The 144179-nt window shown below is 38.6% G+C and overlaps 4 protein-coding genes, 1 long non-coding RNA gene and 1 pseudogene across 5 annotated transcripts; 4 read left to right on the top strand and 2 right to left on the bottom strand.

Annotated features, from left to right (window-relative positions):
• Positions 1-7835: 7835 nt before the first annotated feature.
• LOC142175895 (uncharacterized) lies at positions 7836-8180 on the top strand. Its single transcript, XM_075242901.1, has one exon. The coding sequence runs from the start codon at positions 7836-7838 to the stop codon at positions 8178-8180; it is 345 nt and encodes a 114-aa protein (XP_075099002.1).
• A 6866-nt stretch (positions 8181-15046) lies between these two features.
• Positions 15047-17212, top strand: LOC107831681 (high affinity nitrate transporter 2.4-like). Its single transcript, XM_016659465.2, has 3 exons — positions 15047-15979; positions 16089-16204; positions 16328-17212. Exons 1-3 carry the CDS (start codon positions 15170-15172, stop codon positions 16992-16994), a joined length of 1593 nt encoding a protein of 530 aa, XP_016514951.1. The 5' UTR covers positions 15047-15169; the 3' UTR covers positions 16995-17212.
• Positions 17213-50008: 32796 nt separating this feature from the next.
• On the bottom strand, positions 50009-53373 carry LOC107831684 (uncharacterized). The gene is made up of 2 exons (XR_001658427.2): positions 50885-53373; positions 50009-50810 (listed from the first exon to the last, which is right to left on the bottom strand). It is a non-coding gene; the product is annotated as an uncharacterized LOC107831684 (long non-coding RNA).
• Positions 53374-54758: 1385 nt separating this feature from the next.
• LOC107831682 (high affinity nitrate transporter 2.4-like) lies at positions 54759-56845 on the bottom strand. The gene is made up of 3 exons (XM_016659466.2): positions 55970-56845; positions 55745-55860; positions 54759-55621 (listed from the first exon to the last, which is right to left on the bottom strand). The coding sequence occupies exons 1-3, from the start codon at positions 56777-56779 to the stop codon at positions 54955-54957; spliced, it is 1593 nt and encodes a 530-aa protein (XP_016514952.1). The 5' UTR covers positions 56780-56845; the 3' UTR covers positions 54759-54954.
• Positions 56846-77231: 20386 nt separating this feature from the next.
• Positions 77232-103463, top strand: LOC142175894 (uncharacterized; annotated as a pseudogene).
• Positions 103464-103824: 361 nt separating this feature from the next.
• LOC107824879 (uncharacterized) lies at positions 103825-106151 on the top strand. The gene is made up of 5 exons (XM_075242899.1): positions 103825-104271; positions 104465-104666; positions 104783-105045; positions 105186-105498; positions 105910-106151. The coding sequence occupies exons 1-5, from the start codon at positions 103825-103827 to the stop codon at positions 106149-106151; spliced, it is 1467 nt and encodes a 488-aa protein (XP_075099000.1).
• The last annotated feature ends 38028 nt before the right edge of the window (positions 106152-144179 follow it).

Here is a 144179-nt window from a genome sequence, read left to right as displayed (position 1 = left end):
GTATGACATCGAGTTATACAGTTTATACTGGACACAGATAAGGCAAATAAGGACTTAACTGAACATGACGCACAAAATGTCAATTGTGCGTCATGTTCAGTTAAAACACGTAAGCATGCTTTTCTAGGCTAAACTACACAATTAAACATATTAGTACAATTAATAAGAGAAGCAATTTATGGTTTAAAAAGGTTAAACATGATTTTTGCAATAATAGCCCGTGTACGTACTCGTCACCTCACGTACACGGCGCCCACACACCAAACAATATCAAGATATCCTAAGGGGGAAGTCCCCAACACAAGGTTAGGCAAGCCACTTACCTCGAACCGCTCAAATAAACTTGATATCATGTTCTTGCCACGGGTATCCGACTCCAAATGGCCCGAATCTATTCAAAACAGCACAATACCATCAATACGCGCTAATGGAATGAATCCCATAAGAAAAACTACAAAATTAGGCCAAAACCCGAAATTGGCTCAAACCCGCCCCCGGGCCCACATCTCAAAACCCAACAAAATTGACGAAACTAGAAAGCTCATTCACTCACGAGTCTAACCATATCAAATTTACTAAAATCTGACACCAAATGGTCCTCCAATCCACAATTCAAACTTTCAAATTCCTAGCCTCCAACTTCCAATTTCCACCTTAAATACATATTAACTAGGTGAGAAAATACATGGCAAGGCAAGGTTATTGACCAAAAATAAGCACAAGGAACTTACCTCAAGAAATGCTTCGAAAATGCTCTCAAAAATCGTCCTAACCCGAGTTTGCAAAGCCAAAAATGACAAAAATCGCGAAGCCCTTCGGTTTTAATCACTGCCCAGGTATTTCCGCACCGGCGGAACCTGGGCTCGCACCTGCGGGTGCGCTTGTGCGAAAAACGTGCGCATCTGCGAAACTCATTTACCCCCTCTGCCTTTGCACCTGCGACGAAAGGGCCACACCTACGGACATCCCTTCCGCTTCTGCGCATCTTGCGCATTTGCGGGCATCGCAGATGCGGAACTTCCTCGCACCTGCGACCCTAGGGAAACTCTCGACTTCTCGCATCTGAGCCTGCAAGTCTCGCTTCTACGAGGCCGCACCTATGGACTCCCCACCGCAGGTGCGAAAATACGAGAACCAGCAAAAATCAGAAATTCCTCTAAGTCCAAGCTTTCACCCGTTAAGCATCCGAAACACACCCAAGGCCCCCGGGACCTCAACTAAACATACCAACCAATCCTAAAACACCATGCGAACTTAGTCGAGCTCTCAAATCCCATCAAACAACGCTAAAATCACGAATCACCTTCCAATTCAAAGTTAAAGAACTTGAAACTTCAAAATTCTACAACCGATATTGAAACCTATCAAATCACGTCCGATTGACCTCAAATTTTGAGCAAAAGTCATAATCAACATTACGGACCTACTCCAACTTCCGAAATCAGAAAATGACCCCGATATAAAAAATTCCACTACCGGCCCAAAACTCCAAAAATTCGACTTTCGCCATTTCAAGCCTAAATGAGCTACGAACCTCCAAAACACAATCCAGACATGCTCCTAAACCCAAAATCACCTAACGGAGTTAACGGAAATGATGAAATTCCATTTCGGAGTCGTATTCACATAGTTCCGACTACGGTCCAAATCCTAAGGCTTAAGCTCTCATTTAGGGACTAAGTGTCCCAAAACACTCCGAAACTCAAAACCAATCATCCCGACAAGTCACAATAGCAGAAAAAGATTTGGGGAAAGCAGTTAATAGGGGATCGGGGCTATTACTCTCAAAATGACCGGCCGGGTCGTTACAATCATAAATTGCACATCAAGCGCTCAAATATTATAACTTGCCACAGAAATCAACAACACATTATTTTTTCACAATAAGGAGCCATGACTCGATCATAATGTGCACAACATCTTAACAAAATATTCGGGAGTGAACAACTTAACCGAATAATATTTCATAATTTGGCTCTTTGCCTCAATATGATTTACGGCCTTTATAATTCAATACCAAATTTTTCACAACGTGAACTGAAAAGTAATTCATCTTATTAACTAAATTTTCTATTTTAATTATTTGTAGGTAAAATCAATAATGAAAGTGTTTTCTATAAAAAAATGGCAACTCAAACAAACACAAAATTCACATAAAAGTCAAGTGACAATCACACCAATTTATCCTATAAAAATAACCTCGGCAAACAAAGAATGAGGTATGACAAATAAGGGATTGAATAAGTTACAACAATTTTCCAACTTAATCCTTAAGGGCGCCTACGAATTTCAACCGATATAATTTGCACATATAAATCAAGTACGTACTCGTCACCTCGCGTACATGGTTTTTAATTACACAATTTTCACATAAGACTCAATGCCTAAGGGATAATTCCCCACTCGAGGTTAGACAAAATACTTGCCTTTTTGAAGTTTTGTCAATATTCCATAATCGCCTTGTTTCTTGAATTTGACCTCCAAACACCTCGAATCTAGTCACAAATAATTCGATTCAGTCAATAAAATTTATTGGAATTAATTCCATAAGAAAATACTAATTTTCCAACCAAAAATCCGAAATTAGCTCAAAAGTCGTCTGTGGGGCCCATATCTCGGAACCCGACAAAAGTTATAAAATCCGAAATCCCATTCAACCACGAGTCTAACCATATTAATTTTACCAAAATCCGACCTCAACTCGACCTTGAAATCTTCAAATCTTATTTTCAAATCCCTAAGTTCAAACCCCCTATTTACACTTCAAAAACATGTAATCTAGTCGGATTAGTCGATGATAATTCAATATTATGGAGTAGAAATGATCACAAGTGACTTACCTCAAGTTTTCCTTGAATTCTCTCTCAAAATCGCCCCAGAAACCGTGCTTGAAGGCCCAAAAATGGCAAAACTCGGAACCCGTCACTTTTTAACATTCTGTCCAGGATTTTCGCACCCGCGGTGATTTCTTCGCACCTGCGGTCTTCGCACCCGCAATGATATATTCGCGTCTGTGGTCTTCGCACCCGTGATGATTTTTTTCGCACCCGCGGTGTTCGCATCCGCGATGATTATTTTTGCACCCGCGGTGCCTGGACAGCCCCTGCCTTTTCGCTTCTGCGAATCATTCCTCGCATTCGCGAGCTCGCACCTGCGGCCCTTTTTCGCGCAGGTGTGATCACACTAGCAGCCTAGCTGCTTCAGCTCCTCCTCCAAATCCAAATTCGATCCGTTAACCATCCGAAACTCACCCGAGGCCCTCGGGACCCCATCCGAACATATCAATAAGTTTCATAACATAACACAGACCTACTCGAGGCCTCAAATCATATCAAACAACATCAAAATGACGAATCACACCTCAAATCAAAATCTATGAACTTTGAACTTTCAAATTCTATATCTTGTGCCGAAACATATCAAATCAATCCGGAATGACTTTAAATTTTGCACACAAGTCATAAATGACATAACGAAACTATTTAAATTTCCAGAATAAGATTTCGACCCCGATATCAAAAAGTCAGCCCCCCAGTTAAACTTTCCAAAATTCAATTTTTTGCCATTTCAAGCTTGCTTCCACTACGGACCTCCAAATAATTTTTCGGACACGCTCTTAAGTCCAAAATCACCATATGGAGCTATTGACATCATCAAAATTCTATTCCGGAGTCGTTTACTCAAAAGTCAGCTCTCTAGTCAACTCTTTCCATTTAAATTTCTAAATAAGGATTGTTCTTTTAATTTAATTCTGAATCTTGAGTAAATCAAACTCGACCACACCCACATGTCATAATACATATTGCGAAGCTGCTCGAGACCTTAAGTCACTGAACGGTGCGTAAAGTTTTAAAACGACAAGTCGGGTCGTTACACTTGGCATTAATTTATTGATCCACCTGGCTATTAGACCCGATCCATAAATAATCCGACTCATAAATTACCCGACCCATTAGGATTTATTTGTTTACACCTGAGTTTGGCTATTGTTGGAACTGGATTTCGAAGAATCCACCATTTTCGAAGAAGCTTAGCTGAGCTTAGATATAGAATAGGTTGGAGCTTTTTTGCGCTAGTTTTAACCAAAAATCGTCGCAGTTTCTGAATACACACTCATAAAACGCAAAACATTGAAGAAACGGGGCTCAAACAAATTTTAAATTTGTGGATTTTTTTTGAAGTTTAACCATTATTGAGGCTGCGAAATCATTTGAATTTGTTTTCTGCCAATACTTGTTGTTGGAATTGAATTTGCGCCAGAAAATTTTGTATCGCCATTGTTGAATGATCCGGAAACTTGAGTTTAATTTTAACACCGAAAATTTGTTAAGGGATCAATTGAGTGTTTTAAATCTGGGATTTTGAGTTGTTTCTGGTTTCAAAACACCATTTTTTATAATCTTTGAGAAGTTTATACTGAATTTGAAGTATGTTGGTTGAAATTTTCGAATTCCTTCCTAGGTTCTCAAGAATGAATCTGGGGTTGCTAAAAATTTGTAGTACTGATTTAAGGGTTGTTGGAAATCATTCGAAAAAACCTATTGAATTGAAGCTGAGAATCAAGTATAGCTGCTGGTTCGAGGAGCTCGTACTAGGCATTGTTGAATCCTCTACTGCTGGATTTCTTTATTGAGATCAGTTGTGTTAAATTGCTTGGCTAAAGTTGTTTGGAACTTAAAATATTGTGTCAGTACCTTGTTGTGAAGATTGAACTTCAAGCTTTCCATTGTTGTAATAGAAACTTGCAGTGCTGAAAATCTTTGGACAATTTCTGCTAGAAAAATCAAATGGTTTGTAATTGTTTTGGGTTTTAATGTGGATGGGTTGAATTATTTTTGGGTTGGTCTAATTGTCGGTGGACCAATAAATAAGTGCCACATATTTAATTAAAGGATCCACATATGCTATCAAAAATATCTGTTAAAATGGGGGATATTTTTAATCCAAAAGTTAACTTAAAGGGCAACTATGGCCTAAGAGGTGGAAGGAGGGCAAAGTTAAACCATTTTCAATATGTTAAGAGTATTTCTCACCCTTTTCTATTTATTTAATTAAAAGGTTACTGAGACATATCTTTTAGTCTTGATTTCTCATAATATCATGCTGTATAGCTTTTTGTAGTTAAATTCGGGAAGTGAAGTAAATTTTCTGAGCTAAATTGTTTGTGAGCATTTTTATTTCCAAAGTGCTGTCAGTTTAAAATTTGTTTTTTATGTAAGATATTATGTTAATTTATATCAAAACTTCTTTTAAAACTAGTGTAAACTCAAAAGGATTTTTTTATATCAAATCTTCTTTTAATATTTGGCCGGCATAGTCAACTCCGCATTTCTAGGAGGAAATTTGATTTTACATACACGTATGTATCTACTGATAGTTCTCATTATTAGTTTGGGTATTAAGTTTTTCATGAAATGCTTTGTTTATCCATTGAATGCTAATCTACGTGGCGCAAATATTAAGAGATTTTTACATATTTATACGATTTTTGAAATTTATTTACTGAGTATTAAAATTTTAATTTAGTTATAAGTTGATACATAATTTACTTATATACAAAATAATATCTTAGAATCTAATCTTTCCTATTTTCTCTCTTCTTCTTCATCCAACCTAGAAGCTTAAACTATGTGACTAGTAGTACCAACCTAGAAGCTTGCTGCTTATAAAATCTAGGCTCATATTCCGTGCCCCTCAACATTAAGGTTTTCTTCTATGAGCATGGACATCCAATTAGGGCAATTAATGATAGTTCAAATGAAAACCATTTGAACGACACTGATGATCTGTTTGCTTGTTAACGAATGTTTCTTTTTTTGGGATAATTTTATCATTAGAACATAATTGATATTGCGAAACTCTATTGACAACCATTAAAAAGTTTTGAAGCTTTAAATTCAAAAGTTAAATTTTGTAAAATTATTATTTGTTTGGATTGGGTGTTGTTACAAATGATTGGGAATATCCTTTAGAGTTTATATTCAATTTTGAGAGAATTTGGTGAAGATTCAAGGTGGTTTTGGTTGAAATTTCAAATTGAAATTCGAAGAAGAAGACATAAATAAATTGTATATATTTTGTATGTTGGGTGTAGAAACGACATACATAATATATACAACTAACATAATTGTATATAAATTGTATATGTAGATTTTAGTTTTTAACCGAATTCTATGCAAAAAAGATTGTATTTAAGTTGTAAATATATTGTAGATTTGACCGAATTTGTATATATTTTGTAAAAAAAATTAGTTACTTTTTATAAATAGGAAACTTAAATAAACTAGGTAAATAAGTTTAAAAATTTGTATATATACTAAAACAATTCTCAAGTTACATGTAGGTTAACAATTACGGTCCAAGTCCAAGATTTTGCGTTGGCCCGACAAATTTTACAAATTTATCCCTTGGGCTACACCATTCTCGAATTCAATAGCGTATATATCATATGAATCTGTGCTTTGTCTTATATTCAGTGCTTTATTTTTTGGGATAATACGTAATTATCCCATTGGGATTAAACCACTTTATTAGATGCACCTTTATTTTTGTTTGGTTCTATAACCCTCCTATACATGTTTGAGGTGAAATTATTACCCCCTTTTATGCTTATGTGGCATAAAAAATATTCTATACTTTAATGTAGCGCGTGATAGGATAAATTTAAGCGTATTTTTCCTTTTTTAAAATAAAAATATAATTTTTACTTTGTTTTACTTTTTTCTTTTCTTTTTCTTTTATTTTTTCTCTTCTTCCTTTTGCTTCTCCCACATACAGCCGACCACCTTCATATCCTCCATAACCACCATCATGTCATTAGCTTTTACATTAATTATCAGTCACTTTCTTTTCTTTTGATAGGCTACATGTATATCCCTGATATGTTTTGATGGTCTAACAAACTTACCATCAAGAACCAGATAAGGAACCTGTTACACATTTCTCAAGACCTTAAAATCAAAAGGTTCCAGCTTGGGATATGGTTCAACTCTTCAGAGTCAAAGGAACAACAGAGGGAACAGATAGCTACCGCTTCCCAAAGAAACTGCACAACTCAACTGCCCCAGCTGTAAAGTTGCTGCTTGCACACGCTATAGTATAGGAACAATGCAACAGTCAACTTTATGGAGAATGTCTTTTATCTACCTTGCTTACATCATCCTAGTGATGTCACAAATGCATTATTAACATCAAGAAAGGTAAAACAAATATTGTGAACACTTAGAGAATTTACTCAAGCACACTCTCTGTGATTGATCATCAAGAGAATGATTTTCAAGTGCATCAAGAACAAAGAACAACACTACTACTGACCATTTCCCCATATCAACTTATTGTATGCCCTTAGTTGAGTTGTAACTTTGTAATATTTCTTCAATTGTAATTCCTACTTAGCTTGTTTAGAAGCATTGCGTAGGAAACCCTTTGTAAATCATAAGCCCTTGTGTTTGTGTCTTGGCTAGAGTTAGTCGAGTTATAAAGTCTTTGTAATAGAGTTATTATAAAGTGACTTGTAATAGAGTGTTACAAGTTAGTGAGGGATTAAGAGGTTAATCCCTAGGTTACATAGGTTATAATCTGAAAGTTTCTCAGTAGTTAAGTTGAAATCCTACAAGGGTAGGTCGTGATTTTTAATCCCGTTGAGTTGAGAATTTTTCACGTAAAAATCCTCCTGTCATTTACTCACTGTAATGTGCGTGATTTCTGTGGAAACTTATATCTGTGAGAACTTATAGAGAACCTGGTTCTCTATATAGTTTGGTGGACCCTTAAGTTCTATCAATTGGTATCAGAGCAGGTTCTTTCTATCAGGCTAACACCTAGAAAGGATCCTCATGGCTGCTCCACCAAACTTTAAAGAAGGTCAGTCCACCTACAGGCCACCAAGATTCAATGGCGAGTATTATGGATGGTGGAAGATAAGGATGCACGATTTTATCATGGCTGAAGATTCTGAGCTCTGGGACATCATCTGTGATGGACCCTTCGTTCCCACAAAATCCAGTGGTGACCCTGCTGTAACTATTCCTAAAACAAGAAAAGAATTTAATGATGCCGATCGGAAAGCCATAGAGAAGAATTTTCGTGCAAAGAAAATCCTTGTCTGTAGTATTGGTCCTAATGAATACAATAGAATATCGGTATGTCAGTCAGCCAAGGAAATATGGGAAGCTCTCTAGACAGCTCACGAAGGAACAACACAGGTCAAGCAATCCAAGATCGACATGCTTACAACTGAATACGAGCTCTTCAGGATGAAAGATGATGAATCCATCCAAGATATGCATATTCGCTTCACCTCTATCATTAATGAACTCCACTCTCTTAGTGAAATTATTTCAAGAAACAAGCTTGTTAGGAAAATCCTTAGCGTGCTGCCCAGTTCTTGGGAAAGCAAAGTGAACGCCATTACAGAGGCGAAGGACTTACAGAAACTGACCATCGATGAACTCGTTGGCAATCTGAGAACATATAAAATGAAGAAAAAGAAGGACAATGAAAGAAGAGAGCCCAAAAGAGAGAAGAACCTGTTCCTCAATACGGACAACGATGATTCAAGTGGTGAGGATGGTGATATGGCTTACTTGACAAGAAGATTTCAGAAGATGGTTTGCAGAAATTGAGGCATTCCAAAAAGGGAGAGTTCTAGCAAGCCAAAAAACTATGACCTATGTCATAAGTGTGGCAAGTCAGGACACTTCATCAAGGACTGTCCCCTCCTAAAGTAGGACCAATTCAATCACAACACAGATAAAACAGCTAAGAGGAACCCGGTTCCTGATAAACGCTTCAAGAGAAAGAATGTCACTGACAATGTTGTGAAAAAAGCTCTTGCTGCATGGGGAGATTCCTCCAGCGAATCTGAAGAAGAAAATGATCATGGTGATAGTTCAAGCAGTAGAAGGTGAAGCAAATGAGTATGATTCAATCTTTGCCTTGATGGATTAGTCTGATGATGATGAAGACGACGACGACAATGAGGTAAATTTTCTAGATGTTCAGAGAAATCTGAAATCTTATTATCACAGTCTTATAAATAATAAAGATACTTTAACTGTGGAATTAGGAGAAGCAGAACAGATCATAGATGACCTAGTAGTCATTGTAGTTGATTTAAAGAAAACAATTGAGAACTTGAAGAAAGAAAATGAGGCCTTAGATGAAAAAATTGCAAATAAAGAACATGAAAGAGATGATCTAATGGTCGTTGTGGTAGACCTAAAAGAGACCACTGAGTGTGTAAGAAAAGAAAAAGAAGTCTTAACTGAGAGGGTTGCTAACATTGAGCATGAGAGAGATGACCTATTAGTGGTGCTAGTGGACTTGAAGGAAACAATTGGGAAACTTAAAATGGAGAGTAAGCTTGAAAATTCTCAAAAGGGAAAGGAAGTTGCAAGTGAGGCACACATTAAGCTTGAAAGTGAGTTAAATTCAGTGAAGTCCAGTCTGTGTGCTGAGTTTGAGAAAAACAAACAACTTCATGAATAACTAGGGGGAGTGAAGAGTGACCTTGAAAAATCACTCAAGTGGACCTGGTCCTCTGATGCTATCACTGCCATGTACACCAACAATAGGGGAAACAGACATGGGATTGGGTTCCAAAGGAAAAAGATTCCTTACAATCCTCATAGCAAGTACGCTACTGTACCTGATAATTGGCTTTGCACTCACTATGGCAACACTGGACACTTTAAAGAAAACTACAAGGCCAGATTTCAGTCACAGCAGAAAAATAAAGTTTTCGCTGAAAAAGTAACTACTGGTAGAGAACCTGGTCCATCATATAAAAAACACATGATGCCTGCTTGGACCAGAAGATCCCTCATTCACCCTTTCCTCATTACAAGGGACCCAAACTCGTTTGGGTTCCTAAGTCTAACTCTTGATTTTCTTGTGCAGGGAACAGTGAAAGGAAGCAGCCTACAATGGTACATGGATAGCGGTTGCTCAAAGCATATGACTGGAAGTACAAATGATTTCCTTTCACTTAAGGCCCTCCAAGGAGGGAGTGTATCCTTTGGAAATGTCAAGAAAGGATACATTCTAGGAGTTAGAAGGATTGGGAAGTCTCTCTCACACTCAATCGAAAATGTGTACTACGTGAACGTGTTGAAGTACAGCTTGCTAAGTGATTCCCAGATCTGTGACAAGGGAAATAAGGTGGATTTTGTGTTAAAAATATGTACAGTCACAAATCTAGTGACTGGTGAGGTGGTGCTAGTAGCTAAAAGATACAAAAATATCTATGTTGCTGATTTTGAGTTTCTGCAGAATGGTGATCTCAGCTGTCTAAGTGTTGTTGATGATGATGCTGAATTATGGAATATGAGGCTGGGTCATGCAAGCTTTACGTTAATGAACAAATTAGTCAGGAAGGACCTGGTTCATGGTCTGCCCAAGTCAAGTTTCAAAGATCACAAAGTGTGTGATGCATGTGTAAAAGGCAAGCAAGTCAGATCCTCATTCAAGTCCAAAAGGGAAGTCAGTACCTTAAGGCCACTTGATCTTCTTCACATGGATTTATGTGGACCCATGAGGGTGGCAAGCAGGGGAGGAAAGAAATATATCTTCATTATAGTTAACGAAATTCACCTAGACTATGTTTCTTAGAACCAAGGATGAAAACTTTGAAGTGTTTGTTGCCTTCATCAAAACGATTCAAGTGAAGATGGGTAATAATGTAGCTTGCATCAGGTTTGATCACGGGACAGAGCTCGACAATGCCAAATTTGATGAGTTCTGTACTGAAAATGATATCACTCATAATTTTTCAGCTCCAAGAACACCTCAACAAAATGGTGTTATGGAGAGGAAGAATAGAACTCTTGAAGATATGGCAAGGACAATGTTAATTGACAGTGAGATTGCAAAGAATTTCTTGGCAGAAGCTGTCAATACTGCTTGCTATTTGGTGAATATGTACATGATCAGGTCCCTTCTGAACAAGACTCCATATGAACTGCTGAATGGAAGGAAGCCCAAGCTGACATATCTAAGGACTTTTGGGTGTAAATGTTTTGTCTTCAATAATGGAAAGGAAACTCTTGGAAAATTCGATACCAAAAGTGATGAAGGAATCTTTTTGGGATACTCATCTCAAAGAAAAGCTTACAAAGTATACAACAAAAGGACTCAATGTGTTGAAGAGAGTATACATGTTATCTTTGATGAATCTCACCTCTCCTGTGAGAAGGAAAGACGTGTTAGCCAAGATGGAGAACCTTTATCTGTTCCAGGTGAAGTTATTGACATGGTAAATAGAAAGGCAGACATGATGAGTCATGTTAAGGAATCCAGCGAACATGAATTATAAGTTTGTCATCACCAAAAAGGAGGAAATTGATAGGCTATATGTATATCCCTGTTATATTTTGATGATCTAACAAACTTACTGTCAAGAACCAGATAAGGAACTTGTTACACATCCTCAAGATCTTAAGATCAAAAGGTTCCAGCATGGGATATGCTTCAACTCTTCAGAGTCAAAGGAACAACAGAGGGAACAGATAGCTACCGCTTCCCGAAGAAACTGCACAACTCAACTGCCCCAGCTGTAAAGTTGCTGGCTGCACACGCTACAGTGCATCAGTCAACTTTATGGGGAGTGTCTTTTATCTACCTTGCTTACATCATCCTAGTGATGTCACAAATGCATTATTAACATCAAGGAAGGTAAAACAAATATTGTAAATACTTAGAGAATTTACTCAAGCACACTCTCTGTGATTGATCGTCAAGAGAACGATTCTCAAGTGCATCAAGAACAACACTACTACGGACTAGTTTCCCATATCATGTTATTGTATGTCCTTAGTTGAGTTGTAACTTTGTAATAGTTCTTCAATTGTAATTCCTACTTAGCTTGTTTAGAAGCATTGCGTAGGAAACCTTTTGTAAATCATAAACCCTTGTGTTTGTGTCTTGGCTAGAGTTAGTCGAGTTGTAAAGTCTTTGTAATAGAGTTATTACAAAGTGGCTTGTAATAGAATGTTACAAGTTAGTGAGGGATTAAGAGGTTAATCCCTAGGCTACATAGGCTGTAATCTGAAAGTTGCTTAGTAGTGAAATTAAAATCTTACAAGGGTAGGTCATGGTTTTTAATCCCGTTGAGTTGAGAATTTTTCACGTAAAATTTCTCCTGTCATTTACTCACTGCAGTGTGCGTGGTTTCTATGGAAACTTATATCTGTGAGAACTTATAGAGAACCTGATTCTCTATATAGTTTGGTGGACTCTTAAATTCTATCATCTTTTTTGTTTTATTTTCGTTTTGGTTAATTAATATTTAACTTATCCCAACCTTTCCTACTTTGATTTCTTAAAGCCCAAGAAGAAATGAAAATTGGGGGCTGATTTGAGTATCAAAATCAAAGATTGAGCCTTCGAGTTGGAGTCAAATGATAATTTACTGAAACTGACGAATTTGAGGGGGAGGGGGTGATTCGATGATGGGTTTAGTTGGAGAAAAAGGAGAAAGGGGTAGGAGGTTGGGGAAGAACAAGGGGTGGTGGCTACGGCAATAATGGTGGTGGTATGGCAAAAACAGCTTGATAGAGGTTGTAGGAGAAGAAGAGAAAAAAAAATGACAGAAAAAGAGAGAAAAGACATAAAAGGTAAAATGAAAAAATAGTGATTAAAAAGAAAATAAAAACTATATTTAAAAATGACGTAGCATTACCTGGTAGACGCGTGTGTTTTATATATTTGTGTGAAACCGATGCTCGTAAAAAAAATGGGGTAATAATTTCACTTCAAACATGGTATAGAGGGGTCATAGGACCCTAACAAAGATAAAGGGTGCACATGGCAAAATGGTTATATCCCGTTGGGTAATTACGTATTATTCCTTATTTTTTCCTCCTTTAATTTCTCGATGTAAGATCTGTCTAAGGTCAATCTCATATCCTCCCCATTTTTACCCCTTTTTCGAAAGCTTATGGGTTCCTACCATAATTTCAAATTAATATGTAATAATATTTGGGTTCACAGTTAGATATTTACAAATATTTAGTGAATTTTTTAATATAAATACAGAGTCTACGCAAAAATTACTGGGTTCCCGAAAAGCCGTAGCCAATGCTCTTGTTTTAGCACAAATATGGAAAACCAAATTTTAGAGCTTCAGAAGTCCTCAGCTCTCATGAATATAGCGAACTCTGCAACGGCTATTACATGAGATGAAAAGACATTTGACCTTGCAGTTATTCACTGGAAGTTCAATGAGAAAGCATTTATTTGGAAACTGAAAGCTTAGTTCGTCAATCTACTAGCTGTTGAACTGCTCAGGGAAAGGGACATGGAAGAAAACACGAGCAGAGGTATGACAACTGAGTTTCCTTGATTACAAGATTGGTGGTTGATTTTCCGACTAGAATCCGTGACCTAGATCACATTTAAATGACTTTACCTTTGCTCAATCTAAAGGAAAATAAGCATAATTGAACTTTTCTTAAATGACTTTTTTTTGTTGTATTTATTATGACACATATAAATTTGTCCCTTCGAATAACTGAAAAAAGTGGCAGATAATAATTCAATATATGTTTTTGAATGAGAAATCTCTGAGCTTGTATTTCATTATGGATTCGCAATATAATCAGGATGCTAACCAAATTAAAGACGTTCTATATAATGTTGTCAAACTTTCCCTTATCTGTCTCCTGCCAATAACCAATCGACCTGATCATCATGGCTAGGACTTATAATGGTGCCCTATTTCTGCCGATTAGAGAGAGGACTATTCAATAATATATATATATAAAATTGAATTTTTGAGAAATGTATATAAGAATGATACACATAATTAAATTAATTAAGTGTGTCATCCACTTGATTTCCAACAATTTACCAGGTCATCGTCTTAAAGAGTCTTCTAAATAATTCACAATAATTGAAACTCTATGAACTTCTCAAAGGCTAAGGTAAATTATCATGATACTAATAGTTTCTGTCTCCATCTCCTTAGCATACCCAAAAATATAATACTTATTAAAGATTACTCAACAGCTTGTTATTAGCAAAAATATCTAACAGTCTGCCATTTGACCTTGGAACTAGTTGTTGTAGATCTCTGCATCTGCATTTAAATAAGGAAATACGTGGGAAAGAAGACTAATTTGTCTAATAATTGCTCTATGAAATTAAGTTTTATATTACTCCATTTGAAAAGTATAAGGAAAGAGTGACCTTTCCTCCAATTATACACATAGCTTATTTGACTGCAATTAACACCAGCCATTATTTTAACAGCTATTAGTGCGTTTTTGACCTCTTTTTCTCTACTACTTACCTTTTGTACGTACTAGTTTAAGTGTGATTAATATGAGCCGTTCTTTTTTGTACTCCCTCTCTTTTCCAACCTTGTTGGAGTCACTTGCCGAGTGGTTGGATGTGCTTTTAGAAAGAAAAGATGAAAAATCCGCATGGGTAAATGAATGGAGACAGAATCTCCCAAATGCAATGTATGAGAGTTAGTGATCTTTCAACCCACAACCAAATATATAATGATCTTTTAATCACATTATTAGACTCAGCTTGCACACACTTCAACTATTGTATGGAGTACTTGTAATGACGGGGAATGTAAATTTATGTTGACAGTGTACGCATATTGTTATTTATAAGGTAATTTTAGATAAATCCCTACAATAAGTGTATTAACAACGATAAAAATGATAATAAACGTTATAATAGGTTAAACTGATCGTGTGTAAAATATCTTAATACCATCGTGTATAACTTAAATTCGTTGTAAAGTTGTCAAGTATGGTTGAGTGGCCTAAATAAGAAGTTCTGGTAATTGCGAAAGACTGGTTCCATACTTCAAAGTCAAAACTCAAAAGGGTAACGTAACTTAAGTTTAAATATGGTATAGTAGTACTCCAACTAATTAATGAAGATACCGAGAATGGTCATCACTGAACCTTTGGGATATACGATAAGGTTAGCACTATTCATATTCAGATGCGGCGAAATGGATTCCTTAATCAAATATTTAAATCCTCCAAAAACGGAATATAGCCATTGGCAGTCGCTAATCACTTGCCTTAATTACACCAATGTCAACTCTTTGATACCTATATAAACACTCCCTCTCTGCACCTTCTTGGAAACAAACACATCAATTTTATTTTTAACATTTCAATCAGTTTTTTTCCTTAAGAAAAAAATGGCTGATATTGAGGGCGAACCAGGGAGTTCCATGCATGGAGTCACTGGTAGAGAGCCAGTTCTTGCTTTCTCAGTGGCTTCTCCGATGGTGCCAACTGATACCACTGCAAAATTTTCAGTACCAGTTGATACTGAACACAAAGCCAAGGTTTTTAAGTTCTATTCATTTTCAAAGCCTCATGGTCTTACTTTCCAGCTCTCCTGGATTTCTTTCTTCACTTGTTTTGTTTCAACTTTTGCCGCTGCCCCTTTAGTTCCTATCATTAGGGACAACCTAAATTTAACCAAAATGGATGTTGGTAATGCCGGAGTTGCTTCCGTTTCCGGAAGTATTTTATCTAGGCTTGTTATGGGTGCAGTTTGTGATATGTTAGGGCCAAGATATGGCTGTGCATTTCTGATTATGTTGTCAGCCCCAACTGTATTTTGCATGTCATTTGTGTCGTCGGCTGGAGGATATGTTGCTGTCCGGTTCATGATCGGATTCTCGCTAGCAACATTTGTGTCGTGCCAATATTGGATGAGTACTATGTTTAATAGTCAGATTATAGGACTTGTCAATGGGACAGCTGCAGGATGGGGAAATATGGGTGGTGGTGCGACTCAACTTATTATGCCAATTGTGTATGATATAATAAGAAGAGCAGGAGCAACTCCATTCACTGCTTGGAGAATTGCATTTTTCATTCCTGGCTGGCTTCATATTGTGATGGGTATTTTGGTGTTGACTCTTGGCCAAGATTTGCCTGATGGGAACCGTGGTGATTTACAGAAGAAGGGTGGTGTTTCTAAAGATAAATTCTCCAACGTTAGTACTCCGATTACACTAAGACTCTTTCATCTCTTAAAAAAAGAAAATTCTTTTTTTTAAAGGAGAAGAATTTTAGCTAACATACTTTACGTTTTTGCTATTTCAGATATTGTGGTACGCTGCAACAAACTACAGGACATGGATCTTTGTCCTACTCTACGGATACTCTATGGGAGTTGAACTGTCTACGGACAACGTAATTGCAGAGTACTTCTTCGACAGGTTTGTTTCTTATATGTATTAAACACAATTACAATATAATTGTCCATATGAAGAGGAATTAGAAACATTTTAGTTTGTATATGGTAAAAATGCATTACTAACTAATAGTGTAAAAACGTACAGATTTGATCTAAAGCTTCACACAGCGGGAATTATTGCAGCGACATTTGGTATGGCTAATTTATTAGCTCGTCCATTCGGAGGATTTTCTTCAGATTACGCAGCCAAAAGATTCGGCATGAGAGGCAGACTTTGGGTCCTTTGGATACTACAAACACTGGGAGGAGTATTCTGCGTGCTGTTGGGGCGTTCGAATTCTCTGCCCATAGCCGTCACATTCATGATCCTTTTCTCTATTGGTGCTCAAGCTGCATGTGGTGCAACATTCGGTATTATTCCCTTCATTTCTCGCCGATCATTAGGTATAATCTCGGGTATGACTGGAGCTGGAGGAAATTTCGGTTCTGGATTGACACAACTGTTGTTTTTCACGAGCTCAAAATACTCGACAGCAACAGGGCTAACTTACATGGGATTAATGATCATAGGGTGCACTCTTCCTGTGACTTTCTGTCATTTCCCACAATGGGGAAGCATGTTTTTTCCACCAACGAAAGACCCAGTTAAGGGAAGTGAGGAACATTATTATGCCGCAGAGTACACCGAAGCTGAGAGGCAGAAAGGTATGCACCAAAATAGCTTGAAGTTCGCCGAGAACTGCCGATCAGAGCGTGGCAAGCGCGTGGGATCAGCACCTACTCCTCCAAATTTAACGCCTAATCGTGTCTGACTTTCTTCTATTTGCTTATTTTCTCTAAGGGGATGGTTCATTCTCAATCTCTTATTCCATGAGTCTCAATAAGCAAATATTTTTAATGAATGTATCTTGATTTTTGTTCTTCTTCTTCTTCTTTTTTTTTTTTTTTTTTGGAATCCACTTATAAGTTGTATGTTTTTTTTAATGAAGTATATATATGACGCATTGTGTATGTTTCCTCTTGCTTTTTACATCTGAATATTCTATGAACCAATGGGTTGTTGTAGATTCAAAAGTAATATTAATAAAACTTTTGACTTCTAAGAAGGGCCTTGATCATTTATTCCAGTTGGTTTAATATACAGAAGTTTGTGAATTGTTTTTCCTCTCCTAGTGGCTGATTAAAAATGATACTAATCAATTATAGTTTATAGTTACTAGTTGGCAACAATTTGTACAGGGAGAAGTATTAAGTTAGCTTAGAGCGCAATGGAAATTTAAGTGTTTTATCCAATTAATTAGGCAAATCAGGTTAAGTTGTACTCAACAACTTGCACGCAATATTGTATATGCCAAAGGTATGTTGAAGTCTAAGGCATGGTGAAACTTGGGCTGTTGCCGTATATTCTCGTCTGCAACATATTTTGTATTGGTAAAATTCAACTTTGACACATGGATAAATTGCACGATAACACAACATCATTTGATAACCTCGGGAACAAGATGGCAGCGAAGTTTGATCCTCGCAGGAAATATACACGGTTCGGTAACTCCTCCCAAGGGAAACAAGCACCGTGTCTCGGTGAAGCATCCCAAAGATGGTTCCGAGGATTTATTGATGAAGTCATAGCCCGAAACTTGACTTGGTCCTCAACTGTCCTCGGAACATTAGGGATTCACCCACACCTACTATGCCAGATTTTCCACCCACAACCGACATGTATCTCGGCATTTATTAACCACTCAGAGCGACATGCGGAAGTGAGGATGATCATGTGAAAGTTGGATTTAGGCTATAAATAACCCCATTTTATTTATTTATGCATTCATTCAAAATCTATTGAACTTACTCTTTGTTAAAGACTATTCTACTATTGTTGGGCAATCTCTCTTTATTTTGTATGCATTGTGGCTCACTACGGAGATCAATATAGATCATTCTTATCATTTATTTATTTACTTGTATTACTTTATTCACAACTTTGTTAGCTTAATTATATGATTCATTCAATTAAATTTGATTCGAACCAATTGCTAGTGACCTCATTAAAAATAAATTTAATTGTTTATTCCTGAAATTATTTTTGGGTTAAACAGTTTGGCGCCTACCGTGAGGCCCTAGCAATTGAGTGTTTGAATCAGAGTTCTTATTCTCATTATGATGTTTATCTTTTACTTCTTGTTTTCATTATATTGTTTATCTTTTACTTATCTGTCAATTTCCTTTCCATTTTGTGACTCAGAATGACTGGATATAACGTTCAGCCAATAGATCAGAGCAAAGCCCCATAATTGAGTAGATCTCCGCGGTTCCGCATGTTATCAAAGGCATCCATGTCAGCAAGTACTCACAACAACTGTGGAAGTCAAGTGCGGCACCACCACTTATCCCTAAGAAGTTCAAAATATCGGATATCCCAAAATATGACGGGACCTGGGACCCACATGACCACGTCATGACTTATATGACCGGAATCAAGGGGAACGACCTCATGAAGGATGAGATTGGATCAGTGCTCATCAAAAACTTTGGAGAGACCCTGACAATGGGAGCACTAACCTGAAACACCCACTTACTTGAAAATTTTATTAGTTCTTTTGCTGAACTTGTAGATGCTTTCATCAAGGCCCACTCTAGAGCCCAAACGGTGAAAAACAAGTGGAGGACATCTTCTAATCCATGCAAGAAAAAATGGAGTCGCTCCGAAATTTCATCAACTGATTTCAAAGGGAGAGGATGCTACTTCCCTAAGTACCAGATAATTGCGCCATTGTGGCTTTTACAAGAAACTTGAACCCAAGCAGTTTCGAAGCTTCAAAAAAATTAAAAGAAGGCCTATGTAAATTCCCTGCCAAAACATAGAATGACGTGTATTATAGATACAATACTAAGCTTTGAATAGAGGATGATGTCTCGGCACTTCGGTGATTTGAATTCAAAGAGGTGATGGAATATAAATGTCGGACCGAAGCAGTTCGAAGATGGCATAAGCCCAAGCATCGAGACTCTAGAGCCCGATATGAACCCTATTCCAATCCCATGTGTTGGGAGAATAACAAGAGGTCTAAGTCAAGCCGTGAAGGCAAAAATCCCAGACGAAGGAATGACACAGTACCTCATCGAGCAGGAAAAGAACTGAATACATAAAAAATTCAGTGATTATCATCTTCGACCAAAGTTGGCCGATTACAACTTCAACGCCAGCACCACCGATCTAGTGGAAGTACTCAGAGCTATGGGAGACAAATTTAGGTGGCCAAAAGAGATAAGAATGGACCCAAATAAACGTAGACAGGAATTCTGGTGCGAGTTCCATAATAGCCACAGCCAGAAAACTACTGATTGTAATGTCCTAGAAAGCAAAGTGGAACGTCTCCTCAAGAAAGAGTACCTTACTGATCTTTTCAGTGAAAAGGAAAACAATTATATATGATGAACTGGAGAAAGAATGAACCACCTCGTGTAACGACTCGACCGGTCGTTTTACTTTTTAGATCTCCGTTCCCCTAAATAAAACTAACCGTATGTGCTTTTACTATTTTATGACCTGCGGGGATGGTTGGTTTAGGTTTAAAAGGGTCCGGTTGAAATCGAAACCTTTAATTTCTTAACAGTAGCCTATAATGGTTACGTTTGACTAGATTTCAGTGGCAGAGCCAGAATTTTCGTTAAGGGGTGTCAAAATATATAAAAGTAAACATACCAGAAAATTAAGGGGAGTCAATACATAGTATATATACATATAATCTATTTTTTTTACCTAGAAACACAGTGTATTGTTTCCGCGAAGGGGTGTCATTAAGGGAAGTCAATACATAGTATATATACATATAATTTATTTTTTTACCTAGCAACATAATATATTTTGTTCCGCGAAGGGGTGTCATTTGACACTCCTTCCTAAAAGGTGGCTCCGCCACTACTTGAGTTAACGTTTTGAATAAACGACCTCGAAACCGAGATTTGACAGTCCCAATAGGTTCGTATGATGATTTTGGACTTGGTCGTGTGTTCGGATCGGGTTTCGGATGACCTCGGGAGCGTTTCGGTGCTTAATATTGAAAGTTGGTGCATTGAAGGTTTTTCAAGTTCTTTAAGTTTGGTTTGGAGTAGACTTTAGTGTTAACGAGGTTAGTTTGGGATTCTGAGCCTAGGATTAGTTCCGTATGGTGATTTATGACTTGCACGCAAAATTTGGCGTCATTCCGAGTTGATTTGATAGGAATCGGACGCGCGGAAGTTTTTTTTAGAAGTTTATGAGTTTCATGATTTAATTCATGCGTTTTGGCGTCCGATTCATGATTCTAGATGTTATTTCGGCGTTTCGATCATGCGAGCGAGTTCGTATGATATTTTTAGACTTGTGTGGACGTTTGATATGGAGCTCCGAGGGCTCGGGTGAGTTTCGGACGCGTTCGGAGGGGTGGAAGGACTTCAGTTTTATGGTTTTTTTGCTGGTGCCTCAGGTTATCGCAAATGCGAGGTTTTGTTCGCATTTGCGAGGATCCTTTCGCATTTGCGAAGTTGGGAGGGCATTGAGGATTTTTCATTTGCGAAGATCTTGCCGCTTTTGCGAACCTGCCCCTCTTCGCATTTGCGAAGTTTTCGGTCGCATTTGCGAACAAGATATCTCAAATGCGACACCTGCGACTGATGCAAGAGCTTTTTATTGCTGGACTTAGCTTTATTTTCCTCATTTTCCACTTGGTCTTAGTCGATTTTGAGAGCATTTTGTGATGGATTTCATCAACATCAAGAGGTAAGTGATCCCTATCAATTCTTTAGCTAAATACGCGAATCATAGGTAGATTTAACATGGAAAAATGGTGAAATTAATGGGATTTTGAGAAAAACCTAGGGTTTTGGTAAAAATGAGATTTGACCACAAACTTGGTTATGGAATTAAATAAATATTTGACTAGTTTCAGATTGTTCGACATCGACTTAGGGCTCTTAGAGCGGATTAGTGGACCGGAAGTGAGCTTGAAAATGAGGTAAGTCTCTTGCCTATCCTTGTAAGAGGGAACTCATCCCCTTAGGTGTATCTTTGTTGTGTATTACTTATGTGGGGAGTTACATACACATGAGGTGACGAGAGTCCGTGCGTAGCTATATTCCATGATATGTCCGGATAGTCTTAGATCCACATCATGCTTTTAATTGTACTGTTGTGTTTATCATGCATATCAACTGTCTTGAATAGAGCTGAGACTACGGATTTAAAGTTGCAATTTTTGACTTAGCTTTCTTATTTTGGAAAATTGAGGAATACTTAATAACTATGAAAAATCCATGTCCTCTCGCGTCGCAAGTACTTCTGCGAGCGCTGTAAATTTCTCCACTCTAATAGGATCGGGTCGTTCACCTCGGCAGTATAGTAACATCACTCTTATGGGATCGGGTCGTTCGCCTCGGCATTATGATGGTAACACTATTCTTATGGGATTGGGATGTTCACATCGGCAGTATTGAGTACCACTATTCTTATGTGATCTGGTCGTTCGCCTAGGCAACTTCGTTAGGGTCTTCACGACCAGTTATGAGATATTGGTGATGAGTTACGGACTCCTGTTGTATTTATTGTTGTTGCTTTTATTTGTCTCATTGATACCTGTTGTATGTTCACTATGTCTACTTTATGCACTTTCATTATTATTGCTGACCTCTAGTAAGTGTCAAGTTGACCCATCGTCACTACTTCTTCGAGGTTAGACTAGATACTTACTGGGTACGCGTTGTTCTTCGTACTCATGCTACACTTCTGCACTGATGTGCAGGTACTGAGACAGGTTCCACCAGTGGTCACGCAGGCATGTAGCCGATCATCGAAGACTTAGGGCTGAGCTGCTTGCCTTGCTATGATCTGCAGCACCGGAATCTCCTTCCATCTTATTTACTATTCCTATCTATTACTTTCGGACAGTAGTATTAATAGTTTTGTATATTATCTAGTTTGCAGTTTTGTATATTCGCTAAATTGCTCAAGTACTTATGACGGAGAGTTTTGGGGATTTGTAACACCTATGTACTTATGATGTTGATATTTTGTTTAAAAAAAGACTTATCACATTTTCATGAAATTTAGTGTAATTAAAAATATATTGAAAGGGGATAAATAAATAGTAGTTTCGCTTGTGGGCTTGCCTAACGGCGGCGTTAGGTGCAGTCTCGACCTAGTGCAAAATTAGGTCGTGACACCTCGAGCCCTATCTCCAAAGCGTGTGGCTAATGCATCTTCGGATGTGAAGTAGTAAACAATGTCGCTAACACAACCTCGAAGAATCTCTCAAAGGTATCCATTACTCATGAGAATCATAGCCGGAAGACCCTGGCCGAGGGAGAAATCAAATTCAGCGATGAGGACGCAAGTGGATTGCTCATGCCGCACAATGCCAGACTAGTAATTACTTTACAAATCATTGATACTGATTTTAGACGTGTTTTACTTGACCCAAGTATCTTGGCTAATATCTTCAAATGCGAGTGATCAAGGAGATGCAACTTGAGGAATGGATCATTCCGAAAGCACTACTTCTCTCTGAATTTAATAACTCCAGTGAAATGACTAAAGGAGAGATCACCATGAGGACCTTCGCAAAAGAGGTAACACGAGATACTTCGTTCCAAGTAGTGGATGGAGAATGGCCTATAACGCTATTCTAGGAAGACCGTGGATACATGATATGGATGTGGTACCATCAATCTTGCACAAAATAATAAATTTATTCACCATGGGGGATCGGAGAAATTTGAGGAGAACAAAGAACAACTTGAGAAGTCAATTCAATCACGGCCGCTAGTATTTTTCCCAAAGGGGGGACATATAAATAGCAACTACAGCAACCTGTGCCAGTGCAAGACAAATCAGCTCCTGGGGATCGAATCGTGAAACGAGAAAAAATTAGTGTTGTTAATTCAACAACCTAATAATTGGAGGAAGTGATCATATTCGTCCATTAATCGAAAAAGAAGGTCTATATTAGTTGGGGCTGACCCCCGAGCAAAAATTTAAGCTAACTGAATTTTTACGTGATAACTCTGATTTTATTTTGGCCTCATGCAAACATAAAAGGAATCCCGCCAGAGGTAGTGACTCAGAATCTGAATGTCAATCTTAATTGCCGCTCCATTAAGCAAAAGAAGAGAAATATTAGATATATGAGAAATAAAAGTCCAAAAGAGCTATGATGACTCTCGAAATGGAAAATCGTGGAGGAAGAGGTAGCCAAACTGCTTAACAACGGATTCGTCCGAGAGGTAAAGTACCTAGATTGGTTAGCCAATATCGTAGTACATCCCAAGAAAAATGGTAAAAGGAAGGTGTGCGTCAACTACAAAGACCTCAACAAAGTTTACCTGAAAGATTCTTTCCCTGTGCCAAACATTGATCAACTCATAGATTCGACAGCTGGACACGATCTGCTGAGTTTTTTGGTTCCATTCCCTAGCAATAACCAAATATATATGGACACTAAAGACCAGGAGAAAATATCATTCATTACTTATCGGGGAACATATTGCTATAACGCCATGCCATTTGAGTTAAAAAATACTGGGGCAGCATGCCAAAGGCTCGTTACCCAAATATTTGTACATCACATCGGGGAACCCATGAAAGTCTACATTGATAATATGCTGGTAAAATTAGTCCAAGAAGATGATCGTTTGGACCACCTACAGGAAGTATTCGCCATTCTCCGAAAATATAGCACGAAGATGAATCAGAGAAATGCACCTTCAAAGTGGGCTCAACTAAGTTTCTTGGTTGTTTAGTCTCAAATAGAGCAATAGAACCTAACCCTGCTCAGATAAAAGCATTGAGGAGATTGCGGAAGTAGTGAAAAGCCAAAAAAAGGTGATGAGGCTGACCAAACGGATAACAGCCCTCAGTCGATTCATATCTCATTCTTCGAAAAGATGTCACAAGATCTTTGTAGCATTAAATAAGAATAAAGACTTTGAGCGGACTCTCGAATATCAACAAGCACCGCACGATCTGAAAAGGTACCTCTCGAATTTGTCACTCATGTCAAAGCCACAACTAGAAGAACAACTATTGGTATATTTGGCCGTGTCAGAAATTGTCGTGCATGTCGTGTTGGTAAGAGAAGACAAAGGTAAAAAATTCCTTATCTAATATGTCAGTAAGGCACTTATAGATGCCGAGACTAGGTATCCTCACATTTGTTTTGTCAAATCCACTGGGTAGCATGCCCAAGGCTAGTTTTATTAATAATAAAAGAAAAACCATAATTGAAAAAGTACAAGTAAGACGGGCAAAAGCAATAATAGTGTGGAATCTATTGCCTAGGAAAGATGATCATTCCTGACCACCTACAACTTCTCACGGGGGTGAATGATCTCATAGCCAATTGGGATATCTCCAAAAGGTAAAGCTGGATAAGCAACAACTACTATGCTAGACATTACCTTACAATTCCTATTGAGGCATGAACAACCTCAAATAGTAGCAAGAAATAAATATTCTATGATCATTATATAGTTTATAACACACTATATGACGATATTACAAATGATAATACTAATAAAATGGTAGAAAAGGACAAGTAAAAAGCTAGTATCAAGCCCTTCATTCCTTAATTTTGTGAATTCTTCAACTTGTAGCACCTTGACTTCTTCTTCAACTATCTTCAAGATGTCTTCAAACTTCATCATTTCTTTTTTGATCTATTGGATCTGTGGAGGTATTAGAGGCATCCGCTTTTTGCTTTGCAACTCGCATTCGCAACCTCCTGTGTCACCTTATCATTCAAACTATGTTGCCTTTCATGTGTCTTCTTTTTATTTTTGTTGGAGCCACTTCTGAGGTGTCTAGGTGAAAGGTCTCCATCCCCAGCTACATTGTTAAAGCATACATATAGTTGGTCATCCTCTTTCCCTTCATCATAGAGACCTTTTTCCGTATCAGTACCAAAAGTTTCAGTAGGATTGTATCCTAACACTAAGACCCCTGGTTCATGTCATTTGTCCACTACTCCAATAGGCTTGGAAGAAATGGCTAAGCTCTTCTTAAGATTATCAAGAACATTCAAAGTATTCATGTCATGAGAAACAAGAGCATGTAAAATATTTATAGGAATCAATTTACTTGTGCTTGGTAATAATCCAGATTTTTGGAGCTCACTTGAATGTGCAAAATCCTTCAAAATTACTGCCGCATAAGATTGCATTTATTGTTGTCTAGTGTTGACGACCAATTTTGACTATCCCTTTTAAAATTAAATTAGTTATACTTATTAACTAGCAACAAATGTGATAAAATATTTTCTAATCAATAATACTTATTTTTCTAAAATAATAATTAGTATTGTTGAATTAATAAATTTGATATTAAATCTTATTAATAAGTTACTCTTACTATTTTAACTATTAAAATAACCTTGGAATTTTAATAAACAAGTTTTAAAGTTAAATTAATGAATTAGTCTTTAAATTGTCGTGTTTACTTTAAATTAATACAATTAGTTCACAATTCAATAAATGAAGTGTTTAACAGATAATTAATTTATTATAGGATTCTATGATGTATTTGATGACTATATTTTATTGCATTCAATTACGATTAATTAAGCCTAATTAAGTTAATTTTAAAGGGGTTAAAAGCTCAAAAGGCTACAATTGCAACTAACTAATTAAAACTCAATGTGGCCAAATGTTAAAGTCCATTTCAGTTGTGCTTTGTCCAAATGCTCCAACCCGGTCCAGACCCACCTCTCTACTCCATGTTGACAATACATGCCACTTCCTCTCAGCTAATGGCATCATGCCACGCCGCATATCTCCCACACTCATAAAACAAACACAAAGAATCTGGACCATTGGCGCAGATCATCAACGGTCCATATTAATTTATGTGTTATCCTTTATATTAAAACCTTTCCGGCCTCATCTCAACCGTTGAATTTCAAAGATCCAACGACCGCCAATTTGTTTATCAAAAACCAAAGTAATAACTTTTATTAGCCAAAATATCAGGGTCGTTGATCAAATGATCTAACGGCCCAGATCTCATCTCTCACATTAAACTAACCTAACACCCCAAACCCTCATTCATTTACAACCCTACCTGGCCGTCTCTCTTTCCCTTTCCTCTTTTCTTTCTCTCACCTGTCAAACCATCAATCACCAGAAACCTAGCACAAATTTGTGGAAAGTCACAAAATTCGAGCCTAAATCACTCAATCTGTCTCCCTACATCCGCGAATCTTGCCGATATTTTCGATTTCGTTAACAAAATTCAAAATCTCTAATCTGAACCCTAGACCTAAACCGTGTTACTAAGAACCATCTGTTCTCCCATCGTTCTTTCAAATCCATGGCATGCATGACCGTGTCATCGAATTCATTATCATTATTCTTTATCCAAAGGTCAAACGCAGTGACCACTGGACATTGGGACTTTGTCCAATGGGAGTTGCCTTTAACGATCATCTCCTCGTGCCGAGGTAAATCTATGTTACTTTTCCCTATGTTCTTTACCAATTTACCTCTATTTGCTAACATGACTCGACTATCGTCACCTACCACTATCAATTTGAAATCTGACTGGAACCCTAAGGCTTGAATGCCACTATAAAAGGGGCATTCAATGTCCTCACCTAACATCCATCGAATACTGTCTGAAATACAAAAGAAAGAAATAAAGAAAAGGGTTAAAGCTTAAGGTTTCCTTACTAAGAACTCTCAGATTTCTGTTTTCTTTTCTTATCTCCAATTCTGAGTTTGATTGTTGTATTGGTATTGAGTTTGGGTCCCTAAACGGTTATTAAACACTTCTTACTTGGTTTGTTTTCTGTAGAAGGTCAGTGCCTCTTGACCCCTCTCTTTAGTGTGGACTTGTCGTATGGTTCTGTATGATTTCTTAACTGATTTTCCATCATTTATGTTAGTTGTTGATGACATGAACTTGTCTTTGTTATAACCAGTCTTTGCATGCTATTTTCACTATTAACTTAGGAACTTTCTGATTGAAATATGCCACATTGATACTGTTATTGAATACGTGTAATTAAATTTTAGCCTTCATGACTCAATTCGAAAAAATGACTCTAAGTTAAGTAATATTTTGTGATCGACTTTGTTAAGCTTCTATGATTAAGATAAGATTATCTTTTGTACATAATTTACCACTATTGTTTGAACAATGATACTAGATCAACTTAAATCATGTTCTTAAGCTTATCTTTGTGTTTCTGTACCTTTAGGTTATTCAACCCTCCTACTTGTGATAATATGTTAATCTTATAGATAGAATCCATGTGCTTCATGTCATGTATTCAATCTATCCACTTTACTAAGTCTTGGATGATAAGTGTGAGAATGATAACCCGCTGGTTCTGCATGTTTAATGACCCCGTGTATAGTTGTTGCCTTGAGACTCTTTTAGAGCTTCATGCCTAGTTAAATACTATAATGGTAAATATAGCACATGATCTATTAGTCAAGTAATTAGTTATATGTATATTATTATGGAATAAAATTAGGTTTCTAAGCTTCTTTGAAACACTATCAACACTTACCACATTGAACTATTTTGATATCTATGAAGTTTTTGCTATTTTGGTTCAATTCTTACTCTTCATGTAAACTTGTTAGACTCTAAATAGCAGCTTGCTCATGCCATTATAGAGGAATGATCTTTGTGTGCCCTCTGTGATAACTTAACCATACAATGAACCTTGATAATGTGTTAGGAACTTGCATTCATGAATGAACATAACTTATTAGGATAAAACTCTATAGTGAGTACTAATACTTGCCATCTGATGACTAGTTAAGTTCTGTGAAACTTCTGTTTTTATGGTATAAACCTTTGCACCTGAATCCAAACCTATTATTATTAATTTGGATAAGTTCACATGCCATCACCTGAATTTAGTCTGAATAATTTTATATTTGTACCTATGTGTTACAATTTTGACCTCACTGTGGTAACACACTTGTTTGAGTTTGTATTGTTTGTCAAAAGGCTTGCTTAGAATGATCTGTTCTCATGACTCCAACTGTTAGGCTTAGCTATGACTTCACACTATTTTGATAGGATTGTCATGTTAACTTGTATCCAACCATGTGTTGAGATTTGTTGAGATGCTATGTTAAAACTGTTTACTTTCCCAACTGTTAACTCAGTATGACCTGTTTACCTCAATAACTTAAAGAATATGTTATTCACCCAACTAGGTTTGTTCTCAACTATGTTGAAGCTCTTCTTCAAAGTGTTTGTGTATTGTTCTTATACTTTGAACTTATACAAAAGAACTCTGAGCATCAAATCTATAGTGAAGACAACAGAACATGTACTTAAACTCCCCTCTGCACAGTACTGACCTGTTAATATTTTCAGCCTAAAAACATGAGTAATTAAGCATGCCTACTATCTATATTTTGTGATATTGTGTCCCAACAGTGATCTTATGCCTACCTTTTATCCTATACATTGATTTAAATCTCTGTTCAGTCAAAACTACGCCCTTAGCCGGTGTTTTGCCTTGATGTTGAACTGCAGTACCTTATTTGTTCACAGTTGTTGAGTTTTGTATGTGCTTAAAATTTTAAAAAGAATGTTCACTATGGCCTCTGCACCTACTCTTTGTGTCTTAGCAGTATTAAGTCATTCCGATGATTCTTTTATTTATGTTTAAGCCTTTGAGGAAGACTAGAAGCAGGTGGTTAATGATATTTGGATGTGAAACTTGTTATGGTTGTGATCTCTCTCCTTGACACAAGCACTTCTCGGGGTCCTTCAGACCCTCGTGAACTATGAAGTGCCAAGGGTTCAAAGGGAAATCATATCCATAAATAATAATTTTTATCGAGCCTTTAATCACTAACCTCTATTAATCCTCATAGGATTAGCATAAATAAAATTAATCTCACTACAGACTACAACTCTTTATTACTAATTATAATATGTATCTTACTAAATTTTTTTACAATTGATATACATTAATAATTCTCTTTTTCTTTGTATGCATGAATTCAACCCGGGCATATTGAGCCCATTTGGAGCTCAAGTCCACTTTCAGTTCTGGGTCATCGCATTCATGTCGAGTCTGTTGTTCGTGCACATAATATTTGGCTTGAACATTTGCTGGCCCATAGCGAGAGTTTGGTTCTCCTTTCCTCTTCCTTTAATTATACTTGTTGTTCTCGGCCACCTCTGTGTGTGTGTATATATATATATGCATATATATATATATATATATGCATATTGAATGTGTTGGATATATTGTTCTTGTAGGAACATATGCAAACCAAGCTCATAGGTAAAGAATCAAATCAGAAATTATACATTTAATTCCTCTAATATTATCTGGTCGCTTATTAATTTCAAACTCATTTTCCTAACAAATGAAAGACTTTGTCTTGTTAATCACTAATAATTTTTAATAAGTTTTGGACTTTTGACAGATTCTAGAAAGCAAAACGAACTCTCTCTGGAAATCAGTTTTGCGAAAAATAATTGCTACAGTGTTCTCAAGAAAGAAAACCAAACACATCCAATGTTTATAAACTAACGGGCTTCAACAAATTTCAAAATCAAGGTTTCGATAAGGTATACCTATCTATACTTGAGGCATATTTTCAAATGGTTCACTTATCTACTAAGTTACATATGGATAACCATATTTAATAAACACATAACTTTCTTTCAAATAAAGGATTTGCTACAAGATTTTTTTCTCGAAAATGAAGTGTATCTAGTTTTCTATATGATATATTAAAGGACGATTTCTCATTAAACCAAAACTTATGAACTTCTTTTCAAAGTACATACACGGCCCTTTTCTTAAATAATGAAATTTAGACTTAATATTTTGTAGATTTTTGAGCACTTGACTAAGCAGAATATAGACGTTTCTTTCCCCGAACCTAGCCTAAACCTAAGGAGCTGCCTCAGGTAGATTCTGAGGGGTACCTAACACCTTCCCTTTAGAATAACTAGAACTCTTGCCGAAATCTCACCGGTTAACAGACTGTTAGGATAATAATCTTATAAACCCATAGGTACCCTAATATACCTTAAAATATTAGGTGACAGCTCTCTTTATCAACTTCAAATGAATCATTAGCTGTATTTTGTTTGACTAGCGCAAAATAGGATGCAACATCTAGTAGGTATCCTCACCTTGAAATTAGCTTTAGCACTTATAATGGCCGCCCGGAAACTAAGGCCTTACTTTCAATGTCACATATCCCAGTAGTGACCACTTTTCCAATACGAAACATTCTTCATAATCTGGAGCGTTCAGGAAGTCTTGCCAAATGGGAAGTCGAGTTAAGTGCATTTGATCTAACATATCAACCTTGCATTGCTATCAAGTAGCAAGTCCTAGCCGACTTTGTTATTGACTTTAGTGTGAGTGTACTCTTGGAAGCTGAGAATGAAGTGATGTTTGCTTTTACAGCAGATCCAGGGCTCAGGACCCTATATCTGACAGCTCCTCGAGTGTCGATGGATCTGGGCAGGGAATTGTACTTATTACCCGTACAAGTGAAATAGTACGACAAGCCATTGTCACGACCCCAATTTCCCTCTGTAAAATGTCGTGATGGAACTAAGTCTTAGGGACTAGGTAAGCCTAATACTTACTGAATTAATAGCAAACTCAACCCACAACTATTAAATATGAAACAGAAATTTATCTATACAAAGCCAATAATCCCAAAATGGTAGTACAAATCATAACTCTACTGAGTTTATTAGAAAATCACTAAATAAAATTGTTCGAGAATAGAAATAACAGTACAAACTAAGATTTCAAAAGGTAACTCTGAGGCCTGCGAATACGACGACAGGTATACCTTGAGTCTCCACAACAAAGTCTGAACCGCTAGCTAATGAACAACCAACTCCGTAGTACCTAGATCTGCACAAAAATGTGCAGAAAGCGTAGCATGAGTACACCACATCGGTACCTAGTAAGTATCAAGACTAACCTCGATGAAATAGTGACGAGGGATATTCAAGACACCTACTGGACTAGATAATCTGAACAAGTATAAATGTGAACTAGCAGGGGACAATATCAATAAAGAGTTAAGCGTGATAACAATAACAAAACAATGCTTGTAATAAGAAACTAAGAGCAACAATTAGCAACAGGGAATAAACAGATGATAACGTTGTAGAGTAAGATGAACACAGTTTAAGTCCGGTGAAACCAAATAAAGGAACTCAAGTAATAACTCAATAAGAACAATCGCTTTCACACCATATTTATTCAAGAACTTCCACGAGGTACCAAACCTCATAATCACAAATCACGAGTCCCAATTCATGAACCCTATTCACTTGGTATGCCCTTATTACAATTCATAACCGCACGGACGACTCACTTTCTAAGAGCGTGACAATATCTAATATCTGCACGGACCACTTACGTGCCAACAATAATAATGACTCATGACTACACGAACAACTCACGTGCCAATAGAACACCTCACCCACGGAAGGCAAGTAGACGAGAGTACATGTAAATGGTCAATAACATCAGGGTTCATCTTCTTAAACTGATACGGGTGATCAATTACATGTATGCTTTTGCAAGTGTTCTATCATAATTCAAGTCAACAAGTAAGAGTAGAGATAATGAAAGTAATATAAGAAACGATCACCATAAAATGTACAAGGTATAACTCACACAATTAGGCACACCACTACACAAACATCAACAATAACAATGCCCCCAGGCCATCACAAGTCATCATAAATCATTCCCCGATATAGCTCACCTTATCTCGCCACGTGCACAACAATAAAGTAAATGCCCGCCTTGTCTCGCCGCACGTGCATAATAATATTCCCACCTTGTCTCGCCACATGCGAAAACCTACATATATCCCGCCTTGTCGTGCCACATATGCAAATATCAATAACAACAATAGCACGGACAACTCACGTGCGAACACTCCGACAATCCTCTCAACAATATAACGTGTGCCAAAAACATAACAATACAATATAGGGTCTTTCACCACATGTGCCCATATGCCACAACTTTTCCTCAAAATAATTTTAATACCACAACCACGCATAGCCTCGGCTCAACAACACTGAGTACAACAACAACAATAACAACAATAATAATATGAGAGTACGGCAAGTAAATCAACACAAGAACTTCAGAACACAAAGAAACGGAAGAAGAAGCTCACAAAGAAAGGCACAACATGGAATAATTGTCTCAAAATGAATAGCTCAATAAGGGGAGAGATACTGTACAACAATGATTCCACATAGGTACAACTTGACGATAAGAGATATAGCATGACTCAAATGATTTCAAATAAGGATAAGTCAAAAATAAAAGGGATATCGAAACTTCAATTAAGGTTAAGCAATTATAGAAAAGATAACATACTTCAATTAGGTTAAACAATTACGAAAAGACAACATGGAAATAAAAGAGGCAACAACTTCAGTTAAGACACATAAGAGTCTAGTTGTCAATAAAGGTAGAACATGAATCAATTAATTCCAAATAAGACACGTAAGGGTGAATCTAGTAAATGGAGGATTTAACATGATAAGACAACTTCATTTTTTTAATGGACATAAGAACCTAAGAGCCTAAGATGGTCAAATTCTCACAAATAAGCTCGAGTGCGTACTCATCACCTCATGTACACGGCCTTCACATGACACAATTAGCACAAATAACTAAAATCCTAAGGGGTAGTTCCCCAACACAAAGTTAGGTAAGATACTTACCTCAAAGAAGATAGACCGATACTCTAAAATGACCTTCTTGTGTGAAACACCCTCCGGACGGCTCAAATCTAGCCAAAATAACTTCAAATCATAAATAAAACTCGTAGGAAATAATTCCGGATAATAAAGTTCCGATCTTTAATTAAAACTAAAAAGTCAACCCAAAAGTCAATCCCAAACCCGCGTCTCAGAATACAAAAAAATTCATAAAATCCGAACACTCATTCGATAACGAGTCCAACCGTACAAGAATTACAGAATTCTGATATAAAATTGCCCTTCAAATCCTCATTTTACATTTTTGAAAGTTTTCCCAAAATTTCTCATTTGTCCTATTCAAATCACTAATTTAATGTTAAAAATAAAGATGGAATTGTGAAATATAACTAAATCCGAGTAAAGAATACTTACCCCAAGGAATTTCTTGAAAAAACCACGAAACATTGCTCAAATCCGAGGTTCATAGCTCAAAATATGCTAAAATACCTGAAACCTTCGAAATAGAGTACTTAAAGGTCTTTTCCAGGGGTACCCTTAGCGATCGCGGTCAAAACCTCGTGATCGTGATCATAAAAAGTTTCCAGGACAGTTTTACTCTATGCGATCGCGGCCATTTCCCCGCGATCGCGATGAACAAACTTCTATTAACTCTACCAAACAGACTGTAGTGTATCCACTATAACCTTTTGTACACAACTCTAAATGCCAAACGATTTAAATTTCTGAAATCTAGACACAAAGAGCTATAACTTTTATTTTTGGATCATCTCCAAATTTCTTATAGATTGCAAGATATGAACTTTCAAAGTCGGGTGAGTAACATCCGAATTTTCCTCTACGCGATCGCGAAAAACCTTTCGCGATCGCGATTCACAAGCTCATTTTCCCCATTTTACTCTTCGCGATCGCGACTAATTCTACGCAATCGCAATGCACACTGCTGTAGCAAAAAACCAGCAACTAAAAATGGCCAAAACATTGTCTGAAACCACCCCGAAACTCACCCGAGCCCCTCGACACCCCGTCCTAACATACCAACAAGTCCCATAACATAATGCGGACCTGCTCGAGGCCTCAAATCACATCAAACAACATCAAAACTACGAATCGCACCTCAAATCGAACTAAATGAACTTATGAACTTTCAACTTCTACGACTTGCGCTGAATCATATCAAATCAACTCGGAATGACGTCAAATTTTGCATGCAAGTCCCAGATGACATAACAGAGCTATTTCAACTTCCGGAATCACAATCCGAACCCTATATCAACAAAGTGAACTCCCAGTCAAACCTCTCAACCTTTCAAACCTTTAATTTTTTAACTTTCGCCAAAATGCATCAAATTAACCTACAAACCTCCAAATCTAAATTCGGACATACGTCTATGTCCAAAAAAACCATATGAAGCTATTGAAATCATCAAAATACCATTCCGGAGTCGTCTACATAAAAGTCAAACTCCGGTCAAGCCTATTCACTTAAGCTTCTAAAACAAGAATTGTTTCTCCAAATCAATACCGAATCATCCGAAAACCGAACTCGACCAAACGCGCAAGTCATAATACATGATACGAATCTACTTGAGACCTTAAACCACCGAACGGAATGCTAATTCTCAAAACGACCGATCGGGTCATTATATTCTCCCCCTCTTAAACAAACGTTCATCCTTGAACGTGCCAAGAACCGTTTTGAGGTAATCAAATCACTGAATGTACTTACCACACATTACTCGCGGGTGATCCCACGTCACCCTAATCGACATAAGCTCGACAACACCATCTCAATTGAAGATTATTTCTCCCATCCACACTGATAAACCTTAGAATCAAATTTCTCACCATCCGATCATTTCCAAAAGAACCGTTTCCCACATCAACACACGGTACCAGCCCCAACCAGATGTAAAACCTCGTGCCTACACCCACACGGTATAACCATACAATGTAATACATCACACATATGCCCATAATAATAACTCTAGCCACAATAATTGCCCACAATCAACTACAACACCAGCAATTAACCTCATCTCAGTTTAAGCCTCGTTTCAAACTTTCATAATAATTACAACGATGTAAGAAATATGAAGACCTCATAACTATTCACCTGATTCATCCAGTCACATTTAATGCCACCTAGCCACACACCTCGTAAGCTAAAACTCAATAAGCACAACGTGAATATGACTAATTATACAAAGAGAAACACATGAGAAAACTATCAAACAAGTCCAACAGGCACAACTCCCTATCAGTACCATACTACAAATCAATTTCACAAGGGAGAATTAAAACACATGAATTAATCACAAGGATCTCATCTTGATATAACTTTCATCGTGGTACGTAGCCCAGTTCAAACATATTAAACCTCATGAAAACGCGAGGACCCCATCCTCAGCTCTGAATCACAAGTAGTATACCCATTATACCAACCGAAACCTTTCACTAATTCAACTCCGCTAACAAAATCACAACACATACTGAACTCCCACACCGGTAGAACATCTAAATCAAACATTGTAGCCCAACCATACAGAAATCACATCAAAACTTACCTTAATGAGTAACAGAAAGTCACTTCTAATCTCGTAGCTCTCAATAATGAATAAAACAAAACGATAGACACGAGCTAGCACTATAGAATCTCCCAACAGGGGTAAACACATAAGTAGAGTACAAAAATCATGAAACTCACCCATATGCGAAGCCAGATAAGAGGACTCACCCCGATAAGAAGAACCGAATCAAAATAAGAATGATTCTCCTCTATAATAAATCGAAACCATACATGTAACGACATCATCAGGTTCAACGATCTCATCCCCACCATAGAAAGAATATCAACAGGCCAGGCCTCCCCCTTTTGAGCGCCATCTACCCGCCTGAATACCCCATTGCAACACATCTGTCCGGAGTCTGGGATAATCTCTCACCGTGGCTGGTATCTCCACACTCAAAGTAACCCCTCCGCTGGAGTGGCTGTGGAAGCTGTCCAATATGGGCACTTTGAGATCCATGGATATCTGAAGCACCGCGCGAAGCCTAAAGTGCAAATTGAACTAGCTGACCCACAAAACCTCTACCATGGCGTACCCTGCCTCCAAAATAGGGACTAGTAGATACTCTCGGTCCATGAGGCTTATTAGCCTCCCTGACCTCTTCCTCCTGATCCCACATGCCCTCTAATCTATAAGCAATCTCTACCACCTACTGGAACGAAACATCTATCTCCAACTCCCGAGCCATGCTGAATCGGATACCATGACTGAGCCCCTCAATAAACCTGCGGACTCGCTCTCTGACTGTAGAAACCAAAGCACGTGCATGTCTGGACAAATCACTGAATCTAACAGCATACTCTGACACGCGCCATGCATCCTGAAGGGTCTAAGGAACAAACTCTCTCAAGGACATCTTTGAAAATTAAGTCCATGAAAGTGAAGCTACATCGACCGGGCTACCAAACTTGTATGCTAGCCACCACTGATATGCCGCTCCCTTAAGCTGGAATGTAGTAAAAGCAACCCCACTCGTCTCCACAATACCCATAGTGCGTAGAATGCGGTGGAACTCCTCTAGAAAACCATGTGCATCCTCTGAAGCCAAACCACTAAAGGTAGGAGGGCAGTACTTCTTGAATCTCGCAATTCTAAGCTATTCCTCCTCAGAGGTTGCTGCCCTAACCACGGGATAAACTGGAACAACAGGTTGTGTCGGCATGACACCTAGAACCTGACCAACGTGGACTCGCTTCTCTGGAGTACGGGTAGTGGGAGTCTAAGCTACTCCCCGGTCTGCGAAGTACCTGGTGCAACTGGAACCAGCCCCGCCTGAGCCAATGTGCCAAACATGCTCAGGAACTGTGCTAAAGTCTCCTTAAGTCTGAGGGTAACAACAGGCGCCTCCGGTACTTTTCCCCCAACAGGAGCTACTGGCGGCTCCTCAGTTGTTGCTCTAACAAGTGCTCTAGTTGTAGCACGTGCTCCTCCTCTACCTCTACATATGCCTTTGCCTCTGCCTCGGCCCCTAGCAACATCATTTCTGGGGACAACATCATCAGTAACTACAACTTGTATTCTCACCATCTGTGATAGAATAGAATGACAAAGGCTCAAACAATGAGATCAATAAATTCGCACTATAGGAATGAAAGAAGTGAAACTATCCTAATAGTTTCGTAGCCTCTCGAAGATAAGTACAAATGTCTCCATACCGATCTGCTAGACTCTACTAAACTCGCTTATAACTCGTAGCACCTGTGAACCTAGAGTTCTGATACCAACTTGTCACAACCTCAATTTCCCTCTGTAAAATGTCGTGATGGCACCTAGTCTTAGAGACTAAGTAAGCCTAATAGTTACTGAATTAATGGCCAACTCAACCCACGTCTTAACAATCCCAAAATCGGTAGTACAAGTCATAAGCTCTACTGAGTTTATTAGAAAATCTCTAAATACAACTATTCCGGAATAGAAATAAAATTACAAAGTAAGCTTTCATAAGGCGACTCCGAGGCATGCGAACACGGCGGCAGGTATACCTTGAGTCTCCACAGCAAAGTCTGAATAGCTAGCTAATGAACAACCAACTCCGTAGTACCTAGATGTGCACGAAAATGTGCAGAAAGCGTAGCATGAGTACACCACAACTGTACCTAGTAAGTATCAAGACTAACCTCGGTGAAGTAGTGACGAGGGACGGTCAAGACACCTACTGGACTAGATAATATAAACAAGTATAAATGTGAACTAGCAGGGGACAATATCAATAAAGAGTTAAGCGTGATAACAATAACAAAACAATGCTTGCAATAGGAAACTAAGAGCAACAATTAGCAATAGGGAACAAACAAATGATAACGCAGTTTAAGTCCAGTGAAACCAAATAAAGGAACTCAAGTAACAACTCAATAAGAACAACCGCTTTCACACCAGATTTATTCTAGAATTTTCACGAGGTACCAAACCTCATAATCACGGGTCCCAATTCATGAACCCTAATCACTTGGCATCTTGTTCCCTCATTACAATGTATAACCGCATGGACGACTCACGTGCCAAGAGCGTGACAATATCTAACATCCGCACGGATCACTCACATAACCGCACGAACAACTCACGTGCCAATAGAACAACTCTCCCACAAAAGGCAAGTAGACGAGAGTACATGTAAATGGGCAATAACATCAGGGTTCATCTTCTTAAATCGATACAGGTGATTAATTACGTGTATGCTTGTGCAAATGTTCTATCGCAATTCAAGTCAACAAGTAAGAGTAGAGACAATAAATGGCACATAAGAAACAATCACCACAAAATGTACAAGGTATAACTCACACAAGTAGGCACACCACTACACAGACATCAACAATAACAATGCCCCTAGGCCATCACAAGTCATCATAAATCATTCCCCGACATAGCCCACCTTGTCTCGCCACATGCCCAACAATAAAGTAAATGCCCACCTTGTCTCGCCGCACGCGCATAATAATATTCTCATATTGTCTCGCCACATGCGCGAACCCACATATATATCTCGCCTTGTCACGATGCATGTGCAAATATCAATAACAACAATATCACGGACAACTCACGTGCGAATACCCCGATAATTCTCTCAACAATATCATGTATGCCAAAAACATAACAACACAACATAGGGTCTTTCACCACATGTGCCCATATGCCACAACTTTTCCTCAAAACAATTTCAATACCACAATCATGCATAGCCTCGGCTCAACAACACTGAGTACAACAACAACAACAATAATAACATGAGAGTACGGCAAGTAAATCAACACAGGAACTTTAGAATACAAAGAAACGGAAGAACAAGCTCACAAAGAAAGGCACAACATGGAATAATGGTCTCAACAAGAATAGCTCAACAAGGGGAGAGATACTATAGAACAATGATTCCACATAGGTACAGCTCGACGAAATGGTGAATCTAGTAAATAGAGGATTTGACATGGTAAGACAACTTCATTTTTTTAATGGACATAGGAACCTAAGAGCCTAAGATGGTCAAATGACATAATTAGCACATGTGACTTCACGTACACGGCCTTCACATGAAACAATTAGCACAAATGACTAAAATCCTAAGGGGTAGTTACCCCACACAAGGTTAGACAAGATACTTACCTCAAAAAATCTAGACCGATACTCTAAAATGACCTCCTTGTGTGAAACACCCTCCGGACGGCTCAAATCTAATCAAAATAACTTCAAATCATAAATAAAACTCGTAGGAAATAATTCTGGATAATAAATCTTCGATCTTTAATTAAAACTAAAAATTCAACCCCGGACCCGCATCTCGGAATTCAAAAAAATTTACAAAATTCGAACACCCATTTGATAACGAGTCCAACCATACAAGAATTACCAAATTTCGATATCAAATTGTCCTTCAAATTCGCATTTTATATTTTTGAAAATTTTCCCAAAATATCTCATTTTCCCCATTCAAATCACTAATTTAATGTTAAAAATAAATATTGAATTGTGAAATATAACCAAATCCATGTAAAGAATATATACCCCAAGGAAATTCTTTAAAAACCCACGAATAATCGCTCAAATCCGAAGTCCCTGGCTCAAAATATGCTAAAATACCTAAAACCTTTGAAATAGAGTACTTAAAAGTCTGTTCAGGGGTAACCTTAACGATCGATGTCAAAACCTCGCGATCGCTATCACAAAAGTTTTCAAGGATAGTTTTACTCTATGCAATCGCGGTCATTTCCCCACGATCGCGATGAACAAACTTCTATTAACTCTCCCCAAACTCTTCCAGACAGCCTATAGTGTATCCGCCATAACCATTAGTATAAAACTCTAAATGGCAAATGGTTTAAATTTCTGAAATCTAGACACAAAGATCTATAACTTTCATTTTTGGATCATCTCCAAATTCCTTATAGATTGCAAGATATGAACTTTCAAAGTTGGGTGAGTAACATCAGAATTTTCCTCTATGCGATCGCGAAAAACCTTCCGCGATCGCGATTCACAGGCTCATTTTCCCCATTTTACTCTTCGCGATCGCGACCAATTCTACTTGATCGCAATACACACTTATTAGCAATAAACCAGCAACAAAAATGGCCAAGACATATTCCAAAACCACCCAAAACTCACCCGAACCCCTCGAGACCCCATCCTAACATAACAAGTCGCATAACATAATGTGGACCTGCTCGAGGCCTCAAATCACATCAAACAACATCAAAACTATGAATCGCACCTCAAATCGAACTAAATGGACTTGTGTACTTTCAAATTCTATGACTCGCGCCGAATCATATCAAATCAACCCAGAATGACGTCAAATTTTGCATGCAAGTCCCAAATGACATAAGGGAGTTATTACAACCCTCAGAATCACAATCCGAACCCGATATCAACAAAGTCAACTCCCGGTCAAACCTCTCAACCTTCCAAACCTTCAACTTTTCAACTTTCACCAAAATGCATCAAATCAATCTACGAACCTCCAAATCCAAATCCGGACATACGCCTAAGTCCAAAATCACCATACGAAGCTATTGGAATCATCGTAATACCATTTCAGAGTTGTCTACACAAGAGTCAAATTCCGGTCAAGCCTTTTCACTTAAGCTTCTAAAACAAGAATTGTTCTTCCAAATTAATCTCGAATCATCTAAAAACCGAACTCGACCACACACGCAAGTCATAATACATGATACAAAGCTTCTCGAGACTTTAAAACATCTAACGGAATGCTAATTCTCAAAATGACAGGTCGGATCGTTATAACCATTAAATGTCATTCTATAACTAACAATGCATCATAGTATGAGGTTTTGATCGCAGGCCTCGAATTTGTAAGGGGATAGGAGCAAAACATATAGAATTGAAAAGCAACTCAAAACTAGTGGTCAACCAAGTATAGGGGCTTACGAGGCATGAGACTCGCAGATAATGCAATTCCTAAATAGAGTCACTTCTCTCCTTGGTCATTTTCAGGAATAGAAGGCCACTCAAATACCCCGGGAAGAATATGACGAAGTTAATGCCCTGGCCACGCTAGGGTCATCTTTGAGCATCATTGAATTGGGGAAAAATTTGATGGTTCATCTATTCTACTCTACTATAGATCAGCAACTGGATAAGCAACCATGGCTCATTTGGTTTAGGAATAGCATGGAGAAATCGTCGATTATTTGCAAAATGAAACATTGGTAGAAGATAAGAAAATATCTCAAAAGCTTCAAAACAATGCTACCAAATATTTCCTTGTATCAGATAATTTGTACCGAAGAACCTACAACAGTCCACTAGTCAAGTGTTTAAGCCTAAAGGATACCGATTATGTGATGCGAGACGTTCATGAAGGAAACTGCAGAAACCATACGGGGCACCGATCCTTGGTTCAAATTTGTTAAGGGTCGGTTACTTCTGTCCCAGATGAAACGAGATGCAACAGATTTTGTAATAAAATATGAGAAATACCAGCGGTTCCCCCGATAATGCACCAACATGTGGAGTTATTTATTCAGTTCTAGCTCTGTGGCCCTTCATGAAATGGGGAATGGTTATTAAGTGACCGCTATCACAAGCCTCTGGAAAAGTAATATTTCTCCTGGTCATCACTAACTATTTCTCTAAATGGATAGAAGCATGCGCATTTGCTAAATCAGAGAAAAGGAAGACATAAGCTTCATATGGAAGAATATTATATGCAGATTCGGAGTACCGAAGGAAATAACCTGTGATAACGGGCCTCAGTTTGTCATATGCAAAACAAAAGAATTCTACAAAGAATGGAATATCAAGAGGGCTACCTCCCTCATGTACCATCCCGAAACAAATGGACAAGCAGAATCATCTAACAAGGTTTTGCTAAATTCGTTAAAAAGAGATTGGAAGTAGCTAAGGGGAATTGGTCAGATGAACTGCACGGAGTACTTAGGGCCAATAGATAAACAACAAAATCTAGCACCGAGGAAATCCCCTTTTCCCTGGTATACAGTACAAAAACACTCATCCCGGTAGAAATAGGGGAACCTAGCCTAAGGTTTACTCATGCTACGAAAGAAGGCAACAACAAAATGTTGGTTGTAGAATTAGATTTACTTGAGGGACGCCGAGAATTGGCCATAGTCTGAATTGTTTCCTAGAAGTAGAAGATCAAGAAATATTACAATAAAAAATAACCTTTAACACTTCAAGACTAGGGGCTATGAACTTTGGAGTGTATTCTCAGCAACACAGGAACTGAGCGTAGGAAAACTCCGCTCCGACCGGAAAGGACCATAACAGATCATAGAAGTGACAAGGAAAGAATCCTACAAGCTCGAAGTGATGGATGAAAAGCCCATGAAATTAAATTGGAATGCATTCCACCTCAAACGGTTCTATTTCTAGAATCGCGAAGGTTTTTATCTCCTTTCTTATGCACGCATTACAAACTATCTTTCTATGAAGTCCCGATAGGTCAAACAGAGTACTAGCCTTTATTTCAATATTTAGAGACCTCTATTAGCTCCATTTAATGTTTCTCAATTTGCGTGTGTAGTCCCTATCTTTTTCTAGAAAGATTTTATGTGAAAATTCGAAGAAAATATGATTTTAGCTCAAAAAATAACTTCAGCTGACTACGGTCAACATTTTGTCTAAATGATCCCGGATCGGTATTATAACAATCCTGGTGGGTCTGTATCATAATTTTAGACTTGGGTGTTTGCCCGAAATTGAATTCAGAAGTCCCTAACTTGATTTGACTTATTTTGCCGAAAGCTAGTAACTTGAAGGTTTAAAAACTTCCTAGGTTTGACTGTAGGTTGACTTTATGGCTACCAGGTTCGGATTTTGACTTTAGGACTAAGTATAAGTCTGTTTTGCTATTTAAAACTTGTCCACAAAATTTAATGCAAATATGAGTTGGTTTGATAGGATTCAGAAGCTCGGTTGTGATTTTTGAAGTTCTTGAGTTTCTTTGAAATATTTCATACATTTTGATATCTGATTCGTAGTTCTAGGTGTTATTTTGATATTTTGATCATGCGAGCAAGTTCATATGATGTTATTATAATTGTGTGCATAGTTGTTTTGGAGCCCGAGAGGCTTGGGTGAGTTTCGGACGCGTTTAAGATGAGTTTGTTTAGTGTATGGACTGCTGATGCAATGTTCATTTCTGGTGTCTTATGTAGATCTCGTATTTGCGAGGTCTGGATATCATTTGCGAGCATCGCTTTTGCAATCAAGACATCGTATTTGCGATCAGGGGCCTGGTCTGGGTGATATTGCAATTGCGAGGAATAAGTTCTCATTTGCGAACAATCAGAGGTCGCATTTGCGATCTCAAAGTCGCATTTGCGACTTAGTGTTCTGAGGGGTGACCTTAGCATTTGCGAAGTTGGAAGATTTCGCAATTGCGAACCTTTTGTGGCATTTGCGACTTTCAGACTTCTGAGACAGGGTTCGCATTTGCGACCTTTGTCTTGCATTTGCGGTTCTCTCAATTGCGGTGCTCGCAATTGCGAACAATACTTTGCAATTGCGACATTCGCAGCTGGGTAAAAGATGGAAAAATCGGCACTTAGCTCATTTTACACCATTTTTCAACTTAAACACTATAAAGGCGATTTGTCAAGAGACTTTTCTTCCCAAAATCATTGGTCTCCATTTCTTTTTAATTACCTATTACTTTTCATGTATTTTCAACATCAAATCAAGGATTTCCATGGTAGAAATTAGGAATTTCGGTAGAAATTGGAAATTTTGTAAAAATTGAGATTTAGACCTTAAATTAAGGTTGGATTTCAAAATAAATCATATAATCGGGCTCGGGTGAATGGGTAATAAGGTTTTGGTCCGAACCTCGAGTTTTGACCAAGCAAGCTCGGGGTTGACTTTTGTTGACTTTTTTCAAGATCATTAAAGATTGTATCTTTTTCACCTATGGGTAGTTTCTAAAGCCTATTTTAAATTATTTGAACTTTATTTGGATAGATTTTATTAGTTTGGAGGCTAATTCTAAAGGAAAAGCCGTGGTTGTGCCTTGATTTGGTTGCGGAGCGAGGTAAGTACCGCAGTTGTGCCTTGATTTGATTGAGTTCTCAGGTAAATTTAATCACTTGATTTATCTAATTTATCGATTAATCGGGTTTATTATGCTCACGAAGTTCTTTCGATTCTTCGCTCTCCTACTCAAGACAACTCAATACTATATGTCTATAGAATTAGAATTAATAAAAATGCATGTAGATTTCCTGTGAAAATAATCAAGTAAGGCAAATAGAATATGTCTATCATAATCGCGAATCTATTCTCCGATGCCCGGATTAAGGAACTTACTCTATTCAATCTTATATGCAATTTATTGTTCCCACTTTCGAGTTCAACTATGAATTCGCAGATAGTACTCTATTGTTATCTACGCAACAAGATAATTAAGTGTAAGATTGAATAAATAAATTAATATGGTAAACCAAACAAAGCAATCAACTGTCAACTACAATAGTCAATAACGACCCATAAACTCAGACTAATGAGGTTCTTAGTCACTCATGATATAGTTAAACAATTTCATAAGAGTTGAATGGTTGAAAATACTAAGAAAGATGAAGAAATACTGAGAATCCTTGCTCCCAAGTGTTTCATGCTTGTGTTTTGCTCTCAAAGTGGCGTCTCCCCCTCCAAAATAGGTTTAGATTTCTTTTTATACGAGTTGGGGTATGTAGGGCCGTCGAAACCTTGTCCCGGGCAAAATAGGTTAGTGTCCCGTCAACCAAAGTCCAGGGCTAGCGCGTCGTGATAGCCCTGGAGCTGGCCTGTTGGCCAAAATATTTAGATCTGTAAACTGCGCCACGGGTAGCGTGATACACTACCCAGGGCACTACACTGGCCCATTTGTTTTTGTTCCCTTTTTGCTTCAAATTGTGCACTTTCATCCCACATTGCCTCTCGATGATTCCTGCACATAAAATACCATGAATTAGAATAAATTTATACATTATTCCATAAAATAGGAGCAAAATGTGAGGCAATATGCATATAAATATATATACTTTAAGCCGAATATCAATGGACCTACCTGAATCTTTTGAGTAGGGACTCTACAAATATGGCATGCTAGGCAAACTCAGCATGAGTTTCAAAATTCCTCAAGGAAGAAACAGTCTTATCTCTTTCACAACCAAGTGTAATGACCCGGCCGGTCGTTTTGAGTATTATAACCTCGTTTTCCCATTTACTGCTCAATTTATGCTTTATATTTGTTATGTGACTTGCCAGGGGTAATTGGTTCGGGTCCGATGAGGTTTTTGAATGATTTGCAACACCTAGTTCCAAGGTTTCAAAATTCAGTTGAAAATATTGACCAGATGTTGACGTATGTGTAGTGACCCGAAGAATATTTGCTAAGGAAATTAAGGTTTTATGGGGTCGAGGTAGATCAATTAGTACAAAGGAAGCTCGCTGCGGCTCAGACTTTTTGGGTTGAACAATGCACCGGAAAGTAAAGAAAAATTTTTGGCAGAAAAATGCGTTTCTGCGGTCCATTATGTGACCGCATAATCACTCTGCGGGCCGCATAGTGGCCGCAGAAGAGGGCCAGTTTGGATGAAATCTGCAGTCGACTATGAGACCGCATAACTGTTCCGCGGTCACTATGCGACACCGATTATGCGACTGATATGCGGTCCGCATAACCATTATGCGGTCGCATATGCGACCGCAGAATCCGTTCCGGAGCTTCATTTTTCTGATTTTATAAACCCGATCCCATTCTTATAAAACACTATTGGGGGTCATTTTGAAGGGTTTCATCTGATATTTTAGAGAGAGGTGAGAGCATTTTAGAGAGAGAAAGTGAAGACTTAGTCATTTATCCATCAATTTCTTGTTCAAGGTTTGAAGATTTCACAAGGATCTTGCTAGGGCTTCAAAGAGATAAGAATTTCTTTCCTCAATTCTTCAATTTCTGGTTGGAGTAAAGAAGGGTGATTTATAATATAGTTCTTGGGTATAAGAGTATTATGTATACATACCAATAAGGTTATGGAAAGATTGTTAGGTTCAAATGAGTAAAGATTGAGTTGAAAATGGTAGAAATCTTCATAGACTTTAATTGAAGATTTGAGGCTTGAGTTGATGTCGGATTTTGGTAAAATTTGTATAGTTGGACTCGTAGTTGGATGGGCGTTCATATTCTGTAATTTTTGTTGGGTTCCGAGACGTGGGGCCCATGGGCGATTTTGATTTAATTTCGGAATTTTTGTTAAAATATTAATTTCGTTAATTAGATGAGTCTATTATTGTTATATTTATGATATGTAATTTCTTTTGGCTAGATTTGGGCCATTCGGAGCCGGATATTCGTGGAAAAGGCATTGTGACCGATTGATTGAGCTTGGTTCGAGGTAAGTGGCTTGTCTAACTTCGTGTGGGGGAAATCCCCTTAAGATTTAGAACTATTGTGCTATGTGAGCGCCGTGTACGTGAGGTGATGAGTACGTACACGGGCTAGTTGTGGAGAAACCCGATTTTCTTACTGAGCAGCAACATGTTTTTCTGTTATTTTGAGTTATACCATTTTAATGAGTACTAATCTACTTTCATTATTAAATGAGTTATTCCAATATGTGTAACTATCATGTTTAGTCTAATACAACATGTCTACGTGTCTTAATTGTTTATGTGAATTATGTGCAGCATGCTTAATGAACTTCCTGCTTCTTCCCTGACTGGTACTTAGTCTAAATTGTGAGAATTTTGTGATGTAGTTGTATTTCTATCATTCGCGCTGCATATTTACTTTGGGACTACGGAACGGTATTTCGGGATATTCCCCTGTCTTACATATTTACTTTGGGTCTACGGAACGGTATTCCGAGAGATCCCCCTGCACATTTATTTTGGGACTATGGAACGGTATTTCGGGAGATCCCCCTGCACATTTATTTTGGGACTACGAAACGGTATTCCGGGAGATCCCCTTGCACATTTATTTTGGGACTACGGAACGGTATTCCGGGAGATCCCCTGCACATTTATGTTTGGGACTACGAGACGGTATCTCGGGAGATCCCCAGTTGTGTTTCTGTATACTGAGTTGTTACCTTCTATGATTTCATTATTGTTAAATTTCATCCTTTATTTTATTGCGGTATTACACTCTATATTATTTTATTATATATTTACCAGTAGGGCCCTGACCTGACCGCGTCACTACTCGACCGAGGTTAGGCTTGGCACTTACTGGGTACCGATTGTGGTATACTCATGCTACTCTCTGCACATATTTTTCATGTGCAGATCCAGGTGCACCTTATCGGCCCCACTATCAGTGAGCCGGGACAGCTTTGGAGACTTCAAGGTATATCTGCCTCATCCGCAGACCTCGGAGTCCCCTTCTACTCTTTCTCATGTCCATTATCTTCTGTATTTTTCCTTGTTAGACTCTGATGTATAGAGATACTAGATTTTTTTTTCTGTAGTTTGTGATTCACGATGTTCCGGGTTTTGGGATTTGCTGTGTATTTTTGAATGGTTAAGTGTTAAAATTATGTTTTCATTTTATTATTCCGAAAATGTTAGGCTTACCTAGTCTTAGAGACTAGGTGCCGTCATGACATTATACGAAGAAAAAATTTGGGTCGTGACACCAAGCCTCTCTTAAGAGGATTTGATGATGCTGGAGCCCAGTAGTTCGGGGTGAGGATTTTTCCTCCTTAATGTCAATAATAATTGGTCCAGTAGCCGGGGGATGAGAAGGCCTCTTTTCGAAACTGGACCAAATCGGCTTCTAGGGACAAATGGCAGGAGTGCTCATTGAAGCAGTAACATGAGAGCCTCTTTGGCTTCCCCGAGCTGCCGAAAATTCCTTAATTCTTTCTTGAACGGTACTGGAAAGAAGATCCACCAAAACACATGTCAGTGGTCTCCTCATTGGAATAACTACATATAAGATGATAAATTTTATCGACGAATAGCTTGAACGAGGATTTATAAGAAAGTAAAAAATATACCATAACTCTTGGCCCTCCACTCGAAATCCTAAGAAATATGCCTCCAGAACCTCTCTGGCATAGAGGAGCAAGACAAAATCTTTTTGACCCACTTCTTAATTTCAGACGCCTCTTTGAGTAAGGTAATAACAGCTGCAGTACAGAATATAAGTAAGGCAAAATGCAAAAAAGAAGTTTCGAAAGAAATGTAACGTGCTTGTCTTATCATTCCACATTCCCGGGAATAGCCTCCCAGCGAACTGAGTTAAATAATGGGTGGACACATCCATAAAATGATCATGTTACCCTATATCATGGTCATCCTCGGTGTCCACTACCTTTGGAGTACTCCAGCTAGAAAGCATAATGATGCTGCCCCGGAACAATTTCGGGGAATATAAATGAAGGAGTTGTTGAAGAGTAAAGCCCACCCTAGCCATGTTTGATAAATAGCATAAGCAAGCCACTAACCGCCAAATTACCTATCCAACCTGGGCCGGGTTGATGTTGAAATGCCAGAAGAGATCCCAAATTATTGATTCAATCAAGGGATTAAAGTTCAAAGTGAAGGAGTAGGTATACAAGAATGTAAAACCTTCTCAAGAACTTGATATACACTTAAAGCCCAAGGGTAGTTAAATGTCCAAATCGTCCCAGCCAGATTCGTCCTTCAGTAGAGGAGGATGTTTGGGGCGCACTAAGGATGAAAGTGTATCTACAGGACATGCGGTGTTGTTCCATACACCACCATTTATCCAAGTCTTAACTCCCCCAGGTAAAATATCGAACACTGAGTGCTCAACTTTTGTCATTGCCTTTTTGCCGGAAGAAGCTTTAACAGCGTTCTTCCTCTTGCCTTCGGCGGATTTCGTTGCTTTAACAGAGGGCCCTGGTGCCAAAGAGGACAAAGCCTCTAACACAACATCAACGAGTTTGATCTCTTTCTTGTCCATGACATTTTGTAAAACAAAAAAGATAATACAGATAAAGGAAAAACATAGAGAAGAAAAAGCAAAGAAGAAATTGAAGAAACATAAAAGCAATAACATCAATTGCGTATATTTATAGGCAAATATCAAAGTCAAAAATCTCTAGAGAATCGGGCTCACACGGGGTACCGCTTAGGATGGGAATGGCTCAGCCCACATGCACCATTTGATGAATGCACTCCAGTCACCTCTGATGATTGGTTTGTCAACCACACTTTCTCTCACTCAAAATGATGCTCCTCGGGAATGATGCAACACAACAATGAGTAGTTCGCTCCAGGACCCCAACCCTAGAGAGCAAGATGCTTACCGAGATAGAGGTGGGAGCAAAACTTGCCTAAGAAACTAATACCTATAGCAGAGCCTATAATATTTGGCCACATGTCAAGAACATCAATAAGAAATTATGCATGTATCTCGTCAATCATTGGTCAAATCACCATCTTAGGTATATAAAAGAGTAATCTTTCCCGCTAATAAATATGTCAATATTTGTCCTATTAGAAGTTTTTCGTTTCTTGGGCACTTCCTATGAAGCACCCGAAAAATATGGAGGACTACGATATCCGTAAAACAAACTAATTTAATGGCTAAACTCACGTTATATGAATAATTGGCTCGATGATGGACAAATCTTAATGGGTATAGTTTGGCGGAAGACTCTTTTGATAAATTTCCATACCTAGCACCTAAGACCGGGGATTGTTTAAAAATTTACAGTCGGCAATAGACTCTTTCGATAAGTTTTCATACCCGACATCTAAAATCAGACACTGTTCAAAAAATCACAGCTAGCAACTAACTCTTGCAATAAGTTGCTATATTCAGCACCAAAGACCGGACACTATTCAAAAAATAGAGTCAATATGTATATCTGCAACCTCTACAAGCATTCTGAACCTGGTAAACAATCCATAACGACAAAGACTTATTGATATCTCCGAACAACTTACGCCCTAAAACATCTTCACAGGCACCGAAAAATGTAAGTCGTATAAGGCATTCTTAATCGATTTTTCACAAGTATTCGACAAATTCACTTAGGTTTAACCAATAAGACTACAACAATAATAACACACAAGTGCGCAAAAGTTAAAAAAAAAAATGTAAACAAATTCGCTATTATAAAAGGCACAAAAGGCCTATCATTCAAAAACTATTACAAAGAAGATCTTGGAGAATCTCATATTTCATGCAATGATGATTGTTAGGAATAAGGGAGAGATGAATAAGCATTAATTGCAGGAGCTTGCGGCAAAGAATACATCTCGTCACCCTTATCTTTGGGGACTTCAGTATGGACCTCGTCCACATCCTCTCTTTCCCCTTCATCCTTAGATCCATTGGAGTCGTCGGAGGTAGAGGAGCTGGAAGGATTTGCCTCGTCAACAAGGGCATTTATCTAGCAATTTCTTCATCCAAGGAGAAAGCCCAAGACAGACTTCATGAAGGGTCTTTTGGCAAGCTAGCAGGTAGGCGTATTGTTTGCCTTCGGTCGCCTTCTTTTAATCTTCTTTAATTTTGAGGTTGCGTCATCTCACTAGGCCCGGAAGCTCGACCACCTCCGTGGATCGGTCCTCAAGGTCTTGGCTCTCGGAGATAACATAAGTCCGTTTCTCTACCAAACTCATATGCTAATCATTTTTCCTCTTAATGGCAATCTCGAGACTTTGCACCTTCTGTGTAGCTTGCCGAATTGATGGAACAACTCTATTCCTGAGGCCTCTTTCTCTTGCTCTAACCGACTTACCCTCTTAGAAGACTCTAGGACCTCTGCGAAAAATGTTTCTTTCTCTGCATCCTTCTTTGATAAGGCTTGCATCAACCTCTTGATCTCCCGCACATGTGCACATCGAACAATGTCGCCCTTCGTGATTCTACTATGGAGCTCTGTGGCCACCAAGTTAACCTAAAAACTCCAAACTCTTAAAACAAAAAGGAAAATAGGAACCAGTAGGAAAAATAGAATGTCTAGGCCCGTACCTTAAAACTCGAGGTTGCCACATGATTAGCAAGGGCCGATGTTGAAGCATTCTCCATGTACTAACTACCATTTCAAGGGCTTGATAAAGCCTTTGAACCACGAAGCAACCTTTTTGGGCCTCCGAAAAATGTTCCCCTCGGTAGGAATTTATACCATCACCTGTTTCTCTAGGGGTCATGGATTATTCAGGCTCCGGACGCGGAGGCACCTTAAATAGAGTTCTGAAGCAATAGATCACATCGTCCTGTTAGAATCGAGTTTCGGGAGCTATAACTCTTACGAATAAACTGTGACCACCTCGTCAAAATGATCACTTAGAGGCATCACCATCCTCCTCCTCTGGTACCATCGGCTCATTGCTGGACCTCCGCCTCAGGGGTAATTCCTACTAGTCATCATCTTCAACTAGAACATTGGGAAAATTGGAGAAAAGTGGAAGGTTTTCTTCCTCGGACTCATCTTGTCGCTGGGAAAGGTACCTTAGGGTCAAAACTCGAGGACTTTTCTCCTCCTTATTATCTTGAGCCCTCTTTTTAGAACTCTTTTTTTTTTTTTTTTTGGGATTCGGGGCAGAAGGTACGTCCTCGCCGAATTTCCTCTTGGCTAAGAATGGTTGATGTACAAGTTCTTGGGTCATCTCGAGATCTAGAACCTTAGCCTAAGCTAATTATTTCCTAGATCCAGTGCCTATTACAGCAAAAGAGGTATTTCAGGAATATCATCAAACGGGAACGCTTAAAACTTCACTTGGTTAAAGCACTCATACCGTGATTCTTCAACTCCCATCCCCTGACTAGAGAAATCATTTTTCACGTCATCACCTCTATGGTTGTCAACTTTACCAAAGCACTCCTCCGTATTAGAGGGCAGGCCGGTAATGGAATTTAGAGTCGTTGATTATCGTACAAATCAGAAAATCTCCCTAAAAGGGATAATGATAAACAAATAATAAATGGAGAAATTACGCTTGAAATTCTTTTCTTCCAAGAAAGAAAGATCGCCTTCGCTTAATATATCCCGGGTATGTATTTTAACAAAATTCTCGTACCATCTCAGATGAGTAGTAGATAAAAAGTCATCCCGAGGTATACTCATAAATTCTTTCATGAGCTCGACTCGAATTAGCATCTCTAGAAGTTGCAATTGTCCTTGGTATTGGCCAGAAGAGCAGAGTGTTATGGTTCGCTAATGTTAACATTGACCATTTTTAAGTTTGGGGCATTAAATTTGAATAAGATGCTTGAAGGAGAAACATTTCCCCACCTTCTCGGCAAGGAACCTCAGGCAAGCCACTAACTGCCAACACTTGGTCCGAGCTGACCTAAGCAGACATTGAATGCCTTGATAAGGTCCTTGATTACCGGATCAATGGCCTGCTTGAACCCGAGGGTGAACGGGTAGATGAACACGAATGACAAATCTTCCCAGAGTGTGGTAATGTTCTCTCCTACTCTAGAAAGGGGTGTTCGACCTTGTCCTCACAGGCACAATCTCTCAACCCCTCCAAAAGATGCTCTACTTGTAAGGTCAAAAGAAAACTTTCAATCAGCCTTTCTAGTATTGTTCCTGCAACCGACAAGACATATGAGATGGAGTATGTTCAGAAGAAACTCCGAAGTTGTCGGTTCTTCCTGTTCTTTCTTGCCTTTGCATGAGGCTTTGGCGGCCTTGACTTTCCTAGTAGGGGTTGGCGCCAAAATCGTAGAGGACGAAGTGGTCGGAACTGCTCTGCTTGCATCGACAGGGGCTGATGGTCCCTCTTCCGCCATCGTGGAAGGTTTCTGCCTCTATTCCTTCTTTTGAGGATAGGTGGTTCCTCCACCATTATGTCCTCCATTGTCGCGGTGGTTGCATGAAGAGGAACGACGATAGCTACCTCTATAGTGGCAATCATCTCTTGAGCGTTGATTGGAGTATTTGGAGAAGCCATTCGAAGATAGTGATCAAAATATGGGAAAGAAACAAGAAGCAAAAGGATTGAAGATTTTTAGAGAAAAGCAACAATGGAGTTTTAATACAACAGCAATTGCCGAAAGACAGAAAAATAAAGAAAAATATGCATATTTTGATGTTAGTTATCGTATAGTTTGAATAAGCCAATACGAAATTGGGATTAATCCCTCTAACAAATCTTAACTAAAACTTACAATTGGATATTGATCCAGATATTGATGGCTATGCTTTTAAGTCAATTGAGAGTGAAATAAGGTTTTCTTTTTCAGAAAAAAGGAAAACAAGGCAATGAAATTAAGCTTTTAGATTAACGGTATTTTTCGGAGTTTAGCTTATATATATATCGATTTACACTATCAGGTCAGCCTTATTGTTGTAACAGCTAACCTAGTTTATGTTCAAGATTATTAATTTCGCTTTTATAGAGCGTAACCTGTAAATATCTTTTGAGCAACCTATTAAAAAATTTTAAAAAAATAGTTTACAATATCGTTGTACATAAGTTAAACTAATCTTTTCCATCATCATGAACATGATCCCTCTCAAACACTGAGTAGCGAGTTCTGTCACAGCCTTCTCTATTAGCATTCAAAGCTTTCATTCGCAGCTGAAATTATATTCTTACGTTTGTGGGGCTAATTAATGAATCATTGTAATCTTAGAAAACTCTCCCCGATAAAAGTAGGATACTTTCCACTACCTGATGAATCCTCTTTTGTAGTATGTTAAGATAAGCTAATTTGAATCATTGTGGGTACACGATTTTAATTCCCAAGTGGTAGGAAAGTTGACTTGGCTTCATTACATTTGTCTCAGAATTAATTTATTAATTCACTTAAAAAAAAAAAACATTGGCTACATGGTACGTCAGTTTCACTACCTAAAAGTATTTTTTTAATACTTAGATACGTGTCAACTATTTTTGACTAATTAAGCCAAAATAGGCTCGCAAACCCTAGACAAGGACTAACATCATCTTCTTGATATACAACAATAATCCAGTATAATCTCACTAGTGGGGTTTGGGGAGGGTAGGTGTACGCAGACCTTACCCCTACCCTGGGGTAGAGAGGCTGTTTCCGATAGACCCTCGGCTCCCTCCCTCCAAAAACTCCCTACCTTGCTCTTGGGGTGACTCGAACTCACAACCTCTTAGTTGGAAGTGGAGGGTGCTTACCACTAGAGCAACCCACTCTTGTCACTAACTTCATCTTCTTGATCTGGGGCATTAATTTCTTCCGCATACATTGCAACTGTAGTTTCACTATCTATAAGACTCCAACTCATTGTAGATTAAATTTCAAATTGAAATTGAATCTAATACGTTCAGAATCCAGTAAATCACCTGGTCTATCTTATAATATATCCACTATGCCATCGCAGTTGCTCCCACAACCACTACATTTGACCTTTCAACCATTTACTACTAATATTATACTTTAGATGGTAGATTTAACTAGAGTACAATATTAAAAATGTCGTCTCTGAGAAACGAGACTGTAATTCAATAATTTAGATTTTCATGGTATAATTTTCTTATTAAACGCGTGTAAAGTATTTTTTATAATATCGTCCACGTAGATGTTTGTTGGTTGGTATGAGATATGAGGAAGTGAATAGTAAAACCTTGATATAATGTAAGAAGAAAAATGATACCAGGAGTTGAAGCTTAACCAATTTAGAAGGAAACTTAAGGATTACGTGAAGAAATATGTGTTGAAAGAACAATAAGAAAAAATTCATACCTATGAAAACAAATTTATAGTATAACTTACTTGAAGAATTTTTAAAACGGAAAATGACGAAATTTACTCCCATACTTTGTGAGGGGACTTTGCTCCGTTAAAGCCTAAAGGAACGGGCAGTTTGTGGAGACAAATTTATTCGAGAACTTCAACGGAGGATAAATTTAAACGTATATATGTGAACAGTCTTTAATTTTCATATATAATTTCAAATCCAGATATGTAACCATACAAAAAACAAAAAAAAGAAGAAGAAGAAGAAGAAGAAAAATCAAGATACATTCTTTAAAAATATTTGCTTATTGAGACTCATGGAATAAGAGATTGACAATGATCCATCCCCTTAGAGAAAATTAGCAAATAGGAAAAAGTCAGACACGATTAGGCGTTAAATTTGGAGGAGTAGGTGCTGATCCCACGCGCTTGCCACGCTCTGATCGGCAGTTCTCGGCGAACTTCAAGCTATTTTGGTGCATACCTTTCTGCCTCTCAGCTTCGGTGTACTCTGCGGCATAATAATGTTCCTCACTTCCCTTAACTGGGTCTTTCGTTGGTGGAAAAAACATGCTTCCCCATTGTGGGAAATGACAGAAAGTCACAGGAAGAGTGCACCCTATGATCATTAATCCCATGTAAGTTAGCCCTGTTGCTGTCGAGTATTTTGAGCTCGTGAAAAACAACAGTTGTGTCAATCCAGAACCGAAATTTCCTCCAGCTCCAGTCATACCCGAGATTATACCTAATGATCGGCGAGAAATGAAGGGAATAATACCGAATGTTGCACCACATGCAGCTTGAGCACCAATAGAGAAAAGGATCATGAATGTGACGGCTATGGGCAGAGAATTCGAACGCCCCAACAGCACGCAGAATACTCCTCCCAGTGTTTGTAGTATCCAAAGGACCCAAAGTCTGCCTCTCATGCCGAATCTTTTGGCTGCGTAATCTGAAGAAAATCCTCCGAATGGACGAGCTAATAAATTAGCCATACCAAATGTCGCTGCAATAATTCCCGCTGTGTGAAGCTTTAGATCAAATCTGTACGTTTTTACACTATTAGTTAGTAATGCATTTTTACCATATACAAACTAAAATGTTTCTAATTCCTCTTCATATGGACAATTATATTGTAATTGTGTTTAATACATATAAGAAACAAACCTGTCGAAGAAGTACTCTGCAATTACGTTGTCCGTAGACAGTTCAACTCCCATAGAGTATCCGTAGAGTAGGACAAAGATCCATGTCCTGTAGTTTGTTGCAGCGTACCACAATATCTGAAATAGCAAAAACGTAAAGTATGTTAGCTAAAATTCTTCTCCTTTAAAAAAAAGAATTTTCTTTTTTTAAGAGATGAAAGAGTCTTAGTGTAATCGGAGTACTAACGTTGGAGAATTTATCTTTAGAAACACCACCCTTCTTCTGTAAATCACCACGGTTCCCATCAGGCAAATCTTGGCCAAGAGTCAACACCAAAATACCCATCACAATATGAAGCCAGCCAGGAATGAAAAATGCAATTCTCCAAGCAGTGAATGGAGTTGCTCCTGCTCTTCTTATTATATCATACACAATTGGCATAATAAGTTGAGTCGCACCACCACCCATATTTCCCCATCCTGCAGCTGTCCCATTGACAAGTCCTATAATCTGACTATTAAACATAGTACTCATCCAATATTGGCACGACACAAATGTTGCTAGCGAGAATCCGATCATGAACCGGACAGCAACATATCCTCCAGCCGACGACACAAATGACATGCAAAATACAGTTGGGGCTGACAACATAATCAGAAATGCACAGCCATATCTTGGCCCTAACATATCACAAACTGCACCCATAACAAGCCTAGATAAAATACTTCCGGAAACGGAAGCAACTCCGGCATTACCAACATCCATTTTGGTTAAATTTAGGTTGTCCCTAATGATAGGAACTAAAGGGGCAGCGGCAAAAGTTGAAACAAAACAAGTGAAGAAAGAAATCCAGGAGAGCTGGAAAGTAAGACCATGAGGCTTTGAAAATGAATAGAACTTAAAAACCTTGGCTTTGTGTTCAGTATCAACTGGTACTGAAAATTTTGCAGTGGTATCAGTTGGCACCATCGGAGAAGCCACTGAGAAAGCAAGAACTGGCTCTCTACCAGTGACTCCATGCATGGAACTCCCTGGTTCGCCCTCAATATCACCCATTTTTTTCTTAAGGAAAAAAACTGATTGAAATGTTAAAAATAAAATTGATGTGTTTGTTTCCAAGAAGGTGCAGAGAGGGAGTGTTTATATAGGTATCAAAGAGTTGACATTGGTGTAATTAAGGCAAGTGATTAGCGACTGCCAATGGCTATATTCCGTTTTTGGAGGATTTAAATATTTGATTAAGGAATCCATTTCGCCGCATCTGAATATGAATAGCGCTAACCTTATCGTATATCCCAAAGGTTCAGTGATGACCATTCTCGGTATCTTCATTAATTAGTTGGAGTACTACTATACCACATGACCACATCTATTATCCTTCTGGCGTACAATTATCAAACCAATCTTTCGCAATTTGCAGGGTTTCTTATGCAAATCAATCATACTTGACATCTTTGTATAACCTTTAATTCATTTAATTATTCCCTCAAAAGGCATTTGCTGAGATTTTATGGACTAAAAACACAAATTGTAAAATCTTTACCGCTGTGCTTTGTTAAGCTTCCATGATTTATTGTAATATATATTTACAATCGGAGGCAGATCCAAGATTAAACCCTATGGGTTCAACTTTTAAAATTTTTAGCATTGAACTCATTATAATTTTAAAGTTATGCGTTTATATCTACTATTTATTTCATTAATAGATTTTACATATAAATTTATACTATGCATCGAAAGTAATAGATTCAATTGAACCTGTATTTATAGTGATAATTGTTTACAATATTTCCTGCTTTACCAACAAAACAATATCTTCCAGGCGTGTTTTCTTTCTTAATTATCTCTGGCTAGTCCGAAATATTAATAGTTCTGACAAACTGAATTAGTTAATTCGTAATATCTGACATTTTAGAAAAGCGAAGTCATTTATTACTTTCTTTCAATGTCCTAACAAACGTGTGAATCTCTATTATATGACATTAATTGGTAACGTGGTAAAGTGATATTTTATTTACTATAATAAGTTACACTACATTAATCATAAAAAAAAAAAAAAAAGAGTTTTATGCTATTACTGTATACTAGTCTTAGGGTACGCGTTTCACACGTGTACCCCATGCTAATAAATATATAATTTAAAAGAATTATATAAATAATAATTAAATAACATATTTGAGTTTATAAAAGAAAAAATAAAAAAGTGTAAATTTTTGAAAGTAGTGAATGTTAATCTCACTTAGCTGACTTAATAAAGAAAGAAATCCTTCTCCACGTAAATTCTATGATGCTTATTGCAATTTCTAAAGATTTATGTGTGAACATCTTATGAAATTTTATTGTTAGTTTTTGTGACCTAATACTAAAAATAAATATTTATGCATAAATAGTTTTATCAAAATTCTATTGTTATATCTTTAGAAATTTGGGAATGAATAGATTTGCCCTATAGTTTAAGAACTTTTTGACGATAGTGTATAGTATAAGGATGGCTAATGTTGAGTTGATGTTTTACAACAAATAACTTAGTAATATATAAAAAGATATAGATTTGTTGGAATGAATGAAAAATAAAGAAAAAAAAATAATAAACTCTCATTTAGAATATCGCAAAAAATTATAAGTATGTTATAATGCAGTGATTAAATATTATCAAAATAATTTATTGGATATAAATTATTTTGGTAGACTTATTTATTTAGTGAATGTTAATCTTACTTAGCTGACTTAATAAAGAAAGAAATCCTTCTCCGCGTAAATTCTAAGATACCTTTGTGATGACCCAAAATGTCATCTTTAAATTTAATAATTAATTTTATATTTTAAGACCTCAAAAAGTACTATTTATCATTCCTCGACTTACGTGTGCAGTCCATAAAATTTTTCGAAAAGTTTTTAGGTGAAAAATGGATTAAAATGTGAATTAGAGTTTTAAAACTCAATTGAGTTGACTTTGGTCAACATTTTGAACAAACGGACTCGGATCAGTATTTTGATAGTTCCGGTAGATCCGTATCGTGATTTGGGACTTGGGCGTATGCCCGAAATCAAATTCCGAGGTCCCTAGTCTGAGATACGGAATTTTGATGAAATAAATTAAAAGTTTAAGTTCAAAAAGTGACTGAATGTCGAATTATATGCAAACGACCCCGGAATAGAGTTTTGATGATTCCAACAGCTCCGTATGATGATTTTCGACTTAGGAGCGTGATCGAAATTTTATTTGTAAGTCCGTAGTGAAATTAGGCTTGAAATGGCTAAAATAGGAATTTAAAGTTTGGAAGTTTGACCAGGGAGTTGACTTTTTGATATCGGGGTCGGAATCCAGTTTTGAAAATTTTTACAGCTCCGTTATGTTATTTATGACTTGGGTGCAAAATTTGAGGTCAATCGGACTTGATTTGATAAGTTTCGACATCGAATGTAGAAGTTGAAAATTCTAAGCTTCATTAAGCTTGAATTGGAGCATGATTCGTGATTTTAGCGTTGTTTGATGTGATTTGAGGTTTCAAATAAGTCTGTATGATATTTTAGGACTTGTTGGTGTATTGGGTTGAGGTCCCGAGGGCCTCAGGTGAGTTTCGGATGGTTAACAGATCAAAAGTGGGACTTAGCTGTTGCAAAAGTTGCTGCAATTTTTCTGCTGGAAATGCTGGCAAAATCGAGCTCCCTGACAAATCGAGCTCCTTGACAAATCGAGCAATCGCGCTTCCTGGCAAATCGAGCTCCCTCATAAAATCGAGCTCCCTGACAAATCGAGCTCCCTGACAAAATCGAGCTCCCTCACAAATCGAGCTCCCTGACAAAATCGAGCTCTCTGACAAAATCGAGCTCCCTCACAAATCGAGCTCCCTCACAAATCGAGCCCCATGACAAATCGAGCTCCCTGACAAATCGGACTCCCTGACAAATCGAGCTCCCTGACAAATCCGTAAGTTATAAAAACAGGGGACTTCGTCCCATTTGCCTTTTTGACGAATTGGAGCTTGAGGAGAGGCGATTTTGATATATTTTTAAAGAAAAATATTGGGGTAAGTGATTCTAACTCGGATTTGGTCAATATACATGAATATATCATTGTTTTCACCATTTAATTAGTGTTTTGAAATAAAAATTTGAGAAACTTTTAGAAATCTCATAGAAACGAATTTTTGAGATTTCGGTGTCGATCCGAAGTCGGATTTGAATGAAATTGGTATGGTTGGACTCGTAATTGAATGGGTTATCGGATTTTGTTAGTTTCACCGGATTTCGAGGCGTGGGACCCACGGACAATGTTTGAGCTAATTTCGAATTTTATTGAAAAATATAATATTGTCTTATGAAATTGATTCCTATAATTTTTATTGACTGTATCGAATTAATTATGACTAGATACGAGTCGATCGGAGTGGGAAAATCGAGAAAAAAGCATAATACTTGGTTAAATTGGAGCAAGTCGAGGTAAGTGACTTGTCCAACCTTGTGTGGGAGAAATTTCTCCTAGGATTAGTATTGATGTGATTATTAGAATGTGTTGAAAATCGTGTACACGAGGTGATGAGTGTGTACACGGGCTAAATATAAAATATTATATTTTTAAATTGTGTAGATCACTGTTGCGCATTTATTAAATTATTTTATCTTGTTATATTCTTCATCATTGATCTGAAATATATACCTTAAATTTGTTTGACCTTTTTCTACTAATTATTTTTCCTGTTTAGTTGAAACTTGGTTTCTTTTATTCTGTGCATTATTTGAAGGTTGATTTTCTTTAAATTAAATATTATTAATATGAAGTATTAGACAATTTTAAATTTGACATTGAAGCAACGTATTAAAGATTTTAAAATATTATTTTCCTGAATTATTTATTCCTGAATATTTTTGTAAGATTTTCGTACTCATTGTGATGAAGCCGTGAGCTCTTTATTGTGGAAGAATATTATTGACGATTTATTTTGGCATGAGCCGTGAGCTCTTTATTGTGAAATAATATTATTATTGAATTATTTTTGCAAGTTAAATTATTTGAGCACTTGAGGTGCAAATTGTGATATATTGTGATATTGATACGCATGCAGTGGTATAAGGTCTGGGTATTGAAACACATGCGGTGAGATAAGGGTGGCTTGATACGCCTGGCTAGTAGGGGGAACTACTAGAAGTCATGTGGTGTGATAAGGATGGCTAAAACGCGGGATGCTATTTCGGAAAAAATATTTTCTTTAAAATAAATTGTGAAGGCTCCCACGGTGAGATAAGGAAATGAGATATTGTGAATTTGTTTATGATTTGGGACTACGAGGCGGTACCTCGGTAGTTCCCTTGTTGATATTGATTTATGGCCGCAGTTGCCTTTGATTATTGTTGTGATTTTCTTAAAGTTGAAGAGAATTCTGTTTTGTTTCCACGAGGTATTTATTTGCCATTATTTGGTGTAATTAAATGTAACATACTACTTGATTCATTATCATTGTCATTTTATCTTATAATATTGTTTAAACATTTTACCATGCCACTATTTATTCTCCAATAGGGCCTGACCTGACCTCGTCACTACTCTACCGAGGTTAGACTTGGCACTTACTGGGTACCGCTGTGGTGTACTCATACTACGCTTCTGCACATCTTTTTGTGCAGATCCAGGTACATCTTATCAGACCAGGCATCAGTAAACTAGTTGTACGAGGAGACTTCGAGGTATATTTGCCAGCGTCCGCAAACTCCGGTGTCCCCTTCTATCTTACTATGTTGTCTTCCTTATTTGCTTTAGACTCTGATGTATAGAGACATAGAGAATAAATTCTTAGAAGCTTGTGACATATTTCTACCAGATTTTAGGAGTTGAAATTGTTTGAATTGTAGTTTATTTATTTCAGATATTTAATATTATTCTGCATTGATAGACTTACCTAGTCTTAGAGATTAGGTGTCATCATGACATCATACAGAGGGAATTTGAGGACGTGACAACCTTATTGCAATTTCTAAAGACCTCTGTGTGAACATCTTCTGAAATTTTATTGTTAGTTTTTGTGACCTAATACTAAAAATAAATATTTATGCATAAATACTTTTATCAAAATTCTATCGTTATATCTTTAGAGATTTGGAAATGAATAGATTGCCCTATAGTTTAAGAACTTTTTGATGATAGTGTATAGTATAAGGATGGCTAATGTTGAGTTGATATTTTACAACAAATAACTTAGTAATATATAAAAAGATATAGATTTGTTGGAATGAATGGAAAATAAAGAAAAAATTAATAAACTCTCATTTAGAATACCGCAAAAAATTATACATATGTTATAATGTAGTGATTAAATATTATCAAAATTATTTATTGGATATAAATTATTTTGGTAGATGTTTGAGTCATTGGATTAAAATAGAATATACGAAGTATAATAGAAATATTTGTTTGATTTTATCATATATAAACTTGAATAAAATTTTATTTTTAATTTTAACCTTAGACTTTTTGAATAAATTAGGCGAAAAGCTTTGAAGGAGGATATTTTGGGCATTTGTTTATATTTTTTCTTGCGATACATAGCTAATCTCTATAATTATTATCCCACATTGAATATAAAATCAAAATAGTACCAAATTGTGGTATAACTAATTTCATAATTTCTTATGTCGAAAATGTAAAATCAATCACACATGAAATTGAATAATCTCACATTCTATCTCAAAATTATTATCCTTCAATATTGTTCACGAGAAATTATTTTTACTTTCTTTAATTTTTTTATTTTTTTTTAAAATTGTTGAGAGTAGTTTCAAGGATTACACATATAATCTATGAAGAGAAAGTACTAAGTGATTTGTTCATTTAGTATAGTTCCAAATATTATGAAAGAAACGATAAAGAGAAAATATATCATGAAAGGAGGTCAAATATTAAATATATATGTCGATAATGTCTTCAAATTTATTTATTGTCGAAAATTAAAAGTTATTTTCCAATACAATTTTGAAGATGTTATGTAATAGGATTGGTTTACTTTGTTGGAGAAATTTTTATACGTTTATTATTTTTTTGAATAACATATTTTTTAAATAATACGGCTTCCTACCTATATAGTTCAAATATGGAACAATTTAATAAGTAAAATTTTAATAGATTTCAAAGTCTTAAATATTAGGAATGTAAATTAAATTACATCTTTATCCAATGTAATATCAGTTTTGAAAGGGTACAAAAGGCGAACGACATTTCACTAAGGGCCTTCGTGCTTTTAATATAAAACGATGAAATGTGAAAGGTATAGTATTATATAGTAGTATCTATCTTCGTACTATATAGATAGATATAATATAGATATAGATATAGATATAAAACGATGAACAAAAAAAAAAAAATTTAAGTGAAAGGTAGTTCACATATAATATAGAAATGTGAAATTGACTATTGAACGAATTATTCATCATTAATTGATACCGTGACATTTAACTATTTATATTTCTGTATTGTACTTATTTTGACCTCAATTAGCAATTGATTTATGCTATCCGAAAATTAGCACCTCCACTATTTCATTCACGTTATTTAATACTAAAAATTTGTTTGACAAATAAAACGTTTAGTATCGAAGATACTGTAATTACATAAGCTATATTTTGTTGGACTTTGAAGTCCTAAATATTAGGAATCTTTACATAATTCAAATAAGGAAAGATTTTAATAACTAAAATTTTAGTTGATTTCAAAGATTTAAATATATTAAGAAAAATAATTAAATGACTATTTTATCTAGTGTGAAATCAATTTCTAAGGGGTAAAAATGACGAATGACATTTCACTAAGGGCCTTCGTACTTTTAATATAGTACTAATCTTAGGGTATGCGCGTTGCGCGTGTATCCTATACTAATAAGTATAAAATTTTAAAGAAACACATAAATAATAATGTGCTTGAGTTCTAAAATAAGAAAATAAAAAATATCAATTCATAAAAATGATGAGTGTTGATTTTCAGCTGTAATCTTCATTTTATATTTATGGCGTTCAATATAATTTTTCTCTAATCGTAATGTCATGTTTATCATACATATGTAACCAAAACTTTTCATGTTGGAATTCAGAGACAAATTTTGAAATTTCTTTTTTGCATCAAGAAGACATTTAAGAATAGCTTCATGCAATTTTTCTTGTTATCATAATTATTGCTTGTTTTTTTGTTTTTACAAATAAAAAAAATATTTTTAATTGCAAATATATGTTTTGAATAGATAGTTATTCAAATTCAACTTTTTTGAGCTCGACAGTTTAGAGGGACAATTTTAAGTCTTTAAAAATAAATATTTTTATAATTTTTATGGCATTAAATATTAAAGCATCTTTTCATCGATTTCTATTTCTTTCGGTGTGGCTAGCTGGTATTTCAGTTTAAATTATTATTATTGATCTTTACCTTATTTTAGTTCGATGACATTAAATTATTTGTTTAAGGTAGAATTAGTGTGGCAACAATTAGTTAAAAAGTATAGAGAAAAATTCTTGAAAATATTATATAACATATCCAGTTATGGTTAAATATATATATATATATATATATATATATATATATATATATATATATATATATATATATATGTGTGTGTGTGTGTGTGTGTGTGTGTGTGTGTGTGTGTGTGTGTGTGTGTGTGTGTGTGTGTGTGTGTGTGTGCGTCGTGATGGCACATAATCTCTAAGACTAGGTAAACCGATTTCTATCACATTTTGAAGCTATTTGTTTTTTGAATTAAATAAGTAACCAAAACTAACACCAGAATAAATATGAATATACAACCTCCCAAGACTGGTAGTACTGAGTCACGAACTCTAACTGAATACATGGAATGATCACGAGGACCGAATATACAATACTGTTTGATTAAAAATTAACAGTACAATGAAATGAAAAGACTCCAAGGGACTGTGACGACCAAACATCTCTACCTTGAATCCTTACGATCCCGCTTTAACTCTGCTCAAGTCCGATATCTCCAATACCTGGTTCTGCACAAAAATATGCAGAAGTGTAGTATGAGTACACCACGGTCGGTACCCAGTAAGTATCAAGACTAACCTCAATGGAGTAGAGACGAGGTACAGTCAAGACACTCACTAGTCTAATAACCTGTGCAATATAACATGCAAAAATAATAGAAAATAAATAGCAGTAATAGCAACATCAATCAACTAGTGATTTAAACAGCAAGGTAACAGAATCACCATAAATATTGTTCAAACGAGTAATAAATACAGGTACAACCAATTAATCAGGTCCTTTAGAATATACATCTTTTATCTAAGTTATTCAATTAAAACCTCTGGAATATAATCCCTTTCAAAAAATATATTTTCGAATATAATCCTTTTCAATAAATATATTTCCGAATATAATTCTTTCAAGTAAATATCTTTCGAATATAATTCTTTCAAGTAAATATCTTTCAAATATAATTCTTTCAGGTAAATATCTTTCAAATATACTTCTTTCAAGTAAATATCTTTATAATATAATTATTTCAAATAAATATCTTTCTAATATAATTCTTTCGAATAAATATCTTTCAAATATACTTCTCTCAAGTAAATATCTTTCAAATATACTTCTTTCAAGTAAATATCTTTATAATATAATTATTTCAAATAAATATCTTTCTAATATAATTCTTTTGAATAAATATCTTTCAAATATATTTCTTTCAAGTAAATATCTTTATAATATAATTCTTTCTAATAAATATCTTTCTAATATAATTCTTTCGAATAAAAGTCATCATGTGACGCCTCATTTAACTTTTCTGGTGTGAGGAATACATTCAACATATCACATCAAATGGCATGGCAATACCTTCGTGCACTTAGCTCATTCTCACCTAATATATATATATTTGATTCAAATCAATTGGCACGGCAACACCCTTCGTGCATTTATATCTTCCTCACTGTGAATACATATAATAGTACCAACTAGGTGGGAGAAATGCTAATAACAATAAAAGAAATAAAGTGGAGGCACACATGAAGCAACAACGACTACAAGTCACACAGAAAACATAGGTGCACAATAATATCTCAAGATAAAGGCATGAATGTATAAACAACAAAATGATATCACAATATAATGTATGTCTCTCGCCCTCGCCTGCACGGAAGCACCCTTCGTGCCATGAATATATGATAACATAAAAATAATTGCACGACATCACCCTTCGTGCTTTTACTCTCATCCTCACCTGATAATATAAATGAAATAGCACGGCATCACCCTTCGTGCTTTACACTCTCAATGGCACGGCATCACCCTTCGTGCTTTACACTCTCAAATGGCACGGCATCACCCTTCGTGCTTTACACTCTTCCTTACCAAGCACATGTATATCATTAACAAGCAAGGTAGGAAGCATAAATAACATCAAGGAGAGTGTTTAAACCACAATACAATACAACAATACATATCACAATTTTCACTGACCACAACCAAATTTCAAATATGTAGCAGAATCAATAAATTTACCAACAAATAGCCCAAGGCTCCACACAACGTATAATAAACCTCAAAACAATCAACAGAAGTGAAAAATACTCAGTATAGGGCAACGCCTTTATTATTCCAAATTCTTGATAATTATATTAACTCCTCAATTTAAACTTATAAATAAATATTTGCAGATAAGAGTTCCATCATGGATTTAATTCCAAGACAATATTAAATCAATAAACACACGGAATTCACATAAAATCCAAGTGACAATAACACTAAATTTATTATATAAAATACAAATTTGACAAATAAGGAACGAGGCGTGATAATTCAAGGATTTACTAATACCAACAATTATCTAATTTAATACATAAAAATGCCTAAAACTTTAAACCAAGAAAATTTGCACATATAAGCCCGAGTACGTACTCGTCACCTCGCGTACCCGGCTTCATATTTCACAAATGGCACATAAGACTCGATGCCTAAGGGGTAATTCTCTCCCTCGAGGTTAAGCAAGACACTTACCCTTTTGAAGTTATGCCGATATTCCAAAATCGCATCCTTTCTTGAATTGACCTCCCGACCGCCCAAATCTATCCAACTTAATTTTATAACTCTATTAAAATTCATCGAAAATATTTCCGGATAATAATACGTCGACTTAAAAATTTATTCCAAAAAGTCAACAAAAGTCAACGCGGGACCCGCCCCTCGGAACCCGACATAATTTTCATGAAATCCGAACACCCATTCCGATACGAGTTCAACTATACCAATTTTATCAAATTCTGATAACAACTCGACCTCCAAATCTTAAATTTTCGTTTTTTGGATGATTTCTTTTATTTAAATCCGAAATAAATGATGAATATAACCATATAATAATGAAGTATAATCACTTTAGGATAAAGAACACTTACCCCCAATCCATATGGTGAAAATCGCCTAAAACATCGCTTCAATCCAAGCTCCATAGCTCCAAATATGTTAAAAATAGCTGAAATCTCGAAATATAGCTACTGCCTAAGTATTTACTATTCGCGATCGCGGAAAATGCTCCGCGATCGCGAAGCACAAAATATTTCAGCCTTAAAATTGCTCTTCGCGATCGCGGAAAACCAATCGCGATCGCGAAGAACAAACTCCCCAATTCTTCCGGACAGCCTCTAGTATAATAGTCGTAACGTTTTGTATAAAACTCCAAATGATGAATAGTTTAACTTTCATAAAACTAGATTCCAAGGACTATAACTTTCATTTGTTTTTCATCTCCCAATTCCTTGTATATATTTATATATAAGCTTCCAAAGTCAGCCTTATGTAACAGAGATTTCCAAACTCTTCGCGGACAGCCTGTAGTATATCTATCATAACTTTTTGTACACAACTTCAAATGACAAATGGTTTACCTTTCTGAAAACTAGACACAAAGAGCTACAACTTTTAGTTTTGGATCATCTCCAAATTCCTTATACATTGCGAGATATAAGCTTCCAAATTCCTTATGAGTTTTGAACTTTCAAATTCTATATCTTGTGCCGAAATACATCAAATCAATTCGGAATGACTTCAAATTTTGCACACAAGTCATAATTGACATAACGAAGCTATTCAAATTTCCAGAATCGGATTCCGACCCCGATATCAAAAAGTCAACCCCCGGTCAAACTTTCCAAAAAATCTACTTTCGCCATTTCAAGCTTAATTCCACTACGGACCTCAAAATAATTTTCCGGACACACTCCTAAGTCCAAAATCACCCAACAAAGCTAACAGAACTGACGGAACTCCATTCCGAAGTCATCTTCACATATTTTCGACTATGGTCAAAATCCTAAGACTTAAGCTTCTGTTTTAGGGACCAAGTGTCCCAAATCACCTTGAATCATCCGGTAACTGAATTCAACCGCGCACGCAAGTCAATACACATAATACAAAGCTGATCAAGACCTTAAGTCATTGAACGGGGAGTTAATTCTTAAAATAACAAGTCGGGTCGTTACAATATATATGTGTGTGAGAGAGAGAAAGAGACAGAGAGAGCGCACGCGCGCGTGTGAAGAAAGGAATCATAAAGGTAGTAAATAAATAAAAAATCACAATTTAAATGAGATAATAACTTGAACGTATGCTTACGAAAAAAAAGTATGTTGAAATAAAAGAGGAGAAAGAATGAATACGGGGGACACCAAACTAGGTCTTCTTCAAGTGCTCTTTAGCACTTGAAAAATAATTCAGGACTTTCAGTGCTCGCTTAAGCTTTATTCCTATTTTTCTCTTTTTATTTCTGTCACGACCCAAAATCTCACCTACCGTGATGGTGCCTATCTCAATACTAGGCAAGCCAAAAATCCCAATAAATCACCATTTCTTTTAAATTTGAAAACAAAATAATTAAATTTAGCGGAAGAAATCTCAAAAATTCAAATATATCACTCCCAAAACCCGGTGTCACTGATTACATGAGCATTTAATGTGAATACAATGTTTGACTGATAAAAACCACTGCCTGAAAGTATAGAACAGTACAATAACTGAAGGAAAGAGAGACGAGGACAGCAGATACCAAGCAGCTACCTTGATAGTCTCCAACATATAGTACTCTGAAATCTAACAATCTCCGTATCCGAAAGCACCTGGATCTGCACACGAGGTGCAGAGTGTAGTATGAATACAACTAACTCAATAAGTAACAAGACTAACCTCTGGGGTGAAAGAAATGATGATCTCCGCAGGTACAGTCCAGTAAAAATAATGGTACAGAAATGTAGGCATGCTTTCAAGTTCAACAGATAAATTAAGTACAAGTGAAATAGATCAATACTGCATGATATAAGGAATATGACATCTCAGTAGCAAGACCTCATGTAGATACTGGTCACCAATTATTCAGTCACTCGGTGCAGTTTATGACCAGTCCGGCCCCGAGGTGTTCCAACCCGTATATATATACACATCGACTAACAGTCAGTCATTCAGTACCGTATAAGGCCAATCTAGCCCTGGGGTAATTTATCCCCAAATGCAAATGATACGGACAAGATCCATGTCCAGGTAAATTCACTACAATATAATAAGGCAAGTCCATGCCCTGGAAAAAATCCATCCCAAACATATATATAAGCACTAAGAGAGGCAAGTCCATGCCCTGGGAAATCCATCCCGAATATATATAATCATCTACGCTCACTAGGGGTGTACAGACTCCGGAAGGGCTCCTTCAGCCCAAGCGCTATAAGTCGACCGCGCTCACTGGGGGTGTGTGCAGACTCCCGGAGGGGCTCCTTCAGCCCAAGTGTGATATAAAGCCAATATGGCCTACTTCAGGAGGGGCAGTCCCGATCCGTATAATAATAAAGCCAATGAGGCCTGCTGCAGGCGAGCAGCCCCGATCCATTTAATAATAAAGTCAATAAGGCATGTTGCAGGCGGGCAGCCCCGATCCATAAAATAGTAAAGCCAATAAGACCTAATGCAGGCGGGCAGCCCCGATCCAGAACAATAATAATGTATAAAGCCATTCTGGCCTGCTGCAGGCTGGCAGCCCCGATCCATTTAATAATAACATATATAAAGCCAAATGGCCTGCTGCGTTGCGCAGCTCAATCCCATAAATATCCTCACAATGGACAATTATTACTGAGTGTGAACTGTATATTTTAGAACAATTAATTCAACAGCATCACGACCCCATGGGTCCTAAAATATCGGCACGTAGCCTAAACATGATCTTTAATACTAGCCTCAGCTTAATTTCTCTAACACGTGCCACATGTTCAGATAATAACAAGATTCTTTAATTTTACTACTTCACAAGATTTATTCAAGATACACTTTCTGTGGTGCACGTCTACATGTTCGTTACCTATCGTGTGTGTCACCTCCAAACAATTCATAACATACCAAATTCGGAGATTCATACCCTCAGAACCAAGTTTAGAAGTGTTACTTACCTCAAATCGGGTAATTATTTACTCCGCTAATCCTTTACCTTGTGAATTGGCCTCCAAATGCCTCGAATATAGCCACAATTAATTTGATTCAGTCAATAAAATTTATTGAAATTAATTCCATAAGAAAATATTAATTTTCCATAAAAATCCAGAATTTAGCTTAAAAATTGTCCGTGGGCCCCACGTCTCGGAACCCAACAGAAGTTATAAAATCCAAACACCCATTCCGATACGAGTTCAACCATACCAATTTTATCAAATTCCGATAACAACTCGACCTCCAAATCTTAAATTTTCGTTTTTGGAAGATTTTACAAAAATGTTGATTTTCTTCCATTTAAATACGAAATAAATGATGAATATAACCATAGAATCATGAAGTATAATCACTTTCGGATATAAAACACTTACCCCAATCCATATGGTAAAATTCGCATCAATAATCGCTTCAATCCGAGCTTCATAGCTCCAAATGTATTAAAATGGCCGAAACCTCAAAATTTATCTTCATTCTAGGCATTTACTCTTCGCGATTGCGAAGCACAAAATTTTTCAGCCCCAAAATTGCTTTTCGCGATCGCGAAGAACAAACTTACCCAACTCTTCCAGATAACCTCTAGTATAATGGTCATAACTTTTTGTACAAGACTCCAAATTGTAAATGGTTTAACTTTCTGAAAACTAGACACCAAGGAATATAACTTTCATTTGTTTCTCATCTCCCAATTCCTTATAGATTTCTAGATATAACAGTAACCAGCTCTTCTAGAGCTCACATTAACATCACTCGCACGGACAACTCACATGCTACATTATCAATATCTGGACCCACACGGACAACTCACGTGCCAATAATATAAATATCTGGACCTGCACGGATAACTCACGTGCCAATAATATCAGTACATGGATCCGCACGGACAACTCACGCGCCAGTAACATAATCCGCCTGGCATGGTCATAGGCCTTTAATTCAAGCATATCATACAGGAGCAATCAAATAAGTACACATGAACCATCGTAACTGATCACAACTCAAGCACTCGCATAGCTATCATATCCTTCATGCACGATCATCCCACTAGGAATATTCCCATAATTCCTCCGTGCCACATATCAATAACTCGTATATCAGTAGTCTATTAACTAGGAGAGTACTGTAATACTAATGCACCTCCATAAATCAAAACACAATGCCTCTTTCAGCCGCACGCCCTTATCAGGATTACCGAGCAACTATAGCATTCATCAAAATAAATAACATTGACCATTCCGTCCAGAATTCGTGATCTTCCTTTCAAGAATGAGCTGCCACCTCGTACATATAAATCTAAATCCTGCACAATACATCACATCTATCATGCCATCATGTGACAAGCACAAGAATCTCATTATCATCTTTGAGTCACCAATAATTTACATACCCTATTAGTTAGAAACCTTTCTCTTGCTTCTTTCTAAGAGGAAGCCACAATACACAACACGTTCCCCACACCAGTAGGAAATATCCGGCTCAAACCATGGTAGAAACCATCAAGAACACTTTGATATCTATTCGCAAATAACTAAACTATCAGAACTGAATTCCTCTAACTCGACCAAACCATGTAGGACACCAAAACCCAAAAATATTGCCACCAAACATCTGTAGAGTCTCACCACATCATAATTAACCCTATAAATACCACAACCGAAACACCCACTCTAAAAATACCTTATTTTAGTCTAAGACCATTTCATTCACCTTCCTGATACCGAAATATAAAATCCATAATGATATACATAAATGCCACAAGTCTCGACACCATCCAACTTAAATTTCAGATTTTAGCCATAAACAAATCCGCCAAAAATTCTCAATTCTTACATATTAATCTCGAATGCATTAGAACTTTCTCGAGAGTCACCCCCTTTACTCAAATCCACATTACACCGCCCAAATGAGCCAAAAGACACGTGCCCCATCAGCACAACAACACTCAAAGAAGTAACTCTACTTTAATACCACCTATCAAATTCATACTCCGTGCGCACTACATCATTCACAAATAACAACTCACTCATCCCACGATTTTCATATACTCATAAAGCGCAGTATAACTCGTATCCAGAAATTTCCTCACTCGAGTCATTCTCGAACTCCACCTCTGCAAGTCATCTCTGATTCCCAAGTATACTTCAGACCAAACAAAAAATTTGACACATAATCATGAATTGAATTATCAATAGCATGCTCCCCCACTTGGCTCAAAGCTATAGATTAAAATATTTGATAACTCACAATACCTATGCTTTATTACTGCCTTAATACCGTAGTCAGTTCAACGAAAATTCTTCTCAAGCTCAAGACACACCAACCATAAAATACCCCAATCATCCGCTAATCTCGCATTCATTCACTTAACACTCAAGTCAACTTTTTCAACCAGATTCAAATTCAAGTCTCAACACATACGCCCTGCTGGCAGAAAAGAAACTCTCTATTCATATCATAAGATACACACCTACATAAATTACTCCGCATGAGATAATCCACCTGCTTAGTCTCAAATTGGCATCTTGTTATACCCTTTCGCAACCACAATTACTATGAAATCACTTAATCTTTCTGAGTCCAAACTCATTAACCAGACACGAGAATTTAATTTTCTCCAAAATTTAACAACGTGAAATATCTTTAAAAATATTCACACTCGAGATTGTACGTCACATCAAAACAAAAATAAATCATCAAATGGCATTCCTTTACATTTCAAGGAAACACTTCTCGTCACATTCAAATCGTCTTAATACATCTCGCAGTTACATCATACTCATCACAAAGTCATTCTACCGCTCATCGAGCCACAAATTCCACTCGTAGAGACATTACCGAACATATGAGCCCAAATGTACACGTTACAACTAAAGCTACCGAGCCTAAGCTGCGGTCTAAACCTAGCCTCAAGTCCTCCAGACTGGCCCATCACCAAAACACAGAATACACATCTTGAACATCGTTCATGGAATCACAAACCGGCGATGCACAGCTGATACCGAGCGCTCATATGCGCATACAAAATGCGTGGAAGGAATTTAAAGAGTTATGTTTCAAGCTGAATCAATTCCGCACGATAGAATATAAGAAAGTGAAAGTTTCCTAAGGGTTCGGGAGTGTGATGACCCAAAGGGTCATGTTGTGAATTAAGACTCTATTCCTGGCCTGTTAGCCTGAAAAACCTTATTTTTACTCACCTTGATTTGTGTGCGCAGTCCAGGCGTAAATCTAGAAAGCCTTTATGTGGAAATTTATGAAGTAATAATTTTTGGGATTTAATATTGATTTTTTAGTTGACTTTGGTCAACGTTTTAAGTAAACAGACTCGGATCCATTTTTCGACGATCCCAAAAGGTCCGTAGTAAAATATGGGACTTGGTCGTATGCCCAGAATCGAATTGCGAGGTCCCTAGCTCGAGAAATGAATTTTTGATGAAAATTACAAGAATGAAATTCTATGGATTTAAAGAAATTGATTAATGTTTGATCTCATTAGTATCGGGTCCGTATTTTGATTTCGGAGCCCGGTAAAGTTTTAATATAATATATAAGTCATGTCTGTGAAATTTGGTAGAAATCGGAGTTGATTTGACGTGATTCAGACGTCCGGTTGAGAAGATAGTAGTTTTGAAATGTTCTTAAGGAACTCATGAGTTTTGGTGCTAAATCCATAGTTTTAGGTGTTATTTTTGTGATTTGATCACACGAGCAAGTTCATATGATATTTTTAGAATTATGTGCATGTTTGGTTTGGAGCCCCGAGGGCTCGGGCTCGGGTGAGTTTCGGATAGGCCACGGGATGTTTTGAACTTAGAAACTTTTGCTGGTATAACTGAACCTGTTGCAGGCCTCTGATCTCGCAATTGCGAGATCAGGCATCGCAAATGCGAACCAAGCAAGTATGGCAATTGCGAAATTTTTATCGAAATTGCGAAGATAGCCTAGGCCAGCAGTTCTAGCAATTGCGAGTTTATCTTCGCAATTGCGAAGGGCCAATTGTCGCAAATGCGACGTACTCTTCACATTTGCGAAGGCAGCGGAAAGTGAAGGTTCTCGCATTTGCGATGACCCCTTCGCATTTGCGAGCTTCGCAATTGCGAAGCTCAGGTCACAAATGCGACATCCGAAGCTGATAACTTTGGACTTAGACGGGATTTTTCATTCATTCTTTAATTTTTCGAATCCTAAACCTCAAGAGGCGATATTTGGGCGCTTTTCACGGGAAAACATTAGGGTAAGTGTTTCTTATCCTATATTGATTATATTTTATGATTTCATACTCATTTATATCATGAATTCGTGAATTTATATAAATTCTTCTAAAAACAAAAATTTAATATTTGAAGGTCCATTTGATATCAGAATTGGATAATTTTTGTATGGTTGGACTCGTCTCGGAATGGGTGTTCGAATTTCGTAAGTTTTTTCGAGATTTGAGACGTGGGTCCCACTACCGAATATTTTAATGAATTTCGGATTTTATCCGAAAAATTAGTAAATTCATATGGAATTAATTCCTATGATTCGTATTGAGTATATTGAATTATTTGTGAATAGATTTGAAGCTTTCGAAGACAAATTTAAAAGGAAAAGTTGTGGTTGAGTAATTGATTGGAATTTGCAAAGCGAGGTAAGTGTCGTGGTTAACCTTGACTTGAGGGAATAGAACCCTTAAATTATTTGTTATGTGAATTACATGTGAACGACGTATAGGCGAAGTGACGAGTGTCTATACGTCGTCAAATTAATTGTTTGCCTGCTTACTTGAAAAATCATAAATTATTTTAATTCATGAATTAATTATTATAATAATTGTTTCTCTCCTATTCTTTGGCAAATATTAATTCTTGAATTCCTGCATTAGTTATTACATTCTATTTGAATTATGTGCCTTAATTGTTATTTGACATTTAGCATATTAAATATTAAACTGCATATTTTCTCTCTGATTTTCATAATAATTTGCTATTTGCCTTTGTTTGTTTCATAATTAAATCATAATTATTGTATGATTATTGTCTTATAATTGTATATTAAGCATTGCATTTATTGGGGAAATATCTTCTATAAGAATTGGAAAATAAATATGTTGGAGGATCGGGTTGCACGCCGCAACAGAATTGATTATAATGAATATATTGGAGGATCGAGTTGCACGCCGCAACAGACTTATTAAAAAGTCCATATTGGAGGATCGCGTTGCACGCCGCAACAGACTTATTAAAAGTCCATATTGGAGGATCGGGTTGCACGCCGCAATAGACTTATTAAAAGTCCATATTGGAGGATCGGGTTGCACGCCGCAACAGACTTATTTAAAAGTCGATATAAATATATATTGGGGGATCGGGTTGCACGCCGCAACAGACTTGATTAAAATAAATATATTGGAGGAGCGGGTTGCACGGCACAACAGAATTGAATGTGAATATATTATGAGAGCGGGTTGCACGATGCAACAAAATTGAATGTGAATATATTGTGAGAGCGGGTTGTACGCTGCAACAGAATTGAAGGAAATGATAATTGGTTATAAATGCTGAGTTGGCTTCAATTATTATAAATGAGTTACCTGATTTATTTCTATTATTGTTGTTGTTACTAATATTGCGTACAGGTAATGTAAGTGACCCGCCTTAGCCTCGTCACTACTTCGTCGAGGTTAGGCTCAGCACTTACCAATACATGGGGTCGGTTGTACTAATACTATACTCTGCACTTTCTTGTGCAGATTTTGGAGTTGGTCCCAGTGGCGTGCCATAGACTTGCTCGAATTTTAGCTACTCGGAGGAGACTTGAGGTATAACTGCATGGCGTTCGCAGTTCTGAAGTCCCCGTCTATTTTACTTTAGCTGTGTGTTTATTTCCAGACAGCTTTATTTTATTCAGACCTTTAATTGTATTTATTTTAGAAGCTCGTGCACTTGTGACACCAATTCTGGGATGGTATTTAGACATCGTTATTTTTATGGATTATTCACTATATTTTAGACTTTACTTCCGCAATTGTTCTTTGTTATTAATAAATTTAAAAATTGTTTTAAAAATAGATAATATTATTCTAACGTTGGTTTGCCTAGCAAGTGAAATGTTAGGCGCCATCACGGTCCGAAGGTGGGAATTTCGGGTCGTGACAGTTGGTATCAGAGTACTAGGTTACATAGGTCTCACGAGTCACGAGCAAGCTTAGTAGAATCTGAAGGATCGATACGGAGACGTCTATACTTATCTCTCAGAGGCTATGAAGTTTAGGAACAATATCACTTCTTTCTTATTCTGTCGTGCGATTTTATTCTATCATCGATGATTGAACCATTCTAATCTTATTCTCTCGCAGATGGTGAGAACACGTAATACCTCTACCGATGGACAGGGACCAGAACCCCCGGTGGAAACTATGGCCAGGGGTAGAGGTCGAGGTCGAGGTCATGCTAGAGGCCGAGGTAGAGGCCGAGGTAGAGCTCAGTCCGGAGCTCGAGCAGTTGCACCTGTTGTAGAATCTCAGGTGGACTTTCAGGAGGAGGTTCCAGTTCAGAATGTACCAGCTAGACCAGTTCAGGTTCCGGAAGGATTCATAGCTACTCCAGTGCTTCAGGATGCTCTAGTCCGTTTGGTGAGTCTTATGGAGGGCGTGGCCAAGAATGGTACATTTCCAATGGCACCAGCCATTTCACATGCTGGGGTAGGAGAACAAACTCCCACTACTTCCGCTCCGGAGCAGATGGCTCCCCAGAATCAGGCTCTAGCAGCCCCGCCAGTTGGGGTAGTTCAGCCAGTTGTTGCGGCACAGATAGGTGATAGGCCCGCCATGTCTTTTGAGGACTTATTGAGATTGGATAAGTTTATCAAGCTCTTTCCAGTTCACTTCAGTGGTACACCTTCTGAGGACCCACAAGATTATATTGAACATTGCCATGAGGTGCTGCGGAACATGCGTATAGTTAAGACCAATGGGTTTGATTTTGCTGTATTTCAGATGACGGGTTTTGCCAAGAGGTGGTGAAGAGATTATACACAGACCCGACTAGTCGGATCGCTTGCACTTACATGGGAGCAGTTCTCTCAGCTATTTCTGGAAAGGTTCTTCCCTATCACACAGAGAGAGGAATTCCGCAAGCAATTTAAGCATGTACAGCAAGGCAGTATGACTGTCACTCAGTATGAGTCCCGTTTTGTGGATATGGCCTGTCATGCTCTCCTTTTACTACCTACAGAGGGAGAGAGAGTGAGGAGGTTTATTGAGGGACTCACTCACCCTATCAGACTTCAGATGGCCAAGGAGATCAGAAGTGAGATTTCATTTCAGGCGGCCGCTACTGTCGCAAGGAGGATCGAGATGGTTCTTGCACAGGAGAGAGGGCAGAGGTCCGATAAGAGGCCTCGTCAGTTCGGTGGTTTCAGTGGTGCCTCGTCTGGAGGTAGAGGTAATTTTGGTAGGGGTCATCCTCCCAGACCATTTCATTCAGAACTTCATGTATCTCCCGGTGCTTCAGGGAGTCACGGTCCTATTATGCCTTACTCTGGGCAGCCAACATTTAGTGCACATTCAGCTCCTATCAGTGCACCACCACTCCAGAGTTACTACAGTGGTTATCCGGCCCATCTGGGTCAGCTTCAGCTTCAGCAGCCACGACATCAGGATGGGTGTTATGAGTATGGAAACATTGGTCACATCATGAGGTATTGCCCTAGATTGGTGAGTAATAGATCTCGACAAGATTCTCGTGCCATCATACAGGCACTGGTTGCTTCACCGTCTGCTCAGCCAGCTAGAGGTAGGGGTCAGGCAGCTAGAGGGGGAGGTCAGGCTATTAGAGGTGGAGGTGAGGCCATTAGAGGTGGAGTTCATACCGTTAGAGGTAGAGTCCAGCAACTTAGAGGCCGTCCCAGAGACGCAGTTCAGAGTGGTGGGGCCTAGCCCCGATTTTATGCTTTTCCAGCTAGGCCTGAGGCCGAGTCATCTGATGCTGTGATCACGGGTATTATTCCAGTTTTCCATAGAGATGCTTCAGCTCTATTTGATCCAGGATCTACTTATTCCTATGTGTCCTCCTATTTTGCATCATATTTGGTTGTGCCTTGTGATTCTCTGAGTGCTTCTGTTTTTGTATCTACACCGGTGGGAGACTCTGTTGTAGTAGATCATTCTATCGTTTGTGTGTGGTTACTATTGGTAATCTTAAGACTAGTGTGGATCTTCTACTTCTTGATATGGTAGATTTTGATGTCATCTTGGGTATGGATTGGTTGTCCCCTTATCATGCTTATTGGATTGTCATGCCAAGACAGTGACCCTAGCTATGCCAAGGTTACCTCGGTTAGATTGGAAAGGAACTCCTGGTCATTCTGCCAGCAGGGTTATTTCTTATATGAAAGCTCGGCGTATGGTAGAGAAAGGGTGTCTAGCCTATTTGGATTATATTCGCGATCCTAGTGTGGATGCTCCTTCTATGGACTCAGTACCAGTTGTTCGTGAATTTTCAGAAGTATTTCCTACAGATTTGCCGGGGATGCCACCCGATAGAGATATTGACTTCTGTATAGATTTGGCTCCGGGCACTCAGCCCATTTCTATTCTACCATACCGTATGGCCCCGCCGGAGTTGAAAGAATTGAAAGAGCAGTTACAAGACTTGCTTGATCAGGGATTCATTAGACCCAGTGTCTCGCCCTGGGGTGCACCAGTATTATTTGTAAGGAAGAAAGATGGCTCTACACTGATGTGTATAGATTATCGGTAGTTGAACAAGGCCACTATCTAAAACAAATATCCGCTGCCAAGAATTGATGACTTATTTGATCGGCTTCAGGGTGCCAAGGTATTTTCGAAGATTGATTTGAGGTCTAGTTACCATCAGTTGAAAATTAGGGCATCCGATGTCCTTAAAACAGCTTTTCGAACTGGGTATGGGCATTACGAATTCCTAGTGATGTTATTTGGGTTGACAAATACCCCAGCAACATTTATGGATTTGACGAGTCGGGTGTTCAAGTCTTATTTGGATTCTTTTGTGGTTGTATTCATTGATGATATCTTGATTTACTCCAGCAGTCTAGAGGAACATGAGCAGCATCTTCGAAGTGCGCTTCACACCTTGAAGAATAATCAATTATATGCCAAGTTTTCAAAATGTGAGTTTTGGTTAGACTCGGTTGCCTTTTGGGGGCATGTTGTATTGGTAGAAGGCATAAAGGTGGATCCTAAGAAGATTGAGGTTGTTCAGAATTGGCCTAGACCTACTTCAGTTACAGAGATCCGGAGTTTCCTGGGTTTAGCAGGTTATTATTGTCGGTTCGTGGAAGGGTTTTCATCTATAGCAAGCACACTGACCAGACTAACTCAGAAGGGCGTCCAATTCAGATGATCAGACGAGTATGAGTTGAGCTTTCAAAAGCTCAAGACCGCTTTGACTACGGCGCCAGTGTTGGTATTACCCACAGGTTAAGGATCGTATACGGTATATTGTGACGCATCTCAGATTGGGCTTGGTGCAGTATTAAAGCAAGATGAAAAGGTAATTGCATATGCGTCGCGGCAGTTGAAAGTTCACGAGAAGCATTATCCTGTTCATGACTTAGAATTGACAGCCATTGTTCATGCGCTGAAGATTTGGAGGCATTACCTCTACGGTGTCTTGTGTGAGGTATTTACTAATCATCATAGCCTTCAGTATCTATTCAAACAAAAAGATCTTAATTTGAGGCAGAGAAGATGGTTGGAGTTGTTGAAAGACTATGATATCACCATTTTGTATCACCCCGGAAAGGCCAATGTGGTGGCCGATGCTTTGAGTAGAAAGGTTGTGAGTATGGGCAGTCTTGCGTATATTCTGGTTGGTGAGAGGCCATTAGTTATAGATGTTCAGACTTTGGCTTATCAGTTTGTGAGGTTAGATGTTTCAGAACCCAGTCGGGTTCTAGCTTGCACAGTCGTTCGGTCTTCTTTAAATGAGCGCATCAGAGAAAGGCAGTATGATGATCCTCATTTATTTGTCCTTAAGGACACGGTGCGGCACGGTGATGCCAAACAAGTTGCTGTGGGGGAAGATGGGGTTCTGCGAATGCAGGGTCATATTTGTGTGCCTAATGTGGATGGGCTTCGTGAATTAATTCTTGAATAAGCACACAGTTCCAAGTATTCTATTCATCCAGCTACCGCCAAAGTGTATCAAGATTTGCGGCAATATTATTGGTGGAGGAGAATGAAAATGGATATAGTTGCATATGTAGCTCGGTGTCTGAATTGTCAGCAAGTTAAGTACGAGCATCAGAGACCTGGTGGTTTGCTTCAGAAGTTAGAAATTCCTGAATGGAAATGGAAGCGTATCACAATGGATTTTGTTGTTGGACTCCCACGGACTTAGAGAACATTTGACGCAGTTTGGGTCATTATGGACAGGTTGACCAAGTCAGCACATTTCATTCCAGTGGCAGTTACCTATTCTTCAGAGAGGTTAGCTGAAATTTACATTTGTGAGATTGTCCGCCTTCACGGGGTGCCCGTGTCTATTATTTCAGATCGAGGTATGCAGTTTACCTCATATTTCTGGAGGGCTGTACAACGTAAGTTAGGTACGCGGGTGGAGTTGAGTACAGCATTTCATCCACAGACAGATGGACAGTCAGAGCGCACTATTCAAATATTAGAAGATATGCTTCACGCTTGTGTTATAGACTTTGGAGGTTCTTGGGATCATTTCTTGCCACTTGCAGAGTTTGCTTATAATAATAGCTACCAGTCGAGGATTCAGATGGTTCCATATGAGGCATTATACGGAAGGCGATGCCGATCACCAGTTGGTTGGTTTGAACCGGGAGAGGCTCGGTTGTTGGTACCGATTTGGTACAGGATGCCTTGGATAAGGTCAAGATTATTCAGGACCGACTTCGCACAGCTCAGTCTAGGCAAAAGAGTTATACCGACCGTAAAGTTCGTGATATTGTATTCATGGTTGGAGAAAGAATATTGCTCCGGGCTTTACCTATGAAAGGTGTAATGAGGTTCGGAAAGAAGGACAAGTTGAGCCCTAGGTATATCGGACCCTTTGAAATTCTTGAAAGGGTGGGTGAAGTAGCCTACAGGCTTGCATTACCACCTAGTTTATCAGCGGTTCATCCAGTGTTCCATGTGTTTATGCTCCGGAAATATCATGGTGACCCGTCCCACGTGTTAGATTTCAGCTCTGTCCAATTGGACAAAGATTTGACTTATGAGGAGGAGCCGGTAGCCATTCTAGACCGGCAAGTTCATCAGTTGAGGTCAAAGAATTACCCTTCAGTTCGAGTGCAGTGGAGAGGTCAGCCTGTTGAGGCAGCTACTTGGGAGTCCGAGTCGGACATGCGGATTAGATATTCCCACTTGTTCGCCAGTTCATGTACTTTTCTATATCCGTTCGAGGACGAACGGTTGTTTTAGAGATGGAGATTGTGTTGACCCAAAGGGTCATCTTATGAATTAAGACTCTATTCTCGGCCCGTTAGCCTTAAAAACCTTATTTTTATTCACCTCGATTTGTGTGCGCAGTTCGGGCATAAATCTGGAAAGCCTTTATGTGGAAATTTATGAAGTAATAATTTTTGGAATTTAAAATTAATTTTTAGTTGACTTTGGTCAACGTTTTCAGTAAACAGACTCGGGTCCATTTTTCGACGTTCCCGGAAGGTCCGTAGTAAAATATGGGACTTGGGCATATGCCCGGAATCGAATTCGAGGTCCCTAGCTCCAAAAATGAATTTTTGATGAAAATTGTAAGACTGAAAATCTATGAATTTAAAGAAATTGATTAATGTTTGATCTCGTTGGTATCGGGCCCATATTTTGGTTTTGGAGCCCGGTACAAGTTTAATATAATATATAAGTCATGTCTGTGAAATTTGGTAGAAATCGGAGTTGATTTGACGTGATTTGGACGTCCGGTTGAGAAGATAGTAGTTTTGAAATGTTCTTGAGGAATTCATGAGTTTTGGTGCTAAATCCATAATTTTAGATGTTATTTTTGTGATTTGATCTCACGAGCAAGTTCGTATGATGTTTTAAGACTAGCGTGCATGTTTGGTTTGGAGCCCCGAGGGCTCGGGCTCGGGTGAGTTTCGGATAGGCCACGGGATGTTTTTGAACTTAGAAAATTTTGCTGGTATAATCGAACCTGTTGTAGGCCTCTGATCTCGCAATTGCGAGATCAGGCATCGCAAATGCGAACCAAGCAGGTATGGCAATTGCGAGGTTTTTATCGCAATTGCGAAGAAAGCCTAGGCAAGCAGTTCTCGCAATTGCGAGTTTATCTTTGCAATTGCGAAGGGTCAATTGTCGCAAATGCGACATACTCTTCGCATTTGCGAAGGCAACGCAAATGTGTAGGTTCTCGCATTTGCGATGACCCCTTCGCATTAGCGAGCTTCGCAATTGCGAAGCTCAGGTCGCAAATGCGACATCCGCAGCTGATAACTTTGGACTTAGACAGGATTTTTCATTCATTCTTCAATTTTTCGAACCCTAAACCTCAAGAGGCAATTTTTGGGCAATTTTTACGGGAAAATATTGGGGTAGGTATTCCTTATCCTATAATGATTATGTTTCTTGATTTCATACTTATTTATATCATGAATCCATGAATTTATGGAAGAAAAATTCGATTTTTATATATTCTTCCAAAAACGAAAATTTAAGATTTGAAGGTCAATTTGATATCGGAATTGGATAATTTTTGTATGGTTGGACTCGTCTCGGAATGAGTGTTCGGATTTCGTAAGTTTTTCCGAGATTTGACACGTGAGTCCCACTGCCGAATATTTTAATGAATTTTGGATTTTATCCGGAAAATTAGTAAATTCATATGGAATTAATTCCTATGATTCGTATTGAGTATATTGAATTGTTTGTGAATAGATTTGAAGCTTTCAGAGACAAATTTAAAAGGAAAAGTTGTGGTTGAGTAATTGATTGGAATTTGCAAAGCGAGGTAAGTGTCGTGGTTAACCTTGACTTGAGGGAATAGAACCCTTAAATTATTTGTTATGTGAATTGCATGTGAACGATGTATAGGAGAGGTGACGAGTGTCTATACGTCGTCAAATTAATTGTTTGCCTGCTTACTTGAAAAATTATAAATTATTTTAAATCACGAATTAATTATTATAATAATTGTTTCTCTCCTATTCTTTGTCAAATATTAATTCTTGAATTCATGCATTAATTATTACATGTTATTTGAATTATGTGCCTTAATTGTTATTTGACATTTAGCATATTAAATATTAAACTGCATATTTTCTCTCTGATTTCCATAATAATTTGCTATTTGCCTTTGTTTGTTTTATAATTAAATCATAATTATTGTATGCTTATTGTCTTAAAATTTTATATTAATCGTTGCATTTATTGGGGAAATTTCTTCTATAAGAATTGGAAAATAAATATGTTGGAGGATCGGGTTGCACGCCGTAACAGAATTGATTATAATGAATATATTGGAGGATCGAGTTGCACGCCGCAACAGACTTATTAAAAAGTCCATATTGGAGGATCGGGTTGCACGCCGCAACAGACTTATTAAAAGTCCATATTGGAGGATCGGGTTGCACGCCGCAACAGACTTATTTAAAAGTCGACATACATATATATATTGGGGGATCGGGTTGCACGTCGCAACAGATTTGATTAAAATAAATATATTGGAGTAGCGGGTTGCATGCCGCAACAGAACCGAATGTGAATATATTCTGAGAGCGGATTGCACGCTGCAACAGAACCGTATGTGAATATATTGTGAGAGCGGATTGCACGCTGCAACAGAATTGAATATGAATATATTGTGAGAGTGGGTTGCACGCTGCAACAGAGTTGATGGAAATGATAATTGGTTATGACTGCTGAGTTGGCTTCAATTATTATAAATGAGTTACTTGATTTATTTTTATTATTATTGTTGTTACTAATATTGCGTACAGGTAATGTATGTGACCCGCCTTAGCCTCGTCACTACTTCGTCGAGGTTAGGCTCAACACTTACCGGTACATGGGGTCGGTTGTACTGATACTACACTCTGCACTTCTTGTGCAGATTTCGGAGTTGGTCCCAATGGCGTGCCATAGACTTGCTCAGATTTTAGCTACTCGGAGGAGACTTTCTCTAGACAGCTTTATTTTATTCAGACCTTTAATTGTATTTATTCTAGAAGCTCGTGCACTTGTGACACCAATTCTAGGATGGTATTTAGACACTGTTATTTTTATGGATTATTCACTATATTTTAGACTTTACTTCTGCAATTGTTCTTTCTTATTAATAAATTTAAAAATTATTTTAAAAATGAATAATATTATTCTAACGTTGGCTTGCCTAGCAAGTGAAATATTAGGCGCCATCACGGTCCGAAGGTGAGAATTTCGTGTCATGACAGGCAGCCTCTCGAAGATAAGTACAGACGTCTCTGTACCGATCCGCAAGACTCTACTAAACCTGCTCATGACTCGTGAGACCTATGTCACCTAAAGCTTTGATACCAACTTGTCACGACCCAAAATCTCACATGTTGTGATGGCGCCTATCCCAATACTAGGCACTCCAAAAATCCCAATAAACAATCATTTATTTTAAATTTGAAAACAAAATAATTAAATTCAGCGGAAGAAATCTCAAAAATTCAAATATATCACTCACAAAATCCGGTGTCACTAAGTACATGAGCATCTAATGTGAATACAATGTTTGACTAATAAAAACCACTGCCTGAAAGTATAGAACATTACAATAAATGAAGGAAAGAGAGACAAGGTCAGCGGACGCCAAGCAGTTACCTTGATAGTCTCCAACATATAGTACTCTGAAATCTAACAATCTCCATATCCGAAAGCACCTGGATCTGCACACGAGGTGCAGAGTGTAGTATGAGTACAATTAACTCAATAAGTAACAAGACTAACATCTGGGCTGAAAGAAATGATGAGCTCCGCAGGTACAGTTCAGTAAAAATAATGGTACAGAAATGTAGGCATGCTTTCAAGTTCAACTGATAAACTCAGTATAAGTGAAATAGATCAATACTGCATGATATAAGGAATATGACATATCAATAGCAAGACCTCATGTAGATACTGGTCACCAATTATTCAGTCACTCGGTACAGTTTATGGCGAGTCCAGCCCCGGGGTGTTCCAACCTGTATATATATACACATCGACTGACAGCCAGTTATTCAGTACCGTATAAGGCCAATCCAGCCCCGGGGTAATTTATCCCCAAATGCAAATGATACGGACAAGATCCATGTCCAGGTAAATTCATTACAATATAATAAGGCAAGTCCATGCCCTGGGAAAAATCCATCCCAAACATATATTTAAGCAGTAAGTAAGGCAAGTCCATGCCCTAGGAAATCTATCCCGAATATATAAAATTATCTACGCTCACTGGGGGTGTACAGACTCCGGAGGGGCTCCTTCAGCCCAAGCGCTATAAGTCGACCTCGCTCACTGGGGGTGTGTGCAGACTCTCGGAGGGGCTCCTTCAGCCCAAGCGTGATATAAAGCCAATATGGCCTACTGCAGGCGGGCAGTCCCGATCCGTATAATAATAAAGCCAATAAGGCTTGCTGTAGGCGGGCAACCCCGATCTATAAAATAGTAAAGCCAATAAGGCATGTTGCAGGCGGGCAGCCCCGATCCAGAACAATAATAATGTATAAATCCATTCTGGCCTGCTGCACGCGGGCTGCCCCGATCCATTTAATAATAACATATATAAAACCAAATGGCCTGCTGCGTTGCGCAGCTCAATCCCATAAATATCCTCACAATGGACAATTATTACTGAGTGTGAAATGTATATTCTAGAACAATTAATTCAATAGCATCACGACCCCATGGGTTCTAAAATATCGGCATATAGCCTAAACATGATCTTTATTACTAGCCTCATCTTAATTCCTCTAACACGTGCCACATGTTCAGATAATAACATGATTCTTTAATTTTACTACTTCATAGGATTTATTCAAGACATACTTTCTGTGGTGCACGTCTACATGTTCGTCACCTATCGTATGTGTCACCTCCAAACAATTCATATCATACCAAATTCGGGGATTCATACCCTCAGAACCAAGTTTAAAAGTGTTACTTACCTCAAATCGTGTAATTATTTACTCCGCTATTCCCTTGCCTTATGAATTGGCCTCCAAACGCCTCGAATCTAGCCACAATTAATTTGATTTAGTCAATAAAATTTATTGGAATTAATTCCATAAGAAAATACTAATTTTTTATAAAAATTCGAAATTTAGCTCAAAAATTGCTTGTGGGACCCACGTCCCGGAACCCAACAAAAGTTATAAAATCCAAACACACATTCCGATACGAGTTCAACCATACCAATTTTATCAAATTCCGATAACAACTCGACCTCCAAATCTTAAATTTTCGGTTTTGGAAGATTTTGCAAAAATATTGATTTTCTTCCATTTAAATCCGAAATGAATGATGAATATAACCATAGAATCATGAAGTATAATCACTTTCGGATATAGAACACTTACCCTAATCCATATGGTGAAAATCGCCTCAAACATCGCTTCAATCCGAGCTCCATAGCTCCAAATGTGTTAAAATGGCCGAAACCTCAAAATATATCTTCTGTCCAGGCACTTACTCTTCGCGATCGCGAAGCAAAAAAAATTTCAGCCCCAAAATTTGTCTTCGCGATCGCGAAGAACAAACTCCCCCAACTTTTCCAGACAGCCTCTAGTATAATGGTCATAACATTTGGTACAAAACTTCAAATTATAAATAGTTTAACTTTCTGAAAACTAGACACTAAGGGCTATAACATTCATTTGTTGCTCATCTACCAATTCCTTATAGATTTCTAGATATAAGCTTCCAAAATTAGCCCTGTGCAACGGAGATTTCCAAACGCTTTCCAGATAATCTATATTGTATCCATCATAACATTATGTACACAACTCCAAACCATAGATGGTTTACTCTTCTGAAAACTAGACATCAAGGGCTACAACTTTTATTTTTGGATCATCTCCAAATTCCTTATAGATTGCGAGATATAAGCTTCCAAAGTCCGGTCAGTGCAACAGAGATTTGTTCTATGCGATCGCGAAAGAGCTTCCGCGATCACGATTCACAAGGCCCAAACTGTTGTTTGCTCTTCGCGAACACGACCAAATGTTCGCGATCGCGATGCACACCTCTATAGGTAGAAATCAACAATTAAAAATGGCCTAGAAATGGTCCGAAACCACCCTGAAACTCACCCCGAGCCCCTCGGGACCTCAACCAAATATACCAACAAGTCCTAAAACATCATACGAACTTAGTCGAAGCCTCGAATCAAATCAAACAACGCTAAAATCACGAATCACACCTCAATTCAAGCCTAATGAACTTTGAACTTTCAAATTTTATATCTTGTGCCGAAATACATCAAATCAATTCGGAATGACTTCAAATTTTGCACACAAGTCATAAATGACATAGCAGAGCTATTCCAATTTCCAGAATTGGATTCCGACCTCGATATCAAAAAGTCAACCCCCCGATCAAATTTTCCAAAAATTTAACTTTCGGCATTTGAAATCTACTTCCACTACGGACCTCCAAATAATTTTTCGGACACGCTCCTAAGTCCAGAATTATCATACGAAACTATTGGGATCATCATAATTAAATTCCGAGGTCGTTTACACATAAGTCAATATCCGGTCAACTTTTTCAACTTAAGTTTTCAATTATGAGACTAAGTGTCTCATTTAACTCCGAAATCCTTCCGGACCCGAACCAACTAACCCGATAAGTCATAAATCAATTGCAAGGCATAAATTGAGCAGTAAATTGGGGAACGGGGTTATAATACTCAAAACGACCGGTTGGATCGTTACAATTTCGTGGACCAGTTTATGAATATTTGCCAGTACAACTGTCATCTCTTATCCGACTTACGTAAATAAATTTTAACCAGCTAAAATAAATAAATATTTTTACTTAAGAATGCTTGTTTTTAAAATCTTTTCATAAGAACATCAATTCAAATCACTAAATCATGATAAATAGTAGATTGAATTAAATATTTAAAATTTTCTTGTTTGCGCAGGAATTAGAATAAAGAGTTATAGCTATTTCACACAATTCACATAAGTAAATAATTTACATAAACTAAATTTTACTCATTGTTGTGTTACTTCAATATACTTTGTTGTTTTAGGTCCAAAAGCTTCTAATACATGATACTGCAACCTAAAATTGGAAGAAAGAAAGCACAAGAATTAGACAATACCAAATTAAGAACATAAAAAGAGATGAAAAACACTAATAAGCAAACAAACATATCAAACTGTTGATATGACAAAGTAAAAAGAGCAAAAAACAAAATCCAAAACAAGACTTTTTTTTTTCAAATTGAAGCAACAATCAACCAAGAATTATGAATGCACCACAAAGTAAAAGATAAGAAAATTGACTCTTAAAGATATAATAACCACAAATATGTCATAGTTCCTGTCTAAGAATGCTTAGTAAAATAAAACCATACTATCGACAAAGTTTTTGTTGACTAATATCGTAATTAACTCCAAAGCCCTAATAGGATGATTAGCTGTAAATATAGTTTGTTATAACATACTTTAAATAAAAAAAGGAATTCTTATAAAGTAAAATCTTATTTGATTTTAAAGTGCTAAATTTAGGACTTTTTACCTAATTCAAATAAGGAAAAATTTAGTAACCACAATTTATTGTTTTTAATATCCTAAAGATTAGGAAAAAATTATTAAATGACTATTTTGTCTGGTAAGAACTCTAATTTTAAAGGATAAAAAAGGCGAACGGCATTTCGTTAAGGACTTTCGTGTCTTTAATATAGTATAAATAACTCATCCATATTGATCATGTTTTATCTCGTAAGAATCGTGTGCTAGCATTTGTAAAAAACTAAAAAAGGAAAAGAAAAGTTTGCTTTATTAGCTGGGGTAAGCCATTAATTTAGTTGTGTCACCGAAGTCCAAAAGATATGGAAGACGATATGATTGTTGCAGACCTAAAACAAATAGATGGGATACTTTAATTTTTTTAAAATGAAGAATTAATTCAAATAACCATCCGACTAATCTCTTAACCTAAAGATAGCCGTCGAATGTATATTATATGTATAATTCATGTAACCTATATATATATATATATATAATGTATGTATAATCTATATATACCGGTTAGAAAATAAAGTAGACATTAAATCAGGCCGTCTATTTGTGTAACAAACGTGTGATATAAGTTCAGTGCCTATCTTTGTTTTAGGAAAATCCTCTCCCCGTTCAGGCGGATGCCGCACCTTGCGCTTGTGAATGAGTGTGATATATACCTCTTTGCTCAGCACGTGACTGTGTACCCCGAAAATGGAAGCTACATGTCTTCGCCCGCTCCCGGTTCATGGTGGAATCCATTGAATGCGTTGGTAAAGCACGGGATTACAGCCGAAAAGCGGAGGTTTCCGCTAGGCGAAGGAGCTCACAAAATATAACATTATGTATTTTCATGTGGTTTTAAGAGATCACTAAGTACCCTCATGCATCGAATGTGGGAGTATCTGTCTCCGTTCATTTTGTAATAAAGGTGTTAATCGGGCGGGTTGTTCCGGGATGGACACGGAAAAAAATAGTCCGTCCGGTTATTGTTCTGGGATGGTTAGTGGGCTGGGGTTCCAGGCTGTTGGCGGGCTGGGATTGTCCGGGATTTGGTGGGCCCGTCCGATTTCGGGCTTAACGGGTCCGGACCGGGCTGGATTATTTTTTTTTTAAGTATATTTTATTTTTCTTATTCAATGTTATTGATAGTTAAGTGTTTGCAAACTTTTAAGGCTTAGAATTAAACTTTAAACTTTGAAATTTAAAGTTTTAAATTTGAAATTTGAATTTTAAAATTAAAATTTGAAAGTAAGTGGCTACAAAAAATTATTTAGTAAGACCAATAGGCAATATGTAAGGATCAAACTCCGAAGGCTTTCGTTTTATATTTTTATTGAATAATAAATAATACTTCAAATTAATTTGTAAGTTCTATTTTAATTTTTTTATTTTTGAACTTGCAAATTAAAAGTTTATAATAATTATAAAAAATAAGAAAGAGTACATCACATGCTTTGCATCATTTTGTAAGTTTATCCATGTCAACATGAGGTTCTTGGTTTCCGACATTACTTGAATCGGAACCATAAACCATTATATCTCCAATTTCTTGGTCCTCTGCTTCATCTACCTCTTCACGCCCTTGATTTCGCTATTCTGATCTTATCCAATCTCTGAAGCATACTAGAATTTCCAAAACGTTGTTGCCCAATGAATGAAGGGTATCTTCTAGTTGCTGCCTTGCTTGGCTAAATGCGCTCTCTGATGCGACTGTTAAAATTGGCACATTTAGCACATCTTGATCCATGGCCGAAAGAACAGGAAATTGATTTGAGTTGCTCCTCCACCAACCCAGCGGTAGAAATTCCTTTGTGCGGAGCTCTGGTAACTTTTGCAAGTAGAATTGGAGTTCATCAATATTCCTGCTACTAGTTTGTTGATGCTCTCCTAGTGTAGACCAAATCAAATAATTTTCAACACCATCATTATCCTCCAAAGTACCGGTCCCAGATGTTGAAACTGAACTTGAAGGAATATTTGCATCTACAGCAGCAGAAGCATCAACAATGTTAGCATAATAATTATATAAAGTTTGTAAATATTTGTGTAGATCAGAAATACAAGTGTCAATATCAGGAGTTTCAGTTGGTCTAATATCCATATAAACATATAAAGCAATGATTAATTGGCGACAAGTGGCCATTTTGATAGAAGGGTTTAAAATAGTACCAATTAGTTAAATAGGGGGAATTGGCTGCTCTAAATATATCCATTATGTAAATTAAATTAAGAAATTAAATTAATAATTCTAAATAATAAAATAAAAATATACACCAAAGAAGAAAAAGAGATGGAACGAGTGTACCGGGATTCCGGTTGCCGCACTAAATTTGATATCAAACTTCAATTGATAGACTGATACTTGATACCACACTTCACTTGAATACTTGATATTTGATAATTATAATTTTGTAGTGACTAAAGTAAATATTTGATGAAACTTGAAATAATAAGTAATTGAGAATTTAAGAGCAATAATCAATATTATCAAGAGAAAAAGAGAGAATTAAAGTAGTAAGAAAGTAAATTGTGAGAAAAAAATGAAGAAGAAGAGGGGTTATTTATAGTTTTAAAAGGTTAAAATTATAATTTATCAATTATTAGGGGTGGGGGGCTATTTTCTTAGGGGGTAGGCCGAAATGATCATTTTAGCAAATAATGGCCGTTGCCCAACGATCATTTTTGAATTTGACTGTTGGCAATGGTCCAGAATTTTTTTAAAAAAAAAATTGTAATGCTAACCGGGCTGGACCGGGCTGCAGTCCGGTAAAAGCCCGGTAACGGGTAACTGGGCTAATCGGGTTCCGGTGCACCGGTTACCAAAATGTGTTCGTTCTAGCCCGGCCCTCCGTCCAACCCTCTCCAGTCCGTCCCCACCCTCTACAGTACTGAGCTGGTTCGGGCTGAATCGGGTCGAATCGGGCTGTGAACGGGCCAGTCCGGCCCGATTAACATATTTATTTTGTAATGTGGATTTTTCATCTTGTCCTCTTCGAAGTATATCCAACCAGTCGGCAAGTGAATCCAACAAGGCAGGAAAAGAGATAGTATATAACAAAAGAAAGAGTTTAACTTTTATGTATGCTAACAATATAAATAATTTTTTTGATATTATGAAGTTATTCAAAAGATTTTTATATGCAACCCTGTAGTAAAATGGAGTTTGTAATCTTAAAAATGGGATATTACCTATACAACATATGTGAATTGAACGTGACTTGATAATAAGTCAAAAGAACCGTTCATATTAATTAATCGCCAAAGATCATCTCCATTTCTACAGAGAAAAGAACATCAATTACTAAAACTTATAAACACAAAAGGCAAGTAGTAGAAAAAGAGGCTAATAAGCACTAATAGCCGCATGCAGAAAAAATGGGTGGTTTACTTGCAGTCAAATAAACTACGCGGTGTATTGTAGAAAAGGTCACTCCTTCCCTACCTTTCAAATAATATTTAACATTTTCATAGAGCAATTATTAGACAAATTAGTCCTCTTTCTCACGTATTTTCCTTACTTAAATGCAGATGCACAGATCTCCAACAACTAGCAAGTTCCAAGGTCAAATGGCAGAGTGGCAGATAGTTTGCTATTAAAACAAGCCCTGATCAGTCTTTAATGCTATTATTAGGATTATTCTGGGTATGCTAAGGAGATGGAGACAGAAACTATTATCTATGTTATTTTACCTTAGCCTTTGAGAAGTTCATAGAGTTATTTAGGGTGAATTATTTAAGGTGATGACCTGGTAAATGGTTGAAAATCAAGTTGGATGACACAATTATTTATAGTGTATCATTCTTATAGACGTTTCTCAAGATTCAATTGTATAATTGAATATTAATCCTCTCTCTTATCAGCAGAAGAAGGCACCATTATAAGTCCTAGACATGATGAGATCGATAGGTAGGCGACAGATAAGGGAATGTTTGAAAATATCTTTAATTTACTTAACATGATTGCGTATCTATAATGAGTTGCAATAAGTTCAGAGAATTCTTATTTTAAAAAAATTGAAACGGCATATGTCATTTTTATCAGATAATCTCCCCGAGGGTTGGCCCGAAAGGACATATCGGTATACATGTCATAACAAATATACTCATTTAGAGATTTGGAGTACACTTGATGTGTGTGCATGTCAGTCAAATAATTTAAAAGTTAATTGATTGAAACTAAGGGTACCTCAAACACTATAGTAAAGAACACGTGATATTTATGTGAAAACTTCTCTGCTCAAAGAATTAAAAATCATGATCTATCTCAGTACGATTTTAACTCCACTAAACTGAGCAAACTTCAGATTACAACCTATTGCAATCTAGATATTAAACTCTTAATTTCTCACCCTAGACAATATTTCTATTTTAAGCAATTTGCAGTAACTCTATTACAAAGCAACACTCTTGACTAACTCTAGTCAAGCAACCAAAACAATAATGATTGAATGATGTCCTACAAAATATTTCTAGAAAGTCGTTTAGGACTACAAGTAAAGAACAAAATAGAAAGACACGACAAATTAAGGACTTAAGACATCTTCAGTATTGGGATCTGGTCCTTGGTTTGTAGCGGCTTTGTTCTTGAGTGCACCTAGAGAAAACAGTGGCGGCTGGCACTTGAGATGATCGGTTTTTCAGATTATCAAGTGTTAAGTCAAACCTTATATAATGTTGTTTATATATGAGAGAGCATGTGTGAAGAGTACGGACATTACAACTTTTGGTTTGGCCTCTAGCAGCAGCGGTTGTGCCGCTGCACTGCTGCCAATCGGTACAGTGAAACAGTTTTTACAGTTGTAAAGTTGATTGTACGACAGCTGAGGAACAGATCCTATTTGTTCCCTTATCTGTTTCGTTATCTGGTTTCTTGAGAGTTTGGTCAGACAACTAAGAATGTCTCAATAGGCGCTAAGGAATTGATTGTATCAAGTTCCTATCTAATTCCTCAATAAAGTTTGACAAATCATCAAAACCATAATTGCATAACTTATCATTAATTTTTAGATATATAGTTTACCCATCAACCTTGCAGCAAAATCCCATGTACACACCTCTCGTTCACACAAAATCTTTTACATACTCAACCTTTCAGAAGTGTGTCTAAGACACACCACTTTTGTACTTGAGCAATTTTTCAAATAACGTGAAAGTCACGCCCAAATAGGGTCATGACACGTGTCATTGACCTTAAAAAGGAAAAAATATATATTAGAAATTACAATTAAAACTCATCTTCTTCATCTTCCCTTTTTCTATCTTAAGCACCATTGTTGCTGCCATCAAAGTTGTTTGTGAGAAAGTTTCCAACAACACCAAAATTCAACCACACTATCTAAACAGCTAGCCGAAAATAATCGAGTAACAAATTGAGTTCATCAACCCAATAATCAACAAGACCTAATTGAATTTACAAATTTTTTTGATACCCCAACAATGGTGGAATCTAGACTTTTTTACCAAACCTTCATTACTATTGTTTAAACTTTTTAATATATCACAAATAAATAGTTTTCATAATATTTAGACAATAAACCAACAAAAATCGCTCAATTTTAGATCTAAAATTTTATGTTCTTTCAAAAAATTTATTTGGGGAAGAAGATGGGGGAGGGTGGTCTGAGGAAGAAGAAAGGGGGAGGGGTTCCTGTGGGGAAGGGAGACAAAAAATGGGATTTTTTACGAGATACACGCGTTTTTTTAATTCATATCCTAAACGTAAAGGACTATTTTGGACCTTTTCTCGAATAAGTACATCTCTTTTAAGAAATGTAACATCTAACAATATTATGTCTATCATTATCTGATAGATAAGATAAGAGTATCGTATCATCTAACAATAGATAAGCACAAATGAGTCCTAATATATGTAACATATATCATGAAAAAAAACACGAGAAATATGAGAGAGCGAAATGGTAGAATCTGAAGCTATCTCGTTTGTTGGATAAGATGATGAACGGCTATTGTGATTAATGACAATCACTTAAACATCTCCAAGAAGTTATCCTCCCTGTCACGCCTTTTTTTTAATTCAAAAATCCAACTCTCTGTCGAAAATTGGAAAAAAGGAAAAGAGTTTTGAAAATGTTCAAAGTGACACAATGGTAATTTCAAAGCTCTTCTTTCCTCCAGTACCCTTTATATTATTTGATGAATGGAGAAAGTTTAAATTAAGATGGCACTCTAGCTAAGAAAGGTGTATTATATGGTCATCAATGATTAAACAACTCATTGAGTTTTTCTCCCTTTGTCTCGCCTTGATCAACACGATATAATTAGTTTATGTTTGACTTTTTAAGTTATATACACCTAAAGTTTAAAGAACTTTTTTAACTATATCGATGGTACAAATAATTGTAGAAAGTTAATGACCATAATCTGTTAGGTTAGTAATTCATACTTAACAGAGGAATATTTGTTCCTTTTTCCTGCAGCTGAATATGAGTAGAGCTTCTCTTCTTTTAATTGTTTTTGGTTTCTTATTCGATTTTCGGTACTCACATTGATACCCAATTAAATTCGTATTCGGCCTAAAAAGTTTCATATTGGAAGATGAAGCGCTTCCTAACAAATGTGATTCTATATCCATAGCTCGAACCTGAAACCTTTGTTTAAGAATGAAGAAATATCTTAATGCTCCACCACAACCCTCGTTGGTCTCTTCTCTTAATCTTAATCCTACTTCTTATATCTATCAATAGCCTAGCCCCGGTGTCACGACCCAAATCTCAACTTGTCGTGATGACGCCTATCACAATACTAGGCAAGCCGACAATCACATGATAACTATGCATTTGATTTTAAAACATGATTTTTAACAAGTTTAACAGTGGAAAATCTCATAGATAACTGATAAATACGACTGAAACTCAACAACAACAAATCACAAAAATCCCGGTGTCACCGAGTAAATGAGCTACGAATGTCAACATAGTCTAAAACTCTAATACAACTGTCTGAGAAAGTAGAACACTACTGAAATGAAAATGAAAGGAAGTGGAGTCAAGGTTTGTGGGCGTCATAGCAGCTACCTCGAAGTCTCCGAGCAGGTACTAACACCAGATCTACCAATCACCGCGTCCATATGTACCTGGATCTGCACACGAAGTGCAGAGTGTAGTATGAGTACAACCGACCCAATGTACTCAATAAGTAATAGGACTAACTTTGGGCTGAAAGTAACGACGAGCTAAGAGATACAGTCCGAATAAAAATAATGACAATGCAGATATAACAAGATAATGATTGTAATACCAAAAAACACTTCCATATTCAACTCGTACATAGTGTAGAAATTTAATCATGCTTTCAAGTTCGACGATTTAAGCTCAACACTGATGAAATGTACCAAGTACAGCTAGCATAAGGAATGTTACATTTATATGCCTACATGTCAAATATTCATATCAAATGTTAGGTATGACATTGATAATAATAATAATAATAATAATAATAATAATAATAATAATAATAATAATAATAATAATAATAATAATAATAATAATAATAATAATAATAATAATAATAATAATAATAATAATAATAATAATAATAATAATAATAATAATAATAATAATAATAATAATAATAATAATAATAATAATAATAATAATAATAATAATAATAATAATAATAATAATAATAATAATAATAATAATAATAATAATAATAATAATAATAATAATAATAATAATAATAATAATAATAATAATAATAATAATAATAATAATAATAATAATAATAATAATAATAATAATAATAATAATAATAATAATAATAATAATAATAATAATAATAATAATAATAATAATAATAATAATAATAATAATAATAATAATAATAATAATAATAATAATAATAATAATAATAATAATAATAATAATAATAATAATAATAATAATAATAATAATAATATCACTCACAATATGGCTCTTAGGCCCCAACTCAATCATCAATCTCTCCAGTCTCACGGGCTCACATATCTCATATCACTCAGCCCAAACAATGATAACATGATGTAATAGTGAATGATAACAGAGACTAAGATATGATATGCAAATGAATGAATATGACTGAGTATATAATGGCAACTTAAGCAAATAAATCAACAGTAGAAATGATTTTAGTGGGTCCCAACAGAATAAGCACATAACCTAAACATAATTTCTAACATGAATCATACCTTAATTACTCTAACACGTAGGAATAACACGGATAGAAACAAGACTAGATAACTATACAATACCAAAGAATCAACTGAGTCATAATTACCACGATGCACGCCCACGCGCAGATCACCTAGTATGTGCACCATCCCAACACCAACCATATAAAACGTATTCTAGGGATTTATACCCTTAGCACCAAGTTTAGAAGTGTTACTTACCTCAAAGTACGTAGCTTAATGCTCCGACAAACCCTTGCCTCATGAAACGGCCTCCGAACAACTCGAATCTAGTCACAAACAACTTATTATAATCAATACAAGCTATAGGAATCGATACCATACGATAAAGCAAAGTTCTTTGACCAAATTTAAAAGGTTAATCCAAAATGTCAACCTCAGGCCTATGCCTTGGAACCCGACAAAATATATAAAATCCGAACACCCATTTGATAACGAGTCCAACCATACCAAAATCATCCAATTTCGACCACAAATCAAACGTCAAATCCCAAAGTCTTACTCTCCAATCCCCCAAATTTTACCTCAAAAATATATAATATAGGTGAAAAACCAATGGGTATTCAATATTAATGAATAAAAATAATCAAAAGTTGCTCACCTCTTTAAATCTAGTGAAACCCCTCGCAAAAATCGCCCCAAACCGAGTTTTCAAAGTACAAAATGAAGAAAAGGCTCAAACCCTCGTTTATAAACTTCTGTCTAAGAATCTCGCACCTGCGGTTCACTTAATCGCTTCTGCGGTCACGCAGATGCGGCTAAAATTTTGCTTTTGTGGTTCCCTTAAGGCCTCCATACGTCATGTGACCAAGTCTCTCCTTCTGTGGATACTCCTGCCACTCGTGTATTCCGCTTCTACAACCAACCTCCCGCATCTACGAGCTCGCAGGTGCGGAATCTTCCTCGCACCTGCGCAACGCCCCAACTTCACTCAGATCCGCTTCTGTGACCCTTTGGCCACTTCTGCGGCTCCGCACCTGCGGCCAATTCCTCACAGGTGTGGTTGCACAAGAACTAATCATAGCAAAACATTCATAAGTCCAAAATTCAATCCGATTTCAACACAAATCACACCTGAGGCTCCCGGGACTCCATCCAAACATACCAACCCATCCTAAAATATCATACGAACTTAGTCGAAGCCTCAAATCACATCAAACAACATCAAAAACATGAATCGCACCCCAATTCAAGCCTATTGAAACTAATGGATTTCCAACTTTTACAATCGATGCCGAAACCTTTCAAACCAACTCTCAATTCATTCCAAAACATCCCCAGAACCAAACGAACTACCTCGGCAAGTCACATAACTACATATGAACATAGAATAAGCAATAAATGGGAAAATGGGGCTACAATACTGAAAACGACCGGTCGGGTCGTTACATTCTTCCCCTCTTAAATAAATGTTCGTCCTCAAACGGGTCTAGAATCATGTTTGGAGTCTCAAATATGTGTGGATAGCAGCTTCACATCTCCTGCTTGGTCTCCCAAGTAGCCTCTGATGAGCTTAAAGTTACTTATTATTTATGCCCACTTTGCATCTTTGTATAGGCTGATTCGATAGAGATTTTGTCTGATTTGGGTCTAATATGTTGTCTTTCAATGCAGGTGACGCATAGGGGATCAATGGATGAATAATGCATTTAGTGGGAGGAAAAAGAGTTTAGCAAGAGGACATCCCAGGTGCGCGGCCGTGCACGATAAACCCCCAACGCGCACTTGAGTGCGCAAGTGACTCAGAACTCTGCCAGAGGTACGCGGTCAATTCCCGCGCACGTCCACCTCCAGGAATTTGGCCCAGGCCTATTTTTGTGATTTTGAAGGTGGCCTTTTTGACCTATATAAAGCCTAGATCGTCTCAAAACAAGGAATCTCAGATTTTGGAGCAACTTTTGGAGAGAAGAAAGCAAGGAAACAACTGAGACTCTAATTACTTCATCGAATTCATTCAATACAGAAGTTTGTTTGATTTTGGGAATTGTAATATTTTCTTGTTCTCCTAATACCCTTGTGATGAACAACTTCTCCACTATGGAGTAATCTTTATTAGGGTTATTGATAGATATTTTGATTTGACTAATCTTCTGGGTTTGCTTTGTGTTAATTGCCCGAATTTGTTGAATGAGTTATTAATTGAATTGCAAGGCTAATTATGGTTTTACTTTAATCGAAAGAGAAGTGTTGCTTCAATTTGCATTGTGTTATCTTGTTGGGTTGATTTCACCACTCTCATAGGTAATCGGAAGAGCTAACAGAGTTATTAATTGACCCAAGTTAGAAGAATAGTTGAGAGACGTTCTTTGTAAGATCATACGTTCAACATATTGTTGCATATTTTCTCAGCACATATCATTAGGTTGTTTAGCGCACTCGAATTCATTCGGAAGATGAATTTGAATCATCAGGATAGCCTAATCATCTGTTGAATTCGGAAGAGTCAATAAAAGTTAAGAGTGAACATAACACATAGTTGCCCACAGTAATAGTTGATCACTTATCTTGTCAAAACCCTTGTTTCTCGCCTTGATATTCAATTGTTACTACTTAGTTACTAATTTTCCATTATTCATTCACAATTGAGAATCTTAGTTTTTATTCTTAATTAGTTAATAACTCAAATTCAAAGGTTGATTTTCCTGAATTGTGTTAAGGTGAAGATTTCTTTGAGCAGTATTTAACCCAATCCTTGTGGAGACGATTTAATACTATACTATCTTTGACTAGCGAGCCTAAGTTTTATACATTGGTTTTGCGCTCGTCAGCCTCCATGACTTGTTGACCTCTCAACTGAATATTCACTGAAGTTATATTCTTTGATCTCAACTTTAGAACGTACCCATCCAAAATAGCCACCGGCTACACATCATAAGTCAAATCTCCATCTAACTGAACCGTGTTGAAGTCCAAAGCATGAGACGGATCACAGTAATACTTCCGGAGCATGGAAACATGAAACACTAGGTGAACACTCGATTGACTAGGTGCCAATGCAAGCTTGGAGGCCACCCCTCCAGTCCTCTCAAGCACCTCAAAAGGGCTAATATACCGAGGGCTCAACTTGCCCTTTTTCCCGAACCTCATAACACCCTTCATGGGTGAAACTCTGAGTAATACCTTCTGTCCCTCCATATAGGCAACATCACGGACCTTCTGATCGGCGTAACTCTTTTGTCTAGACTGTGCTGTGCGAAGCCGATCCTGAATCAACTTGACCTTATCCAAAGCATCCTGAACCAAGTCGGTACCCAATAGCCTAGCCTCACCCGATTCAAACTAACCAACCGGAGACCGATATCACCTCCCATATAAGGCCTTATACGGAGCTATCTGAATACTCGATTGGTAGTTGTTGTTGTAGGCAAACTCTGCAGGCGGTAGAAATTGATCCTAAGAACCCCTGAAATCCATAACACAAGCGCGTAGCATATCTTTCAATATCGGAATGGTGCGCTCGGACTGCCCTTCCATCTAAGGGTGAAATGGTGTACTCAACTCAACCAGTGTGCCTAACTCTCGCTGCACTGCTCTCCAAAACTAAGATATGAATTGCGTGCCCCGATCAGAAATAATGGACATCGGCACACCGTGAAGGCGAACAATCTTGCGGATATAGATATCAGCCAACTTTTCTGAAGAATAGGTAGTCACCAGTGAAATGAAATGTGCGAACTTAGTCAACCGGTCCACAATTACCCAAATAGCATCAAAATTCATTAAAGTCCGAGGGAGTCCAACAATGAATTCCATGGTGATACACTCCCATTTCCACTCAGGAATCTAAAGCCTCTGAAGCAAACCGCCCGACCTCTGATGCTCGTACTTCACCTACTGACAGTTCAAGCACCGAGCCACATACTTCACTATATCTTTCTTCATTTTTTTCCACCAATGGTGATGCCTCAAATACTGATACATCTTTGCGGCACCGGGATGAATGGAATACCGCGAACTGTGGGCCTCTTTAAGAATCAACTCATGTAACCCATCCCCAATTGGCACACAAATACGACCATGCATCCGCAGCACCCCATTATCTCCAATAGAAACCTCCTTGGCATTACCGTGCCGAATCGTGTCTTTAAGGACAAGCAAATAGGGGTCGTCATACTGACGCTCTCTGATACAATCATATAAAGAAGACCGAGAAACCACGCAAGCTAGAACTCGACTAGGCTCTGAAACATCTAACCTCACAAATTGATTGGCAAAGGATTGAACATCTGATGTAAGCGGTCTCTCACAAACAGGAATATATGCAAGGCTACCCATACTCATTGCCTTTCTACTCAAGGCATCGGCCACCACATTGGCCTTCTCGAGATGATATAAAATAGTAATATCATAGTCTTTTAATAGCTCCAACCATCTCCGTTGCATCAAGTTTAGATCATTTTTCTTGAACAAGTGTTGTAGACTCTGATGATCTGTAAATACCTCACAAAACATGCCATAGAGGTAATGCCTCCAAATCTTTAATGCATGGACAATAACACTCTAAATCATGAACAGAGTAGCTCTTCTCAACTGGCGTGAAGCATAAGCAATCACTCTACCCTCCTACATCAAGACACGCCCAATACCAATCCGTGAAGTATCATAATTCACTATATATGAACCCGATATTGAAGGCAAAACTAGAATTGGAGTTGTGGTCAAGGTATTCTTGAGCTTCTGAAAGCTCTCCTCACACTCATCAGACCACATGAGTGGGGCACCCTTCTGGGTCAATCTAGTCAAAGGTGCATCAATGGACGAGAAACCTCCACGAAGTGACAATAATATCCGGCCAAGCCAAGAAAACTCTGAATCTCAGTAGATAAGGATAGAGATTTGGTCTGATTTGGATCTAATATGTTGTCTTTCAATGCAGGTGACGCAGAGGGGATTACTGGACGAATAGTGCACTTAGTGGGAGGAAAAGAGTTTAGCAAGAGGAAATCCCAGGTGCGCGGCCGTGCACGATCAACCCCCAACGCGCACTTGAGCGCGCAAGTGACTCAGAACTCTGCCATAGGTGCGCGGTCAATTTCCGCGCACGTCCATGACCTAGGCCTATTTTTGTAATTTTGGAGGCGGCCTTTTTGACCTATATGAAGCCTAGCTCGTCTTAAAACAAGGCATCTCGGATTTTGGAGCAACTTTTGGAGAGAAGAAGGCAAGGAAACAACTGAGACTCTAATTACTTCATCCAATTCATTCAATGCAGAAGTTTGTTTGATTTTGGGAATTGAAATATTTTCTTGTTCTCCTAATACTCTTGTGATGAACAACTTCTCCACTATGGAGTAATCTTTCTTATGGTAATTGATAGATATTGTGATTTGACTATTATTTTGGGTTTGCTTTGTGTTAATTGCCCGAATTTGTTGAATGGGTTATTAATTGAATTGCAAGGCTAGTTGTGATTTTACTTTAATCGAAAGAGAAGTGTTGTTGCAATTTGCATTGTGTTATCTTGTTGGGTTGATTTCATGACTCTCATAGGTAATCGGAAGAACTAACAGAGTTATTAATTGACCCAAGTTAGAATAGTAGTCGAGAGATGTTCTTTGTAAGATCATTCGTTCAACATATTATTGCATATTTTCTCAGTACATATCATTAGGTTGTTTAGCGCACTCGAATTCATTCGGAAGAAGAATTTGAATCCTCAAGATAGCCTAATCATCTGTTGAATTCGGAAGAGTCAATAGAAGTTAAGAGTGAACATAACACAGAGTTTCTCACAGTAATAGTTGATCAATTATCTTGTTAAAACCCTTGTTTCTCACCTTGATATTCAATCGTTGCTACTTAGTTACTAATTTCCCATTATTCATTCAAAATTGTCAATCTTAGTTTTTATTCTTAATTATTCAATAACTCAAATTCAAAGGTTGATTTTCCTATATAGTGTTAAGCTGAAGATTTCTTTGAGCGGTATTTAACCCAATCCATGTGGAGACGATTTAACACTATACTATCTTTGACTAGCGAGCCTAAGTTTTATACACTGGTTTTACGCTCATCAACCTCCTCGACGGGCTGACCTCTCCACTAAACATTCACTGAAGTTATATTCTTTGATCTCAACTTTAGAACTTGCCTATCCAAAATGGCCATGGCTTTACATCATACGTCAAATCTCTATCTAACTGAATCGTGCTGAAGTCCAAAACCTGAGACGGATCACCGTAATACTTCCGGAGCATGGAAACATAAAATACTAGGTGAACACTCGATAGACTAGGTGGCAATGCAAGCTTATTGGCTTGGGTCAGACTTCGACTCAAAATACAATGGTGAGCAACGAAAAGGATGTGAACCTAGCTACGAGAGAAGCACATCAACAACAGGTTGCACGGCTAGCAGCTGAAGCAGCCCTTAGAGTTGCTGATGAAACTATCGAAGAGGATTGAAAGGTTCAAAGATGAATTTGAAAATACAGCTCCCAGGCATGGGAGGTCTCTAGGAGAATATGCTAGACTGGTGTACAACCAGCGGTAATCTAGTGTGAGGCCCCCATCCATTGATGCCAATAATTTTAAACTCAAGCAGGGAGTCATCCAGAACATTCAGAACAACTGCATATTCAGAGGCATACCCAATAAAGATCCCATCATCCATCTGATGGACTTTGACGAAATCATGAACACATTCTGCTATAATGGAGCATCACATGATGCAATCTACCTCAAATCATTCCCTTTCTCACTTAAGGATGATGTTAAGCAGTGGTTAAGAATTTTACCCATAGGGTCAATCCGTACGTGGGAGTAGATGACTACCAAGTTCTTAGAAAAATATTTCTCTGCTGCTAAGACTGGACGGATGAGGAAGGAGATTCACAATTTCAGCCAAGGAGAAGGGGAGACAGTGTTCGAGTCATGGGAAAGATTTAAGGAGCTATTACGGAGGTGCCCTTACAACGGAATGGAGCAATGGATGCAACTCCATTATTTCTGGGACGGGTTAAAGCCGTCATCAAGGAGATTGCTGAATAGTGCGGTTGCAGGTCCTCTGATGAAGAAAACTCCAGACGAGATTGTCACACTTCTGAATGAACTATCTGAAGACGCAGAACAATGGTCCACTGACCAAGGGGATCGAAGAAGACCAGCAAGGGTGCACCAAGTAAAATCTTCTGTAGCAATGCAGGCCCAAATTGCAGCAATGGCTAAGGACATCAAGCAATTGACTATGGCTCAGGTGCAAAATCAACCACAGGTAGGTGGGACATCTGTCGAATAGGACATCCAACTCATGAGTGTCAAACCTTCACCGCAGAAGAAGAAGTTAAGGCATTGGGGAATTTCAACAAAGGCAAATACCAAGGAGGTAGTAATTTCAATAATATGGGACAGATATATCCGGAGTTCTCAGGAGTTCTTCAAATGGTAGCTTGAACTCATGGAAGCAGCAAAATCCTAGAGCACCAGTGCAAAGACCTCCTGGCTTCAAGAAACAACAAAGGCAACCGTACCAGCCTCCACAGCCCAACAAATCAAGTTTAGAAGATCTAATGAAGGCATTCATAAATAAATCAAATGAGCAACTTGAGACTCAAGGAACAGCTATCCGGGAGCAAGGCATAGCCATTCGGAATCTAGAAAAACAAATGGGTCTGCTCGCATCATTATTATCATAAAGGGCTCCGGGGACTTTGTCGGCCGACACTGAGAAGAATCCAAAAGAGATGATCAAGGTCGTGTTCTCAGAAGTGGGAAAACATTAGTAGAGCCCATTGCAAAACCAAGGGTTGAGAAGGTGATCAACTCAACCAAGATAGTAGAAGAACAGAAAATTGGTGAATCTTTGGCTAAGGAAGACATCAGTAGCAAGGAGGTTGATAAGCAGAAGTCAAGCAGCGCGGTTGAAGAAAGAAAGCACATGCCAGTATTACCTTTTCCTCAGAAGATGAAGTGGGGGAAATTAGATAAATTCTTTGGAAAATTCTTAAAGATGCTGAAACAGATGTATGTAAACATCCCATTCACCGAGGTACTCACCTAGGTGCCTGCCTATGCCAAATTCCTAAAGGAAATCCTGTGAAGTAAAAGGAAGCTCGAGGAAATGAAGGTGGTCAAACTCAATGCACACTGTTGTGCCATTCTACAAAACAAAAATCCTCAAAAGTGTAGGGATCCTGGCAGCTTCACTATACCCTGCTCATTGGGGAGCGCAATTTTGACAAGGCCTTGTGCAACTCAAGTACATCCATTAACTTTATGCCATTATCGGTGTTTAAGAAATTGGAAGGAGAATTAGGAGTGATCAAATCTGTGATGGTATCTTTGCAACTAGCTGATCAGACCACGATCATACCGAAGGGCATAATCGAGGAAATTCTGGTAAGGGTGGACAAATTTGTCTTCCCAGTAGACTTCATTGTAGTAGACATGGAAGTGAATAAAGAGGTAACTCTAATCTTGCGGAGACTATTCCTTTGCACTGGTCAGGCTATTCTTGATATATATGAGGATTAACTCATGCTACGAGTGGGAAACAAAAAAGTGGTGTTTCAAATGAAGAGAATGATGAAATACCCATGTAATGAGGCATCTGCCTATGCTTGTTTCAAACTAGATGTGGTAGGAGAGTAAGCTGAACAATACAAGCTGGATAAGCTGGTAGGTGATTCATTGTAAAGATGCATTAGTGAATTGAGTACGGCAGACGATAAAGATCCTAAAATCAAAAAGGAAGTTGAGGCACTGGAAGATGAAAATCATGTGGTAGACAAAGAAGAATTTTAGAAAGAAAAGATCAAGCCAAAGCTGGAATTGAAAGTACTCCCGACACATTTGAAATATGCTTTTTTGGAGACTAACAATTTTCCTGTGATTGTTGCTGCTTATTTGACAGGTGAACATGAACACATGCTAGTGGAGTTACTGGGGAAGCATAAAAAGGCAATCAGTTGGAGCATAGACAATATTCAGGGAATCATCCCTGCAATCTGTATTCACAAGATCTTATTAGAAGAAGGGAGCAAACTGGTAGTGCAGCCCCAGCACAAATTGAATAAAAACCTTGATGAGGTGGTACAGAAAGAGATACTCAAATTGCTGGATGCAGCTATAATATTTCCCTTCTCTGACAGCTAATGGATCAGCCCCGTATAGGTTGTGCCGAAAAATAGGGCATGACGGTGGTGAAAAACGAGGATAACGAGCTAATTCCTACCAGAACAGTTACTGGTTAGAGGATGCGTATAGACTACCGAAGGCTAAATGATGCAACAAGGAAGGATCACATCCCTCTTCCCTTTATTGATCAGATGTTCGAGAAGGTGGTAGGGTGTGGATGTTACTGCTTCTTATATGGATATTCAGGGTACAATGAAATACCCATTGCTCCCGAAGATGTTGAGAAAACTACCTTTACCTGCCCTTCTGGAATCTTTGCATACCGGAGAATGCCTTTCGGACTATGCAATGCATCATCTACTTTTCATAGGTGCATTATTTCAATCTTTTCAGATTTGAATAGGAAGTGTCTGGAGGTGTACATGGATGACTTTACTCTATTTGGAGATGACTTCAAGGATTGCTTGAGGAATCTCGAACTTGTACTAAAACGATGTGATGACACTCACCTAGTCCTCAAGTGGGAAAAGTGTCATTTCATGGTTAAGGAGCGGGGATAGTCTTGGGCCATAAAGTTACAGCTGAAGGTATTGAGGTTGACAGAGCTAAAGTAGATGTGATCGCTAAGCTCACACCACCAACTTCAGTGAAGAGCATCAAAAGATGTTTTGGGCATGCAGGGTTTTATAGAAGGTTTATCAAAAATTTCTCCAGCATTACCAAGCCCTTAACAGCATGACTTGCCAAGGATGTGAAATTTGTGTTCGATGTAGAGTGCCTCAGAGAATTCAAACTGATCAAGGAAAAGCTAGTGAGTGCTCTCATAATAGTGACTCCTGGCTGGAGCGAACCCTTTGAGATCATGTGCGATGCCAGTGATGTGGCAGTAGGAGCAGTGTTAGGGAAGAGGAGAGATAAAATGTTCAGACCCATTTACTATGCAATCCAAACCTTGAATGATGCTCAGGTGAACTATGTACCACGGCGAAGAAGTTCTTTGTAGTGATCGTCGCTTTCGTCAAGTTCAGATCCTATCTAGTGGGAAGCATGATAATAGTGCATACTAATCACTCGGCACTGAAGTATTTGCTAAGCAAGAAAGAGTCCAAAACGCGTCTGATGCGGTGGGAATTGTTGCTGCAAGAGTTTGATCTTGAAATCAAAGACATGAAGGGCACAGAAAATCAAGTGGCTGACCACTTATCGCGATTGGAGAAACCACTTGTTGAAGCGGTGGACATTCCGGAAGATTTACCAGATGAGCAAATATTTTCCATTGCAGTGGTCTTTGAAGACCGCCATGGTACGTTGATGAGCCAACTCTTTGGATAGTGGATAGCTACCACACGACTTGACCTCCGACCAGAAGAGGAAGCTGCAAAGCAAGGTAAAAATCTACTTCTGAAATGACCCATTTTTGTTTAAATTGTGTAAAGATGGTGTAATTAAGAGATGCATAACATAAGGGAAAATGGGAAGTATATTGTCCCATTGTCATGACGGAGTAGATGGAGGACACTATGAAGGAAATAGGACAGCAACAAAGGTCATAGAGGTCGATATTTACTGGCCATCCCAATACAAGTACACAAGATCTTATGTGGCTACATGTGACAAGTGCCAACGGACAGGTAACATTGGTAAGAGGGACGAGATGCCCCTGAATTCCATTTTGGTATGTAAAATCTTCGATGTCTGAGGCATCGACTTCATGGGTCCCTTCCCATCGTCCCATTCCTATGAGTACATCCTAGTGGTCGTTGACTACGTCTCCAAGTGGGTCAAGGCAATCCCCAATAGGACAAATGATGCTCGAGTAGTATGTGAATTTCTTCGGAAGAATATTTTCACCCGCTTTGGAACTCTCCGAGTCATCATCATTGACAACGGATCATATTTTGTCAATAAATAGTTTTCCACTCTGCAGTCTAAATATGGGGTAACTCATAAAACAGTAACCCCATATCATGCTCAAACTAGTGGGCAAGTAGAAGTAGCTAACCGTGAACTCAAAAGAATTCTAGAAAAAACGGTTAGTGCTTCGAGAAAGGATTGGTCAGTAAAGTTAGATGAAGCTCTATGGGCGTATAGAACATCGTTCAAAACAACCATAGGGACTTCACCCTTCAAGTTGGTATATGGAAAGTCATGTCACTTACCTGTGGAGATAGAGCATAATGTTACAACCCGCACTTTGGGGTTGTAATTTCGGCCAAGAACTAGTGAGAAAAGGCCTTCTGATGGTCTGACGTAGAGCAGTCTACTCGGGCAACTTGGGCTTTTTAATTTTAAACATATATAAGGGGGTATAGGTGATGAAAGCTCCGACCTGCCTCCCCCATGCGTGCTGCCACCGAGCCGTATAGAACGAGCTGCCTTGGGGGCGAACCCCAAGGGCCTGCCTAGATGTCTCAAAGGAGTGTCAAAGGTATCCACACGAGTTTGGGAACTCGTATGGGCTGTGCAACGCCTTAAGGCCTACGTTGGGCATCAAAAGGGCAGTGGAGGCTGCTAGAGTGGAACGGCCAGCCCCGCGGGCTGCCGAATGTTGGAAAGAGACCTCCATGCCGATTGGATACTTGACGCACCTGTCATAGGGGCATCATGTGTCGACTTGTGAGCATGGCTTTGGTTCAACCATGCAAGCAAGGGTCCGTTGGCCTAAAGGTGCAGGTGTGGGCGACACTGCACTACTTCGGAATGGAAGCGTGCTGCAAGAGGGCTATGTATGGGCATGGCACGAAAGAGGCACATGACAATGGCCAAGGGCTAAAGGTTGCCTTACTCGGGCGAGGCACGAGCTAGTCACGGATGCACTAGGCGAGTGTCAAGCTTGAGGATTGGGCTGTGCACGCGGGAGCGATGCTCAGTCTTGGGCTAAAGACAAGGCATGTCCTAAGCCAAGTCCCCAGGGCGCGCATGGATTGTGATCCTAAGATGGAGCACTACGACATGTCTAGGGCCAAGGGCCTAGGCATCTTACGGGCGGCACAAGTTGGGGCTAGCCTAAGGGCGAGTCCCTCCGACAGGCACATGATCGTGCTTGGGAAATCCTGGGACAGGAAGATAGGCTGGCCCGCGGCGAAGGGGAGTCAGCGGGCGCCGCACGGGCGAGCAGGTGCCGCTACCCAATGTAAGGATTATCAGAGCTGATTAAGGCCATACTATGCCATGGCACAATGTCAAGGCAAAGGGTGGATATGGCGAGTGAATTTTGGATGTCAGTGCCGAGATCACGTCAAAGCAGAGATTGATGTTCATATGCCACCAAAGATCTAGAACCAGATACTGATGGTCGACGAAAGAAATGGGTGATTCCATTGTCTTTCGTGAGTCTAAGGTGCTACTGAATGAGGTGATATGCCGATGAGTCGGATGGCCAAGAGAATGCCATGTTTGCCAGGTCGTGCAACCATATTGTGAAAGAGTGGGAGCCATGGACTATAAACTTGGGCATGCTCATAGCGAAGATCTTGCCAAGGATGCGTGCAACGCATCAAGATGAGTGTCTTTCCTTCGGGAGAAGACTTTGGGTTGCCTGAGGGCATTGCCAAGGTGAGGAATCGGATTCGAGGGTATAGCGAAGCTTCGAAATGGGGCGAGTTTCCAAGTTAGAAGGTGTCATCATTCTGGAAAGGGGTATGTCGAATGATCGGGGACCGAGAGTGTCCAGGTGCGAGGCACACCGAACCGGGAAGCCGTGCTAGCAGGACCAAGAGAGTACCTGTCTATAGGGCGAGTATTGAACTACTACCGGGAGCATTGGCTACTTGCTGAGGAAGTGACAACTGGAAAACAAAAAGCTTTGTTCGGAAAGGCGGCGATGCTATGACTTTTGGAATGTAGTACTCACCAAAGGTCGTCCCAAGTGCTGGCCGAATGCCAAGTGGGACGACAGTGCTAAGATGTATCCTCCACATTGAGTGTAGGAGGATCCCACCTATGCAAGAGGCATAAGGGCAAAGTCATGGGTCTGGAAGCGAACACATCTTCAAGGTAGTGGGCAAAGAGAGCTACGGGAGCAGAAAGCTACGTGAGCTATGCCAGAGGCATTTGAAGGCCATGTGAGCGAGTGAGCTACTAGAGCCGCGCCAAAGAGGGCGTCTTAATGCTATGGGAGCGAAAGGCTACGGGAGCCATGCCAAGGGCATCTTAGGGCTACGTGAGCGAAAGGCTACGGGAGCTATGCCAAAGAGGGCATCTTAAGGCTATGGGAGCGAAAGGCTACGGGAGCGACGTCAAAAGAGCACATTGAGGTGCTAACCTGTGAAGGAAAACTTTAGACGGATATGAAGGCCATGAGGGTCGTGGTGTGATTTGACTGGTGTGGGTCAATCACAAAGTTAGACACCAGAGGGTGCAAGTGCGGAGGCACTTTCCAAGTGAACACCGAATGGAGGTGAAGTGCAGAGGCACGCTTGGAAGATACTTGGGGAGAAGTGCATGGGGCATGACTCCTTTTGAGAAAGGACTTCGAGGAAGTCCAACCCACAGGACCAAGGGAGCTTGAATGGGCATACCTGAGGGGGCAGACTCCGGGATGTCTTAAGCCATGATGTGTCATCGGGGACGATGACATTATGAGTGTGGGAGGATGTTACAACCCGCACTTTGGGGTTGTAATTTTGGCCAAGAACTGGTGAGAAAAGGCCTTCTGATGGTCTGACGTAGAGCAGTCTACTCGGGCAACTTGGACTTTTTAATTTTAAGCATATATAAGGGGGGTATAGGTGATGAAAGCTCCGACCTGCCTCCCCCATGCGTGCTGCCACCGAGCTGTATAGAATGAGCTGCCTTGGGGGCGAACCCCAAGGGCCTACCTAGATGTCTCAAAGGAGTGTCAAAGGTATCCACACGAGTTTGGGAACTCGTATGGGGTGCGCAACGCCTTAGGGCCTGCGTTGGGCATCAAAAGGGCAGTGGAGGCTGCTAGTGTGGAACGGCCAGCCCCGCGGGCTGCCAAATGTTGGAAAGAGACCTCCATGCCGATTGGATACTTGACGCACCTGTCATAGGGGCATCATGTGTCGACTTGTGAGCATGGCTTTGGTTCAACCATGCAAGCAAGGGTCCATTGGCCTAAAGGTGTAGGTGTGGGCGACACTGCACTACTTCGGAATGGAAGCGTGCTGCAAAAGGGCTATGTATGGGCATGGCACGAAAGAGGCGCATGACAATGGCCAAGGGCTAAAGGTTGCCTTACTCGGGCGAGGCACGAGCTAGTCGCGGATGCACTAGGCGAGTGTCAAGCTTGAGGATTGGGCTGTGCACGCGGGAGCGATGCTCAATCTTGGGCTAAGGACAAGGCATGTCCTAAGCCAAGTCCCCAGGGCGCGCATGGATTGTGATCCTAAGATGGAGCGCCACGATATGTCTAGGGCCAAGGGCCTAGGCATCTTATGGGCGGCACAAGTTGGGGTGAGCCTAAGGGCGAGTCCCTCCGACAGGCACATGATCGTGCTTGGGAAATCCTGGGACAGGAAGATAGGCTGGCCCGCAGCGAAGGGGAGTCCGCAGGCACCGCACGGGTGAGCAGGTGCCGCTACCCAATGTAAGGATTTGGGGCCGTGACAATAAGGCTTATTGGGTAATTAAATTGCTTAATCTTGATCTTAGTCTTGCAGGTGAACACAAAATGTCACAGGTGAATGAGTTGGGGAATTCAGATTGGACGTGTATGAGAATGCACGAATTTTCAAGGAAAAGACGAAGAAATGGCATGGCTATCTGATTAAACCGAAGGAATTTCATGAAGGGGAAAAGGTCTTACTATACAATAGTAGACTCAGATTGTTCCCCGGAAAATTTAAGTCTAGATGGACGGGACCGTATGTGGTGAAACATGTTTCACCATATGGGGCGATTGAGATCCAAAACATGGATGAAACGGAGAGTTTCCAAGTGAATGGGCACAGGCTAAAACCATATCTTGCTAGAGGATTTGCTCAGCAATCCTCGAGCATCATAATCAGTTGAGGATATCCGGTTGAGTCAAGCTGACGACTATAACTCTGAACTACCCTTAACTCTTCTACTAGCTTAAATTTTCCCTTTTGTTTCTTTCTTCTTTTTTTTTAGCGTAGATTAGGTAAAAGTTAGTTGATTTTATGACTTGGTGGTTACAGAAAGATAAATATTGCGGAAGGTCGAAATTGAGGCTTTTAAAAGGCACCTTGTGCGTGTATAGGTGCACGACCGCGCACCTGGAAGGGTGCACCGCGCATGTGATCGCGCAAAATACGACGCCAATCAAAGCTTGGACATGTGCGGTCATGCACCTGGAGGGAGGACCGCGCACCCGATCGCACATGTGCACCAGTCTTCTAATATATGTGCTCGGCCATGCACGGGAAGACCCGGATGTGCACACGACCGCGCACAGATAAGTACTCTGCCACTTTTAATTTTGCCCCCCCCCCCAAACCCCCTTTCCGCATTTCAGCCCCATTTTTTCTCCTCTTTCCCTAAAATAAACCCTAACTTGCCCCCCCCCCCCAAACCCTATCTCCTCTCTCTCTCTCTCTCTACGACCAAACACACACTCACTCCCTTACTCTTTCCTTTCCCCCTTCCTCAAGAGTACTTCTTCTAAGTGACCCCTCAGGTATGTAACTTGATTTTTCCTTGTTTTTCTTTTTCCTTGTTCTTTTGTAGTTCTTTCTTTTTCGTTTCTTTTTCCTTTCCTTGTGGGGTTGAAGATTAGGTTTCACCATGGGTACTGAAAGTATGGCTGCTAGGTAGTGAAATTGGTGTGTATGTAGGCCACCTAGGGCTAAAATTGATATGGGGGAAATAAGAGCAGCTTTTCATGTTAGGTGTTTGTGTAAATGCCACAATGCGATTGAGAGGTGTATTTTTGATTCTGTTGCTCATTCGATACTAATCCATGTACTTAATTTGGGTGAACTGATAATGAGGGTATATTCTCCTGATTGTGTGATGGGTCCTTCCCGTGGATAGGAGAGTGTATTTTTGTGACCACTATAAGGGTAAAGTCTTAGTATCCTTTCTTGGTCCGCAGAGTGATCTAATTGCTAATATTTGTCGGATTGTTTCAGGTGCAATGGCTCCTTCCAAGAAAAGAAAAACATTAAGTGCCTCCACTGGTAGTCAAGCAGGCACGTCCAAGTCGCGAGTTTCTGCATCCGCTCGCCCATATGATTAGAATAAGTTTGTCTCCTAGGAAGCCCAAGAATGATTTAATAGCAAGGCGAGAAAAAAGTCAATACCAGAAAGGGAAATCGATATTGGGTCTCTCCTAAATGACTGTTACAGAGTTCATAAGGAATTGGTCAGGCGAGGAATGGGGGTGTTCTTCGAAGAACCTGACGAGGCAAATTTAATGGTTGTTCGGGAGTTCTATGCAAATTTTCCCAAAACATGAGGACTACATATGTATAGTCCAAAAGAAGAAGGTGGACTTTTTCAAGGAGGCTATCCAAAGGGAATATCACCTGCCGGAGTATGTGGAACACCCCTATACAACCAACTAATATTTGGCGCACAGCAGGAAACCATACCCGTGGCTCACATTCTTTGCGACAATTTGTGTGCCTGGAAAGGTGGTGGTGTGATTACTCCAGGGCCACAAATTTCACTCTGTTTCACTCACTTTTGAAGGGAAGTGCTGGCTATACATCATAAATAACCTCCTGATGCCCTCTAGTAACACAACTGGGGTGAATGGTCCCCGGGCTGCTCTGATTTGGTGTTTTGTCACTGGCCACGACTTTGATATGGCTCAGGTCATTCAAGACGAGATGACAATTCATTGTTCGGTGCAGAGGTATGGTTTCCTTTTCCCGTCGTTAGTCACTTAGTTGTGCCGTGAGGCACGGGTACCAGAAAACAGGGCTACAGATGGGAGGGTCAAGCGAGAATAGAAGTTTCGGGCTGATAAAGTTATCATTGGGAAAGAACCTGTTTATGGCTTCTTTGGTGGATGATGAGGAGTCTGATGCCCCCGACGAGGAATGTGAGGTGCACGGAGAGGATGTTGATGCTTCTCCCCCGCATGAGCAGGGTGTTGGAGAACCTTCAGGCGGCGGATGGGAAACGAGAATGGTTGACTTGGAACAGGAGATGGCGGGGATGCACACTTCTATCACTGATTTGGGAACTCGAGCGGACTCCCTTGCTACACATAATGCCAAGTCCAAGAAGAAGATCATGGCATGGCTGCGTGCACTTGGCCGGACTTGTCACCTGGACTCCGACACCATCTCCGACACGGAGTGACCCAATCAGGGGAGTTTTCTTCACCTTTGCATTTTAATTTTGTGACATGGGGACATGCCACTAGTTAAGTGTGGGGGTGGGGGTAGTGTAAATAGCGTTGTTTAATTTGCTTCCTACTTTAAAAAAAATCCAAAAATAGTTTCTTAATATTTTTAGGATAACTTCTTCACTCGTACTTCCGTGGGTTTCTTGTTTGGATCTTTACCATGGTCGTAATATTTTGAACCAGACATCTTTTAGGGTAGGTTTTGTTATTTCTTTATTTTAGATTTTTGAAGAGTTGCTTGTGGTTGGCCACGGGTTGACTGTGACTGACTAGTGGGATGCATGATCCTGTCCTTGTAAGTCAGAGAGACCATTGGTGGCTACGGTCTGAATTGTGTGCCTATCCGAGACGCTATGTATGGTGAGGCAAATGCTTGCTCAGTGATCATGCCTGGCAAGGTCTAGAACTTGGATTTGTTGTGAGTCAAGGCAAAATCTTAGGTAATAGACGAGTTTGGAGATGACTGTAGCCTTTCTTTGATAGCTTCTTTTTCCTCGACTGCTTTGAACCCGCCTATGAACTGATAATTTATCCCTAGTTAAGCTAGTTGTGCCTAATTCCCTCTTTCTTTGGCAACCACAGTACAACCTGAACATGTAGCCATCCCTAAGAACTTGAGTGCCTTGTGTGTGATGCTAAAGACGAAGATACATAAGTGTGGGGATGGGGGCTGGTTTTGAGTGGAACCAATGTTAAGTAGAAAAAGGTGCACCATCATGAATATATGTGAGGTACGAGAGCAAGGGGTTATAAAAAAATACAAAAAAAAAAGAGAAAAATTTGCTCACGTTGAGTAAGGAAATGAAATTGAATGCTCCCATGCTGATGTAAAATCCTTGTATATTGTGGACAATTGTCGATGAAAATGGAGTAGGTCAAGTATGAAGTTGTAGGTATTAAAGTGCTTAAGGAGGTGTAGATACTCTTATACATATTATATCAAACCCGTCCCATAGCCTACGTTACAACCAAATACAAAGTCCTACATGATCTAGATAAGGTTGTTCCTACATTAGTGGAGAGTTACATGATAACCAAGCTTACAGTACTTTTGAAAGGATGATTCACTTCTTTGTGAGGGTGAGCGATTGATGTGTACTGCCCTAGGCCGTTAATTGCAATTGGTGTTTGAATGGGCATTGTCTCATTCTTGTGAGGTGTGCCGAGGATTTGGCGCCAATTTGACTACAGCACTAGTGGAATGTCATGACTGGAGTTGAGGTTGAATGTGACCCCATGATGGTATCAAGTTGATCTTCACCGGCCACTTGTCTAAGGTGGTTGCAGTGTTAGGAGCATTTTTATTTTAGATTTTCTCGGAACGAACAAAATCTAAGTGTGGGGGTGTTTGATGAGATTAAATTTACTTATTATTTATGCCCACTTTGCATCTTTGTTTAGGCTGATTCGATAGAGATTTGGTCTGATTTGGATCTAATATGTTGTCTTTCAATGCAGGTGACGCAGAGGGGATTACTGGACGAATAGTGCACTTAGTGGGAGGAAAAGAGTTTAGCAAGAGGAAATCCCAGGTGCGCGGCCGTGCACGATCAACCCCCAACGCGCACTTGAGCGCGCAAGTGACTCAGAACTCTGCCATAGGTGCGCGGTCAATTTCCGCGCACGTCCACCTCCAGAAATTTGACCCAGGCCTATTTTTGTAATTTCGGAGGTGGCCTTTTTGACCTATATGAAGCCTAGATCGTCTCAAAACAAGGCATCTCAGATTTTGGAGAAACTCTTGGAGAGAAGAAGGCAAGGAAACAGCATATACTGTAATTACTTCATCCAATTCATTCAATACGGAAGTTTGTTTGATTTTCGGAATTGTAATATTTTCTTGTTCTCCTAATACTCTTGTGATGAACAACTTCTCCACTATGGAGTAATCTTTCTTAGGGCTATTGATGGATATTTTGATTTGAATAATATTCTGGGTTTGCTTTGTGTTAATTGTCTGAATTTGTTGAATGAGTTATTAATTGAATTGCAAGGCTAATTGTGGTTTTACTTTAATCGAAAGAGAAGTGTTGCTTCAATTTGCATTGTGTTATCTTGTTGGGTTGATTTCACGACTCTCATAGGTAATCGGAAGAGCTAACAGAGTTATTAATTGATCCAAGTTAGAAGAATAGTCGAGAGGCGTTCTTTGTAAGATCATTCGTTCAACATATTATTGCATATTTTCTCAGCACATATCATTAGGTTGTTTAGCACACTCAAATTCATTCGGAAGATGAATTTGAATCATCAAGATAGACGAATCATCTGTTGAATTCGGAAGAGTCAATAGAAGTTAAGAGTGAACATAAAACAGAGTTGCCCACAGTAATAGTTGATCACTTATCTTGGCAAAACCCTTGTTTCTCACCTTGATATTCAATCGTTGCTACTTAGTTACTAATTTTCCATTATTCATTCACAATTAAGAATCTTAGTTTTTATTCTTAATTAGTTAATAACTCAAATTCAAAGGTTGATTTTCCTGAATAATGTTAAGCTGAAGATTTCTTTGAGCAGTATTTAACCCAATCCCTGTGGAGACGATTTAATATTATACTATCTTTGACTAGCGAGCCTAAGTTTTATACATTGGTTTTGCGCTCGTCAGCCTCCATGACTTGTTGACCTCTCAACTGAATATTCACTGAAGTTATATTCTTTGATCTCAACTTTAGAACGTACCCATCCAAAATAGCCACCGGCTACACATCATAAGTCAAATCTCCATCTAACTGAACCGTGTTGAAGTCCAAAGCATGAGACGGATCACAGTAATACTTCCGGAGCATGGAAACATGAAACACTAGGTGAACACTCGATTGACTAGGTGCCAATGCAAGCTTGGAGGCCACCCCTCCAGTCCTCTCAAGCACCTCAAAAGGGCTAATATACCGAGGGCTCAACTTGCCCTTTTTCCCGAACCTCATAACACCCTTCATGGGTGAAACTCTGAGTAATACCTTCTCTCCCTCCTTATAGGCAACATCACGGACCTTCCGATCGGCGTAACGCTTTTGTCTAGACTGTGCCGTGTGAAGCCGATCCTGAATCAACTTGACCTTATCCAAAGCATCCTGAACCAAGTCGGTACCCTATAGCCTAGCCTCACCCGGTTCAAACCAACCAACCGGAGACCGATATCACCTCCCATATAAGGCATCATACGGAGCCATATGAATACTCTATTGGTAGCTGTTGTTGTAGGAAAACTCTACAGGTGGAAGAAACTGATCCAATGAACCCCCGAAATCCATAACACTAGCGCGTAGCATATCCTCCAATATCTAAATGGTGCGCTCGGACTGCCCGTTCATCTAAGGGCGAAATTGTGTACTCAACTCAAACAGTGTGCCTAACTCTCGCTGTACTGCTCTCCAAAACTTAGATATGAACTTCATGCCTCGATCAGAAATAATGGACACCGGCACACCGTGAAGGCGAAAAATCTCGCGGATATAGATATCAGCCAACCGCTCTGAAGAATAGGCAGTCACTACCAAAATGAAATGTGCGGACTTAGTCAAGCGGTCCACAATCACCCAAATAGCATCAAATTTCTTTAAAGTCTGAGGGAGTCCAACAACGAATTCCATGGTGATACGCTCCCATTTCCGCTCAGGAATCTAAAGCCTCTGAAGCAAACCGCCCGACCTCTGATGCTCGTACTTCACCTACTGACAGTTCAAGAACCGATCCACATCTTTCTTCATTTTTCTCCACCAATAGTGCTGCCTCAAGTCCTGTTACATCTTCGTGGCACCCAGAATAATGGAATGCCGCGAACTGTGGGCCTTTAAGAATCAACTCACATAACCCATCCCCATTGGGCACACAAATATGACCATGTATCCGCAACACCCCATTATCTCCAATAGAAACCTCCTTGGCATAACCGTGCTGAATCATGTCTTTAAGGACAAGCAAATAGGGGTCATCATACTGACGCTCTCTGATGCGATCATATAAAGAAGACCGAGAAACCACGCAAGCTAGAACTCGACTAGGCTCTGAAATGTCTAACCTCACAAATTTATTAGCCAAGGCTTGAACATCTGATGCAAGCGGTCTCTCACAAACAGGAATATATGCAAGGCTACCCATACTCACTGCCTTTCTACTCAAGGCATCGGCCACCACATTGGCCTTCTCAAGATGATATAAAATAGTAATATCATAGTCTTTTAAAAGCTCCAACCATCTCTGTTGAATCAAGTTTAGATCATTTTGGTTGAACAAGTGTTGTAGACTCTGATGATCTGTAAATACCTCACAAAACATGCCATAGAGGTAATGCCTCCAAATCTTTAATGCATGGACACTAGCTGACAACTCTAAATCATGAATGGGGTAGTTCTTCTCAAAAGGCTTCAACTGGCATGAAGCATAAGCAATCACTCTACCCTCCTACATCAAGACACACCAAATATCAATCCGTGAAGTTTCACTATACACTATATATGAACCCGATATTGAAGGCAAAATTAGAATTGGAGTTGTGGTCAAGGCAGTCTTGAGCTTCTGAAAGCTCTCCTCACACACATCAGACCACATGAGTGGGATACCCTTCTGGGTCAATCTAGTCAAAGGTGCAGCTATGGACGAGAAACCCTCTACGAAGCGACAATAATATCCGGCCAAGCCAAGAAAACTTTGAATCTCAGTAGTTGAGGATGGTCTGGGCCAACTCTGAACTGCCTCAATGATCTTCGAATCTACCTTGATCCCCCCACTGGACACCACGTGCCCTAAGAATACCACCGAATCGAGCCAGAACGCAAACTTGGAGAGTTTAGCATAAAGCTTCTCCTCCTTCAACCTCTGTAGTACAATACTCAGATATTGTGCATGCTCCTCCCATCTACGGGAGTTCACCGGGATATCATCAATGAATACTATGACAAAAGAATCAAGATATGGCTAGAATACACTATTCATCATATGCATGAATGCTGGTGGGACATTGGTCAGCCAAAAAGACATCACAAGGATCTCGTAGTGACCATAGCGGGTCCTGATTGCCATATTCAGAATATCAGAGTTCTGAATATTCAACTGGTGATACCCAGACCTCAAATAAATCTTAGAGAACACTCTAGCTCCCTGAAGCTGGTCAAATAAGTCATCAATGCGCGGTAGTGGGTACTTGTTCTTAATTATAATTTTGTTCAACTGTCTATAATCAATGCACATCCGTATAGTACCACCGTTCTTCTTCACAAACAAAACTGGTGCACCCCAAGGAGACACACTAGGCCTAATGAACCCTTTATTAAGAAGATCCTGAAGCTGCTCTTTTAATTCCTTCAACTTTAATGGTGCCATACGATACAGAAGAATAGAAATGGGCTAAGTGTCCGGTACCAAGTCAATACCAAAATCAATATCCTTATCGGGTAGCATGCCCGACAGGTCTATAGGAAACACATTTGAAAAGTCTCGCACTACCGGAACAAAATCAATGGTAGGAGTATCAGCACCAACATCCCTCACAAAGGCCAAATATGCCAAACATGCCTTCCCAATTATCCGTTGGGCCTTCAAATATGAAATCATTTTACTGGGAACATAATCCAAAGAACCTCTCCACTTAATTCTAGGCAACCCCGACATTGCCAACGTCACGATCTTAGTGTGACAATCCAGAATAGCATGACATGGGGACAACCAATTCATGCCCAGAATCACGTCAAAATCGACCATACTGAGCAATAAGAGATCAACTCTCGTCTCCAATCCCCCAAAAGTCACCACACATAACCGATATACACGATCCATAATAATAGAATTGCCCACCGACGTAGACACATGAACAGGTGTAAGTAAGGAATCACAGGGCATATCCAAATAATGAGCAAAATATGATGATACATATGAATAAGTGGAACCAGGGTCAAATAATATGGAAGCATCCTTGTGTCACACTAAAACAATACATGTGATCACTGCATCTGAAGTAACGGCCTCTAGCTTGGCAGGAAAAGCGTAGCATCGAGCTTGACCGCCACCTGATCGAACTCCCCCTCTAGGGCAACCTCTAGCTGTCTGAGCCCCACCCCGAGCTGGCTGAGCGGGTGGTAAAGTAACTAGTGCGGAAGTCATAACCTAGCCCCTCTACAGAACTGGACCTCCTAAAAGATGGGTACAATACCTCCTCGCATGTCCAAACTCTCCACACTTGAAGCAACTCAGATCCGTAAATGGCGGCCGGGACTGAATCGGACCCCGAGAACTAGAATAACTATTAGAAGGACCTAGTACAGAAGAACCCTGAACGGATGGAGCACAGGTTGAACTCTGATTTGGGAGGGCATTTAGAGAATGACTGACCCGGATGAGCACTATATAAACCATGGCTAGCTGATGCATCATGATGAACCGAACAAGCCATCTGAGCGGGCCTATAAGGATGACCCTTGTTGTGGTAGGACTACCCTCCAAATGAGGCACTACTGAAACCACCCGAACCATGAGGCCTCTTGGCCTCCCTTTCCTCATGCTCTTGAGTGTGAACTTACTCTAGGAATCTAGCAATATAAACCACATCATCAAACCTAGCACCTGACGCAATCTCCCAAGTCATGATGAAGCGCAGTCCATAGTTGAGGTCATTAACAAACCTCTCTCTCTCTCTCTCATTCTCTCGAGTCATAACAAAATGCAATCCATAGCTGAAGCCATCAATGAACCTCCTAACCTTCTCCCTCTCTGTGTGAACCAACCAGATCGTGTGATGAGCCAACTCTAAAAATCTCATCTCATACTGGGTCATTGACATACCCTCCTGGCGTAGCTGCTCAAACTACCTACACAACTCCTCATTGCGGGTCTGTGGAACAAACTTCTCTAAGAAGAGAACTGAGAACTCATGCCATGTAAGTGGTGCAGCGCCGGCTGTCCTGCTCAACTCATGGGCCTCCCACCATCTGAAGGTTGCCTCCGACAGCTGAAAAGTAGTAAATGAGACTCCACTAGTCTCCAGAATACCCGCTATGCAAAGGATCTGCTGGCACCTGTCTAAGAAATCCTGAGTATCCTCTGACTCAGCCCCATTGAACTCTAGAGGCCTAAGTATCCCAAACAGCTCTAGCCTCTTCTGCTCCTCGTCACTCATAGGTGGACCAACCTGGGCTTGAGCAGCTGCAACTGGCTAGGCTGGTAGTACCCCCGGTGTCTGAAGTCCCTGAACTACCTGCTATGGAGTATGGACGGCAGGAGTCTGAGCACCTCTCCCGGCCTGAGAAGTGGCTGGTGTGGCCGGAACTGAAACTGCCTGAGCAAGGCTAGTAAATACAGTCAATATCTGGGCCAAAGCCTCCTGAAGGCCTGGAATCACAATGGGCATAGCTATTTCCTGAGATGGTCTCATTGACTCAACCACATCTGGTATCTGCTCCTGAGCTGGAGCAACTGGTGGCTCCACAAGTGTTGCTCTAGCTGCAGTACGAGCTGCACCTCGGCCTCTACCGCAGCCCCGGCCTCTCGCGGCCCTAGCTGGTGGTATTGTGGCCATCCGCCCGATATAGTCGCACGTGTCCTCACCATCTATCGGAGACCAGAAAAATAGAAGTTTAGGTTCCATAATCAACAAATCCGCACGACAAGAGTCCAAGAAAGTGAAGTTTCCTAATGGTTCAGTAGCCTCTCGAAGATAAGTATAGACGTCTTCGTACCAATCCGCAAGACTCTACTAAACCTTCTCATGACTCGTGAGACCTAAGTAACCTAGTGCTCTGATACCAACTTGTCACAACCCAAATCCCAACCTGTTGTGATGGAGTCTATCACAATACTAGTGTCATGACCCAAACCAATGGGCCGCGACGGGCACCCGGTATCTTACTCAACCGAGTACCAATGTAACGTATCTTTTTGTATCATGCTATCAAGGGTAAATGAGACGGAAAGGTTGTTGTAGAATAACTAGAATAAAACATGTACTACCAACTTGGGCCTACAAGACCAAAATGATCACTCGTACACTAAACGTAGGCCGACAAGGCCATACAATCTTTTACGTACATGGCATACATCTACAAGCCTTTAAGACTAGATAAATACCATAAAGGTCGGGACAGGGCCCCGCCATACTAAACAATACACGTCCGAATCATACTGACCAAATAAGTAACTCCGGAGCAAATGGAGCGCACCAACATCTTCCGCTGAGCTGATAGCCTACTTAGAGAACTCTCAATCTGTCTATCGGGACCTGCGGGCATGAAACGCAACGTCCCCAGGCAAAAGGGATTCCAGTAAAAATAAAGTACCAAGTATGTAAGGCATGACAGTAATATATAAAAGACATGAAAGAAATATGGAGTAAAGAACTCAACCTGAAATTCTGAATAGCTCTGTGAATCATGAAAATTTATAATGCCATGCATGTGCGTATAAATGCCATACCATGCATAGGTATATGTGTACATAACATCATCAAGCCTCTGAGGGCATCCCATCATATCATCTCGGCCAGTGTGGGCAAAATCATCTACGTATACCAGCTCATCAGGTGGTGGTGCGTATATAACGCCATAACCTTTTCCCATATCCCATATACATATAATATACGCGTATATAACGCCTTCTAGTCATGGGTCAATGTACATGTATAAATGCATGAAATGCATAAGAAATACGTTAATAAGATTTCTCGAATATCATAAAATCAATATGCCTTTCAGACAAACTTTATCAAATACGTATTTTTCTGAGACCCATGAACAGAGGATATAATAATAATTCACATGGGGAATCAATAATATAGACAACCCTAGTATTTATATGAATAGAGTCATTTATGAAAGTTGCATATTTTGCTCGTTTCGTTTGTATTATTTGGATCATGTCAAAAAGAAAGAAGGGATAGCCTTAATATACCTTAACTCCGTTGAGTCCTTAATACCTTCCAAGAAATTCTTCAAACAACTCAATTCAATCTACCACATCATAAGGAGATTCAAAATCAGTGTTGTGTAAAGGATAAGTCCGCAACTTAAACTAGTAGCTCGTTTACGTAAATTTGGGCAGCATCTTCCCTATAACTAGGCCCTCCTCCAATACCATATACCAACAACAACAACAAGAACACAACAATAAAAACATGTAAGCATCATTTTTCAACCTTATATCCATCACAATATACCACAAAATAGCCCACATACCCTAATCACTTCATACATAAAACAACAACCAAAGTAGTGTCAAAAAACCGAAAACATGTAACAACGAACGACCAGCCTACTACCCTACCACATGTGGCATTTCTCAACGCTCTTTTATCCTTCAAAACTCCATAAATCATCAGCACAATATACAGCCCAAAAGCAACACGAAACAGTCCACAAAACAGTCCACTACAAGTCAAATAACTCGAACTCACGGCTTCCGATCACCGTCCCGTGAGTTCTAACTATTAGGAAATGAATTTATCAATATTTCTTGATATTTAAACACTTAAATATAGAAATTAAACATTTTCCTAACTATGAAGTACCTTCCAAAACTCAAACTACAAAGAAAAAGAGAGGCGATATAGCGATACTTACGTCGTAGGGATCGTTTTAATGTTATCGCTTCTTGATTCTGTGCCCGGGATGATAATCTTGTTTGAAGCTCTTGCAGAGAGCTTAAGATTAAAGTTAGGGGTGTTATTTGGGCGAGCTCTCTGGAAATATGGAGAAAGAGACGAGATGGGATGTAAAAATCCCATTTATTTAAAAGTCAAAAAGGTTCTACTTGGCACCCTATGATTGGTCCTTCTTCCAACGCTTATAACTGTTTATCCGGGTGTCGTATAAATGAAAGGTTAAGAGAGTTGGAAACTACATTCCAAGACCTTAAATTTGGTATATAATATGTCCCAAAAAGATCTCATATAGCATACAAAATTTATTTCTCAAAAAACTCTATTATAAGGCAAATCCTTAGTCGGTCTTTCCGCAACTTTAATTCGATTTTTCTCAAACTTCATATTTTCTATCCAAATATCATATATAGTCATATTATGACTTTAAAATCATTTAAATCATGATTAACAAGTCTCATATTTATTACATCACCTTGAGACGCACAGGTAACAATCTTCCCCCCCTAGAAACATTCGTCCTCGAATGTTAAACTCCCAGAAATCTATAGAAATTTTTGCAGAGTTTCCTCTCTAACGGTACTACTACCAACTTGTCACACAGCAAACCCAACAATACAAAGCCACACAGGTCCACAATCATCAATAACACCAATGGCCTCACACGACCAATAACAGTAACTAACATAAGAATCAAGTACCATATACGTACCTAAAGGTTGTTAATCCAAAGTACTTTAACTGAAGCTACATTCTTAGTTCTTAATCTCTTAACTTGTCTATCTAGTATAGCAATGGGAGCTTACTCATATGATAGTTGCTCTGTAACCTGAACATCGTCAACTGGAATGACTTTAAAGGGATCTCCAATACATCTACGGAGCATAGACACATGAAATACTGGATGTACAGACTCCAATTTGGAAGGCAAGTCTAATTCATATGCTACTTGGCCTACTCTGTGTATAATCTTATAAGGTCTAATGTACCGAGGGATAAGCTTTCCTTTCTTACCGAATCTCATAACGCCTTTTATCGGTGATACCTTTAGGAATACCCAGTCGTCTACCTGAAACTCCAAGTCTCGTCGTCGATTATCTGCATAGGACTTCTGATGACTCTGTGCTGCTAATAGCCTTTCCCTTAGAAGCTTAATCTTCTCAACTGCCTGTTGTACCAACTCTGGTCCTACTAACTTAGTTTCACTAATCTCGAACCATCCTATAGGTGACCTACACTTCTGTCTGTAAAGAGCTTCGTATGGAGCCATCTGAATGTTGGAATGATAACTATTATTATATGCAAACTCAATAAGTGGAAGATGATCATCCCAGCTACCCCTGAAGTCCATCACACAAGCCCGTAGCATATCCTCCAGTGTTTGAATAGTACATTCTGCCTGACCGTCTGTCTGGGGATGAAATATTGTACTAAGACTTACCTGAGTCCCCAATCCTTTTTGGAAGGACCTCCAGAAATTACCTGTAAACTGAGCACCTCTATTTGAGATAATAGATATAGGGATACCATGAAGTCGTACTATCTCCCTAATGTAAAGCCTTGCATAATCCTATGCTGAGTAGGTAGCCCTGACAGACAGAAAATAGGCTTCTTTTGTAAGTCTATCGACAATAACCCATATAGCATCGAACTTACGTTGGGTACGAGGTAAGACTATGATGAAATCCATATTAATCACTTTCCATTTCTAAGTCGGAATCTCTATAGCCTATAATAATCCACAGGGTTTCTGATGCTCAATCTTAACCTGCTGACAATTAGGGCACTGAGCAACAAACTCTGCTATATCCTTCTTCATTTTGTCCCACCAGTATATTCCCCTGATATCATGATACATCTTCATCGCTCCTGGATAAATAGAATAACGAGAATACTGAGCTTCTCCCATAACCTGCTGGCGCAACCCTGCCACATTAGAACACATAATCGACCTCGATATCTGAGGACTCCATCTCCTGTAATCTCAAATAGTGTATTCTCCTTTTGATGGGATGTATCTCTATAATGAGCTAGCACAAGATCCTCATACTGGTGTTCCTTCACTTCAGTTACAAAAGAGGATGTTGTCATGTCCTGAATAGTAACTCTGGTATCACTTGAGTCCAGTAATCGAACTCCAAGACTAGCTAGCTGATGAATCTCATGGGCTATCCCACACTTCTATGGCTGTAAATATGACAGGCTACCCTTAGATCTACGGCTGAGGGCATCGGCTACTACATTCACCTTCACCGGATGGTATAAAATATCAATGTCATAGTCTTTCAGTAGCTCCAACCATCTCCTTTGGCATAAATTCAATTCCTTTTGATTGAAGCTATATTGAAGGCGCTTATGATCCGTATAGATATCAACATGAATGACATACAAATAGTGCCTCCACATCTTTAGTGCATGAATCACCGCGGCTAACTCTAAATCGTGGGTCGGATAATTCTTCACATGCTTTCTTAGTTGTCTTTAAACCTAAGCAATTACTTTTCATGGTCGTTTTTCCACTTGTTGCATGAATACATGGCTTATCTCATTGCCCACAAATACTGGAATTTTCTGTAATTCACATGATCTCAAATATCATCTTTTGATTTTTTTTCTGTTCATTAGCCACGATAGGTTCCACTTTCTTATGGAGTGGATACAATGTTGTAGTGAGACTGTTGTTACAAGATCATTTCTTATTTATGTCACTATGCTTAAGTTGAAGCCTTCTTCCTTATTTCCTCAGCTAATCTTTCTTTGTAGACTTAGGGGGACCCTTTGACTCCTATAAGGCTGTGATTTTATTATATCGTATACTCGAAAGAATTTTTGACGTTCTTACTCACCTATAATTATCCTTAATTACTTACCTCCACGCCCTTGTGCTCATAAGGTTGATTCTAAACTAAAATTTTTGAACTGTCTTCTCAGTGGCACCATTTTTTTTTTCGTAACACTTATACGGTACCTTTAACAACCCCAACTCCTATCTGAATATTTCTCAAATATTACGATGTCATCATATTTGTGAGACTGAATTCCCTATGTTGGGTTTCACTATGTTTATCTTGCACAACCTGCTGATTTGTCTGTATCCTCTTGTTTAGCCATGGCTAGGTTCTTCCTGAATCAACTACTAACTACACATTAGTCCATTCTCATATCTATATTCTGCCTAATCTCTCTTGGGTTATATCCTTTGTCTTAACTTATCCCGCACACTGGCTCCTTATGTATCCAATGTTCATTTGCACTTATTTATCAATAACATCTAGTGATGGAACCCTTTCTGCCTCTCCCCATCGTCATGCTTACATAATGTTCTGGAGTCGTATCATATATGTAGGATCTGAATAAATGCAATCTCATTCTTTTCGCCTTTCTACCACATTCTTCCTTTACTATTCCATAGTTACCTTAACCACATAACTCCGACTTAATACCATATCACACCATCTTCCCCCCTTTAGGGGAGTACTAACATTTATTGCTATGAAGATTTACCTATAAATGTTTCACCTCTTTATATTTGGCGTCTTTTCACATCTTCACGAACTCTTACTTGCCTTGCGTTAACCCTTATGTACCAGGGATAATTTAATTTCTCACACAAAGGTGACACCTAGTGTAACTCGCACACTTAGTCCCTTAAGCTTAACTCTGCTCATGCTTATTTTAGGGAAACGTCTTCCTGAATGACCTTTAAAAGTTATTCTTCTATTGTCAATTCAATTATCGCTCGGAACGCGATCTCTGAAATTCTCACAATGTCAACTATTATCAAATCCTTCGGTCCCGAATTCATGTTCAGTTTATCTTATTCACTAGCCCATACTAATTTATATTACTTCGGGGGTCTAACTTTTCCTTCTGGTAATCATGTATAAGTCACCAACTCATTTCTCGAAATGGGGACATGACTTTATGGCTTATACTCTTTTATTGTCTCAAGGCTTGTAACTTCTTGTCTTTTCCTTCACTTGACTATAGAATCTGTAGTCTTGTTATGTTTTGATTTACTGTTATCATCCATTTATCACATCTTACTCATAATGCTTCATTTACTTTCTTTATATTCTCCTGTTAATATTTCTGTCTATCGCCTTATTATGAAAACTTCTTCAAAACATTCTTCCACTTTTAGCCCCCCTTGATTCAACTCACTGCTCTTCGGGTCGCCTAACACTCTCTCTTTACTAGGGACGAGAGCCATACAAAGGTAAATATTTATCCCTTCTAGGATTCCAATGCCAATCTTCTGAAATTTCTGAACATTCTAGTATTTATATCTGATTGTACTATTCTAGAGTGCACCATTTGGGTGCCTCATAAGGAGAACCATTACCACGTTTGCAATATCCCTCGGAAATGTGAGCTAATGATAACAATCCATCCATAATTTTGGGTTACTCTAACCCCAGTTGGATGCTGATATCCCATCCTTCTCTTAAATTATATATGTTAGCTCCCACATGGCATAACTGAAATGGGTGTTGTCAAGTGAATATATCTTTGTTATTATTGAAAGTAACTCAGAATACTTATATTTCTCTGCCTGAATAATAAATACAGATAATCTTCACTAACTGCGTATCTAGCTTCTTTTACTTGTTGAAACTTGTATCTACCTTATGATTCTCTAGTTGCTTTTTACCATAGGGGTAGATAAATATTCATGTCTTAGGGCTCCTTATATAGAGGCTCACACGTCGTAGTACACACATATCTACTGAAGTCCTTACATTTACTCATCATAAGCATGATGCAAAATCGAGTTCCTCTAACTCAACTCTTCCACAGCCACATTCAGTCTCTTACCAACTATCTTTCTGGATGTAGATGTCATTGTATAACGAATAAAATAGAACTTAGGAGTTTGAATTTCTTACAACTGAGCTCTACCACATGATCTAGAGTAAGAAGAAAGAGTGACAGTCCTAAATGCCTCGTAGCTTCCTGCTTATAAGTGTGGTGCACAACACACCCATAAACAAGACTCTACTAGACACGGCTTGTAGACTCCCTAGGACAGAACTGCTCTGATATTACTTCTGTCACGACCCAAACCGATGGGCTGTGACGGGCACTCGGTACCTTAATCAACCGAGTACCAACGTAACATATCTTTTTGTATCATGTTATCATGGGTAAATGAGACGGAAAGGCTGTCATAGGATAACTAGAATAAAACATGTACTACCAACTTGGGCCTATAAGACCAAGATGATAACTCGTACACAAAACGTAGGCCGACAAGGCCATACAATCTTTTACGTACATGGCATATGTCTACAAGCCTCTAAGAGTAGATAAATACCATAAAGGTCGGGACATGGCCCCGCCATACTAAACAATACACATCTGAATCATACTGACCAAATAAGCAACTCCGGAGCAAATGGAGCGCACCAACATCTTCCATTGAGCTGATAGCCTACTTGGAAAACTCTCAATCTGTTTATTGGGACCTGCGGGCATGAAACGCAGTGTCCCCAGGCAAAAGGGACTTCAGTACAAATAAAGTACCGAGTATGTAAGGCATGACAGTAGTATATAAAAGACATAAAAGAAACATGGAGCAAAGAACTCAACCTGAAATTCTGAATAGCTCAGTGAATCATGAAACTTTATAATGTCATGCATGTGCGTATAAATGACATACCATGCATAGGTATATGCGTACATAACATCATCAAGCCTCAGAGGACATCCCATCATATCATCTCAATCACTGTGGGCAAAATCATCAACGTATACTAGCTGATCAGGTGGTGGTGCGTATATAACGCCATAATATTTTCCCATATCCCATATACATATAATATATGCGTATATAACGCCTTCTGGTCATGGGTCAATGTACATGTATAAATGCATGAAATACATAAGAAATACGTTAATAAGATTTCTCGAATATCATAAAATCAATATGCCTTTCGGACAAACTTTATCAAATACGTATTTTTCTGAGACCCATGAACAGAGGATATAATAATAATTCTCATGGGGCATCAAGAATATAGACAACCCTAGTATTTATATAAATAGAGTCATTTATGAAAGTTGCGTATTTTACTCGTTTCGTTTGTATTATTTAGATCATACCAAAAAGAAAGAAGGGATAGCCTTAACATACCTTAACTTCGTTGAGTCATTAATACCCTCCAAGAAATTCTTCAAACAACTCAATTCAATCTACCACATCATAAGGAGATTCAAAATCAGTGCTGAGTAAAGGATAAGTCCGCAACTTAAACTAGTAGCTCGTTTACGTAAATTTGGACAGCATCTCCCCTATAACTAGGCCCTCCTCCAATACCATGTACCAACAACAACAAGAACACAAAAATAACAACATGTAAGTATCATTTTACAACCTTATCTCCATTACAATATACCACAAAACAGCCCACACACTCTAATCACTTCATACATAAAACGACAACCAAAGTAGTGTCAAACAACCTAAACAATGTAACAACGAACGACCAGCCTACTACCCTACCACATGTGGCATTTCTCCATGCCCTTTTATCCTTCAAAACTCCATAAATAAGCATCACAATAGACAGCCCAAAAGCAACACGAAACAGCCCAAAAAACAGTCCACTACAAGTCAAATAACTCGAACTCACGGCTTCCGATCACCGTCCCGTGAATTCTTACTATTAGGAAATGAATTTATCAACATTTCTTGATATTTAAACACTTAAATACAGAAAGTAAACATTTTCTTAACTATGAAGTACCTTCCAAAACTCAAACTACAAAGAAAAAGAGAGGCGATATAGCGATACTTACGTCGTAGGGATCGTTTTAATATTCAGTGCCCGGGATGATAATCTTGTTTGAAGCTCTTGCAGAGAGCTTAAGAGTAAAGTTTGAAAGAGCTTAAGAGTAACGTTAGGGGTGTTATTTGGGCGAGCTCTCTGGAAATATGGAGAAAGAGACGAGATGGTATGTATAAATCCCATTTATTTAAAAGTCAAAAAGGTGCTACTTGGCACCCTATGATTGGCTCTTCTTCCAACGCTTATAACTTTTTATCCGGGTGTCGTATGAATGAACGGTTAATAGAGTTGGAAACTACATTCCAAGACCTTCAATTTAGTATTTAATATGTCCCAAAAATACCTCATATAGCACATGAAATTGATTTCTCAAAAAACTCTATTACAAGGCAAATCCTTAGTCGGGTTTTCCGCAACTTTAATTTAATTTTTTTCAACTTCATATTTTCTATCCAAACATCATATATAGCCATATTATGACTTTAATATTATTTAAATCATGATTAACAAGTCTCATATTCATTACGTCACCTTGAGACGCACAGGGTGTAATAACTAGGCAAGCCGACAATCACATGATAACTACGCATTTGATTTTAAAACTTGATTTTTAACAAGTTCAACGGCGGAAAATCTCATAAATAACTGATTAATACGACTGAAACTTAACAATAACAAATCCCAAAAATTTTGGTGTCACCGAGTTCATGAGCTACTAATATCAACATAGTCTTAAAATATAATACAACTGTCTGAGAAGTAGAACAGTACTGAAATAAAAATGAAAGGAAGGAGAGTCAAGGTCTACGGTCGTCATAGCAGCTACCTCGAAGTCTCCGAGCAGGTACTAACACCAGATCTAGCAATCACCACATCCATATGTACCTGGATCTGCACATGATGTGTGGAGTGTAGTATGAGTACAACCAACCCAATGTACTCAATATTAATGAATAAAAATGATCAAAAGTTTCTTACCTCTTAAAATCTAGTGAAACCCCTCTCAAGAATCGCCACTAACCGAGCTTCCAAAGTCCAAAAACGAAGAAAAGACTCAAACCCTCATTTATAACCTTCTGTCCATGCATCTCTCACTTGCGGTTCACTTAACCGCTTTTGCTGTCCCGCAGGTGCGTCCAAAATTCCGCTTTTGCGGTTCCCTTAAGGCCTCCCTTCTTCCGCATCTGCGGGCAAGACTCTACTCCTGCGGAGGCACACCTGCGTCCTAGTCTTCGCTTCTGCGGATACTCCTGCCCCATGCGTATTCCACTTTTGCGACCAACCTCCCGCATTTGTAAGCTTGTAGGTGCAGAATCTTCCTTGCACCTGCATAATGCCCCAACTTCACTCAGAGCCGCTTCTGTGAGCTCTTGGCCTCTTCTGCAGCTCCACACCTGCGGCCCATTTCTCTCAAGTGCGGTTGCACCAGAACTGATCATTGCAGAAAATTCATAAGTCCAAACTTCAATCCAATTTCAACCTGAATCACACCCGAGGCTCTCGGGACCCCATCCAAACATACCAATCCATCCTAAAATATCATACAAACTTATTTGAAGCCTCAAACCACATAAAAAATATGAATCGCACCCCAATTCAAGCCTTTTGAAACTAATGGATTTCCAACTTCTACAATCGATGCTGAAACATATCAAACCAACTCCGATTGACCTCAAATTTTGCAAATAATTCATAAATGACACAACAAGTCTATTCCAACTCCTGAAATCAAAATATGAGCCCGGCATCAACAAAGTCAACTCCCACTCAAACTTCTTAACTTTCAAACTTCTGTCAATTCAAGCCAAAATGACCTACCGACCTCCAAGTCAATATTCGGACATACTCCTAAGTCCAAAATCACTATACAAAGCTATCAGATCCATCAAAACTCTATTCCAGAATTGTTTACTCATAAGTGAACATCCGGTCAACTCTTTCAATTTAAGCTTCCAACCTTGGGACTAAGTGTCCCAATTCATTTCAAAATATCCCCGGAACCAAACCAACTATCCCGGTAAGTCACATAACCACATATAAAAATAAAATAAGCAATAAATTGGAAAATAGGTCTATAATACTTAAAACGACTGGCAGGATCGTTACACCTGGTCATTTTCTTACTTTTATTTTTTTAGTATAATGACCCGATCGGTCGTTTTGATCATTTACATTCTGATCAGCTTTTTGAAGTCTTGAGCAACACCGTATGATGTATTATGACTTGTGAGAATCGTCGGTTTTATATTTTAGGTTATTCGGAATCGATTTGGAAGAACGAATTCCATGATTGAAGCTTTAAATTGGAAGAGTTGACCAAGTTTGACTTTTTAGTATTTGACCTTGCATTTGAGTTTTGCTAGTTTCGTTAGGTCTGGATGGTAATTTTGGACTTGGGTGTATGCCCGGATTTGCATTTGGACATTTCTAGAAGGTTTCGGCGCTAATTGGCGAAAGTTAGAAATTTGAAGGTTTGGAAAGTTCATAAATTTGACCGGGAGTTGACTATGATGATATCAGGTTCGGATTGTGGTTCCAGGAATTAGAATAGCTTCGTTATGTCATTTGGGACTTGTTTGCAAAATCTGAGTTCATTCCGGGTTGATTTGATATGTTTCGGCGTGAGTTTTGTAAGTTGAAAGTTCGAAGTTCATTTAAGTTCGAATCCAGGTGAGATTCATCGTTTCGGTGTTGTTATGTGTGATTTGAGGCCTCGAATAGGTCTACATTATGTTATGGGACTTGTTAGTATATTCTAACGGGTCCCGTGGGGCCCGGGTAAGTTACGGACGTGATTCGGATCAGTTTTCTTCATGTTTCCATTGCTGGTGTGTTCTGGTTTTGGGTGCATCGATTGTTCTTCGCGATCGTGGATTAGGAGATGCGATCGGTAGAGGGAAATATGGAGTTGAGCTATTTCTTATTCGTGGTCGCAATTGGAAAGACGCGATCGCGTAGCTTAGTGTTGAAGATTGTTCACGTTCGCATAGGGATGAGCTGAGAGTTGGAGTTGGAAGCTTCTTCAACGCGTTCGCGTAATATTGGACGCATTCGTGAAGCTTGGTCGCATATGTGATTCGCGTTCGCATGAGTATATTTGCGATCGCGTAGTGTATTGCTGGAGGCAGTGTTGTTTGTTCTTTGCGTTAGCGAATCTTTGTATGAAATCACATAGGGTATTTTCTAGGGTAGTGCTTTTCCTTCTTCGTGATCGCAAGGGTATTTCCGTGATCGCGATTCATAGATTTGGCCAGTTATTATAAAGTACTCTATTTCGGGAGTTTCGGCCATTTTATCATATTTGGAGCTATGGAGCTCGGATTAAAGTGATGTTTGAGGCGACTTTCACCATGTAGATTGGAGTAAATGTTCTCTACTCATTTTTGATTTTATGTCATAAATCTATCTTCGTTTTTGGCATTTGATTGAGGGTTTCAAGAGAGAAATTGGGGGATTTTGCCTAAAGTTTCATATGTGAATGTTTGAGTTTTGAACATCAATTCAGAGTCGGATTTGAGTGAAACTAGTATGGTTGGACTCGTAATACAATGGGTTGTTGTCAGATTTTGTGAGTTTCATTGGATTTCGAGGTGCGAACCCAGGTTTGACTTTTTGGTTGACTTTGGGCTTTTGATTAAGATTCTACCTATATCATTTGGAATTCTTCCCTTAGGCATTATTTGATATATTTGAATTGCTTTTGGCTAGTTTCGAGTCGTTAGGAGGTCGGTACGCGTGGGATGACATTTTTGGAGTATCGTTTGTTTGCTCGGTATTGAATTTGGCTTGTTTGAGGTAAGTGTCCTATCTAAACTTGGTTGAAGCACTAGTTTCCTGAATTATTTGTGATAGCTACGTATTATGGGTGTGCATATGTGTGGGGTTTGAACCCATGTGCGAGCACCGGGGTATTTATCCATGCTCGGGGTAGTGCTTAGGCTATGATACACATAGAGTCGACTGTTAAACTTTAAGATACAATGTATCTCATAATTTTATCATTGTTGTGAACTATTTGAGCTATGTTTAAGGTTACGAAGAGGCTAAATCCCTGAATAAAACTTGGCAATTGCTATTTCTGTAATAAATTGTCTATTTGAGCTATGGTAGCACACATTGCACATGCCTACACTTTAGCATATAATTATACCAGCCTAGGAGCATGAAACATGATATTTTATCCATTATATACATGTGTTCTTGTATAATTGCTTCTGTATGATATGATTGGACTGGATGCCTGTGACCATGCCGTGCGAGTTGTGATACTATAGCACATGAGTTGCTCGTGCAGCACGTGAGTTGTCTGTGCGAATTCAGATATTGACACTATAGCATGTGAGTTATCCGTGCAACACGTGAGTTGTCCGTGTGGATTCAGATATTGATACTATAGCATGTGAGTTGTCTGTACAGCACGTGAGTTGTTTGTGCGGATCCAGATACTGATACTATGGCATATGAGGTGTCCGTGTAGCATATGAGTTGTCTGTGTAGCACGTGAGTTATCCGTGTAGATCCAGATATTTATAATATAGCACGTGAGTTATTCTTGCAGCACGTGAGTTGTCTGTGCGGATCCAGATATTGATACTATAGTACATGAGTTGTCCGTGCAACACGTGAGTTATCCGTGCAGCACGTGAGTTGTCCGTGCGGTTGATATTGATGTGAGCTCTAGGAGAGCTGGTTACCGTTATTGAATCGGGTTGCGCGCCACAACGTGCTGATATTTGGTTAATGCATTTCATCTTTACATGCAAATCCCTTGACTGATTACCTAATTTACTTGCATATATTTCTTATATGCTGAATTGTTGACTGAGTAGAGCACTTTAAAAAAACAAGAATTGTGAGCATCAAAAATGGTTTTACCTGAGATTTTTCCTGATTTGACCATATACATGTCCTATACCTGTTGGAAATATTGAACTGCATATGTGTTAGCGAGTATCATCTATAGTTCTTGCTTTTCTTATCTCGCTGAGGTTAGTTTGGATACTTATTGAGTACATGGGGTCGGTTGTACTCATACTACACTTCTGCACCTTTCCTGCAGATCTTTGTATTGATGTCGTTGTGTATGGCGGGCGCTGAATTTGAAGACGTACCTGCGTTCCAGTCATAGATTCCTCTTGATCTTGGTAGCTTTAGAATTTTAAATCTGTTCATGTATATTTCCAATAGATTATGTATTTATTTCATACCAGCTTTGTAAACTCTAAATCTTAGAAGATCATGATTTGTACTACCAATCTTTGTGAAATGTATAAAAATTCAGTTATTTTATAATTTATTTGTCTCAATAAATCTCATTAAATTAGATAGTTGTTAACTGGCTTACCTAGCAGGTTGGGTTAGGTGCCATCACGACTAGTTGAATTTTGGGTCGTGACAAGTTGGTATCAGAGCTCTAGGTTCATAGGTTCTACGAGTCATGAGCAAGTGTCTAGCAAAGTCTTGTGGATCGGTATGATGACGTCCATACCTATCTTCGAGAGGCTACAAGGCATTTAGGATAAACTCCCCATCTTTCTTTCCTTATCATGTGGCATTAATTCAGCTTGAAGCATATCGCTTTGAATTTCTTCCACTTACTCGTATGCGTACGTAAGCGCTCGGTATCAGCTGTGCATCGACGGCTTGTGATTCCATGGATGAGATGCGAGATGTGTTTTCTGTATGTTGGTGATGGGCTAGTCTGGAAGACTTGAGGCCGGGTTTGGACCGCAGCTTAGGCTCGGTAGTTTCAGTTGTGTGAATTCATGATTTTAGGACTTATATGTCCGGTAGTGTCCCTATGAGTGGGATTTGTGGCCCGATGAGTGGTTGGATAGATAAATGATGAGTATGATGTGACTGCGGGCTGTGTTCAGATGGTTTGAATATGACAAGAAGAGTTTGCTTGAGATGTAAAAAGGACTATTGGGTGCTTGATTTCTGTCTTGATGTGACGTACAGTCTCGAGTTATGAGTGTATTGAAGGATCTTTCATGTTGCCTAGTTGTGGAACGAATTAGATTCTCATGTCTTATTGATGAGTTCAGACCCAAGAAGATTAAATGATTACGTAATAGTTGTGGTTGCGAAAGGGAGAGATGTCAGTTTGAAGCTAACCAGGTGGATTATAACCTGTGGGGTAATCTACGGATGTGTGATCTTTATGATATTGTTTGGTGGCTTTCTTTTCTACCAGTGGGATATATGTTTTGCGATTTGAGTTTGGATCGATTGTAATAGTTGACCTGACCATCACGAGGATGAATGCGAGATTTGCAGCTGATTTGAGGTACTAGATGGTTTGTATTGCATGAGCTTATGAAGGATTTAGTTGAATCTCATTGTGGTATTATGGAATAATAGAGTATGGGCATTGTGAGTTATCGAGTGTTTTAATCTATGTCTTTGAGTCAAGTGGGGGGGTCTTCTATCAACGAGTTGATTGCAAGGTTATGTGTTGTATAGGTTTCAGTCTGAGGCATACTTGTGGATCGGTTATGACTTGCAGAAGCTGGTTTTGAGGATGACTTAAGCAAAACCATTTTTGGATGCATGATGTATTACACTTTATGGATATATGAGAATCATGGAATGATTGAGTTGTTATTCGTGAAGGATGTAGTGCGCATGGAGTAGGATTCACTCGGTTGCTTAGAGTGTGGATTACTTCTTTGGGTGTTGTCGTGCTAATTGGGCACAGGTTATTCGGCCCGTTTGGGCGGTGCACTTGAGATTTGAGCATAGTGGAGGACTCTCGAGAAGGTTCTAATGAATTCAGGATTTACATATAGCAATTGAGAATTTTCTGGATTTGTATATGGCTAAGATCTGGGATTTGCATTAGATGGTGTCGGGACTCGTAGTGTGTTTGTATCACTATGGATTCTACATTTCAGTATCAGGAAGATAAAGGAAATGGCTTTAGATTCACAGAAGACCTCTTCGGGGTAGGTGTCTCGATTGTGGTACTTTCGGGGTGCTTAAGAGGGAATTAAGCGGCTTATGGGCCTTAGGGCGGTGTGGTTTTATGCGAGGAACTCTTATGGTAAGCTTCGGGTAAGGATCATGGTATTCTGGAAAGGGGAAGTGTTAATTTGAGGGTAATTCGGAAGAAACTCGGAGAAATAGGACAACTCGGTAGTAGGTTGGATCAGCACGGTAACGGATATGATTGGTTCTTTGGGTACTTATGATGTGGTGAGTCTCTACGGGTGTTTTGTGGCAACAATCTTAGGTTTGGCGACCTGCGTGGCTTAGTTGAGTCAGAGAGATTCAGTTCTGATGGCTTGATTATGTGCAAATGGGTTTTGAAGAGTTCTCGATGGTTTCTACCACAGTTTGAGATGGATATTTCCTACCGGCGTGAGGAGCATGTTGTGCATTATGATTTTCTCCTGGATGGGATCAAATGGAAGGTTTCTAACTGATCGGGTATATATTCTGCTAGTGACTCAAAGTTGATAACGAGGTTCTCGTACTTTTTATATGATGGCATGATAGATGTGGTGTGTTGTGTGGGAGTGAGATTTGCGTGTGCAAGGTCACAGTTTAGTTTTTAAGGGATGATCATAAATTCTTAGGCAACATGGATGGTTTCAGATGACTAGATGAACAATATTACTACGTGGTATTGCCTGAGAAGGGTGCGCATTTCAGAAGTGCACTGAGTTTTGACTTACGGATGCTTCATTGGTATTGCGGTACTCACCTGGTTGATCGACTGCTAATATTCAAATTTTTCTATGTGGAACGGAAGAATTTTAGAAGTATTTCTTGTGGGATGATCGTGTATGAAATATGTGTTAGACATTCTGGCGGTGAAGTTGGGATCAGATATGGTGATTCGTGTGTTCTATGGATTTGGAGACTGGGAGTTCTCAAGAGCAGATTGTTTCATGGTTGTGGACTGTGAAGTCATGGCCGAAGCTAGCCAGATGATAGCATGTGTCAGGGTTAGGTCATTGTGGACTTTCGTAGGGTTACTTATCTATTTGTGGATGACCAGAGTTGATTTGGGGCCCATTGGTAGGCCCAATGAGGATGTGTATTCTACATCGGGTCGGATTGGTTGACTTCGTACTGCTATTGTTGAGGGGCGTGACATTCGATTAGAGTTGAGCTTATTCGTGTTTTGATATAATCTATGTGTTACTCCTCTGTGCTACGAGGGGTTGTGATTTGTTGGTTATATCCACACATGGTGCAGTTCTGTTTGGGCCTTATAGCAAAATTCGAGCGAGTTGGTGATTAGGGGTGTGGAATGGTTGATTGCGCCTTGGTTATGGTCTTCTCTGGTTGTGGTATACAGTATTGTTTGCTTCTTTATAGTTATGGCCATGCACTTTGTGTACTTGATGTCAAATTGCGTTTGGTTGTTGATTTGGAGCATTGTGGCTTGAGGTATTTCATATGGACCGGTGTTTGGATAGGGTCACGCATTGCAGTGAAGTTATATTGCGATATGATCCTTTGTGATAGATTCATGTGTTTTGGTTCTACGGTGTGATGGGTTCTCAGCATTATGTTGTGGTGGTACTTGTTGAGCTTGCGGGATGGTTCTCTCATTTGAGTCATTTTCTATTTTTGGGTGCATTTGAATTGTTGCATATTGGTGCATGGATTGCACGATTTGTGGCTTTAGGTTGTATTGGTGTGGCTTGTCACTAGAATGGTTGTGTTTGATGAGAAGAGGTCATTGGACCTAGAATGGGTACTATCAGATTTGATTGCAGTATGTATGGAGGAATAATATCGGAAGTCAGCTTAGGATTTGGCTTTGGTTCTTGTCGGACGAGAGAGGGCTCCGTGACTTGTTGATTTGATGAGTGGTTATGAGTTTCTGTATGTTTCTTTCATCATTGGCAGTATATGAAGGTTTTGGGATGAGGTTTTGTTTGAGATGAGGTTATTACCGGTACCGGATGTGTTTTGAGCAGCTACTGTGGTCAAAAGTTATTGTTGTGAGTATCTGAGTTAGGTGGTATATCATATGATTACATCTTGGGTTATGGATATGACTTGATACAGCTTTTTCAGACTTATACAGTATATAGGTGCAAGATTCGGGTCTTGTAAGGAATTCCGTATGTTGGAAATTGGGTTCCAAGGTTTATGGGCTAAGGTTGAATTAAAGATTTTCAGTTATGTTGTGTCGTCAAGCTTTTATGTATTAGGGTGACGTGGGATCACCCCCGGGTATGTGCATGGTAAGGTTACACAGTGATTGACCGCTTTGGAACAACTCTTGGCACGTTCGAGGATGAACATATGTTTAAGTAGGAGAGAATGTAACGACTCGACCGGTCGTTTTAAGCATTTGCCTTCCGTTCAGCTATTTGAAGTCTTGAGCATCACCATATGATGTATTATGACTTGTGTGAATCATCGGGTTTGGTTTTCAGGTTATTCGAAATCGATTTGGAAGAACGAATTACATGATTGAAGCTTTAAGTTGGAAGGGTTGACCAAGTTTGACTTTTTAGTATTTGACCTCAGATTGGAGTTTTGATGGTTCTGTTAGGTCCGGATCGTGATTTTGGACTCGGACATATGCCCGCATTTGCATTTAGATATTTCTAGAAGGTTTCGGCGCTAATTGGTGAAAGTTAGAAACTTGAAGGTTTGGAAAGTTCATAAGTTTGACCGGGAGTTGATCTGATGATATCGGGTTCGGATTGTAGTTCCGGGAATTGGAATAGCTTTGTTATATTATTTGATACTTGTGTGCAAAATATGAGTTCATTCCGGGTTGATTTGATATGTTTCGGTGTAAGTTTTGGATGTTGAAAGTTCAAAGTTTATTTAAGTTCGAATTGAGGTGTGATTCGTCATTTCGGTGTTGTTATGTGTGATTTGAGGCCTAGAATAGGTCTGTATTATGTTATGGGACTTATTAGTATATTCGGACGGGGTCCCGAGGGATCCGGGTAAGTTACGGACGTGATTCGAATCATTTTTCTTCATGTTTCCATTGCCGATGTGTTCAGGTTTCTGGTGCCTTGATTGTTCTTCGCGATCGCGGATTAGGAGATGTGATCATGTAGCTTGGTGTTGAAGAATGTTCGTGTTCGCATAGGGATGAGCTTAGAGCAGGAGTTGGAATCTTCTTCAATGCGTTCGCGTAATATTGGACGCGTTCGCGAAGCTTGGTCGCTTGTGTGCTTCGCATTCGCATGAGTATATTTGCAATCCCGTAGTGTATTGCTGGAGGCAGTGTTGTTTGTTCTTCGCATTAGCGAAGCTTTGTACGCTAGCAAATAGGGTATTTTCTGGGGCAGTGCTTTTCCTTCTTCGCGAGGGTATTCCGCGATCGCGATTCATAGATTTGCCCAGTGATTATAAAGTACTCTATTTTGGGGGTTTCAGTCATTTTATCATATTTGGAGCTCGGATTGAAGCGATGTTTTAGGTGATTTTTCCCATGTGGATTGGGATAAGTGTTCTCTACTCATTTTTTATTTTATATCATGAATCTATTTTCGTTTTTGGCATTTGATTGAGAGTTTCAAGAGAGAAATTGAGAGATTTTGTCAAAAGTTTCATAGAGTGAATTTTTGAGTTTTGAACCTCGATTCGGAGTCGAATTTGAGTGAAACTAGTATGATTGGACTCGTAATTGAATGAGTTGTTGGATTTTATGAGTTTCATCGGGTTTCGAGGTGCGGGGCTCGGGTTTGAGTTTTTGGTTGACTTTGGGATTTTGATTAAAGATTCGACCTTTATTATTTGGAATTATTCTCTTAGGCATTATTTGATATATTTGAGTTGATTTTGGCTAGTTTCGAGCCGTTCGAAGGTCGGTGCGCGTGGGATGGTATTTTTGGAGTATCGTTTGGCTTGCTCAGAATTGGATTTGGCTTGTTTGAGGTAAGAATCCTATCTAAACTTGGTTGAGGCACTAGTTGCCTGAATTATTTGTGATAGCTACGTGATATGGGTGCACATATGTGTGGGGTTTGAGCTCATGTGCGAGCACCGGGGTATTTATCCATGCTCGGGGTAGTGCTTAGGCTATGATACGCCTAGAGTTGACTGTTAAGCTTTAAGCTACAATGTATCTCATAATTTTATCATTGTTGTGAACTATTTGAGCCATGTTTGAGGTTACGGAGAGTCTAAATCCCTGAATAAAACTTGGTGATTGTTATTTCTGTGATAAATTGTCGATTTGAGCTATGATAGCATACATTGCACATGTCTACACTTTAGCGTGTAATTATACCAGCCTAGGAGCATGAAACCTGATATTTTATCCATCATATACATGTGTTCTTGTATAATTTCTTCTGTATGATATGATTGGACTAGATGCCTGTGACCATGCCGGGCGGGTTGTGATACTATAGCACGTGAGTTGTCCGTGCAGTACGTGAGTTGTCCGTGCAGATTCAGATATTGACATTATAGCACGTGAGTTGTCCATGCATCACGTGAGTTGTCTGTGTAGCACGTGAGTTGTCCGTGCGGATTCAAATATTGATACTATGGCACGTGAGTTGTCCGTGCATGAGTTGTCCGTGCAGCATGTGAGTTGTCCGTGTGGATCCAGATATTGATACTATAGCACGTGAGTTATCCGTGCAGCACGTGAGTTGTCCGTGCAGATCCAGATATTGATACTATAGCACGCGAGTTGTCCGTGCAGTACGTGAGTTATCCGTGCGGTTGATATTGGTGTGAGCTCTGGAGAGCTGGTTACCGTTATTGGATCGGGTTGCGCACCGCAACGTACTGATATTTGATTAATGCATTTCATCTTTACATGCAAATCCCTTGACTGATTACTTGATTTACTTGCATATCTTCCTTATATGCTGGATTGTTGACTGAGCAAAACACTTAATAAAACAAGAATTGTGAGCATCAAAAATGGTTTTACCTAAGATTGTTCGTGATTTGACCATATACCTGTCATATACTTGTTGGAAATATTGAAGTGCACATGTGTTAGCGAGTATCATCTATGGTTCTTGCTTCTTTTATCTCGTCGAGGTTAGTTAGGATACTTATTGAGTATATGGGATCGGTTGTACTTATACTACACTTCTGCACTTTGCATGCAGATCTTTGTGTTGATTTCGTTGTGTATGGCGGGAGCTGGATTTGAAGACGTATCTGCGTTCCGGTCATAGCTGCCTCTTGATTTTTGTAGCTTTAGAATTTTAAATATGTTCATGTATATTTTCAATAGATGATGTATTTATTTCATACCAGTTTTGTAAACTCTAAATCTTAGAAGTTCATGATTTGTACTACCAGTCCTTGTGAAATGTATAAAGATTCAGTTATTTTATCATTTATTTGTCTCAATAAATCTCATTAAATTTGATAATTGTTAATTGGCTTACCTAACGGGTTGGATTAGGTGTTATCACGACTAGTTGGATTTTGGGTTGTGATATTTAGTATATCCTTATTTTACTCGACTTGCCAATAAATTAACCAGCCGAAGTTAGTAAACATAAAGAGTTTATCATACTTAACTAGTAAACTCATGAAGTATGTCCTACCTCTGCTAGTATTTTCTTCCATATCTTTTTCCCTGAGCAGTTAAACAGCTATTGCACTCATAGTAGATCGACGAACTAAGCTTTCAGTTTTAAGAAAAAAGTTTTATTATTGAACTACCAGCAAATAAATGCAAAGTCAAATGTCTTTTCATCTCAAGCAATAGCCGTACGTTGCAGTGTTAGCTCGAAGAGATATTCATTAGAGGACCTTTGAAGTTCTAAATTTTGGTTTTGAAAATGAATTGTTAATTACATTTGCAAAAATGTACATACCTTAACCTCTTATAGTAGGTTATTAATTTTACTTATTATGAACCATTACGGGTAGCTATCTTTAATGTAACTATATATAAATTAAATAACAATAATTAAGAGTCCCTTTTGTTTGTTTTGTTTTATTATTATTTTTTTTTTGGGTCTTTTCTAAAGGGAAGAGTAGTGTGGTTGACTTAAAAAGGCTGACGACATCCTAATATCTTCTTCCTCTTTTTTGTGTGAAAACGATTTTGAAATGACAATATAATAAAAAACGAAGAATTTTCACAAAAACAATCAAGTCAACTCCCAAGCCATTCTAAAAAACTGATGGCTCGGGCCCGGCATTCCTCACCAAACTCCCAAGACTATGGATGCATCGTCACAAAAGATGTTAAAAAAAATAATAATAATTCGTATTTGTGTTTGTATTAAGTAAATAAATTCATATATGTCTTGTATATAAATATTCTTTTACATAATTATGAGTGAAAATATATATTTTATTTTAATTGAAAATTATAAAAGTTAAAATTATTTGTTTTAGTATAAACACTCAATATTGCCTACGTAATTTCTTTTTATTGATCTAAAGAAAAGAAGGTCCAGGCGATCAATGCG

The sequence above is a fragment of the Nicotiana tabacum genome, chromosome 22, assembly GCF_000715075.1.
Source record: "Nicotiana tabacum cultivar K326 chromosome 22, ASM71507v2, whole genome shotgun sequence".
In the NCBI taxonomy this organism is placed as follows: Eukaryota; Viridiplantae; Streptophyta; class Magnoliopsida; order Solanales; family Solanaceae; genus Nicotiana; species Nicotiana tabacum.
The sequence above is the reverse complement of the archived record's forward strand: the minus strand, read 5'-3'. Positions and strand labels throughout refer to the sequence as shown.

Coding starts and splice junctions, on each gene's coding strand:
- LOC107831682 (XM_016659466.2), bottom strand. CDS start 56,779: ATGGGTGATATTGAGGGCGAACCAGGGAGTTCCATGCATGGAGTCACT. Junction 55,861..55,969: donor CTAAAGATAAATTCTCCAAC/GTTAGTACTCCG, acceptor TTGCTATTTCAG/ATATTGTGGTACGCTGCAAC. Junction 55,622..55,744: donor GCAGAGTACTTCTTCGACAG/GTTTGTTTCTTA, acceptor AAAAACGTACAG/ATTTGATCTAAAGCTTCACA.
- LOC107831681 (XM_016659465.2), top strand. CDS start 15,170: ATGGCTGATATTGAGGGCGAACCAGGGAGTTCCATGCATGGAGTCACT. Junction 15,980..16,088: donor CTAAAGATAAATTCTCCAAC/GTTAGTACTCCG, acceptor TTGCTATTTCAG/ATATTGTGGTACGCTGCAAC. Junction 16,205..16,327: donor GCAGAGTACTTCTTCGACAG/GTTTGTTTCTTA, acceptor AAAAACGTACAG/ATTTGATCTAAAGCTTCACA.
- LOC142175895 (XM_075242901.1), top strand. CDS start 7,836: ATGGCTGCTCCACCAAACTTTAAAGAAGGTCAGTCCACCTACAGGCCA.
- LOC107824879 (XM_075242899.1), top strand. CDS start 103,825: ATGACTACCAAGTTCTTAGAAAAATATTTCTCTGCTGCTAAGACTGGA. Junction 104,667..104,782: donor GAATCTAGAAAAACAAATGG/GTCTGCTCGCAT, acceptor AAACATTAGTAG/AGCCCATTGCAAAACCAAGG. Junction 105,499..105,909: donor GAGACTATTCCTTTGCACTG/GTCAGGCTATTC, acceptor CTTATTTGACAG/GTGAACATGAACACATGCTA.